Source organism: Bos indicus x Bos taurus, chromosome 5 (genome assembly GCF_003369695.1).
Source record: "Bos indicus x Bos taurus breed Angus x Brahman F1 hybrid chromosome 5, Bos_hybrid_MaternalHap_v2.0, whole genome shotgun sequence".
Classification (NCBI taxonomy): domain Eukaryota; kingdom Metazoa; phylum Chordata; class Mammalia; order Artiodactyla; family Bovidae; genus Bos; species Bos indicus x Bos taurus.
In genome coordinates, this window is record NC_040080.1 from 9,729,328 (window position 1) to 9,871,995 (window position 142,668).

Genomic DNA, 142,668 nt, shown 5'->3' on the forward strand with positions numbered 1-142,668 from the left:
TTTGCCAACAAAGGTCTGTCTAGTCAAGGCTATGGTTTTTCCTGTGGTCATGTATGGATGTGAGAGTTGGACTGTGAAGAAGGCTGAGCGCCAAAGAATTGATGCTTTTGAACTGTGGTGTTGGAGAAGACTCTTGAGAGTCCCTTGGACTGCAAGGAGATCCAACCAGTCCATTCTGAAGGAGATCAGCCCTGGGATTTCTTTGGAGGGAATGATGCTAAAGCTGAAACTCCAGTACTTTGGCCACCTCATGTGAAGAGTTAACTCACTGGAAAAGACTCTGATGCTGGGAGGGATTGGGGTCAGGAGGAGAAGGGGACGACAGAGGATGAAATGGCTGGATGGCATCACTGACTCGATGGACGTGAGTCTGAGTGAACTCCGGGAGTTGGTGATGGACAGGGAGGCCTAGTGTGCTGCAATTCATGGGGTCGCAAAGAGAAAATCACTGCAGAAACTGACTGAACTGAACTGATCCTACATATATCTCCATTAGATAAAAATATTAAAATCCCAGTTTGTCGGAAGAGCCAATTATGGCATTATATTCTAGAATAATATTGATATTTAGACTCTTACCAACTGGCTCTTCCAGAAGGAGTTCAAGTTCAGAATGTGCTTACACCTGATGGTATGCGTTTAAAAAAAAAAAAATGCCCTTCTCACTACAGGGCTTTACCCATAAAAAATATATATTAACAGAGAAGGTACTACTTTTTTTTTTTTTTTAAGAAATGTCGGATCTTTTTTTGTTTGTTGATTTATCTGTGGCTGTGCTGTGTCTTTCTGCCATAAGGGTGGTGTCATCTGCATATCTGAGGTTATTGATATTTCTCCCGGCAATCTTGATTCCAGCTTGTGTTTCTTCCAGCCCAGCATTTCTCATGATATACTCTGCATAGAAGTTGAATAAGCAGGGTGACAATATACAGCCTTGACGTACTCCTTTTCCTATTTGGAACCAGTCTGTTGTTCCATGTCCAGTTCTAACTGTTGCTTCCTGACCTGTATACAGATTTCTCAAGAGGCAGGTCAGGTGGTCTGGTATTCCCATCTCTTTCAGAATTTTCCACAGTTTATTGTGATCCACACAGTCAAAGGCTTTGGCATAGTCAATAAAGCAGAAATAGATGTTTTTCTGGAACTCTCTTGCTTTTTCCATGACCCAGCGGATGTTGGGAATTTGATCTCTGGTTCCTCTGCCTTTTCTAAAATCAGGTTGAACATGGCAGAAAGTGAAGAGGAACTAAGAAGCCTCTTGATGAAAGTGAAAGAGGAGAGTGAAAAAGTTGGCTTAAAGCTCAACATTCAGAAAACGAAGGTCATGGCATCCGGTCCCATCACTTCATGGGAAATAAATGGGGAAACAGTGGAAACAGTATCAGACTTTATTTTTTTGGGCTCCAAAATCACTGCAGATGGTGACTGCAGCCATGAAATTAAAAGACATTTACTCCTTGGAAGGAAAGTTATGACCAACCTAGATAGCATATTGAAAAGCAGAGACATTACTTTGCCAACAAAGGTCCATCTAGTCAAGGCTATGGTTTTTCCTGTGGTCATGTATGGATGTGAGAGTTGGACTGTGAAGAAGGCTGAGGGCCAAAGAATTGATGCTTTTGAACTGTGATGTTGGAGAAGACTCTTGAGAGTCCCTTGGACTGCAAGGAGATCCAACCAGTCCATTCTGAAGATCAGCCCTGGGATTTCTTTGGAGGGAAATGATGCTAAAGCTGAAACTCCAGTACTTTGGCCTCGTGATGTGAAGAGTTGACTCATTGGAAAAGACTCTGATGCTGGGAGGGATTGGGGTCAGGAGGAGAAGGGGACGACAGAGGATGAGATGGCTGGATGGCATCACTGACTCGATGGACTTGAGTCTGAGTGAACTCCGGGAGTTGGTGATGGACAGGGATGTCTGGTGTGCTGCGATTCATGGGGTAGCGAAGAGTCGTACACGACAGAGCGACTGAACTGAACTGAACTGTGCTGTGCTGTATCTCCATTGCTGCTCTCAGGCTTCCTCTGGTTGCAGTGCACAGGCTTCCCGTTGCCGTGGCTTCTCTTGATGTAGAGCACCAGCTGCAGTAGTTGCAGCTCACGGACTTATCTGCCCTGCGGCACGTGGGATCTTCCCAGACCAGGGATCCAACTGGTGTCCCCTGCATTGCAAGCCAAATTCTTAACCACTGGATCACCAGGGAAGTCCAAGAAGGTACTTCTTTAAGAATCTGAAATCACATTTTAGAGAAGGACTTCCTTATCATGTTTACATCCTTTTTCTGAAGACAGGTTAGGACCTAGGTTCAAATCCTAGGTCCACTACTTACTAGCTATGTGACCTCAAACAAATTAATCTGTGCTTCAGTTGTCAGCACAAGGAGAAGTATGAACTTAACAGGATAGTTCACAGTAAATCAGCTAATATAAGTAAAGCACTTAGAACAATGCTTGCAAGCCTCAATAACGAATCTTTTGCAAATATAACTTTAATCCTTAGGTGGGTTACACATTATAAAAAATTCAAAAGTTGTGTCAATCAGGGCAGAGGACTCCCGATCACACAGGCAGGCACATAACCTGCTAAGTGCTAGTCTGTACAGTCACTGGTTGGTGCGTGCTCCATCACGTCTCTTTGCGACCCTGTGAACTGTAGCCCACCAGGCTCCTCTCCACGAAATCTTCCAGGCAAGAATACTGGAGTGGGTTGCCATTTCTTACTCCAGGGAATCTTCCCGGCACAGAGCTCAAAACCCAGACCTCTTTCTTGCCTCTCTTGAACTGGAGTGCAAATTTGGAGTGCCTCCAAAATCTGGAGGCAGATTTTTTACCACCGAACCATCTGGGAAGATATCACTTGTGTTAAGCCCAGCCAAGATTTAACACCTAACTAAATTGCAGTTTCAGCCTCTATCAGGAGTAGCATCTTTAACTAATCACTACTGAACTACTCTGCCTGATAAAACCCTTGCCTTCCTATAAGGGAATGTGCCCTTCCAGCGATACAATCCACTTTCTTCTATTAAAAACCTTCCATTTTGCACAACTTCTAGGAGCACCTTTCTATTTACTAGCTGGGGTGCTGCCAGATACATGAGTTGTTTAATAACTCAATTAGATTTTCAAATTACTCAATTGAACTTTGTGTTTTAACAGTGAGTTCTGTTGGAGCAGAATTAAAGAAATGACCGAATCGTTATTTTTTTTGTTTTTCGAACTTTCTGAACAAAAAATTCAAAAAGAAAAAAAAAAGCGGGCGGCGGAGATTCATGCGAGACTGAATTCATCTTCCTGATACACACACTGCTCTCAAGATAGACCTAGAGAAAATTCAGAGGAAAACTCTATGGCCACCACCATGGACCAGACGGGAACCTGAGGCAAAAGGACGGTGATCTGTGAGTAGCAAGCCAAACTTCGACACCAAGGAACTGAAATAGGGCTGTACACCACTTCAAACTCGGCTCGCAGCTAGGAACTCAGCACGCAGGAGCTCCTGGAAAGTGACGGCGGTCGGGCCCACTAACCAAGAAACTCTGCGCCCGTCCGCGTCAGTAAAGTGCTATGAAATAACCTGGGAAACGGCGTGCTAGACAAACATAAAACGGTCGGCGCAGGTAAGACTAGTCCGGGTTCGCGCAAGCAGTCAGCCCCAAAAGCACGGTCAGAGAGAGCGGACGGGTGGGAAGAGCCGCTAAAGTGCAGCCGCGGGCCGGGTCGCCGCCCTGGAACGGAGCCGACGCCCAGGGGAAGCGAAGGGCGGAATAGGCACCGGGGCGGGACTCGCCGGGCCGCCTGGCCAGCCCAGCCCAGCCCCGGAAGGAACAGAGCCGAGGAACCCGGCACTTAGCTCTTCCTACGGCGAGCTAGCGCCGCCGCCGCGGCTGCCGCGGCCGCCGAACTCCCAACCCCGCACCCCTAGGAAACCCACCGCAGCCCGCACCCTGTTAACGGGACCGCCGCCGCGGCCCAGAAGCCGGCGCCGCTGACGTCACGCTGACGTCAGACGTGACGCCGCGGCTGGGCGGGAGCGGGGAAACGGCGAAGGAGGGCGTTTCCGGAGCACGCGCCGGGCGGGGACCGCTGACGTCGGGCTCAGGTGCGTGCGCTCCCCTGCCCGCCCGCCCGGAGCGCGACCCAGGTGGCGGCCCGCAGCTCCAGGTGGCGGTCGGCAGCGGTGAGAGGGCGAGCGGCGGCGCGGCAGCAGGCTGTCCGGGCGGCGCGGGGACCGGGGTTAGGGGAGCGGCGGGAGGGCGGCTCGGGTTTTGCACTCACGTGACGGGGGGGAGGTTGGGGTGGGGGCTACGAGCTGGGTGGGCCCAGGCCCCCGAGAGCGAGGCGAGCTGTCCGGCCCCACCCCTGACTGGCCTGCGAGTCGCCGCGAAGGACCTTCCCTGGGGCTGGGGCTGGGGCTGGGGCTGGGGCCGGACCCGCCGCGCCGCTTCCCGGGGCAGCCCGGTCCTCCGCGGGGGCCCGCACGACCGCCGGAGCTGACAGGAGTTGTCTTCTCCGTAGGGCCGCGTCGAGAGGGTGAGAGTTCGCGCTTTCCGAAGGAGCTGCGTCCGTCTCGGCCTCTCGAGGTCCCGCCGCACCCAAGAGGATGGAGAGCCTCCCCCGAGGCCGCAGCAGGGCCCGCGAACCCACGCCGGCCAGCCCTCGTTAGCTGCTCGAAATTTGCGTTTTATCCGCCGCTTAGGCCTTGTTTCCCAAGCCAGTGACTTCGTGGTTCCAAAGAAATGGAAGAAAAGGAGCGATGTGACCGATTCCATCCGGTCGTCCTGCCTTGAGGCCTGGTTGGCATTTGCAGAGAGAAAATACAACAAGAAAATCGTTGGGTTTTTTTGGAGGGGGTGGAGGAAGGAAAACAAGGTCTTTGATTTTACATGGTTTTTTAAAACTTCTGCACTTTGACAGTGGCGGTGAAATACACTAATCCAAAAGTTAATTTTTTGTTGAGAAGAGAGGGATTATTTTTCCTTTTGAGTCCAACCTTTTCTTCTCCCCGTGACAAAGCATAAATCATGGACACCAGAAAGTAAGGTGGACCTCAGGAAATCTCAAAAGACTGAGAAGCTTACATTCCTCCTCAGGAGGGAAGGGTGGGGTGTTTTTAGCCCTCTCTGGAACCTAAAAGGAAAAACATGAGTTGCGTGCCATGGAAAGGAGACAAGGTCAAATCTGAATCATTGGAGCTGCCCCAGGCAGCACCCCCACAAATCTACCATGAGAAACAGCGCAGGGAGCTCTGTGCTCTGCACGCCCTCAATAACGTCTTCCAGGACAGCAATGCCTTCACCCGGGAAACGCTGCAAGAGATTTTCCAGAGGTAGGGAACTCCCCTTCTCGTTCGGGTCTTCATACATATAGTTTTTGCTCTTTCTGAATTTCTGTGCATGGGGCAACTTCTCTGCTGCATAAACCTTCAAACTAACAGGTCTTATTAGCTAGATGCTGTTAGCAGGTGTAAGGGACACAGGAATGGGAAAGAGAATAATCAGGACCATTTACTGAGCACCTCCAGTGGGCTAGGGTCAGTGCTAAGAGCCTCAGTGGTGTTATCTCAAGTGATCCCCTCTACAGTCCATTGGAATTGTAATTATTTCCATTTTGTGGATAAAGACAGGACTCAGAGGAGTTCAGTAATTTGTCCAAGGTAACATAACAAGAAATGAAGCCAAGCTTAAATCCAGGTTTGTTGCTGTGCTGTTGACCACGGTGATATTAATGCCGCTCAAGTCCTGCCCTCAAGGAGTTTAAGAGTTTAGAAGGGGAACCAGATAGGTACACACTCAATCACCTGTCATCAGAGTTGAAATGTTGTGGGTTCCGTAAGAAAGTTCTTGCACAATACTCAGCTTCTCTGTGAAGCCATGTGCTGGCCTTGGTGCTTTTTATATGGTGTTTTGTTTAGCTCTCTTAGTTGATTTACTGTCTCTTTTTTACTGATAAAGAAAGAGAAGGAAAGGTCAGGTAATGTCCAAACAGCTTTGAAGTAGCAAAGCTATAATTTGAGGCTGACTCTAGGTCCTCTCCCCTTTCTACTTCATTCCAGATGGCCTTTCTTATCTACTTTGCAAAGTGCTACCAGACAGGTTGATAGAAGTTCAGCTTTTTTCTCTCAGCTTTGATGTTTTAAAACTTTTCTCTCAAAGAGTTTGAGAAATGGTTTGGCAGTGTCTGGATAAGCAGCATGTCTGCAGTCCATAGCAACTTTGGCAGTGAGCCTGTCTCACTACTCTAGCTACTAAAGAGTTATCCTGCTCAGTTCTCAAGTGCGAAGAAAGCTCAGGAATTCTTCAAGCAGTGCATATTGGCAGTTACAGAAGATCCTTCTCTGACTCCATTCAGAGATGAAATTATGGCCCCAGGAGGGCCTGAATTACAGCTGAGAGCAACCTATCTGGGGTGATTTTTGAAGCATAGGTATGGACCATTTACCCTAAAAGAACCATAGGCCCTCTTTTAAAAGAATGTTAATCTTGGTGTGCTGACAAAGTTATAATGAGGGTAATTATTTTCCAAGGTCAATAATAACCATAGTAATGCCTTAGCAGGGCAAATGTGTCCTTTGCATCATAGCCATTACCTGGCAAGTAGAATGAACTCTTCAGGCAACAGGGCCCTGGGAGATGAGATAATTTGTCTCAGATTGCTGGAGGCCAGTCCTTTAGACTGCTCCCATTTGGCCAGCCATTAATACATCTTCTACTCCTGATTGAATATTTGCAAATTATTTCCTAATCGAAGACTAGGGAGAAGGAAAAGACCCCGAGTGCTTGAATGTGCTTAATACTTTGAACTCTGACAAGCTTACAACCTTATTAGGAGTGATCCTAGGAAACCAGAATTCACCTTAAGCAATTTACCCAGTTTCACTCAACTAGCAAAAGTCAAGTACAAGATTCTGTGTGTCCATTTAGAAGTTTTTCACAGATAAATTTGGCCCGGGTCAACATGATGATAACCACTAACACAGATGAGCGCTCACTCTGTATGAGCACTGTTCTGACTGCTTTCCTTGTGTTAACTTGCTCCTGACACCCATTTTACAAGGTAGATCCTGTTACTTCTGATTTTTCCAGATGGGAACATAGACCTATTAATCGCAGGATTTGGACCCAGGCTTTGTGAATGGAGGACCTGCTTTCCTAACTACTCTGCTCCTTCCTGAATATTGGGAAGGGATGTCAGAGCAATTATATCGTCAGTAGCCGCTCACCCTTCTAGGAAGTTGGGCCTGGGTCTGAAGATGTGGACTGTGATTATAAGCTGTTTGTGGATAATAGCAGGACTCTTTCAGCTGTGTTTTCCCCGATTGAAAGAATGCTAAATATTTGCTAAACTCACATAGAACCAAAGTTCTGTTCTGGCTTTTGAAGCTTTAGCAAGTTGTACTGCATTCTCCAGTTACCTGTCAGCATGATGTAAATGTCCATGTAAATACGAGAATATTTGTACCTTACCACTCCAGAGGTGGCATTCTGTACAGAGTATTTAACATGGGAAGATTCTGTGTGGATACACAGAAACAAAGAAGTGTGAAAGGAATCAGAGCGGGGGAAAAAAAGGGAGAAGAGGTGAGGGAGAGAGGATGGAATTTTTTAAGCAAACATTTACTAGCTGCCTGCAGTGTGCCAGGCACCACTCGGCACTGTAAAGAAAGCAAGCTGAACAAAACTTAGCCACAGAGAAGTAATACAGCTCAGAACTGTACATTGACCCAGCTTGAGAATAGATTTAAGTGAATTAGAACTTTGGAATTTAGAGCAGTTTAAAGGGAAAAAGATAATCTGTTTGGATCTTAACAGAAAAGAGTAATGTTGACAGTAATGTTAACTAGATAATTTAAAATTCCCAGATCCAAAGTTCTGTGCTGTTTTGAAGATGTTGATAAATGGTAGCAATGGGGAAAAGTTTTTGATTAATGCCATTTGTTGAGAGGAAGTTCATCCCTGTAGTTGAATTCTAGCCAGGTAGAAGAAATACAAAAGCAGGGTGGAGTTTCAGTGCAGTTGTGGGTATGAGATGACTCATGGTAGAAATGGAAATGAATAGGGATTTGGAAAGGACTAAGCTAATGACAGCAACACAGGAACAGGGAAGAGACAGTCAGGTGTGACAGGCTCAGTCAGGATTTGAAGATAGTGGTCACGATTGTAGTAATAGCAGAGAGGTTGTTGGAAAGGATGAACAACTGAAATTAGAGAAAAGATCAAACTATAAGGGATTATAGATACTGGTGAACATCCTGTACCACAGAGAAGCCCTTCTACCCACCCCCCCCCCATTAAAAAGTCCCTGAGCACACATTTAAAGGAAGGAGCCACATTTAAAGGTATGGTGGTTGTAAACTGAGAAAACGTGTTGTTGAGTGTTAACCTCTAGAGATTTAAATTTTCTTATCCAAGGGCCAGGCAGACTCCTCCTGCTCATCGCCACCACCTACAGAATCCTTTGGTGTGCCTGGCCCTGTAATCTGTGCTTTATGTATTTAAAAATTTTAAAACACGTTAGGAGGTCCCAGGCCATATTTTCTAAGGTCACACCTCTTCAGAACTGATAAAAAGGAAAAAACTGAGAGAAAATGAATCTTGATGAAATGTTTCCACATCTCCTTTTCATTGAAACCTGAAACATCATCTTAGACAAACACAGAACCCATCTTTTCACTTGTGAATGACTTCACATCTCATGGCTCTTACGTCTGCCTTGGTGACAAAAATGAGAGGCTAGTGTATAGTTCAGAATCTCTATGGAAATTATTAAGACAGTCTTTAACAGGAGTTTGCTGCGGAATCTCAAGAAAACATTCCACTGAGACAGAGTAGAATTCCCATGGGATTCAGCGGGAGCAGGTATTGCGGTATCCAGGAGACTGTTGAGTGTAGCTTTAGGTTTAGAGGTGGATTCCTAGCTCTGCTACTTACTAGCTGTACATGACTGTATAAGCCACCCTGACCTCTGTACCTCAGCTTCCTTGTTTACACTGTGGGGCTAATCTCAAGATTGTTGGAAGGATTACGTGATAAATCTCTTAAAAGTAGCTAACACAGTGGGCACCTGATTATTGTTAAAGTAGAAACAGGTACTGGTTTAATGGGCACAATGGATAAATCCCATTTCTTCAAAATATTTTTATCTTTTTTTTTTTTTTGGCTGCACCCAGCCTGCAGCAGCTTAGTTTCCCAACCAGGGATTGAACCCATGCTCCTGAACAGGAAGCACAGAGTCTGAACCACTGGGCCACCAGGGAAGTCTCTGGATTCCACTTACTCAAATGACCTCTCCTCTAGGATTGAGACGGAAACCATTCTTGGCCTTCCCTATATTGATTGGTTTGGCAAACACATGGTTATTCAGTTGCTAGTGCCCAGCTATGAGAGATACAGTCACCCCTTCACTTTGGGCATTTATTTAGCCACTCCTTCATCGGCTATTTCACTGGGCAAGTGTGAAATTACTGAATTCTTCAGTGGTCCTATAAGATAGGAATAGTTCCCATTTTACAGGTAAGCTAACAGGTGTGGAGATTAAATCTCAAAATTGATACTGATGCTGCTTGGATGTGAACTCAAATACGTGTGGTCCTTAGATCGCTCTCTTTTTTCCTACTACGTTGGAGTCAAGAAGGGTTTCATGGAAAAGGTTGGGTATTAGGTGGAACTTGAAAAAGCTTTAGGATTTAGCTCGGAACAAGGACGAGGCTAAAGAAGAGAGGCCACATGGCCATGGTACCTGAAGTACACTAAGCCCCATGAAAGGGAAAAGCACATCAAGTGGGGCTGCGAGGGTTAGAGCTGGCCAACGAGGCAACTGGCTCCATCGGCAGCTCTTACGTAAGTAATTGAAATGACACTTTGGTGAATGTGGCAGGAACATACAGGCTGAGTAGGTGGAAGGAGTGTTTAGAAGCACGGAGGTCAATTTAGGAACCTGTTTCAAAATATCCAGGTGTGAGATGAGGGGCCTCCAGTTAGGGGGAGAGAGTAGGAATAGACAGGCAAGGGTTTGAATCTGAGATAGAAGATGTAGGACAAGGGGAAGACGCCCTTGGAAACTCTAGTCCTCGAAGATGCACTTCAAAAAACTGCAGTCAAGGATGTTTGGGAACTGAAACATTTTACTACCCACCCTCCCCAAACCCCACCCCCAACCCCTGTCTCCTCGAGACTCAAGGTAAATATTAGCATTTTAGGGGCTTCAAGGAATCCTGCAGGAAACCTGTTTCCTTGATTCATTCAGCTACTGTATTGAGCACCTTCTGTGGTCCTTTGGGAACACACTGAGGGGACAGCACAGCACTCAGGTTCAAGCCTGGTTGGGAGTTAGGTGGTAAAAGAGGTGGAAGACTTGGCAGTTTCTCTACTGGGACCTTCATGCATCTACTGGCTGGAGACTTCACTGAAGGTCGAGACACTATTGAAAAGTTGGTGAAGGAAAGCAATTCGATATATCTTGAGATAGGCTTTCTCCCATAGGCTTTCTCATTTGATCTAAGTGCCCAAGAATGCACTGAGAGCCTTTATCCCAGAGCCTTTATCCTATCAAACTACATTTTAGACCCAAGCCAAGGGACTTGGCTGGCCTTTCCTCTTATTAGCCCACAGGCAAATCAGAAAACATGTCCAGTAGTAACCTGGGCTGTAATTAAATTGGAGCAGGTGGATGTAAGAGGAAATGACTGGGAGAAAGTTAAGGTTGGCCAGTCAGAAAAGGTCTCTAGGGCAGTAACACTTGAGACCCACATGATGAGGAGCAGGCCGAGTGGAGATGTAGGGGAAGAGCATTCCAGACATTGGAGACAGTGAGTGCAGAGGCCCGAAAGAGAGAAAGAGCTTGTGTGTCCAGGTAGTAGACAGAAGGTCTTTGTGCTGCGAGGTAGTGATGAGGTCAGCAGAATCCTAAGGGTCTTACAGACCTGCCAATGTCATTTAGATCTATTTAAGTGCTTTGGGAGCCTTGAAGGCTTTAAGCAGTGGCAAGAGTATGTTGGAAAAATACCAGTATGGTTGCTGTGTGTAGAGTCTAAGATCTCTTAAGTTTTTAGAGTTGACTGCAAGATCTGATTCTCTTCTGGAGATGGCAGTTAGCAGCCTCCTAGATAGCCGCTCTCCACCTGTATTCCTGAGGAACTCACGACGCTTCCTTGGGGTGAGAGGTGTGCTGCCCCTGCCTTTCCGCAGGTCCTGGCCTGTGCGGCCTGCGAAAGCAAATTAATAGGATTGGAAATGCCTCCAGAACTGACCTTATCTGAAGATGGAGGAGTGGCTAAAGAGGCCTGACCCAAAGATGGCTTAAAGCCAGCAGGCGAACCAGACTGCAGTTGAGTTTTGCTTGTCTGGTGGCAAAAATATTTTTTCAGTTGGCGTATTTTCTTTCAAATTCCAGTATTTCACACACATGTATATTTGGAATACCTTTAGGTGGTTCATGCATTTCAGGTTAATACTGTTTTTAATTGCTTTCCCTGGGGCCCCAGTTGATACATTGATGTTACCTGTGTGTAGGCCTTTATTTAATAATTAATAATTACCAAGTACGCAGGCCTTAAATAGAAAGCATTTAAATTGTAAAAAATAAAACTAATGACAGATACTACCCATGCAAATCAAAATATCAAATACTATTTTCTAATGTTAAAAAAAAAAAGGCTGTATCAAAGCAGGAAGATCAGCAAAGAAAATTTCAGAAAAGGGAAATCTGGGGATTTCATAAATGAGAGATTTCTTTCTTTATATCCATTGAATTCACTATAGACGCACTTTCTAAATGGCAGGCAGATAGGCGCCACCACTGCTGAATTACCGTTTTGCATCAAAAGATAAATCCCTAGGACAGCAGGAGCTCAGACTACAAAATACTTTAGTAAAAAACTGGTTACGTTAACTTGAGTGGACGGCAACGGGCTTCCAGGGGCAGTGGTGTAAAGTGTCTTCTGTCCCTGCCAGTGTGGGGCCAGGAGGGCTTGGGCTGGCCAGCCAATCTCAGCTTCCCTCCTGTCGCATTTGCAGGTTGTCGCCAAACACCATGGTGACCCCCCACAAGAAGAGCATGCTGGGAAATGGGAACTACGATGTGAACGTCATTATGGCAGCACTTCAGACCAAAGGCTATGAAGCTGTTTGGTGGGACAAGCGCAGGTAATCGAACCAGGCTTGACTTGAAGGGATCTGACGCTCAGCTGGAAAGGAAGCTGGGGTGGGGTTACAGCCGGGGAATCCTGGGGAGTTGGCTGACACTGTGGAGCCTGACTCCGTTTGTGTTCTGCAGGGATGTTGGCGCCATTGCTCTCACAAACGTTATGGGCTTCATCATGAACCTGCCCTCCAGCCTGTGCTGGGGTCCCCTGAAGCTGCCACTCAAAAGGCAGCACTGGATCTGTGTTCGAGAGGTGGGAGGTGCCTACTACAACCTGGACTCCAAACTGAAGATGCCCGAATGGATTGGAGGCAAGAGCGAGCTCAGGTACCTGTGTGGCTGGTGTAGTGGCAGGTTGAACTTACCTTTGGGTATTTGACAAGGCAAGTGAAATTCCTAGCTCTGTGGATCCTCTCCCTGTTGTTACTTAGAATCATAGGGTCTTAGATTTAAAAGACCTGAATCTTCCATGGCCCCAGAGGATGTTAAGTCCCCTGGTGGAGAAGTGCCATTACCTTGGATGCTGGCTTTCTGGTTTGGTGGGACTGCCCTTGTAACATTCTCCAACTTAGACAATTGTGACAGTATAGCTGCCAGTTCGGAGAAGGGAAGACAGACATTTGGGCCACAGAGGGCTAAATTTTCTTAGGACCAAAGAAGAAACCTTTTCTTTCTTTTTTTTTTTTTTTTACAATTAGAAGTTCTTTAGAATACTTGGGGCTCTCTTCCTCACAGAACTGGCTACTGTTGGCAGTAACATATGAGGATGAGCAAAAGTTCAGATTGGAAATTTAACTGGAAAGATTGAGAGGTAACCAAACGTGGAGTGCCCCAAGAACAAGACGACTAGATTGTGTTCAGGACTGCCAAGGGTATAAATAACAAGGTTACTGCCTGGCAGAGAACATGTGGCCCCAAGACTGGCATCTGCAGTTTTGCTAGCATTTCATTTTCTCTCATCTACCCTTTTTTTCCTGTAGGAAGTTTCTAAAACATCATTTGCGAGGAAAGAACTGTGAACTCCTGCTGGTGGTACCAGAAGAGGTGGAGGCCCATCAGAGCTGGAGGGCTGACGTGTGATGCAGTCCTACCCAGCCTCCGGCACCTCAGCCCCCTGGAATCCTCCGTGATGTGCTGCGGCCTCTGCCGTGGGTCCGCCCTTGCCACTTCCCCAAACATCTCATCGGGTTTTTTCCCTCTGATTTGACAGTGCAATAGGACAGACACGTGGACTGTTAGAAGAACCAACCAGCGTTACTCGCTCCTGGAAAAGGAAGGCAGGAGCTCTGTGTGCTTAGGGCGAGCTGTGGAGACCTTGGTTTTATTTTAAAGAGAAGGAAGGTGGGTCTCAGCTGCCTCTCCCGGCTTCTGTGAGGGCTTGGCAGAGGCTCTGCTGGAGTTCACTGCTGCTCTGACCCCCGCGGGACGCTGCCTCCCCATCCCCTTCCCTGGCAGCTGGTGAATCTGAACACAGTCCAGACAAAGCCCATGGGACTGGCTTGAAGGCCTCAGAGCAGGAAGGCCTCTCAGGAAACCATCTCCAGAGCTGCAGCAGCCGCACAGCAGGCTGAGTCCAGCCCTCAATGCCACCCTGACCCCATTTTTAGGAGTGGTTTATGGTCGTCCTTGAAGTTTGATAATGAAAAGTTCTCTAATATTTCATGCCAGGTGGTTGAATCCTGCAATATTCTAACATGACAGGGTGAGCTAGATACCTAAGAGGATGTGGCCAGAGCCAGGCTGGGGACAGGCACGGACAGCCTGTCTGCCTCACTCCAGCTTTGTCCCCGCCACTTCACTGCACTGGTTTAGAAGGTTTGGGGACACAAGACAGGCCAAAGGGCAGTTTTCCCAGCTGACCCACCCCGGCAAAATCAGAAAAAAATAAGACTGCCTTTACCATCAAATTCTACTAGTTTGAGACAGTGTTGGGCAAGGGAAGTATTGTGAAGCTAAGCCCTCAGAGATTTGGAGCAGCTCAAATTAGTAGAAGTCTTAGGCTTGGAGTCACTCTGGTGACCAGAAGCAGGGCCCTCACGTTGGGTAGATATGTGCATTCTGCTTAGGACCTGGGTTTGTCATCTCTCTGGAGTTTCCTTTACAGATCAACTGAGAATTGACCCCCCCTACCTCTTTAAAGAGCTGTAGGCCACTTTTCTCCTGGTAACTTTGGAAAACAGGAGAAGTGTTAGACTACACCGCCTGTCACCAAAGGGGCCGTGGTGGTCTCAAGGCAGGGGGGCAGGCAGGGGTGGCCTGTTCAGCCCTTCACAGATCAGTGGTCTTGGCAGGTCTGAGAGCTGCCCCACTGGCCAGACTCCTCTCCAGCAGCAGAGCCAGCCTGGGGCTTGCATGTCCAGCCTGAGCAAGCTTAACGGGATGAAGCTGAGGCTTTCTCCCCACTGTGACTGGAGTGCATGTTTACACCAGCACCTTTTCTGCACATGTATCTTCAATCCCACAAGGCCATTTTTTTAACGCTGAGTAACAGAGGCCACCAAGCAACTACTGCGTTTCACCCTCTCAGCAAGTGGCCGCAGTCTCTTCTGCACCATTTTCTACACCAGACCTGCTTGGCACCACAGGGAGCTCGTCACCCCTGCACAATGACATTCCAACCACCACCAGCCAGAAGTTACAGCCAACCTTGCTGACTGTCACAAGCAGGACCTTGGGTCCATTGGCACGGTCAGTGATGTAAGCCATCTCCTGGGAGGAGGAGGAAACTCCTCACCACCAGTCTGCTTGGGCCTGTGCAGACAGCACTTCAAAGGAGTCCTCATGCACTTGGGAGTCCATAAGCCAATGGGATATGCAAAGACGCTTAACCATTTCAGGGCTGGTTCCTCTGTTCATATCCAATTCTGGTGCTTAGGAACAGGGACCTATGCTGATGCCCAAGGGCAGAAAGCCCCACTTCCTTTAAGGAAGTGGGCAGGCCTGACCCTGATGTCCAGTAAGGGGCAACCCTAGGCTTTTTGTTTTTTCTTGCTTTTATTCCTTTTTGTTGGCCTTGTGCTGGGTTTGTTTACAAAAGATGTATTTTGTTTAACCAAATATTAAAAATGGAAAACTCCATAAATTTCACGTCTGAATTCTGTAACTATGTACATTTTAAAAAGTGAACTTTAGCTTTAAAAGGCATTCACAACTGCTCTAAGTCCTCTTTTAGAGACATACTTTGCTTTGGTCAAACCTCTCACTTCAAAAATCCAGACAAAAGATTCACCAAGTACGACTTGATTCAAAAGAAGTCTAAGACATTTCTCAATTTAACTTAAAAAACTAGGCTCCACAATATGAAGAACCCTAACCTTCATCTAAGTACAAGTTTTCTTTATTGACAAGTAATATATTTTTCCCTGATTAACAAGTAGCATTTCAAGAGGGCCTGGAGGCCCCAGCATCAAGTACATTGCAGGATTCTAAGTAGGACTGTCTAGATTTGAATTCCGATCAGGCATTTTCTGTTCAGCCCGGAGCAGATCGTTTTAACCTTTCTGGGACGGTTTTCTTCTGTAAAATGAGAATACTACCACCTCCTAAATTGTATAAGAAGGTTCCAGCAACCCACATGAAAGGCTTAGTGTTGTTACTAGCACAATGCCAATAAAAACGTATGTTAAGTGGAAAATACAGAGTGCAAAGAGCTACAGCTGGATTCACTAGTAAGAGCTCATCAGCAATTACGGTTGATCCTCAAACAGCACAGGTTTGAACTATGCGGGTCCACTCTATACATGAAATTTTTTCAGTGAATACTACAGTACCACAATCTGTGGTTGAACTGCAGACCCACACAGGGCCGTTGAAAAAAGAACTGCAGAGACTTGGTTGCATGGAGGGTTAGTCCCCCCAACCCTTTATTTTTCAAGGGTTAATTGTATTTTTTAAAAAAGAACAAACCCAAGATGTACTTGCTACCTTCCTATTCCCAGACTAGAAATCAATACTGTCATTCTTTACAAGTCCTTTATAATTTTTTCTTTTTTTGGATTTGCTGCATGGCCATGTGGAATCTTAGTTTCCTGACCAGGGATCAAACCTGTACCCCCTGCAGTGGAAGTGCAAAGTCCTAACTACTGAACCACTAGAGAATTCTCCAGGTGGCTCAGTGGTAAAGAATCTGCCTGTCAATGCAGTTACAATCTCTGGGTCAAGAAGATCCTGGCAACCCACTCCAGTACCCTTGCCTGGGAAATCCCATGGGTAGAGGAGCCTGGCGGGCTATAGTCCATGGGGTCGCAAAGAGACACGACTTAGTGACTGAAACGTCGTCGTCGTAGACTGCAAGTTCATGAACCCAGTCCTCTGTTGCCAGACCTGAAAGTGACTGCTGCAACTCAGAGAGGGTCTTGGACAAAGAGGAATTTTTTACCTTTTTGGCCTTAAGGGGTCAATCAGTATTAAATGGTGCTGCTGGCTTAGGTGAGAGAAAACATGAGGGGCAGCCTTTGTCCTGCTAAAATGGTCCAAGTAATTTCCGGGTATGTATCACAAGCACTTGGAAGATATTTTTTGGTTGGAATCATTTTTTTTTTAATATTTAAATACAAAATGTGAGCACTGACTTTTTTTTCCTTTTTAGACACATATACACACAAGTCTAACAGCCGAAATATTGGAGGAAATGAGCTCCTGCTCTGTCCTCCAGTCCCCATCTTGTGGCTGAAGCTGCCAGCCCTCCCTCCATCCTTTCCAACATACACAGAAATTCACAGTGGCTGCTTTGCAGCAGAGCTGTAATTAATGCATTTTGTATTTTATCTTGTGTGCACATCCCTCCCCAACATCTCCATTCTATTAACGGTCAGGAGCATATCCTTCTCCACGGCATCAGTTCCCACCCCAGCAAGGGAATAGTGAGATCTTCCACCAGGAGTAATTTAGTGAGGGGGGGTGGGTGGCCAGAGCTGGAGTAACCGTCTGCGTTGCTGCTCTCTGGTATCAGCATTGAGGAGAGAAGAAATAAGTCAGGACAGTGGAGGGCACAGCTGCAAGTGAGGAGTCTCTCCATGAGCCAATGTGGGGAGAATTCCCGCCACCAGGTTTATAGAGCCATGTGCCAAAGTTTAAAAAAAAAAAAAAAAATCCAATAATCAGCAGTTCAAACACTATTGAATTTTCAAACTTCTTCCCACCAAGACAGGTCAAATATAGCAGTAGCAATCTAGATTTTTCCAGGAAGTGAAGGTAGAGCCCCCGGCATTCCTCCTGACAGCCCTGTATTAGGCCCTAGAAGTATCTGGAAAAGAAAAGGAGGGGTGTAAGGCATTGTACAGACCCAAGGGTCTCATTTTCATCATACCTGTCTGGGCAGACAAGGTCTATGAAAACAATGTTGTGAAAATGGTACCCAAAGGGCTTGGGCCAGATCCCAATCCTGCATGGCACATTAGCTGCCCTACCTAGGTGCCGGAGGAATAAACAAACTTGTGTCGCCACTATTGGCAAAAAGCCCAGGGTCTGGGCTCACCTGCCGTTGCTGCAGCTGCTGCTGTTGCTCCATCTGTAACTTCTCAGTTTCAAAGACGACCGGAAGAACCAGGATCATGAAAGAAGTGGTTCCAATCCACAAGGCTGCCCTGGAAAACCTGCACAGGGAGCATGAGCGTGACGGCGAGACAAAAACAGCTTCCCCAAGAACGAACTAGTAACCAAACCTCTCACCCTGCACACACTGATGTTTTTGATAAACGTGTTCTACCCAATCCCTGCACCGTGCTCCTGCCACAAACAGGAGGAGCAGTCTGGGGGCTGTACACTTAATAAGAGTCTGAACTGAGTTCTCACAATGCTGCTTTTATTACACATAATCTGATCCTCACAATGACCCCCCACCCGATAAGAAGCCTCACTTTACAGAAGAGAAAATCAAGACCAAGAAAGGTTAAGGTGGCACCAATCCGAGGTCACTCAGTGATCGAGGTGGCCTCCAACCCAGGTCTGCTGCTTCCAAAGCCCGTGTTCATTCAGGGCACCTCGGTCACGCCAGGCACATCCCAATGTCTTGACCCTTGTCCCTTACCTGTACATTTTTTGAGCCACGAAGAGGGAGAGATCAAAAGTGGCTCCAGCCGCGGACCGGACCCTCTCCGGGAACATCTCCGTCAGACCCCACAGTCTCTCCGAGAGGGTTTCATCTAGCTGTGGTGGAGGAGGCGTGGATATGGGCCGAAGCTGCGGCAACCACCCCGGACGCCGGGACACCCCGGTCCAAGCAGGGCCTCACCCCGCCTCCAGGAGACGCCTCCGCTGGGACCTCTCCAGGCTCCGCGATGCGCCTTAGTCCAGATTCCGCAGCACGCGGATCCCACACCCCCACTCCCTGCCCACACCTCCCAGCCCCTCTCTGCCCTGCGGCGCTCAGTACCTCCTCGTCGTCTTCCTCCTCCAGCTCCTCCTCAGGCTTCTCGGCATCGCCTTTCGGAAGCAATTCGTCCGCGGACAGAGGCGCCCCAGGGCCGGCGGCGGCGGCAGCCATGGCTGTGAGGGGGGACCGGAAGCGAAAAAGAAGAAGCGAGTGCAGCGACGACGGCGGATAGAGCCGCTCTTCCGGGAGCCGGAGCTTGGCGGACTGGGGAAGAGCGCCGCCGTCTGGCGGATTGACTTCAGTTCAGTCAGTTCAGTTCAGTCGCTCAGTCGTGTCCGACTCTGCGACCCCATGAATTGCAGCACGCCAGCCCTTCCCTGTCCATCACCAACTCCTGGAGTTCACTCAGACTCACGTCCATCGAGTCAATGATGCTTCACTGGCCTTCAAAAGGCAGACGGGAACGTGACACAACTGGAAAACTTGTTAAGGCAGAGAGTCGGGTGTGCCCGCGCTAATTCTGTTCAGTGGACTTAGGGTGAGTCTGGAAATCTGCATTTTATTAATAACAAGCCTCCCAGATATCACACTTCAGTTCAGTTCAGTCGCTCAGTCGTGTCCGACTCTTTGCGACCCCATGAATCGCAGCACGCCAGGCCTCCCTGTCCATCACCAACTCTCGGAGTTTACCCAAACTCATGTCCATCAAGTCGGTATATCACACTTAGGCCAACACTAGAAAGCAAAATGGCTGTCTGGGGAGGCCTTACAAATAGCTGTGAAAAGAAGAGAAGCGAAAAGCAAATGAGAAAAGGAAAGATGTAAGTATCTGAATGCAGAATTCCAAACAATAGCAAGGAGAGATAAGAAAGCCTTCCTCAGCAATCAATGCAAAGAAATAGAGGAAAACAACAGAATGGGAAAGACTAGAGATCTCTTTACGGAGAAGGCAATTGCACCCCACTCCAGTACTCTTGCCTGGAAAATCTCATGGACAGAGGAGCCTGGTAGGCTGCAGTCCATGGGGTCTCTAAGAGTCAGCCAGGGCTGAGCAACTTCACTTTCACTTTTCACATTCATGCATTGGAGAAGGAAATGGCAACCCACTCCAGTGTTCTTGCCTGGAGAATCCCAGGGACGGGGGAGCCCAGTGGGCTGCCGTCTATGGGGTCCCACAAAGTCGAACACGACTGAAGTGACTTAGCAGAGATCTCTTCAAGAAAATTAGAGATACCAAGGGAACATTTCATGCAAAGATGGGCTCGATAAAGGACAGAAATGGTATGGACCTGACAGCAGCAGAAGATATTAAGAAGAGGTGGCAAGAATACACAGAAGAACTGTACAAAAAGGATCTTCACGACCCAGATCATCACGATGGTGTGATCACTCACCTAGAGCCAGACATCCTGGAATGTGAAGTCAAGTGGGCCTTAGAAAGCATCACTACAAACAAAGCTAGTGGAGGCGATGGAATTCCAGTTAAGCTATTTCAAATCCTGAAAGATGATGCTGTGAAAGTGCTGCACTCAATATGCCAGCAAATTTGGAAAACTCAGCAGTGGCCACAGTACTGGAAAAGGTCAGTTTTCATTCCCATCCCAAAGAAAGGCAATGCCAAAGAATGCTCAATCTACCACACAATTGCACTCGTCTCACATGCTAGTAAAGTAATGCTCAAAATTCTCCAAGCCAGGCTTCAGCAATACGTGAACCGTGAACTTCCTGATGTTCAAGCTGGTTTTAGAAAAGGCAGAGGAACCAGAGATCAAATTCCCAACATCCGCTGGATGATCGAAAAAGCAAAAGAGTTCCAGAAAAACATCTATTTCTGCTTTATTGACTATGCCAAAGCCTTGACTGTGTGGATCACAATAAACTGGAAAATTCTGAAAGAGATGGGAATACCAGACCACCTGACCTGCCTCTTAGGAAACCTGTATGCAGGTCAGGAAGCAACAGTTAGAACTGGACATGGAACAACAGACTGATTCCAAATAGGAAAAGGAGTACGTCAAAGCTGTATATTGTCACACTGCTTATTTAACTTCTATGCAGAATACATCATGAGAAATGCTGGGCTGGAAGAAGCACAAACTAGAATCAAGATTGCCGGGAGAAATATCAATAACCTCAGATATGCAGATGACACCACCCTTATGGCAGACAGTGAAGAGGAACTCAAAAGCCTCTTGATGAAAGTGAAAGAGGAGAGTGAAAAAGTTGGCTTAAAGCTCAACATTCAGAAAACGAAGATCATGGCATCTGGTCCCATCACTTCATGGGAAATAGATGGGGAAACAGTGGAAACAGTGTCAGACTTTATCTTTCTGGGCTCCAAAATCACTGCAGTTAGTGATTGCAGCCATGAAATTAAAAGACACTTACTCCTTGGAAGGAAAGTTATGACCAACCTAGATGGCGTATTCAAAAGCAGAGACATTACTTTGCCAACAAAGGTCCATCTAGTCAAGGCTTATGGTTTTTCCAGTGGTCATGTATGGATGTGAGAGTTGGACTGTGAAGAAGGCTGAGCACCGAAGAATTGATGCTTTTGAACTGTGGTGCTGGAGAAGACTCTTGAGAGTCCCTTGGACTGCAAGGAGATCTAACCAGTCCATTCTAAAGGAGATCAGCCCTGGGTGTTCTTTGGAAGGAATGATGCTAAAGCTGAAACTCCAGTACTTTGGCCACCTCATGCAAAGAATTGACTCATTGGAAAAGACCCTGATGCTGGGAGGGATTGGGGGCAGGAGGAGAAGGGGACCACAGAGGATGAGATGGCTGGATGGCATCACTGACTCGATGGACGTGAGTCTGAGTGAACTCTGGGAGTTGGTGATGGACAGGGAGGTCTGGCGTGCTGCAATTCATGGGGTTGCAAAGAGTTGGACACAACTGAGCGACTGAACTGAACTGAACTGAATCCAGTTTCATTTCCCTGAGGGCTGTATTTGGTGGGAGTAAATTAGAGAGCTGGAGATTTATTGGTCTTCTGGGAAAATGTGAAGTTAACAATCTCAATGTATTAACATAAAGGTGAGTTAACACTCAAGTATCAGACATCATTTGTGTCCGAAGGTGGGTGTTTGGGGGTGTTCATTTAATCCTCAGATCAACCTACAGGTGCTATTTCCCCCATTTTAGAAATGAGATCGAGGCACAGCACAGGGTTGCTGCAAGTATTCCTGAAGGATGGATTTCTAGAAATGGGTTTCCTGGACAAAAAGTTGTTCACTCAGTCATGTCTAACTCTTTGTGACCCCATGGACTGCAGCACTCCAGGCGTCCCTGTCCATCACCAACTCCTGGAGCTTGCTCAAACTCATGTTCATCCAGTTGGTGATGCTCTCATCTCATCATCTGTCATCCCCTTCTCTCCCTGCCTTGAATCTTTCCCAGCATTAGGGTCTTTTCCAGTGAGTCAGTTCTTCACATCAGGTGGCCAAAGTATTGGAGCTTTAGCTTCATTCCTTCCAATGAATATCCAGGGTTGATTTCTTTTAGGATGGACTGATTGGATCTCCTTGCAGTCCAATGGACTCTCAAAAGTCTTCTCCAGCATCACAGTTCAAAGGCATCAATTCTTAAGCGCTCAGCCTTTTTTTATCATCCAGCTCTCACATCTGTACATGACTACTGGTAAAAACAAAAAATTAAGATCATGGCATCCAGCCAAAAAGTGTGAACATTTAAAATTTTGCTAGGTATCAGGTAACTGCCCTCAGAATTACAGTATCATATACTTTCACATGGAGAAGGCAATGCCAACCCACTCCAGCATCTAGCCTGGAAAATCCCATGGACGGAAGAGCCTGGTAGGCTGCAGTCCACGGGGCCTCGAAGAGTCAGACAGGACTGAGCGACTTCACTTTCACTTTTCACTTTCATGCATTGGAGAAGGAAATGGCAACCCACTCCAGTGTTCTTGCCTGGAGAATCCCAGGGACGGGGGAGCCTGGTGGGCTGCCGTCTATGGGGTCGCACAGAGTCGGACATGACTGAAGCAACTTAGCAGCAGCAGCAGCAGCAGCATACTTTCACAATAATAAATGGAAGTATCCTTTTCTCCAAATTCTCCAAATTTTAATTTTTTGTCTATACAATGGATGAAAATTCTTCTTTTTATAATGTGCCCAAAAAGTTAACATAAGGGAAATTTAATATACCTCTTTAGCCAACTGACTGTGGAACCACAGACTCTCAGGACTGGACAGTCCCAATCCTTCTTTCATATTAGGCCATGGAGGGACGGGGACTCAAGAGATATACCTAGCCTTTGAGTTATGTAGGAATTCAGGTCCCCACGCAGGAGGAGGATTGTAACCTTAGGCTGAACACCAGATTCCTGGAGAACTGCCCTGTTATCTCACCACCAACCAATCAGGAGAAAGTCTGCACAGGATGGAAGATAAGGAAGACTGATCCCCTCCCCAAATGACTGTCCCTTTAAAAACTGTATGGTCAGCAGAATTTCAGAGTTGGCTTTGGACATGAGCCTGCTTCTCCCCAAGTTGTTGGCCTCTTGAATAAAGCCACCTTTCCTTTCCAACCAAGACTTGTCTCTGAGTACTGGCTTTTAAGCAACGTGCAGCTGAACCCGGTGTTTCCCCAGTGGCTCAGTGGTAAAGAATCCACCTGTAATGCAGGAAACTGAGGTTCGATTCCTGGGTCAGGAAGATCCCCTGGAGGAGGGCATAGCAACCCACTCCAGTATTCTTGCCTGGAGAAACCCATGAATGGAGGAGCCTGGCGGTCTACAGTCCACAGAGTCGCAAACAGTCGGACGTGACTGAAGCAACTGAGCATGCACGTGGTTGAACCTGAGTTCAGTAACAGGCTAGCTCTACAGAAATAAAAGATCAGCTTAATAGCCCAATGCCAATGGCATCTGGGGCTTCCCAGGTGGCGCTAATGGTAAAGAACCCATCTGCCAATGCAGGTTAGGCATAAGAGACGCCAGTTTGATCTCTGGCTGGGGAAGATCCCCTAGAGAAGGGAATGGCAATCTACTCCAGTATTCTTGCCTGCAGAATCCCATGGACAGAGGAAACTGGCAGGATACAGTCCATAGGGTTGCACAGAGTTGGACACAACTGAAGCAACTTAGCAATGGCATCTGATTTCTTTTACAGGTTCTTTCAAAAAATGCTAGAAGACCAATATTCTTGAAGGGTTGAGAAGGCCATCTTGTGTGGAATCTACAGATATCATTGACTCTGATGAAATAAAATTCATACTATAGAAAGATAAGAAAAATTTAAACATAAAATCCTCCTTTGCCTTTGGGGCCTCCTCCCTCCCCTTTAGCATGTATTGTGACTGTTTTAACTAGACCTCCTTGTTGCTGTTGCTTAGTTGCTAAGTCCTCTCTGACTCTGCATGTCCAACCCCATGGTCTGCAGCACACTAGGCTTCTCTGTCCTCCACTCTCCTAGAGTTTGCTCAAATTCATGTTGATTGAGTTGGTGATGCCATCCAACCATCTCATCCTCTGTTGTCCCCTTCTTCTCCTGCCCTCAATCTTTCCCAGCATCGGGGTTTTTTCCAAAGAGTTGGCTCTTCAAGTCAGGTGGCCAAATATTGGAGCTTCAGCTTCAGCATCAACCCTTGCAATGAATGTTCAGGGTTGATTTCCTTTAGGACTCACTGGTTTGGAAGACCTCCTTGGGAGATAGATAGACTGCCTGAGGAAGGGTCACAACTCTTTAGGAGGTAGGCTTCCTTTTTTAAAGAAGTTTCTACTGTTTTATTTTTGGCCTTGAGCCACGTGGGATCTTAGTTCCCAGACCAGGGATCGAACCTGTACCCTCTGCAGTGGAAGAGCAAAGACTTAAACCACTGGACCCCCAAGGAAGTCTAGATAATCTTCCTTCTTAATCTCATAAAATGCAATGATGACCCATTGATCTGGATTGTGTCAACTGTCCATAATACGGGCCTTATGGGACTTCCCCAGTGGTCCAGTGGATACAACTCTGTGCTCCCAGTACAGGAAGCCAAGGTTTGATCCCTGGTCAGAGAACTAAGATCTCACATACCGCAACTACTGAGTTGGAGTACCACAATGAAGACCCAATGCAGCCAAAATAAATAAATATATAAAAATAAAATCTAAAAACAAACCCCCACAAAACCCAATAATAGGGGACTTCCCAGGTGGCCCAGTGGTTAAGACTGTGCTTCCACTGCGGGGGTGGGGGTGTGTGTTCGGGGCACAGGTTCAGTCCCTGATGGTGGTGATGGTTGTACAATACAATGAATGTATTAATATGATTTAACTGTATGCTTTAAAATAGTTAAGATGGTAATTTTTATGTTATGTGTTTTGCCACAAAAAAACTTTTTAATTAAAAGCCAAAATATCAGAATAACAAAAAAAATCAGAACTATCCTCCAAAAATCCCCCTAAAAGTGTCAGGGGTAGGGAAGGGCATCTTCTTCCCCCAACCCAACAGTGAATTCAAGGAGGAGTTGCTGGGGAGGAAGGAGGGAAAGCGTCATTGATTATCTTAAGGAGCAATGGTTCCGTGGCAGCAGAGGAGACACACGAGAAGACCGATGGCAGCCCAGAGCCTCTGTGGAGGGACAAGCTGCGGGTGCCATCAACGAGGGGTGATGTCCCACGCTGGGTACAAGGGTGACTCTGCCATCTGGATGGAGCTGAGGTGTTCTAGAACCGTGCCCCCAGCTCCTCTTATCCCCTACCCCTCAACTCTATAGTTTCCACCTTTTCTGTTTCTCTCGTATCAGAATGTGAGACTGGCAATACGGTAGTTCCTAATTTGGTTTGGTTCAGTGTGGGACATAGATCCCTTGGAGAATTTTACAAAAGTTCTAAGTACCCTCTCCCAAAAAACCATACACATCAGCCCATATGTGTACAATTATGCATATGGATCCCCTTATTAGGCCTCAAGATGTAATTTTTTTTTTTAGCATTTCTTTATTTTGGGCTGTGCCGGGTCTTCATTGCTGCTTCGAGGGTTTGTCTAGCAGCAGTGAGTGGGCTACTCTCTGTTGAGGTGTGTGGGCTTCCCGTTGTGCTGGGGAAGCCACCACACATCTCTTGTGTGGACCACAGGCTCTAGAGGGCTGGCTTAGTTGCCATGAGACACGTGGGATCCTCCCAGAGCAGGGATCAAACCTGTGTCCCCTGCATTGGCAGGTGGATTCTTAACCACTGGACCACCAGGGAAACCCCTTCTCTGGTTTTTTGCTCTTCCTCCCTCATACCCACAGAACTTTCTATCTCAGCTCTTCAATAATAGTTCTTCCCTAATGACACTCAGCTCAGAAATTTACAAGACGGTTGCAGTGATTACAAATGATAGCAAACATTAAGTAGACAGCACTACTTACTTGGGTGCCCCCCAAAGTAGTAGATTTGGTCAATAAAGCTTGGAGGAGGAAGCACTTTAGCCAGCATCTGATAGATGTATCTGACAAAAAGGTAAGATCTTGAAGGTATACAGCTTTTTTTTTTTTTTTTTTTGGCCACACTGCATGGCTTGAAGATCTTAGTTCCTTGACCAGGGACTGAACCCAGGCCCTCAGCAGTGAATGCAGAGTCTTAACCATGGAACTACCAGGGAATTCCCAAACCACATAGCATTTCAGTGTGTGTGTGTGTGTGTTTGTGTGGCAGGGGGTGGAGGGGGGAACCAAAAAGCTTTATGGTAGTGAGATACGGCTGATTGTTTTTCCCATTTCTTACAGATTTTCATTATCCTTGACTTATCCTTTGTGCCCAAAGATAATAAACAGTACAGTCCAAATCTCATCTATAACAGTATTAAGGTAGGTATCATGTGAACAATGAATACTGCTTAATCAAAGTGTGACATTACAATACTGGGAAAATGGAAATGGAAAAAGGTAGGGGCTAAGAGCTAAATCCTCATCTTCTTGACTTATCCTTAGACTCAGCTCACACAACACATCAGCAAACACTGGTGGCTCCACCTTCAATTCCAGCCTAGAATCTGACTTCTCCTAAACTGCCACCTCTCTGGTCCCAGCCTTGCCCCCTTTCATCTGTTCTCACACACAGGGAAGCCAGAGGGATTTTTTTTTGTCAAATAAAAGTGAATCGGAAAAAAAAAAAAAAAAGTGAATCGGCTTTCCTCTGGTGAAACTCACCAATGGTTTGCTTCCCTCCTCACCCTAAATACAAGTGCTTCCTCACTGCAGAGCTGTTCCACACGGCTGAATCCCCATCAGGTGCCCGTGGTGGTGCAGAGGGAACCAGGACCCACATCACTGGGACCATGAAACACGCCCCTCCTGATTCCAAAGCTTTCAGTCCTGGATCCTTCCCTTCTATCTGGGTCATCTTGCTGAGCTTGTTTCTTCATCTAAAAGCAGGGGATGATGATAACAAACATGAGAATTTTTCATGAGAATTAGAAACATAGCCCTTCTTTGGTTTATGTCCCAATAAACCTGTCTCAGCCTTCTCATCCTCTGCCACCTCCTTCTTTTGCTTTCAGTCTTTCCCAGCAGCAGGGTCTTTTCCATTCAGTTAGCTCTTCGCATTAGGTAGCCAAAGAATTGGAGCTTCAGCTTCAGTTCTTCCAATGAATATCCATTTTGCTAGCCTGGAAAACTATTGTAAGTCAAAATACAGTTTATACTAAATGTATATCACTTTGGCGCCATTCTAAAAAGAGAGTCCCTTGGACTGCAAGGAGATCCAACCAGTCCATTCTGAAGATCAGTCCTGGGTGTTCTTTGGAGGGAATGATGCTAAAGCTGAAACTCCAGTACTTTGGCCACCTCATGCGAAGAGTTGACTCATTGGAAAAGACTCTGATGCTGGGAGGGATTGGGGGCAGGAGGAGAAGGGGATGACAGAGGATGAGATGGCTGGATGGCATCACCAACTCTATGGATGTGAGTCTGAGTGAACTCCAGGAGTTGGTGATGGACAGGGAGGCCTGGCGTGCTGTGATTCATGGGGTTGCAAAGAGTCGGACACGACTGAGCGACTGAACTGAACTGAACTGAAAGTCAAAACATTTTAAGCTGAACCGTCGTAAGACCATTGAACCACTGTCTACAGATGTCTAGCATCCAGGGTGCACAGTAAATGGTTGCTAAAGACACTGGCTGAGCAATAGGCAAGCTCTCCATTGCTCCTATTATTTGCACATGAAAACTTGCAGTCTCATCCAGTATCCTTTCTCAGTGTCTTCTAAGTTAGTCTCTCCTGCACCAGGAAGGAAGATTATGGGCTGGGGCTTCTCTATCTACCCCACAGGGAGCTGGCCCTGAGGATGGACTACATGAGGCAGCCCCTCACCAGCTCTCCTCTTTCACTGTGGGCTGTGGATCACAGGCTCCCACACTTCCTCTCTGATCCCAGACCAGCTTTTGGAACCTCTGGAGTTTGGTTCCTTATCTGCCAGCAGGCATGCAGACTGATATGCCCTGCTCTGCAGGGCTGAACTGAGGAGCAAAAGAGAGTCTAAGCAAGATCCAAAGCCCTGTCCCAGGTGGGTAACAGGCGTCCAGAAACAGCTGACCTCAGTAGCCATCCCCAGTCTAAAGCCTGGAGCTCCATGTCCTGCCCTCAGGGCCTTCTCCCTGGACTTTGCAAGCTGGACTCCCTCTCGCTGACTTTGGCTGGCTCCCTCCACCAGCCTGAGAAGCCCGGCTCCCTCTAAGGGTACAAACTCCCACTTGGGGAAGCCAGCCCTCTATCCCAACCACTCAGTCTCTGCCAGGTCCAGACGAGTCCCAACACCCGGAAAGAAGGCAGGGGATCTGGGCAGAGTGACCGTTTTTGCTCCAGCTCAGCCTCTGCTGAGGCCCAGGAAGCTGGAATGCTTCTCCTGTGATGGGGACATCCCCCCTACACCTAGCGGATGGCGCATCCCAGGATTAGAACCCAGCCTCCATAAGTCACTTCCTCAGGAACTGAGCCTTCTTTTTTTCAGTCACTTTGGCCACAGAGATTAGATAACATCATTTAATTTTAAAAAGTAGGGTAAAGAGGAAAGTAGAACAAAAATATAGTGTTGCCATGGAAGGCTGGCACTGGCTGCCGAGATGCTGAAGCCAGAGGAGGTTGTGGATCTGGGGGAAATGAGTGTTCTTTAAAGGAGCGAGAGGATGGGCTGGAGGGAAGAGAACCAGGACAGCCTCTCATCTGAGACCCTCCTAACGAGAGGGCACCACACCTCAAACACCGACGTGAGGGGATAATGGGATGACCTCCATCCCAGGATGGTGAGCCTGGGCCATGGGCATCTGGGTGTTAAGTGACTGGAGAAAACCCAAAGGCTTCCATCACCTCCAGGCCTCCCCGGGGAGGTCTCCCCTGCTGTGTAGCACAAGACTGGCCTGGAATCCACTGCGGTCACCTTCCTACCCCCAACCCAAGGGGGCTGGTGCCTTCTGACCCCATTATATGATGCTCTCTCTCGGGACTTGATCCCTCCGTTTGGCTAAAAATACCCTCAACCACATTCCCCTCTTCTGATGAATGGGTTTCCCTCTGTTCTCTGAACAGATGTCTTTGGGGGTCTTCATTTTCTCCGCCTGCTGACGCTCTTCAGTTCATCCAGCTCTTTCTCCATTAAGTGGGATTCAGCAGTGGTCTCTGAGAGCTGGAAGAAGAACAGCAAACCATTAAGCGACAGGGACGTTTCACGGCCATGACTCAGGTTGGCAAGGTCAGCCCTGTGCGCTGGTAGAGGCCCCCTGGCATTTCTCTAACGTTGCCAGCGCCTCCATGATGGGAACCCCTTTGTAACTGGGCAGAGAGTAACCTCCTGATGACCCAGGGCCTCAAGTGCTTGCGGAACATTCACCATCCATTCTGTCATCACTTTTGATCACCTAGGATTGTGTGGCACTCACTGTGTTAAGGACACCAGGTTTCAGGGGATGAAAAGCGCAGATATTGGTGATTTCAAGGCTAAAGGACCAAGCTGCCTCTGAGTCATGGCTCACATAAAAATGGCTGATAAAGAATGCCACTCCCCTCATCAGGATCCCTCAATTGTCTCTGGAGGAGAGGGTGGAAGATGCTGCAGACAGGGATGGAGAGACACAGACTCCAGAGGTCAGCTGACTGTGAAACAGAAGAGCGGTACTTCCCGAGCCAGATGCTATTCCCAGAGCTTTACTTGTATTAACTCAGTAATGAGGTGGATCCTCTCTTCTGGCCCATTTTACTGCTGAAGACACTAAGCTTCTTCACACAGAGTAGTTAAGTAACTTGTCTGAAGTCACAGAGCCAGGGGCGAAGCTGGGTCAGGGACCCAGGCAGTTTAGCTACAGACACATGCTCTTAACCACGACAGGGTGCTCTCCTGCCTCTCGGCAAACCTTCACATACACCTCTATGTTCAACAGGCTATTTTTTAAAATTTTTTTTTAAACAGAAATGGAGTTTTTTTTAATGTTTTTAAGAAACTCACAGGGAGATAGGAAAAAGAACAGAAAAATAAAAACAGAATAACTAGAAAATTAAAAATTAATTGGCAGACTTAAGCCCTAACATATCATAATTACACTAAATTTAAATGGTCTAAAAAACATCAATTAAAAGACTGGAGGATATTTTTTAAAATGAACCAACTACATAAGAAACCCACTTCAAATAACAATAATATAGGCAGGTTAACAAAAAAGGATAGAAAAAGATATATAATACAAACATTAATCAAAAGAAAACAGTGGCTATGTTGATATAAAGTAGACTTCAGACTGAAAGGGTAACGGGCAGGAAAGCTAGGGGTCTCCAAACTGAGGAAACAGGCTGCAAGTGTCAGATTCTCCTCTCCCTTCTCTATACAAAGTTAAAAGGAGGTTTCTCTTAAAATCTTGTGTTGCCATGACGACACCTGTTTCCACCTGAACTTGCTGCTGCTGCTGCTAAGTCGCTTCAGTCGTGTCTGACTCTGTGCGACCCCATAGACGGCAGCCCACCAGGCTCCCCTGTCCCTGGGATTCACCAGGCAAGAACACTGGAGTGGGTTGCCATTTCCTTCTCCAATGCATGAAAGTGAAAAGTGAAAGTGAAGTCGCTCAGTCGTGTTCGACTATTAGCGACCCCATGGGCTGCAGCCTACCAGGCTCCTCTGTCCATGGGATTTTCCAGGCAAGAGTACTGGAGTGGGGTGCCATTGCCTTCTCCCAACAGGCTGTTTTAAAAGCCACAAGAAACCGATGCCAACAGGCAGCGTGGCTCTCTGCAGGTCTTCGCCAGGCTCTGGCTAATGGCTGCTTGGTGTGGGTCCCTGCCTAGCCAGGAGCAGACTGTCCTTCACTCCTGAATGCCTTCTGGCCGCCATGCCTCCCTTTATCTTTCCTTACATATCCCTTCCCCTGATGGGCTCCTGACTGGACAGATGACGCTCTCTCTCCCCTTTGCGGATGCCAGGCCTGGACAAGACTCCAATCTCTGTCCTTACCCTGAGGACTGTCACCGTGTTTACTGTCCTTCTCTCAGTTAGACTGAGCCCTGGAGGGTGGGGACTGTGTCTGCCTTGGTCTTGTATCTTTGGATTCAGAGCACTGTGCCTGGGAAAGCTGGCACTCGAGAGTGTGGGCCGGCTGAAATGACTCGTGGTGAAGCTGCCCAGGGAAAGCCAAGGCATCGCCCCCGGCCGCCCTCCTCACCATGTCCAGCAGGATGTCCACCTTCAGCCGCAAGAGGTTGTTCTCTTCTTCCAGCTGCTGGTTCCGTCTCCGCAGGCGCTGAGCCTCCCTCCGGTCCACACCGCCACTAATCCCCGTCTCTGGCAGAAGGGGCACAACCAGCGGTCACCAAGTGGTGGTTGCTCTCCACCATCTTGCTGGGGCAAAACGGCAGGAAATGCAGCCCACCTGCTATCCACTGGCCATTTTCAAACTTCAGGCTCTGCCCGGCCAGGTTCATGGTGGGGGTTCCGTAGTCAAGGCCCAGTTCCACCTCCCGCGTTGACCGGTCCAACTGTGGGTGAGACATTCATGCTGGCATCAGGCAGCCAGAGTACACGGGCTTGTGGCCCAGCACCTCTTCTGCTAGCTGTGAGACCCCCTGCATGCACTCAGCTGCATCAGACTCTTTGCGACCCCACCAACTGTAGCCTGCCAGGCTCCTCTGTCCATGGATTTTTCTGGCAAATACTGGAGTGGGTTGCCATTTCCTCCTCCAGAGGATCTTCCTGACCCAGGGATAGAACCTGGGTCTCCTGAATTGGCAGGCAGCTTCTTTACCCTTGTGCCACATGGGAACCCCCGACTAAGTGACCCCCAACAACTCATTTCTTTTTCTCTAATCATAACTCGGCACATTTAATAATATTTTTTTCAAATAAAGTCAGAAAATTAAATAAGGTACCAAAAAACTTTTAAACTATAAAAGAAAAGTACTGCTTTATATAACAAGTGTTTTCTAGAAAATCTATATATGATGAAATTTGCAAACTGAATTATTTCATATCTATAGAGCACTTGGCAGTTTAAGAAGTCTCACTGTAAATTTTTTGTCAAGTGAAAAGTCTTTTTAAATGTAAGCCTGAGCCATCACTTGCTTCCTATGGAGCTACATATGTCCTGGAAAAGGCATAAAATGCTAAGTCCCAATTAGTGGTAGCAGCTGTTCTTTAACGTGTTTTTCGATGTTTCTACAGCTCACTGAGCGCCCACCGTGGGCCAGGGCTGGTAATGGATATACAGAAATGAATGCAAACCCTCTATCCTGGAGGAGCTTGGAAACTGCCTTTGGAGCTGCGGCAAATCCTTTTGAACGTTTTTAATGTTGGCAAAACATCATCCTTTGAGAATGAATTTGTTCTCAGACATGACTAAAAACTGATTCCTGGCCAAGTCTTGGGAATCAACTGAAGTCAAACTGGATAAGATCGTTTGGTCCCCAAAATCATAATGAGAACGACTGTCTTTTATGGTTCTTGAACAGCTCTGATAAGAATTTCCAAATAGGAGTTAAAACATGTTTTCAGCAATAGCAATCATATGAATTAAAAGGATACCCTCCCACGAGGATGCCTCTGGAGGACCACACTTCCCAAAAGAGGCCAGGCTCGAGGCTCTGTTCACACTGCACACCACTGCTGATACTCACATTATGCAGGTTGGAGAGAGAGGCCGACTTCCGAGGGGGCGTCTTCTTCGGACTAAACGTACTTCCAAAGAGAGGCATCTTCAGCCTGATGAAGGAAAGGTCAATGCTCCCTTCTCCCAGGGTCAGAAAAAGTCAAGGGGTACAAAGAGTTGGATTGTGCCCTTGTGCCCCTGTCCTGCAATCACATAAAACACACATTCTGTCGTGACCATTAACTATCCTGGGGACAGCTCCCCTGTGCTGAGTGCTCATGATGTGCTAGCCAGCATGCCCAAGCCTTGGCGACATCTCAGTCCTCACAATCGCCCTGGTTCATCTCCTCTGAGTATACACATCTGACAGATGAGCTTTAGAAAGACTAAGGGTCTAAGTGGGAGCTGATATTTGAACACAGGTCTGTGTGACTAGTCTATGTCAACCACAGGCAAGTGCCTAACTGGCTGGTCCTAAGTTTCATTAAAAACTGGCATCACTAGATTTATGGACTAGACCAAGGCACTAGAAGGACTCTCAAGAGAGTCCTTTGGACAGTAAGGATATCAACCCTAAATATTCATTGGGAGGACTGACGATGAAGCTCCAATACTTCAGCCACCTGATGCAAAGAGCTGACTCATTGGAAAAAGACCCTAATGCTGGGAAAGATTGAGGGCAGGAAGAGAAGGGGGTGTCAGAGGATGAGACGGTTGGATGGCATCATCAACTCAATGGACATGAGTTTGAGCAGACTCTGGGAGACAGTGAAGGACAGGGAAGCCTGGTATGCTATATAGTTTGTGGGGCAGCAAAGAGTTTGACACGACTGAGTGACTGAACAACAAAAGGCATGAGATCCTTACTCCTGGACACTGCTAAGACTCATAACTGGGGCAGCAGCTTTTACACATACTCTATTTTAAATAAATAAAAGCCTTTTTCTGGGAACTTGTCTTTTTGCTTTCTTATTGGTTTCTTTTTGATTAAAGAAGTTCTCAATTTTAATGGGATCTGACATTAAATTTTTTTAAGGATTACTGGTTTTTATTTCAGAAATTTTTGCCTACCCTAAGGTCATGATATTTTCCCACACTAACTTTTGGAAGTTTTCTTCTTTCAGCTTTCACATTTAGGACAGCCACTCATCTGCAATTAACTTTTGTATGTGGTGAGACGCAGGGCCATGGTTCATTTCTTTCCCTGTATTGCGTGTGTGTGATTTGCTCAGTGGTGTCTGACTCTTTGCAGCCCCCTAGACTATAGCCCACCAGGCTCCTCTGTCCATGGAATTCTCCAGGCAAGAATACTGGAGTGGGTTGCCAGTCTCTTCTCCAGGGGATCTTCCCAACCCAGGGATCGAACCCTGGTCTCCTGCATTGCAGGCAGACTCTTTACCATATGGGCTACCAGAGAAGCCCAATTTTAATGTATAATACACAGATAGCTTAACAAGATTCCCTCTAAGAAACCGTAGAATGACGAGAACAATAATGAAGGCACAAATGAGCAAAAAGAAAGCAGCAGAGCTCTCACCTTTCCTCCTCCCAGGGATAAACTCTTCCTTCACCACATTATGAGATAAAAATGGTAATGAGTTTATCATATCTAGCAAGAAATTGGCCAAAAAGAGAGGGTACTTCTCCAGACTACTTGAAATAAGGCTTTATGTCAGCTATTATTAAAAAATAACTCATAGTAGGTTTTCATCACAATTAGCAAGACATATATTCAATAAGAACACAAAGGAAAAATTTTGTACTGTTTTCAGTGATGTAGAAATTAATATCAGTAAAATTAATGACAAAAGTTTAGAAGCTTCTTTAGAAGCTTTACAATATAGATATACATATATGTATAGAAGTATATGTACATATGACTTACAAATAAAATACATAAGACATTTAGGGGTGTGTGCTCATGAGTTTTACTGGTGTGTGTTTGTGATTAAAAACACAGAGATAGAAAACAGAGTTGTGGACACAGTGGAGGAAGAGATGAGACAAATTGAGAGAGTGGCATGAAACACATGCATTACCATACATAAAAAAGATAACTAGTGGGAAGCTGCTATATAACACAGCTCAACCCAGCGCTCTGTGACAACCTAGAGGGCTGAGATGGGGTGGGGGGTGGGAGGGAGGCTCCAGAGAGAGGGGAACACATGCATACTTATGGCTGATTCACAGTGTTGTGCAGAAACCAACACAACATTGTAAAGCAACAGTCCTCCAAAAAACGGTGGTGGACCCACAGCCTGAGAGATGGCATTTGGGCTGGGGCATCACACTTTAGGACTTGGACAAACCAGAATGCTTCCATCTTGATGGTGAGTGGGATAGCAGTGGGGACCGAGATGCTGAAGGTCTTTGAAGCTGTGCTACTATGTCATCCAAACACCGTGGAAGGCCCTGGCATTGTTTCTGCAGGAGAAAAGAAAAAGCATGGAAGAGGGAAAACAATTACTCTTATGTCCACAGAGGGCAGAACAGGAATGAAATAGGAATATCCAGGGAGAACAGTTTTAACCCAAAAAAGAAAAGGTCATAACAAAAACTAACTAACTAATATCACTTCTTGAGTATCCATGAGAGGTTGGAGCCAATGCTGGGGACAGTTCATACATTTCTTTTATTCCTTGCAGGAATCCCATAAGGTAATTTCCCTGTCCATATCAGAAATGAGAAAACTAGGGCTCAAAGAAGTTATCCAGTTTTCCCAAGGTTCATAGCCATGGTCAGTTGGCTAAACATGTATACCAAATTATCCTTGTATTAATAACTGGTGGGGTACATCATAAAAAGAAGCATTTTCATCCATCATGTTGGCAACATTTAAGAGATTAATAATAGCATGTTGGTGAAGGTATGGAGACAAAGATACTCTTGGTGGAAACATAAGATGCTATCATTTTTCCCATTAGGCAAAACCTAGTAAAGTTTTTCAGGTGCATAGTTTTTGGCCAGCAAATCTACTTGTAAAAATTTATCCTCCAGAAAGAAATGGACATGTTCACACAAATATTCTCTGTTGTTAACAGGTAGCAGTCAAAAATAAGAAATAATGCAAAAGGTCTACCAATGGTTGGTATAGCCAAATAATACTGGGGAAATCCATAAGGGAACACTAGATAGTAAAAACAAAGAGACAGTCATACGTGTACTTACTTGAAAAGACATCCAACACACTCTATTGTTAAGAAAGCAAGTGACAGGGACTTGCCTGGTGGGCTGGTGGTTAAGACTACACACTTCCAATTCAGAGGGCATGAGTTTGATCTCTGATCGGGGAACAAAGATTCCATATGCCAATGGCATGACCAAAAAAACCCAAGCAAGCAACACAACAATGTATATATTATAATCCCACATGAGAAGACAAAAAGAAAAAAAAAGCAAAATATAGGTCTCTAAATAAAAAAGATTTGGAAGGATAAACACCAAACTGCACACAGCAGTTAAATCTGGGAAAGGAAGCAGGATGGCTGACTTAACTGAATTTACCATTTTTAAACAGATTTTTTTAATTTTAATTTTTTTAGCTGTGTTGGGATCTTACTTTCCCAACCAGGGATGGAACCTGGGCCCCTGGCAGTGAGAGCATGGAATCCTAATCCCTGTTCTGCCATCTTAATCCCTGAATTTGCCATTCTAAAGGTTAAAAAAACACCCCAAATGGCCAAATAGTGGCAATTTTGTGTTACAATATAAAGTTACAGTAAAGAAATATGTTTGTGGATTTAATGAATTATTACAATGATAATATATTCACATGTAACTTATGAAAACAAACCAAACTAATGTACAAAAAAACAGATAAGAAGCAGTCCCTGCCCCTCCAAGCACCTGGAGACGTCTGAAGAAGGAAAAATAAGCCAAGTTGTTCGTGCAAAGCCCACGGTGGTGCTAAGAACACTAAGACTGAGCATAGTACCTGGACACAACAGGCTAAGTTCTAGGCCCAGTTCTACCTCTCAGTTGCCGGCTAAACCTTGGTCAAGCTACTTTAGTCTTCCAGGTTTTAACCTATTGCTGACGGGGTGGACTTTTGCAGAATCTAATGCCTATGGCCGGCGATTTGTTATGTAAGTGAATACATCTCTGGTCAATAACATTCAGGAAACAAAACCTCTCTGGTAAATAATGTGTTCACAAGGACACTTCACCCATGACCTCACTAATTCTTGTAAACCAATGCCCATCATCAATATATTACAGACAAGGAAAAGGAAGGGTCTGGACTAATTTTTAAGTCAGATCCACTCATCCACAAACAACTCCGGCTAAGACCCTGAGATTCTGGAACATGAGTGTGGACCAAGAGGTACCACCTCTACCCCTGGCCCCAGGCAGCCCTCTTTCCAGTGAAATTCCCTGGAGAGAGAGAGGGCTCAGCACAAAGGAAGCAAACGGAGAGCATCTGGGTTCCATCGGTTGCTCTGCTGTTCACCCCCACTGGGCTCCTGCACTTACTTCTCTGGGCCCCAGGCTTTTTTATTTACAATCAGGGCTTCCCTGCTAGCTCAGCTGGTAAAGAATCTGCCTGCAAAGCAAGAGACCCCGGTTGGATTCCTGGGTTGGTAAGATCCACTGGAGAAGGGCTAGGCTACCCACTCCAGTATTCCGGCCTGATGGAAAAAGATCAAGTAGTTTTTTCCCATCTACAGATCAGAAAACTGAGGCTTAGAGAAGTTAAGTAATGTGCCTCCAGTCATGCCGTGGGAAGGCGGTGGAACTGGGCTTCAAATAAGGTCTACGCCTCTGCGCTGATGATCGTAATCACTTCTTCACTATGCAATGCTTTACCGTTTGCAATGGGCCATAAAATACAGTATCTTCTTTTAATCTAACAAGAAAGTGAGAAAGAAGTCTCTAGCTTTCATCAGAATCTCAAAGACTTCAGAGCCAAGCAAGTACGTGCCACGCAGGTACATGGCCACCTCGCAGGGCTGTTAACCGCAGAGAGCGTTCATTCGCGCGCTCTCGTTAATTACCTTCATCGCTGACCTACGAGGGGAATTACCACCACAACTTACAAAGGAGGAAACACACTACGATAGATGCGGTGCACCGCCTGCGGAGAACCCGGCCCCCGCCCCCTGCTCCGCGTCCTCCGGTCGCTCCAGCTGCCGGGAGGCCCTAGGTCCCCCGGGGAACGCCGGTGTCCCACCCTTTCTCGGACCCTAGGGCGATGCCGGGCTCAGACACGTACCTGAAGTGCCCTAAAGTCGGGGGTTCCAAACAAACCCCCGACCTCCCGCCTGGTACCCACCAGAGGCCCAGTCAACCGCGGCTAAAGCGAGCGCGGGTGTCGCCCGGCCGCTACGCGCATGCGCGGGCTCAGCCCCGCCGGATTCTACCACCGAGAGATCTGGGGGTACCCGGCGCCGTGCGGTCCCCATCGCGAGCCTACGCGAAGCGCAAAAAACTCATGAGGACGGTTCTTGACATACTTGATAGACTCCACAGAGGCAGTATCTTCTGGAGTCACTTGAGCTATAGGCAAGGTCGAGAAACCACACTCACTCTCCCCGAAAACCCCTTGGTCTGGTCTTTCCCCCGCCTACGGGGACCGTCGCCATGGTAACGGCGTGTCACGGATGCCGGCAAAGTTCGCGATGCCACCCATTGTTGTGAGAAAGGGTGCAGGTGCCGGCTGTGGCCCGCGTTGCCGGGAGAACGTCAGGACTTATAGCAGCAAAATGGGCCTCTCCCAGACGTCCCTCCTCCTCTTCCTCTTCCCAGATCACAAAACAAAGGGTACCCCTCCCTGGTGGATGTGGGGGCCAACAGGTCTCGGGTGTCCCATCCAGAACTTCACAGGGTCCCCTGAGGGCCCCGTGGCGGAATCGGCACCGCCGAGTTCCGCGGATTCCGTCTGCAGTCTTCAGGTAAGATGAACAAACACAGACCATGACCCTGCCTTCCCATGCTCGTCGGCTTTGACAGGTGGGGGAGACTGAGGCCAGGGGCCGCTTCAAGGTCGCACCTTGAGCGGGGTGCAGAGAACTACTCGAGAAAAGACTCCAGATCTCCTAAAATCCTAACAGTGTGTGTTTGATAAACATTCCATTTGATAAACGAAGAAACTCGGGCTCATTCAAGGGATATTTACTGGGTGCCTAGTGAATGCACCAGGTCATCCAACCAATGAGGGGCAGGACCCATGGGTCTCTGGCTCCAAGTACAATTTTCTTCCAAGACCTAACTCAAATCCTTTATGATTATACAGTGGAAGTGAGAAATAGATTTAAGGGCCTAGATCTGATAGATAGAGTGCCTGATGAACAATGGAATGAGGTTCGTGTCATTGTACAGGAGACAGGGATCAAGACCATTCCCATAGAAAAGAAATGCAAAAAAGCAAAATGGCTGTCTGGGGAGGCCTTACAAATAGCTGTGAAAAGAAGAGAAGCGAAAAGCAAAGGAGAAAAGGAAAGATATAAATATCTGAATGCAGAGTTCTGAAGAATAGCAAGAAGAGATAAGAAAGCCTTCTTCAGCGATCAATGCAAAGAAATAGAGGAAAACAACAGAATGGGAAAGACTAGGGATCTCTTCAAGAAAATCAGAGATACCAAAGGAACATTTCATGCAAAGATGAGCTCGATAAAGGACAGAAATGGTATGGACCTAACAGAAGCAGAAGATATTAAGAAGAGATGGCAAGAATACACAGAAGAACTGTACAAAAAAGAGCTTCACGACCCAGAGAATCACGATGGTGTGATCACTGACCTAGAGCCAGACATCCTGGAATGTGAAGTCAAGTGGGCCTTAGAAAGCATCACTACAAACAAAGCTAGTGGAGGCGATGGAATTCCAGTTGAGCTATTTCAAATCCTGAAAGATGATGCTGTGAAAGTGCTGCACTCAATATGCCAGCAAATTTGGAAAACTCAGCAGTGGCCACAGGACTGGAAAAGGTCAGTTTTCATTCCAATTGCAAAGAAAGGCAATGCCAAAGAATGCTCAAACTACCGCACAATTGCACTCATCTCACATGCTAGTAAAGTAATGCTCAAAATTCTCCAAGCCAGGCTTCAGCAATACGTGAACGGTGAACTTCCTGATGTTCAAGCTGGTTTTAGAAAAGGCAGAGGAACCAGAGATCAAATTGCCAACATCCGCTGGATCATGGAAAAAGCAAGAGAGTTCCAGAAAAACATCTATTTCTGCTTTATTGACTATACCAAAGCCTTTGACTGTGTGGATTACAATAAACTGTGGAAAATTCTGAAAGAGATGGGAATACCAAACCACCTGATCTGCCTCTTGAGAAATTTGTATGCAGGTCAGGAAGCAACGGTTAGAACTGGACATGGAACAACAGACTGGTTCCAAATAGGAAAAGGAGTTCGTCAAGGCTGTATATTGTCACCCTGTTTATTTAACTTCTATGCAGAGTACATCGTGAGAAATGCTGGACTGGAAGAAACACAAGCTGGAATCAAGATTGCCGGGAGAAATATCAATAACCTCAGATATGCAGATGACACCACCCTTATGGCAGAAAGTGAAGAGGAACTCAAAAGCCTCTTGATGAAAGTGAAAGTGAAGAGTGAAAAAGTTGGCTTAAAGCTCAACATTCAGAAAACGAAGGTCATGGCATCTGGTCCCACCACTTCATGGGAAATAGATGGAGAAACAGTGGAAACAGTGTCAGACTTTATTTTTCTGGGCTCCAAAATCACTGCAGATGGTGACTGCAGCCATGAAATTAAAAGATGCTTGCTTACTCCTTGGAAGGAAAGTTATGACCAACCTAGATGGCATATTCAAAAGCAGAGACATTACTTTGCCAACAAAGGTCCGTCTAGTCAAGGCTATGGTTTTTCCTGTGGTCATGTATGGATGTGAGAGTTGGACTGTGAAGAAGGCTGAGCGCCAAAGAATTGATGCTTTTGAAGTGTGGTGTTGGAGAAGACTCTTGAGAGTCCCTTGGACTGCAAGGAGATCCAACCAGTCCATTCTAAAGGAGATCAGCCCTGGGATTTCTTTGGAAGGACTGATGCTAAAGCTGAAACTCCAGTATTTTGGCCACCTCATTTGAAGAGTTGACTCATTGGAAAAGACCCTGATGCTGGGAGGGATTGGGGGCAGGAGGAGAAAGGGACAACAGAGGATGAGATGGCTGGATGGCATCACCAACTCGATGAATGTGAGTCTGAGTGAACTACGGGAGTTGGTGATGGACAGGGAGGCCTGGTGTGCTGGGATTCATGGGGTTGCAAAGAGTCGGACACGACTGAGCGACTGATCTGATCTGATCTGATACCTTACTTCATTGAAAAGGGGAAAGTTCCATGTCCTGGAACCAAACTGCCTGGTCTAACCCAGCACCATCCAATGGAAACATAATGTGGGCCACATACATAATTTAGAATTTTCTCAGAGCCATATTTTTAAAAAATTCTTTTGAAAATCAGGTGCTATTACTATGAATAATGTTTATTTTCACTCATATGTCCCAAATATGATCATTTCAACGTACAATCAATATTTTTTACTTTTTCTGCTTTAGGTTTTAAATTTTAATTAGCTAAAATTAAGATGTTAGGACTTCCCTGGTGGTCTACTGGCTAAGACTCCACACTCCCAATCCAGGGGGCCCAGATTTGATCCCTGTTCAGGGAACTAGATCCCATGTGCCGAAGCAAAGAGTTCTCATGGTGCAGCTAAAAGGTCTCACATGCCACAGGGAAGGTCAAAGATCCTGTGGGCTGCAGCTAAAACCTGGCACAGCCAGATAAATAAAATATTTCTTTTAAAGATTTTAGTAGTTTGGTCACACTAACCAAATTCCAGGGACTCAGGTGTCACATGTGGCTCGTGGCTACTGTGATGCACAGGTCTAGGCTTTTCCTGTCCTTCTACTCTGTGCCCCTCTGCTTGGATGGTGTTTCCCTTCCTCACTTATCTAAGTAACTCCTGCTCTTCCTTCAAGTTGTGACACCTTGACTGGGTCGATCTCCACTATTATGTCGTCTCTCACAGCACTGTGTCCTTCCCTTTGAAACAGCGCATGTGCTCAGTTGCTAAGTCATGCTGACTCCTTTGTGACCCCATGGGCTGTAGCCCACCAGGTTCCTGTGCCCATGGGATTTTCCAGGCAAGAATACTGGAGTGGGAGCAGTGGTCAGTTATAATTCATGCTTCCCAGGTGGCACTAGTGGTAAAGAACCCGCCTGCCAATGCAGGAGACCAAAGAGACGTGGGTTCAAACCCTGGGTCGGGAAGATCCCCTGGAGAAGGAAATGGCAACCCACTCCAGTATTCTTGCCTGGAGAATCCCATGGACAGAGGAGCCTGGTGAGCTACAGTCCATGGGGTCACAAAGAGTCAGACACGACTGAAAGCAGCTTAGCGCTAGCACGTAATTAATTAGCACTTGTCACCTCTAGTTGACATAAGCTCCATTAGGGCAGGGATCAAGTCTGGTTTAGTTCACCATCCTGTCCCCCAGTAAGAATGAATTGTTGGTTCTGTTGGGAAGTCAATAGGTAGTCATTTAATGACTGGAGGTTAAACTGAAGAAAAGTCTTCCTGACTACAACCTCAGCATTGTTTTAACTTAACATGTTTAAGTTAAAACATTTAACTTTAAACAGAGGACTTTCAAATCTCATGTGCAAGAATATGCGCTCCATGAGGGCAGAATGTTTTTTTATTCTTCTACTCATCTGCCCCTAATATACAGCACAGTCCTGGACACAGGGTAGATATTCAATGAAGTTAGTGTTCTCCCCATCCTCTTTTTCTCCCCAAGTAATGACAGTAAAAACTTATCATGCTTCAGAGAATACTTATCCTAAAATAGTACGATGAAAAATTCAGAAAGGAACAGAATTTTAAATGTTTATCTTAAGCATAATATTCAGTTCTCCCATTAGACATGAGTCAGTCAGTTCAGTCGCTCAGTCGTGTCTGACTCTTGGCGATCCCATGAACTGCAGCACACCAGGCCTCCCCGTCCATCACCAACTCCCAGAGACTACCCATACTCATGTGCATTGAGTCAGTGATGCCATGCAACTATCTCATCCTCTGTCGTTCCCTTCTCCTCTTGCCCTCAACCCTTCCCAGCATCAGAGTCTTTTCCAATGAGTCAGCTCTTCGCATGAGGTGGCCAAAGTATTGGAGTTTCAGCTTCAACATCAGTCCTTCCAGTGTAATGTTAAACGAAAGCAAGAGGCTTCTTAACAGAGTCCCCCTAAGCCTGGCTTTTCAGAGAATGTGTTTAATTTTCCAGTTCATGTTGGGGCAGGGGCGTGCAAGAAAACTCAGAAGCGCTGTATGGCTAAAGGCTAGGAGCAGAGTATTGGCCTGGGCCAACCTTTCCTACAATCCAGCTGACTTGGGGCAACCCAAATGGATAACCTCTTTGGCCCAAAAAGAAATGTGATGAGTTAGAAAGGGACTCAGGGAACTTCCCTGGTGGTCCAGTGGCTGAAACTCTGATCTCCCAATGGAGGGAGCCTGGGTTCGATCTCTGGTTGGAGAACTAGATCCCACATGCTGCAGCTAGGAGTTTGCATGTCACGACCAAAACCTCCCGCATGCTCCAACTAAGACCCAGTGCACCTAAGTAAATAAAATGTAAAAAAAAAGGAAGCAAATATCGACTGAACCTACTTCCTAGAGGGTAATTTGCCTAATGAAGAAAGATGTGGAAGCAAATTCTTCTAGTTCAGGATAGTAAGTGCTGTAATAGTTGCAAGCAGAATCCTGGCCTTCACAGAGAAGGTGTGGTACTAATGGCCTGGAGTAATTCAAGAAGGTTTTCTAAAAGATATATCACCTGGGCTGATTGAATGGGGGCAGCAGCATGTACAAAGGCATAGAGCACACAGCACAGCAGGGACCAGGAAGAAGCTGAGTGCAGCAGGCGTATAGGATGGCTGTCTGGGGAGGGTGGGCAGAGAGCAGAGCAGAAGGCAGGAACCAAAGGAGAGGAAAGGAGACTGTGGTGAAAGGGCACCTGGTTAATTTTTTTTTCATCAAACTATACCTTTTCTCTCTCTTTCCATTATGTATGAGCTTCTTGAGGGCAGATCTGAATCTTTTACTTCATCATAACCAGGCCTATACCCCCAGGCTCTAGACAGGGAGGACCCACAGATGGTAGTGATAAATTCCTCCTGGCCAGTAAGCAAGGACCTCGGAGAGCAGTCTGGCCAGCACATTCCAAATCCAGGAGAAGTAGTGACGGGGCCACTGGAGAGGGAGCAGAAAGCCTCAGGTCCATCAGGAGCCTCATGCCGAGGGGATGGACCGCCCACCCCAGCGTCACAGAAACCCAGTATCTGAGAGCTGAAGAGGGTCCTAGCAACCTAATCCACATCTCCGACTATAGGTGAGGCTTAGAGAGGCGCAGTGGTAGAGAATCCAAAGGAAAGCTTTGACCAACCTAGATGGCATATTCAAAAGCAGAGACATTACTTTGCTAACAAAGGTCCATCTAGTCAAGGCTATGGTTTTTCCAGTGGTCATGTATGGATGTGAGAGTTGGACTGTGAAGAAGGCTGAGTGCCGAAGAATTGATGCTTTTGAACTGTGGTGCTGGAGAAGACTCTTGAGAGTCCCTTGGACTGCAAGGAGATCCAACCAATCCATTCTAAAGGAGATCAGTCCTGGGCTTTGGAAGGATTGATGCTAAAGCTGAAACGCCAGTACTTTGGCCACCTCATGTGAAGAGTTGACTCATTGGAAAAGACTCTGATGCTGGATTGGGGGCAGGAGGAGAAGGGGACGACAGAGGATGAGATGGCTGGATGGCATCACTGACTCGATGGACGTGAGTCTGAGTGAACTCCGGGAGTTGGTGATGGACAGGGAGGCCTGGCGTGCTGGGATTCATGGAGTCGCAAAGAGTCGGACACAACTGAGCAACTGAACTGAACTGAACTGAACTGAACTGAAGGCAGGAAATGCAGGAGACTCAGGATCGATCCCTGGGTCAGGAAGATCCCCTGGAGAAGGAAATGGTAACCCACTCCAGTATTCTTGCCTGGAGAATCCCATGGGCAGAGGAGCCTGGCAGGCCTTAGTCCATGCGGTCACAAAGAGTCAAACGTGACTGAAGCGACTTAACATGCACGCTCCAGGCATCTTGTGTTCAGCCTGAGGTTACAATGCTGCACCTGCATGGGGACCTCAGTTCCTGCACAACTCAAAGGTTACGTGTATCTCTTGAGAAGCATGCACACACGCGTATGTAAAATAGAGAACTAATAGGGATCTACTGTGTAGTACAGGGAACTCTACTCAATACTCTGTAATGACCTATATGAGAAAAGAATCTAAAAAAGAACAGATATAAAACTGATTCTCTTTGCTGTACGGCAGAAACTAACACAACATTGTAAATCAAAAGAAGCAATGAAAAAAAAAAAAAAAGAATGGGTTTCTCTAACAAGTCTTTATTCCTCATGTTGTATGCGGCGTGTGCCTCGCCATCAGCCCTGCTTGCGAGATGAACATGGTTGAGCTTTCTAAGTTGGTTCTGTGCTTATTTCTGATTTCCAGGAGGCTGGCTGAACAGAGAACAAGACCGTAGTGGGGGAATGAGAGGCTCTTAAAAGTGGAAACTTAACTGTTGGTCAGTGTACAAGGAAGTGGACAATGGCTCGCTTCAGGAGGTTGGAAGTCGTCAACCTCACTGCTTTGCCCATGGTGCCGCTGGATGAGCCTCTGGGTGTCTCCCTGATGGCGCAGAACGCGATAAAGGATGCCATGAGGAAGAACCTGAAGGACAATGTGCCCTGTATCCTTGTCTGCAACGGAGACAACACACCTGCACAGAGGCGTGACAGGGGCTCTATCATTCACCACTTACTAACTTGTTTCTTATGTGTGTGTTGATTTTCTTCAGTTATTTAAGCCCCACCTATCCTCTAAAAGAATTTGAGGCTGCGAAGGAGTGTTTGACTTGAGTTGGTTTTACTAAGATAGAGCAGAAATAGCACCAAAGGAAGACATACTGGAAATACTTGTTGAAAAGGTGGGGAAAAAGAGGAAAAAAAAATGCTCTTTTTTCCCCATTGTCTCCTTTCCCTTCTACCTTCCAAAGAACTAAACTTAGAACCTAAGTTACAGTCCAAGCCTCTGCCCTCAGACCAGTTAGCTGAGTACTCAACTTTTTTTTTTCTTTTTAAAAAAATTGTGTTTGTTTTTGGCTGTACACAGCATGTGACTTGCAGGATCTTAGTTCCCTGACTAGGGATTGAAACCAGGCACACACGGCAGTGAGAGTGTGCCAAGTCCTAACCGCTGGGCTGCTAGGGAATTCCCTTTCTTTCTTTCTCTCCTTTTTTTCTTTCTTTTTAAAACTCCATCTGGGGGACTTCCCTGGTGGTCTAGTGGTTGGGACTTCACCTTTCAGTGCAGGGGGTGTGGTTCGATCCCTGGTTGAAGAGCTAAAATCCCACGTGCCTCACTGCCAAAAACCAAAACAGAACACAGAAGCAATATTGCAGCATATTCAATAAAGAATTAAAAAAATAACTCCATTTGACCTTTCTAACCTGCCAGCACCTCTACCTGGGCCAGACTTTGCCCTTCTGGCATCATCCAGACACTACCAGAATCTTCCTTCTCTGACTCTGGCCTCATTGATCCAGATCTCACTTCTGACCCTGAACCTTGTGTCTCAGGGACCCACAGAATCCCGTCTCTGGGGGACCATAAAACTCATGCAGCAAATAGAGACCATCTTGGGTTATAAATAAGTCTGTCTTTCCATTTTCTATATAGCTCACTTACCTTCGAGTCATGCTCCTGCCAGCCAAGCTGCGTGTATCTCTCTGCATCACCTCACTTTCCGGGCCTCTCCGAAACCCTTCTCAAGATGAGCACAAATGATCCCATGAGGATCTGCTTCAAGGTCTCACTTTCCTGGGCCTTTTTCTCATGTGCCCTCTCTCTTCTTAATCCCACACTCATCACAACCCAAGCAATCCATTTCACTCCCTATGATTTGTCATGTCTCTCCTTGGCATCTTCATTTGTCAAGTGTCCTCCAATTTGTAAGAACACTTGAGGGTAATGGAAGTAACAGTGAACCTGGCTTTACGTGAAGGCTGTGAGGAGTGATGGATTATGGGGCTTTTACAAAGGATGTATCCTAGACCACTTGAGACCACGACAGAAAGAAATGCAAACGTAGAGAGGGTAATAAGAGGGGCCATCAAACTGAGCAGAGATTTCAACAGTGATAAACAAGATCGAGATGCCCTTGGACCCAGGCATCCTTCACCTGAAAATCTCTCTTAAAGGAATAATCCCAAATAAGGAAACAGCTCTCCGTGTGACTGTGTGCATCACAGCGTGATTTATGGTTGCAAAAAATATAAACAGCTTAAATATTCAATAGCCAAGGGACAGTTAAGTCTATTAGGATGCATTCTCTAAATGAATTTGTATACTGCCATTTAAAATATTACAAAGATTATGGAAAGTGATCGTAATAATGAGTGGGAGAGAATTCAGAGTAGTAACTAACATAGGTATACACTGATATTATAATTATGTGAAAAGGTATGTATGTAATACTGCTAGAAGGAAGTCTCCCCAGAGCCTAGTAAGTTGTCAGGGTGGTAGCATAATGGGTGATTCTTTTTCAAGGTGTCCAGAATATGGTTAATTTTTGTTTACAATTTTTAAAGCAGCTCATTTAAGGCAAGATAAAAGAAGTGTGAATGTTTGCAGAGAAAATAATGGAGTGGGGAAAAAGCACAGGAAAGGAAGTGAGCTGCTGTCCTGGCCGGGCTCCCCCACCCTATTCTGTTTGTGTGTAATCATCACCCAGAAAGTTTCCTTAACAGGCCCACCTCCCAGCGTGCCTGGTTGGCTCCATTCAGCAGGTGAACCAGGTGATTGCTGACGCGGATCTGAGTCCCAACCCGCTGGTGCACAGCCTGGTGAGTTTTGAGTGCTAAGGTAAGGCTTCCAGGAAGAAAGGACTCTAGGGACCCCTTTATTAATTTGAAAGCACGTTTGCACAATAGAAGTCTTAAAGACATGTTTCTTTAAATTCATAAACTTTCATTTTTATCTATATAAAAGTCCTATTTTTTTATATAGGATTTGGCTGTGGCAAAATCAATTTGACTCTTCCCTATTCCTTATTTCAGTGGCATTTTCATCATAGTAAACATGTGAATATTTTTGTACATGTATCTTGGGACTCATTTGCACGTATTTCTGCCAGATAGAGCCCTGGAAGTGAAATTTAAAATGTTGATGGATACAGTCAAGTTGCCTTTCACAGAGGTTAAGCCACTCTTTACCGAAGCTGGAAGGAGACCACGAGCTTTAGTTCCCTTACCCCGCTGTCGAGCAGAGCCTAGAATTGAATTGTGAATAAAAGCAAAATACACACACACACTATTTGGAACAATTTTGTTTAAGTTCGAAAGCACTCTGTCTCTGTACATGTGCTCTGTACGTGTGCTCTGTACATGTACATGAGGGTGTATGTAGCTCCAGAGGCTTAGAATAAGACTGTCAGAGTTTGAATTCCTGCTGCTGTACTGTTCTGTCACATTCTGACATTAGGTAAACTATTGAGCCTCTATGAGTCTCAGTGTCTTGTAAAATGATGATAACATTGATGCTATATCTACTTCATAGGTGTATTATTATATATGCAAGAATTATATGAGTTAAGTAAGTTCAGTTGCTCAGTCGTGTCTGGCTCTTTGCGACCCCATGGACTGCAGCACGCCAGGCTTCCCTGTCCATCACCAATTCCCAGAGTTTACTCAAACTCATGTCCATCATGTTGATGATGCCATCCAACCATCTCATCCTCTGTCATCCCCTTCTCCTGCCTTCAATCTTCCCCAGCATCAGAGTCTTTTCCAATGTATCAGGTGGCCGAAGTATTGGGGTTTCAGCTTCAATATCAGTCCTTCCAGTCAATATTCAGGACTGATCTCCTTTAGGATGGTCTGGCTGGATCTTGCAGTCCAAGGGACTCTCAAGAGTCAGTCTTCTTCAACACCACAGTTCAAAAGCATCAATTCTTGGGCGCTCAACTTTCTCTATGGTCTGACTCATCTTAATAGATGAGTTAAGACTCTCAAAAACCCTTAGATGGCTCTCAGGAAGGACATTATATGTGTGAATGTGTAGGGAAAGAGTCTGGAAGGATACATGCCAAATGGAGTCAGTTCTGGAAAGGGAATGGGATGGAAGATGAGTAAAGTTATTACTCCAAGTATGTCTGTAAATGTTTGGGTATTTTACAACAAGACTATATTTATATGTCAGTTCTGTGGGGTTGTTTTGATAATTTTAGAGCCAGGAACATGAATATTATCCTTCCAGTAGCAGGATCTGGTGACTTTTCAAGGCTGCCCAGCATTGGCACAGCTTCTCAGCGTTCTTCATTGCCAGTCAGAGCCAGGACGGGGCTGGCAGGAGCAACTGTGGGTCCTCACGTGACCTGGAAGGGGGGCTTTGTCCTTTCTGCTCCTCTGTCCAGGCAGCCTATCAGACCTGGAAGGTGCTGACCGCCTGCTGCCACCAGAGCCCTCCCCTGGTGACCCTGCCCAACCTCTGTTGACCTCGGTGTGCCCTGACCTTTATACATCAGCCTTGACCATGGGACTGTTCCTCCCATGTCAGCATCTGAGCCAGACTAGTGTCTCCAGGCTCCACGCTGCCCAACCAGAGGGCATCTGGCACAGTACCAGATGCATAAAAAGTGTTCAGTAGATGTGTAGTAAGTGAGCCATCTCCTTCTGAGATCCAGACCCCCCTGCCTGCTTTAACCCTAGCCATGTCCTGTTTCTATTCCTTCTCCCACACCCTGAGTGTGGGTTTCTCCTCCAGTCTCTGGCCATGAACTTGCCTAGCTCTTCTTTCCAGTCTCCTTCCCTCAGGAGCTTGTACACTCACCATTGCAGCTTCACCATTCACTCTTGCAGTAGGGAGTAGGGCGTACCTTCCTCTGCCTATAGGCCACAGCCTCTGAAAAGGCCTTCCTTGCACCCTCCACCCCGAGACCAGTGTAGGTGCCCCTTCAGGGTGCACTCCTGACACCGTCCCCACCCTCAATAGCACTGATTACCTTGGTCACCTTGCAGTCACTGGCTTCTCCCCGCTAGTCTCTGAGCCCTCGGAGGACAGAGACGGGCTTTGATGCTCATGGCTGCATCTTCAACACTGGCCCAGTGTCTGACTTTTAGTAGATGCTCAGGAAATATTTGTGGAATGAAGGATATGTTTGCAAATTTGAGCTTTTCACCTGTATTTCAGTCTCAGATTCCTAGTTATCTAGAGCAGTGATACCTAAAGCTAACTGATCATCAGACTCCCCTGGGAGCTTTTTGAAAAACTAAAAGTGAAAAGGGCCAGGTGCAGACCTGTGTGCTGTGTATGCTCTCATCTGAATCAATACAGAATACCTCTAGAAAACCTCTAGAAAGCTATGCAAGAAACTAAGAATCTTGAGTGAGCAGTAGGAAGGAGACTTCTTACTGTGTTTGATTTTGTACCATGTAAAATATTTATGGTTTTAAAAATTTAAATAGAGACCAATTCAGAGCCACAATAAATAAACAGTTCAAAACCCAATAAGGAATGATATTTATTCCAATAAGGAATCAGTTCAGTTCGGTCGCTCAGTTGTGTCCAACTCTTTGAGACCCCATGGACTGCAGCATGCCAGGCTTCCCTGTCCATCACCAACTCCTAGAGCCTGCTCAAACTCATGTCCATCAAGTCAGTGATGCCATACAACCATCTCATCTTCTGTCATCTCCTTCTCCTGCCTTCAATCTTTCCCAGCACCAGGGTCTTTCCTTATGAGTCAGTTCTCATCAGGTGGCCAAAGTATTGGAGCTTCATCTTCAGCATCAGTCTTTCCTCTGAATTTTCAGGACTGAATAAACGTCTCTAATAAATCCGTACATCTGAATAATTCCCCAGCGAGGCTGGTCGCCAGCCAGGTTTGGGAGTTGCTTCCTATGAAACAGCCCTACCTGTAGGTCCTTCTGTCATCTCAAATGCAAACTCAGGTCTCATTATTTTTTGCCCTAAAACTTACTTTTCCTCCAGGATTCAAAGTTCCTTTCTGTTCTTTCGCTGTGGAAATCTTGTGCATCCTTCCGGGCCCTGCCAGTGTCAGCTACAGTGACATCCTGGTGGGTGGCAGAGGCATGGCTATATTGCTACGTCGACACTCACCCATCCAATTCATTCATCCATCGTGCCTTCTCTGATGCACGTGATTGGGGCAACAGTGTTGGTGCAAAGACTTATCAGTGTGACTCCTTCCCCGACAGGCCCACACACCTGCACACATTCTAGTACCTTTAGCTCATCTCGCAGGCCAGGGCTGCCAGTTCAGGAGGAAGGTGGCGGGAGGTTGGAGAAGCATCTCACGGTTTATCAAGCTAAGGAGAGCTGCCTCCTCCCTTATCCCCAACACTCGTACCCGACCTTTTCTGGCCAGTCCTCTCTGCTCCAGCCCATACTGATCCCACTCATTTGAATCCTAAACATTTAAGACTTAATTGTCCCATGTATGTTGATTTGGTTCTCTGAATAGACTGGAAATTCCTTGAGGGCAAAGACACAGAATCATACTTGGTTAATTAACTTTATTATCCCAGCTTAGCGCTGGGCTGGTTGACAGTCAATGCAGCTTGTTGGGTCACTGACATTTGTTTTTCTTTCCTCCCTTTTATCAGGGCTGGGGGAGTGGGGAGGAGGAATCAGAGATCAAGAGAAATCTCTTGAGAGGTTGGGGTATGGTGATGATTAATAATAATCATAATAATAGTTACTCTTTATTAAGCAGCTCCTATTTGAAAGCCTGCGGAGTGCTAGTGTTTTAAAACGCATCAGATTCTTTATAGTAGTATCTCAGCCTAATAAGAGCACTGGGAGGTAGGTGTTATTATCCCTCTGTACAGAGGTTAAACAGCAGCTTGTCACCCGTGGAGCCATGATTGGAAGCCTGCTCCAGGCTTCCTTCCTGTGTTCCTCGGGAGTGTGGCCAGGAGGAGGGGCAGCGTGGGAGAAGGTGGGGGTGGGGGACATAGTGGTGGTGACTCTCAGGGGGATGAGGTCAGTGACACACATGGCCACCAAGGCCCTACCACCTAGCGGGGAGACAGCAAGGCCCTGCCACAAACTTTGCTCCAGGCCTTTTGCGCACCGGCAGGAGAAATGGCCTAGTTCCTGACCCCTGCCCTCCCCTCAGATTCGCACTAAAACCCTAAAACCCCTTTTCTTTTTTGGTTTTTGAAGGCAATTGAGAAATATGAGATGGAGAAGAAGGCTTTAAAAAGAGAGCGAAGTCGTGGCGGCTTGGCAGACAGAGGCAAAACTCCTTTTCTGTAGACTTGATGGTGTTTTTGTGGGGTTTGGATTTTTTTTAGTGTCTAAAATGTAATTGAGTAGGAGTCCGGAGTTTCAGGTGAGAGTATCTCTGGCCTCTTCTGAGAGAGCCTTTAATCTCACTTCTTGGCATCAGGCAAGGAAGGAGGGACAATGCCATCTCGAGACAACCTGCTGGGAGACACCTTGCACCAGGTGTTTTCATACGGATCCCCTTGTTAAAGCTTCCTAAGACCCCCTACCTGTGAGGCAGGTGCCTTCTAACATGTTTTATACTTGAGAGAAGGTAAGGGAACCACTTGCCGAGAACCACCAGGCTTGTCCACCGCAGGTCTTAGATTCGCCCCAGACTGACTTCAAAACCCATGTTTTACCTGCGCATCCTGACTGCTTCTCTGAGCTCAAAAGCAGTCTGATCAGATAAGGAGCGGAGTCTTAGCAAGTCAGCAACTCAGGCAAATTAATAGTGCGTTATGCCATCTGGCTGCTCAGGATGAATGAAAAATCACAAGTATGATTACCACACAGCCGTGGGCAGACCCCGTGGTTACTCACATCCTATTTCTCTTCTTTCATTCTCCTGCAGAAAAGAGCGAAGGAAAATCACAGTATATTTGCAAGGGCTCAGAATTCAGGAATGTCAAATCTTTCGTTATCAAAAGGGTAAGGGATCTCTTGCTGGGTCGGTTTCTGCTGGGCCTGAACTATATTTTATTCCCAGGGAAAGGCCCCTTGGCACCTGGATGGTGATTATGTAGGAAAATGGCAGAGTACCTGTTTTAGAAAATCTTAACCTATCTTAACGTCCAATTCAATGGACATGAACTTGGGCAAACTCCAGGAGATGGTGAGGAACAGGGAGGCCTGGCATGCTGCAGTCCATGGGATCACAGAGAGTCAGACACAACTTGGTGACTGAACACCACCAATGTATTTTAATAACTTTAGAATTTCTCATAACACCTCAAAAAGGTAGAATCAAGAGGATTCCAGAGGTCAGTTGTTCATTTATTTTTAGAACTTAGAAGCTGTTTATCCTTAGAAACAATGAGTTCAGCTTCAGTTCACACAGAGCCACCATGCCACAGAGCTCCCAGGGGTGCATTCCCACAGCAGTGGGGGTTTTTTGTGGGTCCCTGCAGACACCCCAGGGAGCTGACAGGAGCAGTCAGAGGATCCGTCCAGCGTCATGCAGTTTGCTGGTGACAGAGCCCCCTGCCTCTGGCTCAGATACCCACGCCTGGGGTCTTGCTCTCTCAGCGGCCTCTCTAGTAGCACTCTGGCCCCATCTCATAGCCGCCCCAGATAAGATCCTCCTAAGTGCTGTCGCTTCAGTTGTGTTCGACTCTCTGCGACCCCATTGAGCCTGTAGCCTGCCAGGCTCCTCTGTCCTTGGGATTTCCCTGGCAAGAAATCAGTTGTCTTTTCCTCCTCCAGGAGATCTTCCAGACCCAAGGATCAAACCTGTCTCTTGACTCCTGCATTGGCAGGCCGGTTCTTTACCACTAGCACTCTCTGGGAGGCAAGATCCTCCTAAGCTCCCTCTAAACTACCCAGCTCATGTGTATTCAAGCCTTTAAATGCTAGAGGATATGTTACCCTTTTTTCACCTCATAGCCTGGAAAATTCCCACACAGCATAGAGCCCGATGGTTGTGGGTCCACATCAAAACTGTCATACAACCCATGATGGTGGCCGAGCAGGTCTAAATGTCCTGTCCAGAGCGGCACAGCAGTACACGGGGGAGCTGACACCTGACTCAGAGTCAATGCAGTTAGTCACTTGGTTCTCCATTGCCAAGGCCATCACCCAGTTACAGAGGAGCTCAGTCCCTCAGAACGTTTCCAGGAGGTGCCTTTGGGTCATGGTTATTGATCTCTCTTCCTACTTTTCTGTATTTTTACATTTTTATAATCATATTTTTATCCTAAAATCCATTTAATGATATATGTTAAGAACCATAAAGGTGGGGTGGTCATATCCTTTGATCCTAATAGTGCCATTTTGAGAAATTCATGCCAAGTAAATAACATCAAAGAGGTGAACCATATGGTCCCAGTTAGTAATAATACTAATTTGAACTCATCTGTGAGTAGTTAATTAAATTATAGCACATCTTAACAAGATACACTACTTTATATGATGAATTTGAAGACAATGTGAAACATCTAGGGATAAAGCAAGACATAAAAGCGTGTATGCATATATGTATCGTAAAATGAAGTAACACATACATATTTGTATACATGTGCTCAAAGCCTGAAAGGAAAATAGAAATAATGTAAATATCTTTTGGATAAGAACTACTTGAATCACGCATGCACTCTCATTTTCTTCAACATTCTCTAAGATTGTTAATATTATCTCCATGATAAAAAGGAGAAGATATTGTGTTGTTTTAAACTGTCAAAATGAGGGACCCCATTTTCATATTCTGTTTTTGTCTTTAGAAAACAGCAGATAAAAATCTCCTGGCAGAGCTGTACCAGTACCCATCCTTTGACGACTCTAGGCCAAACAATCTTCCAAATGGGGTGGACTTCTGTGACTTGGTGGGCAACGTGATCCTGGCTGAGAAAAACCCCCTTAGCGGCAAGGTAAGAAGAGAGAGCCCTCTGGGCCGCCCGCCTGCGCGGGACACAGCGCTGTCCCAGTCTCACACCCCAGGGAATTGAGTCTGGCAGGTAAGTTGCTGAGGGCCACACAGTTTGCAAGCAACTGAGCTGAGATTAGACCGACGACGAAACCGACATCCTTTCCCCCAGTGCTCTGGGCTCCTAACCGTGCTGATCGCATGACCTGTTAGTGTAGCATTTTGAGGTCACACCCTTGTGATACATGTTAATTAGTGATGCATGTGTTCCCTTGTCAGTCACTAAGTTGTATATGGGTAACCTTAATTTTTTTCTTAATTAGACAGTAGTTAGAATATGTATTTGCCCCACAGTTACCCCTTGGGGTGAGTCACCAGCTTGGAGAGCCGGGTTCCTTAGAAAGGAGAAAAGTAAAAGTGAAAGTCAGTCAGTCATGTCCGACTCTTTGCAACCCCATGGACTCTAAAGTCCATGGAATTCTCCAGGCCGAAATACTGGAGTGGGTAGCCATTCCCTTCTCCAGGGGATCTTCCCAACCCAGGGATCGAACCCAGGTGTCCTGCATTGCAGGCAGATTCTTTCCCAGCTGAGCCACAGGGAAGGAAGAAAGGGAGTATTCTAAGGCCCAGAAGAACTTGTGTGTGTGTTAGACAATGCTGGCCCCTCAGAAGCTGGGGGAGAGTTGTGAGCAGGGGTTGAGAGGGGAGGAGGCCCAGAAAATTGTCTCAGCCATCTTCCAGCTGTGCCTCAATGCCTCTCACAGCTGCACAGCCCCAGAGTCCCCAAAACAGCTATGGCCATTGACCCCTCAGCTCCTAACTACCCCCCCATTCCTGGCACCCAGCTTTTCAGTCTCTTCTGTCTGTACGTCTCACTGCTTCAAAACATACCCGCATCTCGCTCTGTCCCTCCTCCCTCTCTCCCTAGCCTTTCTCTGCCTTCTCCTCCTCTTCATGATTTTTTCCCTGCTGCCCTCGGCTGTGTCTCTACCTCTGTTCCCTCTTGCAAGCTGACTTCCTAAGAGCAATGATCTGTTTACGCCAGTCACTGCCCAGTATGACAGTGGTGTTTTCTGGCTCTCCAGTGCCAGGCTCCAGCATGGACTGTGGTCACTAAGCGGATGGCTGCCTTTCACCAGGTGCTGGTGCCCAGGGCAGGCAGTGGTCACCCTGGGACCAGGTCCTGGATCCCCTGCCTTCTTTAGCAGAGAGGTGTAGGAGCAGCAGGCACTCAAAGCATCACATTCTCTCCAGGGCAGCATAAAAAGGATGTTCACTACGTGATTTTTGTAATAACAAGGACCTGGAAGGCAGTACATCTTGGAGATTAAGTAGCTCTCTGCACTCCCATTTATTCTTCGGTAAATAGCAATAACAATAGCCTCTACCTTGAAGTATTATTGTAAAATTAAATAATGTACATAAGCACACAACACAGCACTTAGGCATAACGTCTCAAAAAATGATCATTTTTATTTATCAATGTTATTAGAAAAGTTTAATGACAGAACATCAGTACGTCATTTTTGGTTTATATATCATGGACTACTTTGCCACTCTAATGAGTATTTATAAAGAGTGTATTTTAACATACTGTGCTATGACATTAAATGACATTAAATGAAAAGCATCAGTATGTAAAACTCTGCAGTACAATGTTATTATGTCAGCACACAGGAATATCTGGGGTGAAACCATTAAGAGATAGCACCAGCATTCTCTGGGTGATAAGATGGTAGTTTTTTTCTTTCTTTATTGCAATATAGTTGATTTACAATGTTGTGTTAGTTTCAGGTATACAAGATTGTAGTTTTTTCTTCTTCCTTTTTCTAAAATTTAAAAGAGGAAGAATGACATGAAAAATGGATGGTGTGTTTCCTGGATCCACTGTTCCTGTGCCACCTTCTCCCCATCCTTGTACCCTTGACAGGCCCACTGACCCTCTCTGGAACCTGAGCTCTCGTTCCACGTGCTGTGTGGGTGCCCCCAGGATGGCGACTGCTGTGCTAACTAATGTCCCATTTCTCAGGTCCCCTGGGAAATGTTTTCCTTAGACCTTAATCCCAAGAAAAACTGCATTTCATGGAATGCTTTTAGTCTTATATCTGATGCTGGCTCCTGCTTTTCTTTGGCTCCCAGGAAACCCAAGAAAGATTTGTGCCCTGCCTTTAAAAGGACTCTCTTTCATCCTGCTTTGGGGCCATGCCAAATTTATTTGCCTCCTCAAATCTTTTCCTCCATCCCTCCCTATGCCCTCAGCAGCCAGCTTTGCCTCTGGGTCAGAGAACCTGGTGGCCACCCCTAGACCATGAGTTCACTCGTTGAACCCTCACAGCCGTTCTGGAGGTCAGGACTGTCATCACCATCTCCATTTCCCATATGAGCACAGACAGATTCAGTACCATTGGTCAGGGCCCTGCAGCTAATTAGTGTAAGAGCTGGACGAGAATCCAGGCAGTGGGGTGTCAGTCTGCTCTCTCCACCCCTCTGACTGTCCCACCTCTCCAAGGAGACATGAGGAATGGCAGACAGGACTGAACCGAGAGCAGGGCTCAGAGCACTCTTTGCTACCAAGGGCGGCTTGCTTATGCACTCTGCCCGCAGCTTCTGGAGGCCTGAAGGGACTGCCAAGAAGTCTTTCCTTTTGCATCCGGGACACACTCTGTTCCTCCAAATGGTAAGAGGAGAGGCAGCCCGTGCAGTATCTCTGGGGCCAGGCTGCCTGCTTTTTGCCCTTTTTTTGACCGCTATATGTGGCTTGTGGGATTCTTAGTTCCCCAACCAGGGATTGAACCCGCGCCCCCTGTATTGGAAGCACCAGGGAAGTCCTAGGCTGCCTGCTTTTGAGCTTCCCCGTTTGTATAAGCTTAGGCAAGAATTCTAACCTTTCAATCCTCACTTCCCTCTTCTATACATTGGGGATAACAGTTTCATCATTCAGCAGCAACCACAGAGACAGATGGTGAAAAAGTGAGATAAGGAATGAATGGCATGGGCCAGCGCGAGATACATGGCAACTGTTCCCCTCCTTCCTCAGCCTCCCTCCCACTCCCCACATCCCACCCCTCCAGGTAGTCACAGAGCACCCAGCTGAGCTCCCTGTGTTATCTGGCAGCTCCCCACTGCCTGTTTTGCACGTGGGAGTGTATATATGTCAGTGCTGCTCTCTCAGTGCGTACCCTCTTCTCCCTGCCCCTCTGTGTCACAAGTCTGTGCTCTACCTCTGTGTCTCTGTTCCCGCCCTGCAAATAGGTTCATCAAGATAATTTTTCTAGATTCCATATATATATGGAATCCACATATATATATGATATTTGTTTTTCTCTTTCTGACTTACTTGACTCTGTATAACAGGCTCTAAGTTTTTTTTCTTTTTCTAAGTTGACCCCAAAGTATTTTGACTCCAAAGCTGATTGGTGGGAAGGTGGTGTGATTAATAACAATAACAAGCCATAGAATGTGGGCGGAAAGGAAGGGTTTGAGTGGAGATGATTATGAATCTGGCTGTAGCTCCAGGTAAATTTCAAAGAATAAATAAATAAATAAGCAATAATAACATGGATTGTGTTTCTTTTCCAGTCTTTCTGTTCAGGTAGAGAATTAGAGAAGTTTCTCTCTTCCCCTTCTGTAAGAGCTATATGGCTGGATAGCTTCTGGTGGATCTTTCATGAAAGGTACCAGGTAAATGCAAACCTGGTTGCTTCTCTTTCCTTGCTTATTTTTCTGTGGGACAAACCCCAGCCTCTTTTTTTTTATTTTAAATCCTGGCCTCTTTAACATGGGTTATCAGCCCCTCTGATTCCACAGACCACCCATGGATCACGCCTCACCTGTCACCCTCATCCTTCCCCACCCATGCCTTCTCCAGACACCTTGGGCTGGAAACATTGCACCATGCCTGCAGCAACCCTGAGCTTTAGGAACTGGCCCGTCATGTGGCTGATCAAGGGCAGGGCAGAGAGCAAAGTCAGGACCTCCTGGCTCAGAGTTTCGGGTGCTTTTCTCAACACCCTACCTCTCTGTACATGTTCTATAGATCCTAAAGCAAATTATTATAGCATTTCATAAATAAAATGAAATTAAATACCTTGCAAATAAGATTCCTAAAAATGAAACACTTAGTTAAGGTTCTCAGCCCTTGACTGTTTCAACAAGTAATTCTTGTAATTCCTTCTCTATTTGTATTCCTGGTAGCCAAAGAAGGAGGTCCAGAGCAAGCTGTTCGACCGGATAGCCCAGAACTATGCTTTTCTTTTGTTTTGTGAATCCAGGACCCATTACGAAGAGGCTCTCTTAAAAGTGAGCATCAACCACTATTTAGGAAAAACAAATCATCTTAGATAGCTATTCACTGCTCGTTCCAGGTTAATGCCCTTAACATTCTTGCCATAAGAAAGTAATTAGTAGTAAGTTGTGGTATCTTCCTTCATATGCATGCTTGCTAAGTTGCTTCAATCGAGTCTGGCTCTTTGCAACTCAATGGACACCAGGCTCCTCTGTCCTTGGGATTCTCCAGGCAAGAATACTGGACTGGATTGACATGCCCTCCTCTAGGGGAATCTTCCCATCCCAGGGAATAAACCCACGTCTCCTGCGTCTCCTGCATTGCAGGCAGATTCTTTACTCACTGAGCCACCTGGGAAGCTGATAGTTTCATATACTGACTTGTAATGCTGCAGTGAGAGACTTTATTTTCTTGGGCTCCAAAATCACTGCAGATGGTGACTGCAGCCATGAAATTAAAAGACACTTACTCCTTGGAAGGAAAGCTATGACCAACCTAGACAGCATATTAAAAAGCAGACACATTACTTTGCCAACAAAGGTCCATCTAGTCAAGGCTATGGTTTTTCCAGTAGTCATGTATGGACATGAGAGTTGGACTATAAAGAAAGCTGAGTGCTGAAGAATTGATGCTTTTGAACTGTGGTGTTGAGAAGACTCTTGAGAGTCCCTTGGACTGCAAGGAGATCCAACTAGTCCATTCTAAAGGAGATCAGTCCTGGGTGTTCATTGGAAGGGCTGATGTTGAAGCTGAAACTCCAGTGCTTTGGCCACCTGATGGGAACAGCTGACTCATTGGAAAAGACCCTGATGTTGGGAAAGATCGAGGGCAAGAGGAGAAGGGGACGACAGAGGGTGAGATGGCTGGATGGCATCACCAATGGACATGAGTTTGGGTTGGCTCTGGGAGTTGGTGATGGACAGGGAGGCCTGGCATGCTGCAGCTTATGGGGTCACAAAGAGTCGGACACAACTGAGTGACTGAACTGAGCTGAATGCAGCAGTTACAAAAAATAAGGTAGCTCTATAGCTCTATATAATGATATATTTTAAGTGAAAAACAAAGGAACTTATACAACTCCATACTATAAAAAGTATATGTATATGTATGTGTGCCTATGAGTGGGAAAAAAAGTCTGGAAAAATATTTGCCAAACTCATAGCAATGCTCATCTCTAGGGAATGAAATTGAAAGAGTTAGTTCCTCAGTCGTATCTGACTGTTTTTGACCCCATGGACTGTCGCCCACCAGACTCCTCAGTCCATGGGATTCTCTAGCCAAGAAAACTGGAATGGGTTGCCATTCCCTTCTCCAGGGGATCTTCCTGATCCAGGGAAACTCAGGGAATGAGGTTATAAGAAACTTCCTTCTCTATTTATTTCTATAGCATTTAAATATGTGATTTCAAAATTGTGAATATACATATATACTTTTTATATGTGTGTGTGTATGTATGTGGGCTTCCCAGGTGGCTCAGTGTTAAAGAATCCACCTGCCAAGCAGAAGACATGGGTTCAGTTCCTGGGTCGGGAAGATCCCCTGCAGAAGGAAATGGCAAGTCACTCCAGTATTCTTGCCTGGGTAATCCCATGGACCGAGGAGACTGGTAGACTACAGTCCATGGGGCCACAAAGAGTTGAACACAACTTAGTGACTGAACAACAGCATGTATGTATATGTGTGTGTGTATATTTATATACACTAAAAGGGCTGCTAGAAGAAAATATAAGTGAACATTTATATGATTTGAGGATGGGGAAGGACTTTCTAAATATGACCCCAAGGGACTAACCATAAAAGACTGATTTAACTATTAATATATAAATTGTTTAAATTACTGCAAAGAGGCAAATGAGAACTTATGCAAAAATACTGTTAGCATATATGCAACACAACATAAAGAAGTCTTACAAATGGGTAGGAAAAATGGCCCAATGGACAAAGGACATAAGCCAGAAATTCCCTAGGGAAGAAATACAAATGGGGGAAAAGTTCATCTTTGACAACAACCAAAAATATAAATTAAAACAATAATCATTCAATTCTCCTTTTTACCTGCTAGATTGCATAGATTAAAAGGTGTCAGTCCCAGGATTATGAAGGATATAAGGATTTCCCCTGGACAGTCTGAGTGGAAACTGAATTGATGCAGATGTGCTAAAAGGCACTTATACTGATAAAGTGTCTGCTTAACAAGTCACTTAGGCTGTCTGTGTCTCAGTTTCATCATCCATAAAATGGGGATAATATTAATAATGCCTCTCTCACCAAGTTGTCCTAAGGATTAAATGAGATTGTAAGACATCTGACATATCACCCAGCACTTGATGGGCCCCCAGTATATAATAGCTGCCATGATTACTATTATTATACCATCTAATGCAAGTCATAACCTAATAAATAGTAAAAGCTGCTTTCATTCATACATTCAACAAATTTTTAACTGCCTAATATGTGCCAGATACTGAGCTAACTTCATAAATAAATATAATTACTCTGCATAATTTGTAATGCAAAGTCTAAGAAACATGACAATATCTTGTCATGTTTAAGTAAATTTTGAAATGGCCACTCACACAATATTATGAAGGTCACTTTTGGAAAAAAAATTCCAAAGAGTTTATAATAACCTGGGGAAGTATTTATGTTACGATGTTAAATGAATAAAGCCAGATATAAATGTATAATTTGAGCCTAAGCATAGCTGAAAAGATAGAACAGTACCACTTGTTCACGTTAAAAAAACTCAGTAAGTAAGACTAAATATTATCTCTGGGATGGAGCAAGATGTGGGTATGCCAAATGTACTTGTCATCTTTGAGCTACTCTTTGACCAGGTGGTAGAAAGGGCTGAGCCACAGACCACATGCAGAGGAACTGGAGGAGGGGAAGGTTGCTGGCCAACACAGCATGATGTTTGAGGTGTGGTCTCCACGTAGGATAAGGGGTGCACCTGGATATGTGGCAGCTGCAGATGGAAATTGCTCCCCTCATGGGACTTCCCAGGTGGCACTAGTGGTAAAGAACCCACTTTCCAATGCAGAAGACGTAAGACATGTGGATTCGATCCCTGGGGCAGGAAGATCCCCTGGAAGGAGAAGGCAACCCACTCCAGTATTCTTGCCTGGAGAATCCCATGGACAGAGGAGCCGGGCAGGCTACAGTCCGTGGGGTCGCAGAGAGTCAGACACAAGTGAAGCAACTGAGCACGAACGCTAAGCATGTGATCAGGAAGGTAGCACAGTGTCAGGTAGAGCATTTTATCACAGGTCCTTTCTGAAGTCAGGGGCTCTTTTCTGGGTGTGGAAATGTCCAGAACATTGCCCGGGCTCCTTTTGCTCCCAGAGGTTGCCATCGCTTCTGAGTAAAGCCCTGTACACCAGCTTCTGCTGCTGCTTCCCTCAGTCCTGGTTCAACACGCACGAGTTCAAGTCTGACATCTGTAACACAATGAGCCTGTGGATTTCAGGTGAGAGGGGGCTGCTTTCTCCTGGGAAAGCCATTCCAGATACATGTCTTCCACCAGAGCCCAGGTGGGTTCCTGTTTGCCATCACACCTCCTCACTGAGACAGTTGTCCTTTTCTCTCCTTGACAATCAGGAAAGTAAAGTGTGCGGGTAGATCCCAAGGAATACCCATGAGCCTGCTTCCTCAAGCAGTCTGACACAGTCCTCGTCCCCCTTTGCCCCTGGCTGCATCTGCAGGGAGCAGGTTTCAGCAGTCCTGCCCATTAACCATGTGCTGTAGGTGGGTGGACCCAGGAACCCCCTGCCGTGTGCTGACCAGATAGCCCTACCTTCCACCCCTGGTGTGACCCCACATGACCAAGGGTTGTCTCTCTGTCCCTGCAGCACACACAGTGCCAGTTTGACGTTTGCTTTTCAACTATTTTTCAGTCTCCTTCCTCACTCGCCCTCTCTCAACCCAAGTATCTTCTAAAGTCAATAAAAGCTGAGAAATTCCCTGTGGACTGAGTGCTGTGCTAAGTAAGCACTTTTCACATTTCTTCCTATGTTGAGGATCACTTCCACATCAGGAGATGTGGTCGAACTCACAGATCTCAGCATACAGTTGTATTTATAGCTAAGATTTATTATTGCAATGGAGTGAGGATACATAACCAGATCCTAAGGGGACAGACAGGCAGAGTTTGAAGGAATTCACGTGCAGGCTTCCTCCTCCCATTGATGCAGAGCCCCTCATCCCGATGCAATGAACATGTAGCCACACATGTGTGATGGTTCTGCCCAGACGCCCGTTGGAGAAACAGTGCCCAAGGTTTTTACTGGGGACTGCTCATGTAGGCACCTCTGTCTATCATGTACCAAAATTCCAGGGAAGCAGATGGTTAGCATCAGCTACATTGTTTTATAAGCAGTCTAGGCCCCCTGAGTCATTTGTGTCAGGGAAGAAATTTCCCCCAGCTTTATTGAGATGTAATTGACATATGACATTGCGGAAGTCTCAGGCGTACAGTGTGAAGATTTGATGCACGTATATGTCGTGAAGTTTTTACCACAAGCAGATTAGTTAACACATCCTTCACCTCACATAATTCCCGGTCCTTTTAACATGCAGCACTGAGATCTGACCCTCACACTGTCGGGAGGGCAGGGTTGGCCTCACATCTCCATTCTCCAAATGAAGAAACCAGTCTCACAGAGAGGAAGTGGCTCATGCCAGGCTACAAGGCCAGCATGGCGGGGGGCGGGGGGGGGCGGCTCATGCTGGAAGCCCAGTCCCCCCAGGACCAGCAGGGGTATCTCAGGGGCCTCACTCTTCTGTTCCCTGCCTCCCTTCCTCTTCTGCAGCAGTTTTCATGATCACTCTTAACTCCTTCTCAGGTATATATCCTTGCCCACACAGCTATAACAGCTGGGACTACTCAAAACTGGACCCAGAGAGGTTCCGGAGAGAAGAATTAATGTTTCAGAGAAGAAGACTGCTGAAGGGTAAGGTGCCAGCTAGGGACTACCATGCCCAGTGCCTGATGCCACATCCAGCTACCACCTAGTCCAGGCAGTTGCTATGCTGTGCTAAGTCGCTCCAGTCGGGTCCAGCTCTGTGCGACCCTATGACTGTAGCCCTCCAGGCTCCTCTGTCCATGGGATTCTCCAGGCAAGACTACTGGAGTGGATTGCCATTCCCTTCTCCAAGGGATCTTCCTGACCCAGGGATGGAACCGTTGTCTCTTACGTCTAACCTGCATTGGCAGGCAGGTTTCTTTACCACTAGTGCCACCTGGGAAGCCCCTAGTTTGGGCAGGGAGGGACCTTAATACTGAAATCCTCGGACATGGTTCTCTCTCAAGGCTTGCTCTCACGAACCTTAAACTAGCCTCCAGCAGACATCGTGGACACCCAGGAATTTCAAAGTAAAAAGAAAAAAAATCTCACCTGGAAATTGTCTTCACATTTAATGACATTTCAGTGAATATTAAATTTAACATCTTAAGAATTTGATAGGTTGTTACTCTTTTAAGTGTTTAGTTCAAGATTTTATTCATTTCAATTCATTTATTCAATTCATTGCAAGGTTCTGAGTTTTTGTTTGTCTTTTAAAGCCAGTGCCTTTTGTTTTCTTCTTGTGAGTTGAGTGCTTGCCCTGTTTACCCTTTGCAGACATTATTTCCTTTAATTGGCTCATCAGCCCTTTGGAGTAGTTAGTATTTGCACCTTTTCATAGGATCAAACATGTTAGGTAATTTGCCCGAGGTCACTCAGCAGGTGGGATGACAGAGAGGCTCTGGGTTGCCTGATGCCAGTCCTCTTGCTGCTGTTGTAGCCTCCAGGGCTTCCCTGATGGCTCAGAAAGACTCTTCCTGCAATGAGGGAGACCAGGATTCCATCCCTGGGTTAGGGAGATCCCTGGAGAAGGGAATGACTACCCACTCCAGTATTCTTGCCTGGAGAATCCCATGGACAGAGGAGCCTGGCGGGCTACAGTCCATGAAGTCAGAGGAGTCGGACCTGACTGAGTGACTCTCACTTTCGTAGCCTCCAGGGAGGAGCTGTCTCAGAGCTCCTGCTCTGGTGTCACCCTCAAGACAAGAAGGAACTGATGAACTACTTTCTTTCCTCTTCCCTAGGAAGAGACATGTCTTTCCTCACTGCGAGGAGGCACTCTGTCTGGAAAGCCACTCAGAACAGGAGGACCTGCTGCCATCACGTAAGTGTGAGGTCCACACCCAGACCTTTGGAGCCCCCTAAGCTTCAGTGACTTCTGGTTGGTTGCACATCTCTGCACTCCTTGCCCCGTCATCTCAGGGAGCAGCCCTGGATCTGGGTCCTCAGGTCTGCAGGGATGAGTGGGGGCGCTAAGGGCAGCTGGAAGTGCCGGGATTGGGAGGAGAGAGGAAAGGAAGCCGTCTTTCAGTGTAGGCTGCAGCACACATATCTCTGTATCTTCTCCTCCTTGGTGACCCTCATCTCATCCTATAGCCTGGACATCCTCCCGACACCTCCTTGCTCCTCTCCTCCTGGTTCTTCTTCCCTCCTGTGTAGCGCCGGGCACCACCCCCCCTCTGCCTTCCACTTCCAACACCCCAGTTTGAGCTCCCTTCGCTACTGCAGGAGGCTCCCGTCTGCCTAGGCTCTCGTACCCCTTCAAGTTTTTCAAAACACAAATCTAATTACATTATCCTGTCCCCATCGACCCTAAACACTGTCCTGTCTCTCAGCCTTCCAGGCCTCAGAAGGGGGAGGGGTTTGATCCCTGGTCAGGGAACTAAGATCCTGCATGCCTGCCACAGGGCCTAACCAGAAAAATAGAAAAAAAAAAAGCAGCAGCAGCAGTCAGTAGGAAGGCCCTCGCCTGCCTGCCCCGAGACCACCTGCCCCGATGTGTACCCTCGCAGTCTGCTGTCTAGGAGGAAGGGCCCTCGCCCTTGGACTTGGACCTCACCACTCAGCTTCCACTCCTGCACTTGGCACGGTCTTTTTTGCAGCATCGTTCCCCCCCAACCCCCCCACCCCCTCGCCTCAGTCTGTTGGTTCACTCCCATCGTTGAACAGTCCTCTAGCATCTGTTGCCTTTACAGAGAAAACCCACTTTGTCTCTGCACCCCCGTTTCTTGCTGCCTGTCCCACAGAATTTCCTGAAAGACTCGTTTGCCCCCGCATCTCTTCCTCAGCCACCCCATGGTTCCTGCCCGCTGTGCTCCTCTGCACCTGCTCTGGCCAACTTGGCCTGGCCCCCAGTCTGTTCCCTCTTCTGGTCTGTTTCATATGGCTGGTTGCTCTCATCTCCTTGAAATCCTTTTTTCTCTTAGCTTCTTTGTTATCAGACTTTTCGAGTGTCTTCCTCTCTGGCTGGCTCCCCCTCCTCTTGTCTTTCTTGCTAGCTCCCCATCTCATCAGTCAGCTCTGTCCTGGCCCCTTCCCTCTCTATCTAGCTATCCTTTCCAGGTGATTTCGTCTGGTCTGGTGGCTTTCTTTTCTTTTTTAAAATGTATTTATTTATTTTAATTGGATGATAATTACAGTATTGTGATGGTTTTTGCCATACATCAATATGAAGTGGCCATAGGCATTCATGTGTCCCCTCCATCCTGAACACCCTCCTCCCACCTCCCTCCCCACCTCATCCCTTCAGGCTGTCACAGAGCACCAGCTTTGGGTGCCCTGCGTCATACATCAAACTCCCACTGGCAGTCTATTTTACATATGGTGATGTATATGTTTCAATGCTATCTATTCTCTCAAATCATCCCACCCACCCTCTTCTTCTCCCACTGAGTCCAAAAGTCTGTTCTTTATGTCTGAAAAATATGGAATGCTTCATGAATTTGCATGTCATCCTTGCGCAGGGCCCATGCTAAGCTTCTCTGTATTGTTCCAACTTTAGTGTATATGCTGCCAAAGCGAGCACGGTCTGCTGGCTTCCTGCATGCCAGTAATGCCCAAATCTCCCTCCATACCCTGGCCACGCTTGAGACTCATCTGGTCTGTCCAACTGCCCTGTTGGCTTTCCCAGGAGGCCCTCAACTTAGCAAAGCAGGGGCCTGGGGAGACGAGCCCTGAATCCCAACCTGCGTGACCCTCCTCTCCTGGCCCATGGCCGTGACCTCTTCTTGAGCTCTGTTCTTTCACTCTTAGCCCCAGCTGCTCTCCACACAACGACCAGAGTGACCTTTTTCAGACACACACTGGCTGAGGTTCCTGGCTTAAACCTCACCAGCTTCTCCAGAGCCCCCAGTCCCCTGAACCCAGCCTGAATTGCTCTGCAGAATCCAGCCACCTCCACCTCTCTCTCCTGCGTCCTCACTTCCATTCCCTCGCTGCACTTCCTTCTGCCTCTGGGACACTCCAGGCCTGTGTCCAGTTGGGTCACCAGCTGTCGCCTTTACCTGGAACGTGCTTCCCTCAGGGTTCCTGAAGGAAAGGGCTGGCTCCTTCTTGCCTTTCAGATTCCAACTTGCTGTCATTACCTTAGCAGTGTCCCTGGCTCCCTAGTCACTGTTATCATATCGCCTGTGATTCCCCACACAGTACATATCATGCTCCCTGCTAGTCTTTTTTTTTTTTTCTTGTCTGCATGACATGTGTGATTCCTAGTTCCCCAGTAGGGAACTCGAACCTCCTGCATTGGAAATGCAGAGTCTTAACCACTGGACTGCCAGGGAAGCCCCCTGCTATTCTTACTGCAGGATTTATATGTTGTTCAGTATCTGTCTCCCCCTATTAGAATATAAACTGTATGAGAACAGGACCTCTTTTCCTTTATCCCTCTTCTATCTCAAGCTCCTGGAATAGACTGAGCACATAGAAGATCCTCAACAATCATCTCTTGACTTCACAGAGGAGGTCATCTATGTCAACTCTTCAGCCTCTGCTTAGCATATAATGTGCTTAGTCACTCAGTTGTGTCTGACTCTTTGCAACCCCATGGACTATAGCCCGCTAGACTCTTCTGTTCATGGGGATTCTCCAGGCAAGAATACTGGAGTGGATTGCCATGCCCTCCTCCAGGGAATCTTCCCAACCCAGGGATCAAACCCAGGTCTCCCACTGCTCTATAAATGTCAGGAGGCTTCCCAGGTGGCTCAGTGGTAAAGAATCTGCCTGCCAATGTGGGAGACACAGGAGACTGAGGTTCAATCCCTGAGTTGGGAAGATCCCCTGGAGTAGGAAATGACAACGAACTCCAGTAATCTAGCCTGGGAAAGTCCATGGACAGAGGAGCCTGGCAGGCTACAGTCCATGGGATCGCAAAGAGTCAAAAAGAGTACAACTGAGCATGCACACACGATATAAATGTCAGCCTCCAGAAGTACAGACAGAACAGGCACTGTGGAGAGGCAGCTGTCACTCCCAGACCGAGAAGAAAATATTATTCAGTGTTTTTGCACTGCCTGTCACAACTGTGTCAAGCAAATGTATTTTCTTTGTACTGGAATACATAAAATCTTCCGACAGTTATTTCAGAAACCCAGCTAAGAGAGTCCATTTTCTGCCCCAGAAATAGAAATAATCAAAAGCTTTCCAACCTTAAAAGCAGCTGAAGTTTTACTGGGAAAACCAGAATGGAGGGAGTCATCAAATTCCACGGTGGGGACAGAGCTTCTCTCTTGTTTTTAGCAGACACGCTTTCCCATCTGCTCGGGGAGATAGTTGGCTGTGTTCAAAATGTGCTTTTCAGTGGCAGCAATCTATCTGGGAGTCCACAGTTGAACGGACGAGCGGCTGGTTTTAAGTCTTACCCTGTGGCGTGCCCTATTCCAGCTTCATGTTGTGAATTTGCAGAGTGGGAATAAAAAAGGTTCTAACTATGTATCTGGCTTCCCCTGTGAGGCTCAGCTATAAATAAGGGCTCCTACCTGTTAGAGACTGAGTCACTTGTTCACTTAATAAATATGGGAGAATAGTCAAATAAGACCTTTATAAGGAGGAGTCATCATCGTAGTTCTTATTTGCAAACAACGGAAGCTAATCCAGCTGCTTTAAACGGGAAGAATATAATGAAGAGTATTAGTGGTACTAGTATTAGTGGAATAATAGTAATATAATTAGTATTCAGTTCAGTTCAGTTCAGTTCAGTCGCTCAGTCCTGTCTGACTCTTTGCGACCCCATGAATCGCAGCACACCAGGCCTCCCTGTCAATCACCAGCTCCCAGAGTTTACCCAAACTCATGTCCGTCGAGTCGGTGATGCCATCCAGCCATCTCATCCTCTGTTGTCCCCTTCTCCTCCTGCCCCCAATCCCATAATTAGTATTAGTGCTATAATAAAGAGTATTAGGGGCCCAGGATGGCCCAGCATGGGCCAGGGCATTAGTTTCAGAGGCAGTGCCACCAAGAATGATGTGCACTGACCGATAGTGGGAACTAGTGGTCGGAACTCCACTCTTCTTTCCTTGAAAAGCCAGTTGCTCCTGTTAGAGTCTTTCCAGAAGCTAAAGTCTGCTTGGTTCCTCACTTCCTCACGTTGCCCATTTCCAGCTTAAAGTCTCAGGCAGGTGCATTGCATCTGAGGGCGAGAGCCTAGGTAAAATGTCTGCGCTCAGCCACAGAAGAAGCTGGGAGAGTAGCTCAAGTCTTTCACTCACTTTGGGGCCTGGGTCTTATGTACATGGAGAAAAAAACATGAAAGTGTTAGTGACTCAGTTCTGTCCAGTTAACTCTTTGTGACCCCATGGACAGTAGCCCGCCAGGCTCCTCTGTCCATGGAATTCTCAGGCAAGAATACTGGAGTGGGTTGCATTCCCTTCTCCAGGAGATCATCCCAACCTAGGGATCAAACCCAGGTCTCCCTCATTGAGGCAGATTCTTTACAGTCTGAGCCACCAGGGAAGCTCATGGAGTACATCAAGAACGTGTGACAAATGACTCGTCCAGGATGTGCCATTTGAGTTGAGAAACAAAGGACGAGAAGGAGCTAGCCGTTAGAAAAGTGAATGAAATAACCTTCCAGGAAATGAGAACAGCATGTGCAAAGGCCCTGAAGCAAAAGTGGGGAGTTGATATATTCAGGGAACAGGGAGAAGGCCAGTGATCCTGTAGCCCAGTGTGAATGTGGAAGAGGGGCAGAAATTGATCCAGGAAAAGTGGCAGGGGCTATATCCTGCAGTGTTGGCTCAGCCACAGTACGGTGTATGGATATGGTTTCAGTGCTACAGGAATGCGCTGAAATAGGGGAGTGACATCTGATTTCTACTTTTAAAAGATTATACTGTCTTCTGAAGATGGAGAATATAGTGAAGGGAGGAGACAGGACACCAGTTAGGAGGCTTTTGTAGTTGTCTAAGGGCTTCCCTTGTGGCTCTGCTGGTAAAGAATCTGCCTGCAATGCGGGAGACCTGGGTTCGATCCCTGGGTTGGGAAGATCCCCTGGAGACGGGAAAGGCTACCCACTCCAGTATTCTGGCCTGGAGAAGTCCATGGACTAGTCCACGGGGTCGCAAAGAGTTGGACACAACTGAGCGACTTTCACTTTCAAGGAAGAGGCAGTGACAGCAGGAGGCAAGAAGCAGAGGCCTAGAGTGTGTTTTGGGGATTTTGATCTTTCAGGACGTGCTAATGGACGGCTTTGGGAGTGGGGTGGATAAGAAGGAAAGGGAGGAGTCAAGGATGTGTCCCAGTGTGTGGCTTAAGCAGCTGAACGGTGTGTGGGGTTTGTGAGATGCAAAGTGTAGGGTCTGGGGTAGGAGAGTATCAAGAGTTCAGTTTTGAAGTTGTTAATAAGATGCCTGTGAGAGGTTCAAGTGGAGATGTCACATAGGTAGTGAAACATACTAGGCTAGACTGAAGGAGAGGCCAGGGTTACAGAAAAAAACAATTTCTACCCTGTGACAAAATATGGAAACTACAAGTGAGTGACCACCGTGGAGCCATAGGCCAAGGCGGGAAGACATACTAGGCTTGGTTCAGAAGAGCTAAATTTTCGTCTAGGTGAGGCCACCTATCAGGTAGATAGCTTTATCAGTTCTAGAGCAAATCTGAGCCTTTGTGTTCTTGTTTGTGAAATGGGCATCATGGCTGGTATTTTTTAAGTTAATTAATTTTATTTTTGGCTGCATTGGATTTTTGTTGCTCACAGGCTTTCTCTAATTGCTGCGAACTGGGACTCCTCTTGTTGCGGAGCCCAGGCTCCGGGCTCAAGGGCTTCAGTAGCTGTGGCTCCCAGGCTCTAGAGCACAGGTTTAATAGTTGTGGCGCATGGGTGTAGTTGCTCTGCAGCATGTGGGTTCTTCCTGGACCAGGGATAGAACCCATGTCCCTTGCATTGGCAGGCAGATTCCTAACCGCTGAACCACCAGGGAAGCCCATGATTCGTACTAATTCTTAAAGATTCAATCCATGGAGAGGTGCAGTCCCATAAATTGTTGTCTAGCCATGTCCTGTCAGAATGTTTTCTCATTTTAACCAGAATTTCCTCAAGTTCCAGAGCAGAGGTACATAAGGGTCATTTAACAATAATGACCCAAATTCCTGACACTCATTCCTGTACCTGCTGATTCCAGATCGGCCAAGCCCACGTCCCTCACAGACATTTCTGGGCATCCCCAGATTGAGTGTCAACAGTGGCTCAAAAGCTGGTCTCCCTGCTGCTCTGTTCCATCACAGCTAAGCCTTCAGTGTACAGAATCTGAGTGTCAGGGTGACAGGGCGGAACAGTCCCATCTCCACTGTGCTGCAGTGGGAAGGGGGTCCCAGAAGAGTCTTAATTTACTCCCCCATCCCAACAACATGCCTCACATGCTCAGAGAGGGGGTTGCTGATCAGAACACATGAGACTGGGTGGGAAAATAATTTGGAGAGTCCCCCACGTGCAAATTTTCTTTGTGTGTATTCTATCCTAGCATTTACAGCATCCCTGCATGATAGGTCACTATTATCTTTATCTAACAAAAGGAGAAATAGACTCAAACTGGTGAAAACTTGCCCCAGGCCACATAACTAACTTCAGCTGACGTAGAAAGCTGTTAATCTGAGCTCTTTCTGCATCATCCTACTGCCTCTCCAACAATTGTGAAGGTCTAATGACTTCGTGGCAACCCACTGCAGTGTTCTTGCCTGGAGAATCCCAGGGACGGGGGAGCCTGGTGGGCTGCCGTCTATGGGGTTGCACAGAGTCAGACACGACTGAAGTGACTTAGCAGCAGCAATGACTTCAACCAAGTCCATCTCGTTGTGAATATTCTCCGCTCCATGACAGAGCTCTCTGAAGCCTGAAATCAATGAGTGTGATGCTTCGCTGAGCTCTGGGAGTGTCTTTTCTCTGACAAATCTGAGTAACCACTTAGACACTGCAAAACGCAGCTGCTGTTGGACAACCAGCTGCATAGTGGATGGGAAGTCCTTTCAGCTTTCTTCTTCCCATTCAAATATCATATTTATGTAAAAGCAAAGTGATGATTGTTGAGGCTGGAGGGCTGTTTGTCTGCCACTTGGTGGGCCATCTGTTTAAGACTCCAAACTCCTACTCATCTTTAAAGACAGAACGAAAATGTCTTCTCTCCTTGGAAGCCCTCCAGCTCTGCCCCAAACAGAATCAAGCATTCCCACTGGGGCTTCCTAGAATACTCTGCTGGTACTGCTTGTGACAGATTATCAGCTGTTTCCCAATATTTGTTGTTTCTTCCCCCTGTAGAAAAGAGAGAGACTTCCCGGGTGGTCCAGTGGCTAAAACTCTGCATTCCTAATGCAGGGGAGCCGGGTTTCGATCCCTGATCAGGAAACTAGATCCCACATGCAGGAACTAAAGATCCCGCATGCTGCAACTAAGAACAGGTGCAGTCAAATACATAACACACATAACATAATTTTTTTTAAAAAGAGAGAACCTGTAAAGAAAAGGTTACATTTCCTTCCCTTCCTTCCATCCATGTGTAACCATGTGACTAAGATCCAGTTAATGAGATATAAACAGATGTGCCATGTGGCAGTTTCTGGGAGTCTTCCTAGAAAAAAAGGAAGATTCCTTCATCTCTTTGTCCTTTTCTCTATTCTGCTTGGAATGTGAATGTGATGACTGGAGCTCTAGTTGCCATCTTGGACCCTAAGAATGAAGGTCGTATCTTAGGAAAAGTGGAACAGAGCTGGAAGAAGTCAGAGTCCCTAAGATTTGTCACAGGAGAAATAATGTATAAACCCTGAATTGCCTACCTTCAGACTGTTATATGGGAGAGACATTGCCACCTAGTTTGAATCACTATTCATTTCAAGTCTCTGTCACTCATGTGCAAACCTAATGCTGAGTTATATCACCTCTGTAACAAATAAGTGGTATTTTCCAATTACCTTAGCATAATTGTGGTTTCCTATTATCGTCCCTGCTAGACTTGTAGCTCCTCTCAGCAGGGACTAGGTTTCAGGTTTGGCTCAGTGCCAGACACATTAGTAGTTGCTCAATGAAATATCTTCTGAAGGAGGTGTGGTGAGTGATTGCATGAACAACCATGCAATGTCTGCAGAGCACTTCAACCATGAGCAACAACTGCACTTTGCATTCGTTAGCTGACTTAATCCCCTTAAGAACCCCGTGAGGAAACCGAGGCAATCAAGACGTTCATTGACTTGCCCAAGATCACAGGCCATTGTGACAGGGCAGAGACTAGAACCCCAGTCTGCCTCAGGCCCCAGCTCACGTGTTTTTCTACATCTCTTTTCCCCATGCTCCCAGGATGGAGGGCTGAGTTGTTGAGCTGTGCCTGAAAGGTCTCCCTTACGTGCCTTTGCTGAGAACAAGGAAAGATACCTAAGAAATTGCATGTATACTTTTTGTATTCCTTTCACTACCAGCTTTACTAAATTTGTTCTTCTGTGATTTTTGTGTGTATTTTCTCTCTCCTGGAGTCTGCTGATATGAATTCAAGCAATGAGAGAGCCAGTTCTGCCCAGAAAAATTCAGCGGATGGCCCAAAAGGTACATTAACCGCCCGAAGGGTTAATGATTTAGTTATTATCTTCAAAACCCTACTTCCTTGTTGTTTTTTTAAAACCTAATCTGCTGTCCTCATTTACACTAATGGTTCTAGCCTTGGGTCTTGGAAGTAGGTAACATCTTAAGAGAAGACATAATTGTCTTTTCAGTTCGGTTATCACTAATTAAGTTCCACTTTTGTGATAATGAGTTCAGCACAGTGTTGATATCTGTGGGGAAGAGAGATTGACGGCACTGGAAAAAGAAACCTAAGAGGTGATTACTGCTCCTCTCCCCCATCAGAAAACAGAATTTATTGAGTTAGAAACCTATTTGTGCCTGGGTGTTAATTTATTGGGTGGGCCAAAAAGTTCATTTAGGTTTTTCTGTAAGATAGTGTAGAAAAACCTAAATGAACCTTTTGGCCAACCCAACACAAAGGTGACTAAGTGACTACATACGTCAGTGCCATTAAAAAAAACTTCATATTCTCAGTTCTAGAAATGGGAGGCATAGCTTGCCATGCAGGGCTATAGGAGGAAGCTCCAGTGTTGTCAGGAGGCAGAAGGGAGTAAGGGGAAGGCATAGGCCACAGCCACTGGAATTTCCTTAGGAAAGGCCAGATATGACAGTGTAAACAGCATAGGATTGGCTATATTGAATAATTCTGGTGGGCTTTAGGGCATAAAGGCTGTCCCTAGTTGTCTGACACCTGGACCAGGATGATTTAAGTCAGGAGAAATATTGGCTTGGTATGAGAGTTAGATGCTTGCTCCTTGGAAGAAAAGCTATGACCAACCTAAACAACATATTAAAAAGCAGAGACATTACTTTGCCAACAAAGGTCCATCTAGTCAAAGCTATGGTTTTCCAGTAGTCATGTATGGATGTGAGAGTTGGACTATAAAGAAAGCTGAGCATCAAAGAATTGACACTTTTGAACTGTGGTGTTGGAGAAGACTCTTGAGAGTCCCTTGGACTGAAAGGAGATCCAACCAGTCCATCCTAAAGGAAATCAGTCTTGAATATTCATTGAAAGGATTGATGCTGAAGCTGAAACTCCAATACTTTGGCCATCTGATGTGAAGAACTGACTCATTGGAAAAGACACTGATGCTGGGAAAGATTGAAAGCACGAAGAGAAGGGGATGACAGAGGATGAGATGGCTGGATGGCATCACTGACTCGATAGACATGAATTTGAGTAAGCTCTGGGAGTTGGTGATGGACAGGGAAGCCTGGCATGCTGCAGTCCATGGGATCACAAAGAGTCGGACACGACTGAGCAACTGAACTGAACTGAACTGAACTGTGAGAGTTAGATAAAGAAGGTGATTCAGATATGGCCTCTGGTTCATGCGGGAGATGTAAACAACTTTGGTCATTAGTTTGGCCCTGTAATTAATGGATCCCAAATAGACAAATACAGAACCTAAGAAAACTGTTAGAATATAAACTCTTAAGTATCCTTCTAGTTTATTTCACGCGTCATCAGTATTTGAAAAGTTAAGCAATCTTTTTTCTTGATGGAGAAAGGGAGGTACAAAGAGGTATGTAAATTATATCTCAGTAAAACCATTAAAAATACCCTCAAACTTGAGGACCACTCATTGAGAGGTATAGAGGGGGTTCCAAATAGAGGTAAATATTTGTGGGAGACTTTGCAAGTCCCCCAAATCTACATATATATTTAATTCATGTAGAGCTATGAGTCAAAGAGGAAGAATTAAAGGAAATTAGAAAATATTTTGAACTGAGTAGAAATGAAACCCTTTTTTCTAATATGAAAAATGCTACAGAGTTTCTTCTGAACACTAAGCATTCCACAACTGTTTTAGATATAGTGATTTTATTTTTTTCTGTTTGAGTTATTTGTACTTTGTAACTATTATAAATAATGCTGCTGTGAACGTTCATATGCAAGTTTTTCGTGTAGATATATGTTTTCATTTCTCTTGGATATATGTATACCAAGGGTGGAATTGCTGGGTCGTATGTTTAGCATTTTGAGAAACTGCCATACAACATTCCAAAGTGATCATCGTACACATTTTAAAGAATGTAAGAGGAGAAAAATACAGTATTATATTTACTATATACAACCAGATAGGTTCACAATATATATCATATATTTATTATTTATATTCAAATTTACTGTATGTATTGTACTTATGATAGATGACCAGGTATTTACAGTTTCTGTTGCTTTTCCTTCATTTCTGAAGTTCCAGGTTTCCCTCTGGAATCATTTTCCTTCTTACAGCCCCTCCCCCCACCAAAAAAAATCCTCCGTTTAAAATAGGCCTGCTGGCAATTCGTTTTCTTGGTTGTCTTTCTTCTGATAATGTCTTTATTTCACCTTCATTTTTGAAGGATATTTTTTCTGGATATAGAATTCTGGGTTGACAGTTCTTTTCTTTCTATACTTTTCAATGTTGTTCCACAGCCTCTGGTCTCAATGGTCTGATAAGAAATCCACAGTTATTTAAATTCTTGTTTCCTTTTCTCATCATAGCTGACAATTTTATTGATTATTTTTTGTTAATATTGTACTGACAGAGCATACCTATCAGACTCTGGTTTTGAGGAGACCCACAAAACAAGTCAAGAGGATATCAGCAGCAAGAGAACTTGAGAGTATGGTTCCTAAGCAGGTGAGCACGTGATTGCAAGTTTCATAGTAGAGATGGCTTAAAAGGTGCCAGGAGTTCTGGCTAGAAAATTTAGGTCTGTGAAAATGTCAGAGTAAAAACTGGGGTGTTTCTGATTGTAGACTCGGTTAATACAGTAAGGAAATCTCCTGCAGATAATTATTGACTGAAGTGGGCACAAGTTTGAGTGAGCATTTGGCCTGGATTTCTCCAGATTTAAATTATTTGCTTGAAACTCAGGAGCCTGGGTGTAATGGAAAGAGAACCCTGAGCCTCCGTTTCCTACTCTATAAAACGTGGACAATAATTCCTAGGTCCTGGTGGTCTTATGAGGTTTATCTGAGGTAGTGATGATAATTAACACGTAATAAATACTTACTGTACGTCAGGCATTATACCAAACCTATGGAGAAGGAAATGGCAACCCATTCCAGTATTCTTGCTTAGACAATCTCATGGACAGAGGTGCCTGGCAGGCTACCGTCCATGGGGTCGCAGGAGTCAGACACGACTTAGCAACTAAACCACCACCACCACCATACTAAACCTGTGCATACAACATATTTTATTTTACTGTCACAATCCTTTGAAACAATTACTCCTGCTATTCTTTAGTTTATTAGTGAGGAAATTGATGCTCAGAGCATGCTGAAACTAAGACCCAGCATAGCCAAACAAGTGTGCATGTGTGTGAAGTTGCTTGTGACCCTATGGACTGTGGCCCACCAGGCTCCTCTGTCCATGGAATTCTCCAGGCAAGATTACTGGAATACTGGGTTGCTATTTCATAATGGCACAGACTGGCCCTCACTGGGAGATGGGGCTTTAGGAATTATAGGACTAAATGATCTATGAGTTCCCTTCTGACTCCAAGTTTCTGTGATCCCAGTGGAATCTTGCTAAAGAGTAGTGATTCCCAACTGGGGGCAGTTTTGCCCCCCAGGAGACATTTGGCCATGTCTGGAGGCATTTCTGGTTGTCACACCTGGGGGTGGTGGGGGCAGAGTACTACTAGTATCTGTTACATGGAGACCAAGGATGCCGCTCAGCATTCTACAGTGCCCAGGACAGTCTCCCACAGCAAAGAATTATCTGGCCCCAAATGGCTAAGTGCCAAGGTGGAGACAGCCTGCTATAGATAAAGGAAATCTCATTAAGCAATTAAAATGAATAGGATTAGGGACTTCCCTGGTGGTCCAGGGGCTAAGTCTCCACCCGCCAAATGCAGGGGGCCCAGGTCTGGTCCCTGGTTGGGGAACTAGATTCCACGTGCTGCAACTGAAGATCCCACATGCGACAGCTAAAAAAGATCCCGTATGCTGCAACTAAACTAAAAGAACACGCCGCAACTGAGACCTGGTGCAGCCAAATATTTAGTAAATAAATACATATGTTTTTAATTAAAAAATAAAGTAAAATAAAACAAAGTAAATAGGATTAGAGAATAATGTGGTTAGGTGCTGCTACAGTGTTTATTCACGACAGAATTTTTGTCTGGTTAAATTATAACCACTTCTTCAAAATAAAATGTATTTAAACAAATAACAAAAGTAGTACACAATCACTACAGACATTTTGGAGAAAAGGCAGAGGAATATAAGGAAAGAAAACAAATCACTGTCAGTCCCTGCCTGTTCTCTTTCCTGATCTCTATTCAGCATCTCAAACACAGAACATCCCAAACAGGCCTCTTGATTGTTCTACTCTGTCAGCCTTTTCTTTCCTAGACTTTCCCAGCTGGGCAACTGGTACCTAACCCTTTAGAGTCATCCTTGACTCCCCTCTTTCTCACACCTACTTTGACTCCATTAATAAATCCTGCCAATTCTGCTTTTACGGTATAATCACAAATTACATGATACAGTATAATCACTTCTCACCTCTCTCCCAACTACCCAGCCCCGGCCCCAGCACTAACCGAACCACTGTCGAGGCCTCCTAAGTGCTCTTCTTGCCTCCATGCTCACCCACTGCAGTCATTTCTCCACACATCAGTTAAAGAGATCTTTAGAAAAAAATTCATCAGATCATGTTGTAACCCAGCTCAAAACCTTCCCAGTGGCTTCAGTCACACTTGGAAAATCCTAACTTCTTTCAGTGGCCTGGAGACCCCACTGCTTCTTCAGCTTCATCATTTGTTCTCTTTTGAGCCACGTGGGCCTGTTTTCCATCCCTCAGCCACACTGAGCTCCTGTCTGTCTTGGGGTTCTCTTGCATTTGATGTCCCCTTTGCCTGGAACACTGCGCAGATCTTCCTTCCATTGTTCAGAGTCTGCCAGGATCGCTCCTCCTTGAGGCAGTCCTTCCTGACCACCCCATGGAAAAGATTTCTCTCCTCCCCAGGCTCCCATACCACCACCCACACGCCTTGCTCTGCTTGACTCTTACCTGAAGCCCTTATTATGCCATAGTATCATGTACTCTCTTACTTATTGATTAGTTTATTGTTTTCCTCTCAACTATAATACAAGCCCTTTAGGGCTGGAATGTGTCGTCTTATTGGCTGATATGCCAGTGTCTAGATCAGTATACATAGTAGTCACCCAGTATATATTTGCTGAGTGAGTTGCTAACATTTTAGGAACTAGGCTTCTAGTCTCTCATCTATCTTTTTTTGTTTGATTTATTTCATATAATTATATTCATTTCATACAATATACATAATATTATCTACCTAATTTTGTATCTTGATTTTTAAAATTACTATTGCATCTGAAACAATATTTTAGTACCAACTCTTAGTAAACATTTTAATAGTGGCATACTATGCCTTTGGGTAGAGATATCAACATCTCCTTGAACATTTAGATTATTCCAGTCTTCTGCTGTAGTAATTATCACTGCAGTAAACATCGTAGTGCGTAAGTCTTTTTTGCTTGTGGGTAATTTTCCTTAGGATAGCATCCTAAAATGAGTTCCTAGATAAAAGATGTGAGTCCTTTTACATTTCTTAATATATACTGTAAAAATGGCAGTTTCCTTTATTGTACTCCTCTCTCTTTCCTACTCAGTCTTACCCTGCCTGCAAAAGCCCTCCGCTGACTCCAAACCTCTTCAACATTTATGGGAAGAGCCCTCTGATTGTGTACTTCCTCCTGAACTACTCCACCCTGCAGCAGCATGGCCAAGATGTGTTGATGGTCCGGAGAGAAAGAACCAAGACCATCTCATATCCTTTCCACTGTGGGTTAGACACACATCACTCCAGATCCCTGCTTCCCCTTCCCAGAAGCAAGGGTGAAGAGAGACACATCCAACCCTTAGCACAGCACCTGACACACAGTAGGGACCTATCAAGGGTGACCATTGATACATGCCTATGGGTCAGAATCTAGCTCATTTTAATTCAAAACCTGCCTCATGCTGTGTGGGACCCTGGGCAAGTCAGATTTCCCTGTGTGCAAAATCTTTTCCTATCTACCATAAAGAATGGGCTACTTAGCAACTCTAACATACTTTGCAATTTACTAATGCCTCCCAGATGCTCACTGACCCCACAGTATATATTGATCAGGAATTTTGGTGTGTAAGTGTGTGTTTCTTCTAGCATCCTCCTCACACACACACCTCCCTCCTCAAGACCCATTAGCAAATTCCTGGCCCCATTGACATTTATCCTAAAGATATGGTCAAAACCCAGATCTTAAGAAAACGGGTGTGATATGTGTTGGCGTCTGAGTCTTAGCAGTTTCCATAGAGGGTCAGAACATAGGATCAAATAGACCCGGATTCAGGAACCAACTCAACTGCTTACCAGCTGAGTGATCTTAGACAAGTTCCAGCTTCTCTCTGAGCCTCATTTTTTCACCTATAAAATGGGGATAACAGTACCTGCCTCATAGGGTTGTAATGTAGAGAACAGGTACAGCGCCTGGCAGGTAACAAGCAATTGAACGAATGTTACCTGTCAGCATAGTACTTTGTTATTTATAAAATGCTTTCCCTTATATCACCTCATTGCGCTGTAAGGACAGTGTAGTGTAGTAGAAGGAGCCTGCGTTGGGGATACCCAGCCCTGGATTTGAGTCCCAGTTCAGTAGCCCACTGGCTTCAAGATCTCATGTGCACACCTTCAACTCTAAGCTCAGTATCTTTATCAACTCATTCCTAAAATGAGGATAGTCACACCAAATCAATAGTGTTGTGACCAGGATTAAATGGCATAGAGCTGGTACTAAAAAAAGTAGTAACCATCATTATTATCATTAACAGTACCTGCTACTGCTGCTGCTAAGTCGCTTCAGTCGTGTCCGACTCTGTGTGACCCCATAGATGGCAGCCCACCAGGCTCCACCATCCCTGGGATTCACCAGGCAAGAACACTGGAGTGGGTTGCCATTTCCTTCTCCAATGCATGAAAGTGAAAAGTGAAAGTGAAGTCGCTCAGTCGTGTCCGACTCTTAGCGACCCCATGGACTGCAGCCCACCAGGCTCCTCCATTCATGGGGTTTTCCAGGCAGGAGTACTGGAGTGGGGTGCCATTGCCTTCTCTGAGGTAGGTATTATTATCCCTATTTTATAGATATGGCAATGGAGGCACAGAGGGTGACATACATTGTCTGATGTCCCACAGCTCATGATGAGTGAAACTGAGATTCTGACCAGTTCAGAAAGGGTGGAAGGGAGGGGAAGGTAGAGAGAAATTTTCAACATATTAATACAAACATGAGATAGGGAATCAGAATTGACCCTGAAAGGAAAGGAAAGTTGGAATCCCTTTCTATTCACCACTTTGATAATAGAGTAAGAATTTTAGATGATAGTCTAAAATAAGCACTTCTAGGCCTTCCAGGAGCTTCCTACGTGATGCAGTGGTAAAAAATAAATCTGCCTGCTTATGCATGAGATGCAAGAGATGTGGGTTCAATCCCTGGATCAGGAAGATCCCCTGGAGAAGGAAATGGCAACCTGCTCCAGTATTCTTGCCTGGGAAATCCCATGGACAGAGGAGCCTGGTGGGCTACAGTCCATGGGGTTGCAAAGGATCAGACACAGCTTACCGACTGAGCATAGCACACAGCCCCTCCATCAGCAGGAGGGGAGAAGGACTTTATTAAAGATGGGAGAGTGGCCGAGCCATGGAGAGGTTAGGCTTTTTCTTTCCCAAGCAGGCCACGATCAAGGCCATGGAGGGTTTCCTGCTCAGGTTTCTAGAAGCAGGTCAGTTTTCCCACTTGGGCATCTCCCCTCCCTGCTCCCCATGCCCTGGACATATCCCACCAACAAAGCTGAGTCAATACCAACTGATGGTGTGGGGTTTTCCTTGACATGAAAGCCACTGAGTCCACCCTGACCTATGCTGAGGTCATCAACCTGACACTGAGCAACATGAAGAAGCGGAGGGAAAACTTCCACCAGCTGAACTGGCTACACTGGAGTGAGTGGAATTATTTTGACGAGTACCTGAAGGAGCTGCAGGACAACTTCCTCAGGTATTTAAGGGGCCTTCAAGGGAAAGCGGCGTGGTTTCAGCATTTGTCTATTGCAGCATGTCACACTAATTTGTAACTGGGGTCCAGCCCTGTAACCCGTGCGTTCAGAATGTAAATTCCACAGTAACAGAGACCAGGTCTTTTTTTTTTACAAGTTATTTTTTTTCTGACTACAAAAACATTTGTGCACATTGAAAACAAAGAACCTGGAAAAACACCTATAGGTACACACTCACATTGCCAGTATTTTCCTATAAATCCATCCAGTCTTTTTTCCTGGGCACATATGTCGGTATCTCCAGGGGTGCAATTGGTGAATCTGGAATAGGAAATTCTATAGCACAAATAAACTGGTTTCTTCAGCACATAAAAAGCAAGGAAAATAGAAGAGGAGGGAGGAGGAGCTGTTGTTGTTTAGAAGACACTGGAGAGATATATTAATCAAAACATTGTTTGGATCCTGACTTAAATCAACCAGTTGAGATCATTATCTCAATTATGAGATAACTGGGGAAATTTGAACATTGACCTGGTTTTAAGTGATATTAAGAAATTTGTTTTATTAGAGTGTTCTTTCTTAAAGATATTATAATAATTTTGTAGTTATTTTTTAAAGAGTTGTGTCCTAAAGAGATATATCATGAAGTATTTATGGCTGAAATGACACAGTGTCTAGGATTTGCCTTAAATTAAACCATTTGGCATGGGGACAGGGAAGCAAAGGAGATAATAGATGAATCAAGACTGACTTCATATTGATAACTTTTGAACCAAGATAATGGGTAAATGATGTTAATTATACAACTTTCTTTATATATGTTTAAATTTTTGAACAGTCTTTTTTTTTTTTTTTTACAAAACACAAATTGCAATGTTTATTAGATTCAACAGATAAAAATTACATTTCCATTAATATAGTAAAACAAATAACAAAGGTTAAAAAAAGTACTATAAAACTATATATAGTTCATTGAAAGTGTGCCTATAGGCAATCAATATATAGAATCACTATCACACTCATAATTTTTCTCCTTGTGAATTATAACAAAATTTAAAATTATGAGTGAAATAGCAATTCCCCACATTTAATACATAAATGGACACTTTAAGTGAACATTATATATATCAATGTTATTTGTGTGTTGTCGTTGTTCAGTCACCCAATCATGTCTGACTCTTTGTGACCCCATGGAACATGCCAGGCGAAGTTTGCCCAAGTTCATGTACATTGCATCAGTGATTCCATCCAGCCATCTCATCCTCTGATGCCTTTTTCTCCTTCTGTATAAGTATTTGTATACTTTTATATATATATATATATATATATGCTGCTGCTGCTAAGTCGCTTCAATCGTGTCCAACTCTGTGTGACCCCATAGACAGCAGCCCACCAGGCTCCGCTGTTCCTGGGATTCTCCAGGCAAGAATACTGGAGTGGGTTGCCATTTCCTTCTCCATGAACAGTCTTTATTGTTATTCCATAACAGTAATGGAAGATGACAAATGCCCACGTGGAATATTAGTTGTAGGTGGGTTAGGACTCTTCAGGGATGTCAGTTACCACTTGTTCCCCTAATGTGCCTCCCTTGTGGCTCAGTCAGTAAAGAATCTGCCTGCAATGTGGGAGACCTGGGTTTGATCCCTGGGTTGGGAAGATCCCCTGGAGGGAGGGCATGGCAACCCACTCTAGTATTCTCGCCTGGAGAATTCCCAAGGACAGAGGAGCCTGGCGGGCTGCAGTCCACGGGGTTGCAGAGTTGTACATGACGGAGTGACTAAGCACAGCATCTGTAATGTAGCATATCCGTTTGGAGCACTGGCATTGAAGGTGGACAGAAGCTGCAGGTACAGCTCTGTCTCACCCTTTCTATGAATTAGGTCCATCATTTAGCCCATGTGAGTCTTGGATATCCCATCTGTAAAACAAGGACACTACTAACAGAGTAGTTGTGTGGGTTAAAGGAAGTGTCTAGGTTGGTACCTGGCTCACAGGAAGTGCTCAGCAAATGACGGCTCTTAGAGGTAATACATGTGACCTCATTCCCTGAAAACTGCAGGATCCAAAGCAGCACCAGGTCTTGGAGAGTTTGCTACTGGGGAGGCCTAGAGCAGTGTTCCTTAGAAAAGGCAATCCAGGAGCTATCTTGCAGGGATCTCTGCTCTAGGTGGAGGAAGAACCTAGTTAGCACATGCAGTTGGAGCTGCAATGAAAGAGCAGGATCAATTGCTGCTGCAGAACTTAGTTTCCTTGTGAGTCAGAGCCATGATCCTTAAACTTGTATGGGGGCCAAGCACCTGCAATTCAAAACACCCTTTGCAGAATTTTATGAAATGTTTCGACATATGACCCTGTCATACAAACTAAAGATGCTCTTACTAGTGGAAAATAGGCACCTAAGACAGGTATTGGAGAAGAAAATGGCAACCCACTCCAGTATTCTTGCGTGGGAAGTCCCATGGACAAAGGAGTCTGACACACTACAGTCTGTGGGATCGAAAAATTGTTGGACATGACTTAGCAACTCAACAACAAGACATGTATAGGCTTCAAAATCCCAAGAAATGACAATATAGGAAATACTGCTCAGTTGTTCAGTCATGTCTGACTCTGTGACCCCATGGACTGTAGCTCACCAGGCTTCTCTGTCCATGGACTCTTCCAGGCAAGAATAGTGGAGTGGGTTGCCATTTCCTTTCTCTGGTAGAAAATACTATCAAGGATTTATGTCCAAGTTTTCCTGTTAGAAAATGTCATCACAACAAAGACAAGAGCAGTTTGCTGCTTCTTTGTCTCTCCACTGCAAGCAGAAGCTGGCTTCAGAAGGTTAGGAAAAGAGGATGCCAAAAGTGAGAATGTTGTGTCAACATGATTTTTTTATCTTGACTTGGGGAAAGACGTTGGAATAATCACCGGTTCAGGCCAAGGTCAACAGTTGTTTCTTACTACCAGTCTTTTTACATCTATTCCATAGCAGCAGAGAAGTATATGATACATCTTAATTCATTTGAATATATTTTTATTGCTATTTTGACTACCTTGAATGTCCTTAACTTGTTTCTTCATTGAACAGAGGTCTATTCACCTTTCAAAGGTCAGCTGGTGTACTTCCCAATTCCACTGAGAACCTTCTCCTATCATAACAGCAGCAGCAGAAACTGACATTTACTGAGCACTTCCTGTATATTACTACCAGGCCCTGTGCTAATCGCTGGACCTATGGTAACTCAATTTATCCTCAACATTATACTCGGTTCTATTATTACCATGTTGAGATGAGTACACTAGCGAGGAGAGGTTAAGTAACTTGCTCAAGGACACACAGCAAACGGCAGAACCCCAAACTGAATTCCGCTTGCCTAAAGTTCATGCTTCAGCTTTCTCTCAGATGGTTGGTTTTCCTCACCTGTCTTCCTAATTTGAGTACATTCCGCTGAGTAAGGGACAATGTCTTATTTCTCTGTACCCCACAGGGCTGTATGACTCCCAGCACAGAGCAGGAGCTTGGTGACTGAGTTGCTGTTGTGTGGCCAACATTCTGCTTCAGTCAGTTGCTCTTGACAGATGTAATGAATGAATTTGTAAATATCTGACACTTTTTCATGTGAAGATAGAGTAAAGAGTAAAAAGATAATGCTGACTCTTTAGTCTTTTTCCATGTGTCTTTGTGATTTCCCCACAGGGAGGTGAAGAATATTGATCAAAGAGCGAAAGACAAAAAAAAGGCAAACCACATGTTCATCCAGGCTTCAACCTTCCTTGAGGACACTCCTGAAAAGAAATCTAGAAGAAGATATCAGAGGGAGACTGAGTTTATTTTGAGGTTTGTTTGAACAAAGACCATAGGCAAAGTAGAAATGTGAACATTGTAGGAATTCTTAATACATGGAAAGAAAAAAAAATATATATAATATTTTTATATTATAAAAGTCCACTCACTTTTATATGTTAATCACTCAATTCTCACTTTATTTTTATTATTATTAGGGGTAACTGTAAGGGCTACCAATGACCTTGTACTTCCTCTATGCCAAATACTTGTACTTTATGAACTGTTTGAGTCAGAGCTCTTAGGTTGCAAGTGCCACAAAACCAACTCAAACCCGCTTGAGTGGAAGGAAAATCTCATGGTTTTTGTAACTGGAAAGGCCACAGACAGACTGGCTGTAGGTACGATAGACCTGAGGGCTCAAAGATTTTTTCAGATTCTTTCCTTTTCTTTGTTTCTTAAAAAAATTTTTTTAATTTATTTACGTAGGCTTTACTGGGTCTTTGTTGCTGCACGTGGGCTTTCTCTAGCTGCAGTGAGCAGGGGCTACTCTTCATTGCAGTGCAAGGGCTTCTCACTGTGGTGGCTTCTTTTGTTGCACAGCGTGGGCTCTAGGGCACATGGGATTCATTAGTTGCGGTGCTTGCAGGCTCTAGAGAGCAGGAGTTGGGCGGCTCAGTACTTGTGATAGTCGTGGCTCTTGGCTCTTGGGCTTAGTTGCCCTGAGGCATGTGAGATCTTCCTGGACCAGAGATCCAACAGGTGTCACGTATATTGGCAGGCAGATTCTTGTCCACTGGATCACCAGGGGAGTCGTCTCCCTTTCTTTTATGACCCTCTGTTCCTGTGTGCTGGCTTGCTTTTCAAGCTACCTCTGCCCTTGAAACAAAAGACCCTGATGCTGGGAAAGATTGAGGGCAGGAGGAGAAGGGGACGACAGAGGATGAGATGGTTGGATGGCATCACCGACTCAATGGACATGGGTTTGGGTAAATACCAGGAGTTGGTGATGGACAGGGAGGCCTGGCGTGCTGCGGTTCATCGGGTCACAAAGAGTGAGACACAACTGAGTGACTGAACTGAGCTGCCCTTGAAAGAAAGAGCGCCAAGAACAGCCCCAAGCCTATGTCTTTATAGTGTACGACCTGAAAGAAAGAGAGACACCCTCTCCCAGCCTCCATAAACTAAGTAAGCCTCATAAAAGTTTCTGATGGTGATGCCAAAAGCTCAGTCTCTGAACACCAGTGCCGAATCGAACCTCAGAGACAGAGTTTTGGATGAAGTAGAAAAGAAGAGACTTATTGTTTTGCCAGGTGAGGTGGGGACACAGTAGGCTCCTGCCCTCGAAACTGTGTGTCCTAACCCGGGAGGATTTGATGAGTTATGTAGCAATTTCTCTTGAGTTTTCTTTGACCTATGTGTTGTTTAGAAGCATGTTGTTTAATCTCCAACTATTTGGGGATTTTCCAGCTCTCTCTCTCTGCTATTGATTTCCAGTTTGATTCCATCTTGATCTGAGAGCAGGCATAATGTGATTTATCTTTTTTTCAGATTTGTTTAGGTATATTTTTTGGGCCCAGAATTTGGTCTGTCTTGGTGAATGTTACATGTGAGCTTTCAGAGACTGTATAATCTGCTGTTTGGGGGTGATGTAGCCTACAGATGTCAGTTACATCCAGTTGATTATTGGTATTGTTGAGCTCAAGTATGTCCTTACCGATTATCTGCCTGCTGGATCTGTCCATTTCCGATTAGAGGAGTGTTGAAGTCTCTGACTATGATAGTGGAGTCACCTATTTGTCCTTGTTTTCAAGCAGTTTTTCCCTTGTGTAGCTCGATGCTGCTTTGTTAGGAGCATACACATTAAGAATTGTTATGTCTTCTTGGAGAATTGACTGCTTTATCATTATATAATGTCCTTCTTTATCCCTGATAACTTTTTTTGCCTTTGAATCTGCTCTGTCTGAAATTAGTATAGTTACCCTTGCTCTCTTCTGATCAGTATTAGCATGGTGTATTTTTCTCCATTCATTTACTTTTAATCTATAGCCACATTCTCTTTTAAGGAGCATTTCCAGAAGTCCCAAACAACATTTCCACTTTCATCTCATTTTTGCTAGAATGTGAATGTATGGCTACAGCAATTTCTTTATTTTTAATAAATATTGTTTAAAAATATTTAGCATGTTCTTTTATTAAAATAAAAATGATTATGATTTTATAATATTAATGAGGTACAACTTAGCATAACATTTGCCTACTTTGCCAGTGCAATTCAGTGATTTTAGTAAATTCACAGAGATTTGCAACAATTACTGCAATTTAGCTTTAGAACTTTTTCATCACCCTAGAAAGATCCCTCATGCCCATGTGTAGTCAATTTCTTTTAACTTCTCCCTTTTTAATAACCTCCTTGGAAATATCATATAACATTACCGATTTATTTCAAGGGCCAGATATTAGTCACATGGTGATGTTGGCTTCAAAGGAGACTGGGAAATGGGTTGTTTGTTTGTTTTTTAAATCTGGGTACATTACCATCTTAAACAAAAACTGGCTCCATTGCTCAAGTGAAAAGGGAGAGTGGATGATGAGTTGTTAAATAACCATCTCTACCACAGATAGATGTGTTATACTCTCCATTTCAGAGATAAAGAAACCAAAGCATAATGATTTGAGAAATTTAATGAAGGAAAACTTTCAACCTTCTAGTTGAAATTTTCCTTCAAACCGGGAAGGAAATTTTCCTTCCTTCCTTCACATTTTAAAAATAATAGTTTAGCTTGAGGCCCACCTGTTTGAGCCACGGAATCCTGTAAATTCAATGATGACTCATTAGCATTCTTTCTGATATCCAGATTAGATTCTCCAAAATACAAAAAGCCAACTAATCTAATTCACCAATGTTATTGTTATTCCCTCAGACAAGACTATCTTTCAATAACTTCTTTTTTAAAATTGAAGTATAGTTGATTTACAATGTTGTGTTAATTTCTACTGTACAGAAAAGTGATTCAGTTATACATCAAAATAAATTCTTTCTATATTCTTTCCACTACAGTTTATCTCAGGATATTGAATATAGTCCCCTGTGCTATACAGTAGGACTTTGTCATTTATTCATTTTATGTGTAATAGTTTATATCTGCTAATCCCAAACTCCCATTCTATCCCTCCCCCACCCTTTCAGTTTACAGCTTTTCACCCTTACTTCTTAATCTAGCTAACCCCTCAGTAACCCTTAAAACTCAGCTCAGACATCACCTCCAGGAAGTCTTCCCTGATTTACCCACTCAGGGTATTGTCCTGTGCTTTCCTGATCACATACCACAGAACATAGTATATTCTAGTCACAGATTTGCTTGTACACAGATTGAGATTTGTCCTTGAGGTCCGGAATACTACCCTAGATGACCTTTTTTTTCCCTCCAGGGCCTAGCATCCAACAGATCCTCAGTCAATACTTAGAAGATGAATGAGGGAGTCATTGCCATGTGTTCAGCACTCTGCTTCAGTTATTTGCTATTGCCAGTGTTTTGGCTGATTTGTAAACTTTTTCTGTCAATACTTATCAAGATTCTAGTGAAACCTTTGAAGAGATCACACTGAAGTTTTGAGCCAATTTTTGTTAATGTCTTTTTTGTTTCCCCCACAGGAAGGAAAAGGAAGAGAGGGATGGAGAATGGAAACAGAATTTGACTGACTCTTCCTTCTCACCATCAAGCACGGATGAGGTCTCGTCCCTGTAGGAACTTGGAAGCTCCTACAAAATTTCTGACATTCCTGCTAGTAGGAGAACAAAAACAGGAGAAAAAGAAACTTGTGGCCAAAGACTGAGAAATAGAAATAAATATTCCCAGGATCGGGGAAAGATTCCACTACAGTTTTTCCTACGTTGAGTGAATAGCAGGAGTGGGGAGATTTTTCCTTAGGTCACTACATTTACTCATGCATTTACTCTTTTACCCATTATTTTACTTATATAGCTAACAATATTAAGTGGTGGCTCAGACGGTAAAGAATCCACCTGCAATGAGGGAGACCTGGGTTCTATCCCTGGGTCAGGAAGATCCCTTGGAGAAAGGAATGGCAAAGCACTCCAGTATTCTTGCCCAGAGAATTCCATGGACAGAGGAGCCTGGAGGGCTACAGTTCATGGGGTCGCAAAGAGACAGCTGAGCAACTAACACTTCCACTTTCTTTACCAGCTTACTGTTTACTCTGTGCCAAGCATAGAGCTAAACACAAGACAAACATGTACGTGCGTGTTCAGTTGCTAAGTCATGTCTTAATTCTTTGTGACCCCGTGAACTGCAGCCCTCCAGGCTCCACTGTCCATAGGATTTTCCAGGCAAGATACTGGAGTAGGTTGCCATTCCCTTCTCCAGGGGATCTTCCCGACCCACTCGGGAGCAGCAGAGGCAAAGACTCAGACGCAGCAAGTAACATGGAAGGAGGTCAAGGAAGTATGTGAGGGGCTCTAGGAGAGATGAGTCTGGAGAAGATTCCTGGACAAACCATGAAGGAATTTTCTAAGCAAAACCACTTTAGTATCTAAGTGGTGGGAATCCATGAACCATATTAAACAGGGAACCACATGGCCATATTTGGACTTTTCAAGTCCTGGTGGCAGATGGTGGGCTACATGATGGAATTATGTATGTACTTCAGGGGATTTGCAAAGTCTTCCACAAACATCTACCTCTACGTGAAACCCTGGCTATCTTTTTGATCAGTATTCTCCGAGCTTTTGGAGAAGGCAATGGCACCCTACTCCAGTACTCTTGTCTGGAAAGTCCCATGGACGGAGGAGCCTGGTAGGCTGTGGTCCATGGGGTCGCTAGGAGTCGGATATGACTGAGCGACTTCACTTTCACTTTTCACTTTCATGCATTGGAGAAGGAAATGGCAATCCATTCCAGTGTTCTTGCCTGGAGAATCCCAGGGACGGGGGAGCCTGGTGGGCTGCTGTCTATGGGGTCTCACAGAGTCGGACACAACTGAAGCAACTTAGCAGCAGCAGCAGCTCCAAGCTTTCTTGATCTTATATCTCTCTTAATAAAACATTTATGAGAACTCAGCTAACAGCTTGTTACAAAAATTGCACTCTTCCAGACCCCCTTGCCTATTCCACAGCAACACTTTCCACTTTCTTAACGGATTGTTTTGTTTTTTGTTTTCCTCCATATGTTTAAATACCCTGGTGCTCTTGATTTTCCAGTGTTAGGCATTATCTATTGAATTCTCACAATGAAAGGTGAGGACTAGACTCACACATGGACACACTTTCCCTCTCCCATCCTGCCAATGTGTTTCTGTTGTGATTTTTGGCTGGTTCCTTAATCAGTATTATTATACCATCAACACCATTACCATGAGCTACAGAATATACTTTGATTGTTTTTATTTCTTGCCAAACTCTTTGCTGTCACTGGAACTAAGTCTCTTTTTCAATCTACTTGTTTTCTTTTTTTCCTTTTTTAGTATACTTATCACAGTCTATCTCCAAATTCTCCCAGTACATTCAGACACTTTACATAATCTATCAGTTTCACCTCCATTTCCCAGCCTTCTGATCTACTTCACTCTAGGTGGTTCATTTCCAGGCTGTTTATATAGTGATGGGAATTCCTTTCTTCATTCTCTTGATCACATTGGTTTTTTAACCTACTTCTCTTTGTGTCTTTATGGTTCACCCACAGAAAGGTGATCAAGAAGTCAAATCCAATGCAGAAAAATGAAATAGTCTTTATCCTCTCACTTTCCATCTCACCTGCATGAATCCTTGTCTCAGAATCAAAAGAACTTTTTGGATGAAGTCTTCACATGCTGTTGGATTTACTCTAAAATAGAAACAAGAAAACAAAAAATAATAAAATAATACATTTAGTCATTCCCCTCCATAGGACAAAGAATGTTAAAGTCCATTCCTACCTGAGCCAAAGTCAGAATTTAAATTGGCATAAAGTGACCTCATTCATTCATGTATTTGCTTACTAATTCTTTCATTCACTTGTTTATTAATAATAACACTATGGAGTATATATAGGTATGTATTATATGTATCATATAATAGTAATCAGGCTGCTGCTACTGCTGCTAAGTTGCTTCAGTTGTATCCGACTCTGTGCGACCCCATAGACAGCAGCCCACCAGGCTCTCCCGTCCCTCAGATTCTCCAGGCAAGAACACTGGAGTGGGTTGCCATTTCCTTCTCCAGTGCATGAAAGTGAAAAGTGAAAGTGAAGTCGCTCAGTCGTATCTGACTCTTAGCGACTCCATGGACTTCAGCCTACCAGGCTCCTCCGTCCATGGGACTTTCCAGGCAAAAGTACTGGAGTGGAGTGCCATTGCCTTCTCCAAATAGTAATCATAGGAGACATCATTTCTTAAGTACTTACTAAGTGCTGAGTACTCTAAGTCCTTTTCAGACATTATCTCAGATTTAACCCCTTTCCCCTCTTCGCCCCTAGGTGGGTGTTGGTACCTCCATTTCTCTTAGGAGGACACTGGGGCTTGAAAAGAGGTTTAGGGAGCGTTCACTAGGTATCTATCTTACGCCATGTTTGCACACACTGGGTCCTGTTGATACAGAGATGAGTAAAGACATCGTGCCTGACCTGCAAGAGAGGGAAGATGTGTAAACCAATACATGCATTAAAGTTGTGCCAGAGATCTGTGTGGAATCCAAGAAAAACCAAGCCCAGAGAGACTTCACCGAGGCCCTGAAGTACAGGGGCCAATGTGTAGAAGGACCTGCAGTTGGCTTGAGGGGCTCGGCCTTTATCATATGGGTCTCAGGGCACAAGGGAGTAACCTGGTCTGTGTTAGAACAGTCTGCCCAACCCAGCCAAGAGGGGAAAAAAAACAAGCAAATGACTGCCTGAACCAAGAAGCAATTAAGTACATTCTTGGAACAGATGGTGTCTCCCTTAGATAACATCTTCACTTGAACTTGAGTGTGATTCTAGGGGACCCCCTTGGAAAGTAGTACCCAGGTAAAGGAATGGAAGAAGGGTAAAAGGGAAGAGCTCAAGGTTTGGACCCAGAAAATTCAGAACTTTGTATCCTTGTTTTGCGTCATGGTAGATTTATGACCTTAGGCCTAGTAGCTTTTGTGACTTGACTTTTCTGAACATGTTTTCTTGAATGCAGAAAGGGAATGTCTGCCTAGGAAGGTAGTGTTGTGTTGGTTAAATGAGATAATTTATGCAAAGTTCCTGGCTTAGCATGTTTCACTTGATAATTGCTACCAGCTATTGTTGTTTGTTATTATCATTACTGTTAAAAGGTATACTCTTCTGAAACAGGACATGTTGAGCATGGAAGCCAGGACATGTCTTTCAGGATAATCCTTTGCACAGCGTGGGTCCCAGATCATGCCTGCTCGGACCCCTTCCAGAAGTTACTGAGGACTCATAACCATAGGCCTCTTGGCAGTTCAAGATGAAAAGATCTGTCTGTACTCTTTGTAAATATTAGAAGGGAAAATTGTGGTGAAGAATTCTTCACACCCTTTATAAAGGGGGGGGGGGCGGGGATAAGCGCCAAAGGGAACATTCAAGAAGCACTAGCTATAATATGGAATAAAGCAAATGAGTAATTGTGTAATACCCCCATTCTGTCCTTCCTACAGCATGGAAGTAAGGAAAATCAGATGTTAAGCTAGAAGAAGTTAAAATCCTATGGTCCTGAGTTTGAATTGATTATGAATTGAGGATATATTTTATATTTAGTTACTGTTAGTTGCTCAGACCAACTGTAACCCACCAAATCCCTCTGTCCATGGAATTCTCCAGGCAAGAATATTGGAGTGGGTAGCCATTCCCTTCTCCAGGGAATCTTCCTGATCCAGGGATGGAACCTGGGTATCCTGCACTGTAGGCAAATTCTTTACCACCTGAATCATCAGGGAAGCCCTGTCTTTAAAAACAAATAGTTGCCTAAGGAATGAGTGTAGAAGTGGCTAAAGAGGGTAGAGGAGGAGAGGAGGAAGAAATTACAAAGGGGCCCAAGAAAACTTTGGGGGATGGTGGTTATGTTCACTGTCTTCATTGTGCTGAGGGATTCACAGAGTTTAAATATGTTCAGTTTCTTGTATATCATTTATATCTCCTTAAAGTGTAAGAAAAAAAAAACAACCAACTAACTCTGTCCATTGAAATGACTTGGAAATGAAGACTAACCCAGTAGTAATGAACTAGACTGTGGTTTTGAAATACTATTTGCACTAAAAGGATAGAGGGATCCTTGAAGAATTGTCTGGTTCCAGGTCTACGGCAGGAAAATCATGAAATGAACTTGGAACATCGCCATACTAGATAGCAAGGAAGCTACCAAAGATGAGAGTCCTGTTAGAAAGCCTCCATAGCCAACTTAGAATCCCATTGGCTAAAGATGGGACCATCTAAGTTTAATAATAATAGTCATGGACTGAAGCATGTCAAACATGTTTTCACCCACATATTCATATCTTACTTAAAAAAAAATAATTGGTCACCGTTGAAAGATGCTAGGGGACCAATTTGTTATTTTGAAAACTAGCAAATAAAGGAAATAAATCAGTATTTATCATGCCATTTCCATATGAACTGTCAGTTTCGGTTTCAGTTCAGTTGCTCAGTGCTGTCGGACTCTGCGACCCCATGGACTGCAGCACGCCAAGGCTCCCTGTCCATCACCAACTCCCAGAGCTTGCTCAAACTCATGTCCATCGAGTCAGTGATGCCATCCAACCATCTCATTCTCTGTCGTCCCCTTCTCCTCCTGCCTTCAATCTTTTCCAGCATCAGGGGCTTTTCCAGTGAGTCAGTTCACGTCAGGTGGCCAAAGTATTGGAATTTCAGCTTCAGCATCAGTTCTTCCAATGAATTTCAGGGTTAATTTCCTTTAGGATTGACTGGTTTGATCTTGCTGTCCAAGGAACTCTCAAGAGTCTTTTCAAGCACCACAGTTTGAAAGCATCAATTCTTTGGCACTCTGCCTTCATTGCAGTCCAACTCTCACATTGATGCATGACTACTGGAAAAACCATAGCTTTGACTATACCGATCTTTGTCAGCAAAGTGATGTCTCTGCTTTTAATATGCTGTCTAGGTTTGTTAGGGATTTCCAGGTGAGGTGGTGCTAGTGGTAAAGAATCCACTTGCCAATGCAGGAAACATAAGAGACATAGGTTCAATTCCTGGGTCAAGAAGATCCCCTGGAGAAGGGCATGAAAACCCACTCCTGTATTCTTGCCTGGAGAATCCCATGGACAGAGGAGCCTGGCGGGCTACAGTCCATGGGATTGCAAAGAGTCAGACACGACTGAAGTGACCTCGATGCACGCACGCTAGGTTTGTCATACCTTTTCTTCCAAGGAGCAAGCATCTTTTTAATTTCAAGGTTGTAGTCACTGTCCATAGTGATTTTGGAGTCCAAGAAAATAAAATCTGCCAGTGTTTCCATTTTTCCCCATTAGTTAAGTTCTCATTAGTTATCTCTTTTATACATAGTAGTGTATATATGCCAATCCCAATCTCCCAGTTCATCCCACCCATCCCCTTCCGCTTCTGGTATCCATACGTCCATTCTCTACATCTGTGTCTCTGTTTTGACAATTGGTTATTTGAATGCTGTCTGGATATTTGATATTAAAAATTATTATTTTGGTGGTATGATAATGGTGTTATGGATATGCATTTAATTTACAGATGAAATAATATGACATATAGAATTTCCTTAAAAAAACCATATGAAAGGGAGGACGTGGATGGAAGTATAAGTGAAACAAGGCTGGTCGTGTGTTGAAAATGTTGAAGCTGAGTGATGGGGATGTAACATTTTACTTAAAAACAGTAAAGGCATTGCTGGGGACTTGTACTTTTAAATGTATTTTTACAGGTTATTTTGTCTTCTCTCATGAAGTAAATGTGAATGAAGTAAAATTTTTCCCATTTTCAAACTGAGGACTTTCTTGGTTGAAACCACCATTACCCCTGGCTTGGACTTTTACAGTGTTCTCTGAAGTATTCTCTTTGCCCTCTCTCCTAACTCCATTTTCCACATAGCAGCCCAAGTACTTCAAGTATATTAACCCACTAATTCTCATACCAACTCAAGACTAATACTATTCTTGGTTTTCAGATGAGGAAAATAAAGCACAAAGATGTTTAAATAAATTTTCCCCAAGACCAGATATCTTGTAGATGACTGGACTGGACTGTAATTTGGGCTTAGTTGCCATGCCTGTGTGTGCTTATATCATACTTCTGTAAATGGAAAATAGAATCACATATATCAATATACAAGTCGGCCATATACTCATTTAGCATATTGGCTGAGAGCCTGAACACAGGAGCCAGACGGTAAGCCTTGGGCAAGTTACTTAACCTTGTGATACCTCAGTTCCATCATCTGTAAATAGAGATAACAATAGTTCCTACCTCATGCTATCTCTGCATGATGTGGATATGTTCATCTGTGGAAAGCAGTTAAGTGATATGTTAGCTATCAACAAATGCTACCTTTGGTTTCGGAGAGTTCCTTTTTTCCTAGTATCTTTCACTCCAGCAGAACAATTTGCAGCTCCCTAAATAAGCCTCTGTGTTCCCTGTGCCCTTACCCTGCCCAGCTGGAAAATCCCTTATTATTTCAGTCCCAAATAAACGGTCACCACTTCTATGAGGATCTTCCACAGAGATGTCTACATGGCTCCCATCTGTATCTAAAATCCCTCTTACCTCACCCTGTTTGTCATTATCTCTTTCTATATCTATCTTCCCTACTAGACTCATTTCTCCTTGAGAGCAAAGACCTGTCTTTATCTTCATATCCAGCAGAGAGATGGGTCCAAGCTGTGTTTAATAAATATTAGTTAAATAAATGGTCACAAGCATGCCTCTCTGGGCAGCTGTGCGCCAAAGTTGGAAGCTTTTCAAATTTGGAGAGAAATCTAAATAAATGAGAAAGCCTCAAATGACTGATATGTATGTATGTGTATATATGCTACTGTAATTGCCTATAAACTTATCTATAATCCACACTAGAGTTTTTATTTTGTTTGTTATTGAATTTCTGGCACCCAGCACCTAGCACAGTGTCTGACAAATAGTGTGTGTGTGTGTGTGTGTGCACGCGTGCATGCGCTTAGTTACTCAGTAGTGTCCAACTCTTTGCGACCCCATGAACTGTAGCCCACCAGGCTCCTCTGTCCATGGGATTTCCCAGGCAAGAATACTCCAGTGGGTTGCATTTCCTTCTCCAGGGGATCTTCCCAATCCAGGGATCGAATCCACATCTCCTGCGTTGGCAGGCGGATTCTCTACTGCTGAGCCACCTGCGAAGCCCTTGTCAAATAGTAGGGATTCAATAAACATTTTTTAAAATAAATGCTAATTTAAAAGGAGATATACCCAATGACATTCTCTTTTTGTAATGACCCTTCATTCTTTAGTTCTTTACTGAAACATTTTTCAAATTTGAGCTCTTGAAACCAAGAATACACACATCTAGAGGCACCAGTTTGGAGAAACTTAACCGTACATGGTGGAATTATATAACTTTATTTGATTATAAGGTGGTTGTCCACAGAGGGGCAGTACAGTGTAATGGTTTAAAATTCAGGTTGCCCTGTAATTCCACTCTCTGTTCTATTTCTTAGAGTATCATAAAATGACACAAATTTTTAAAATTTTATGGAGAGCTCCCAGACTTGCTAAACTTATTTGAGAAACTGGAAAAGCTAATTGACACAATTACTGTTTGGTTACTAATTGACACAAAGCCTTGGTTTGCCATGCTTTGTATCTAGGATAGGAAAGTAGCATTCTGCCATGAAGGATTTAGTAATTCTTATAAGTTTTTTATGGCTTCTAAGTTTTATGTCAGACTTAAAAAGACTTTTCTTACTCTGAGATAGTAACATTTTTTCTCATGCTTTCTTCTAGCACTTTTATTTTTCAGACTTAATTTCTTGATCCATTTGGAATTTATTTTAGTATAAGGTGTGAAATATGGTTCCAATTTTATTTTTCTTCCAGATGACTACCTAGTTTGTTCCAACACCATTCACTGAATTCATTTCCTCACAAATTTGAAATACCACCTTCATTATATTCAGAATTTTTGTAAGATATTAAAGACTAGTCTTTTTTTGTTTGTTTGTTTTTTGTCCTGATTTGAGTGAAAAGATTTTCAAGTGTACTTTTTAACCACCCCAGGGTTTTGGATTTTTTAAAAATAATTTTTTAGTTGTAAAAAGCCATCAATATCCTATTCAAACAAGATTTTTATACTCACTTCACCAATTTGTCATTACCAAGTTCATTTTAGTTTAAGTGTACTGCACACAACCTTCAAATATTATGAACATTTCTCTCTCCCAGCTGTCACTACACCAAACTACATATGTTATATTTCCCTAAACGATCTTGCTGTGCTCTTTGCAGCTCTTCTGTACAGTTGATGTCTCCATCTAACAAGCTGCTCAAAAGTTACTATAATTATTTTAGGTGAGGCCCAAGGTGAAAGCCCATTATGACCATCCAGTTCATCTAAAAAATGGGCATTAGTTTCCATTTAACCTGAACAGGTTGTTTCTGGAAAATAACAGATTTTGAAGAAATATGGCAGTCATTTGTTGGCACTTTAAACAGACCACCTGGGTCGGGGCAGGGGTGCGGGGGGGTAGTCCTACAAAATGCCAACTGCTATTGTGGAATTTTTTTGCTATTTATTCCAGCAAAGAATGATTCAGACACTGAAGAAAAAGGGTCACCCTGTACTAGGTCTTGAACCCAAAGAACTATTTGTACAGATACTCATCCAAGACACACCACAGCCTCTACCTCAACAGATGCTCTTTGAAATGTTTCATGACTCCTCAACAGTCAGTCTCCATTTAAGGGGAGGAGTATGATGCTGCCAGAGACAGCTCTGCTGGCATGAAGGCTGGCCTAAAATTTCTATTTAAAAGCTGGACCAAAATATGTTTGGCTTCTGTTGGCTACTTAAAATTTCAAGTTAAGAGGAAGAAATATTACTCTCCATCCTGAATGGGCCTTGGGTGTCTCACTCACAGACTAGAGTGGTAAATAGTAAGAGAGTCACAGAGAAAGAGAAATTAGGAACACTGACTGAGGTATTAGGTACAGATTATGAAGCCAGATATGAAAAACTTGGAGTGAAAAGAAAAGCCTTGAGTAGGGAGAACCACACACCCCTGCCCCCGCCATATTCGACCTCCTAACCCGAGTATCCTGATTAAGATAAGTATTCTGCACGTCACCTGTCACCACGTCAGTCACCTCTGCTTAGCACCCTTCCCCTGCCTCATGGTCTTCCACCTCCTGACCCCTTTCCAGTGGCCTCTCTTCATCTCAGAACACGGCCACACCTAAGGGCCTTCTCTCTCACTGCAGCTTGTTTTCACCTCAGCGCCCACCTCAGTTCAGTTCAGTTCAGTTAAGTCGCTCAGTCGTGTCCGACTCTTTGCCACCCCATGAATCGCAGCACGCCAGGCCTCCCTGTCCATCACCAACTCCCGGAGTTCACCCAAACCCATGTCCATTGAGTTGGTGATGCCATCCAGCCATCTCATCCTCTGTCGTCCCCTTCTCCTCCTGCCCCTAATTCCTCCCAGCATCAGAGTCTTTTCCAGTGAGTCAACTCTTCGCATGAGGTGGCCAAAGTATTGGAGTTTAAGCTTTAGCATCAGTTCTTCCAATGAACACCCAGGACTGATCTCCTTTAGAATGGACTGGTTGGATCTCCTTGCAGTCCAAGGGACTCTCAACACCACAGTTCAAAAGCATCAATTCTTCGGCACTCAGCTTTCTTCACAGTCTCTCACATCCATACATGACCACCGGAAAAACCATAGCCTCGACTAGACGGACCTTTGTTGGCAAAGTAATGTCTCTGCTTTTGAATATGCTATCTAGATTGGTCATAACTTTCCTTCCAAGGAGTAAGCGTCTTTTAATTTCATGGCTGCAATCACCATCTGCAGTGACTCTGGAGCCCCCCAAAATAAAGTCTGACACTGTTTTCTCATCTATTTCCCATGAATACCCCCTAATTTCGATGCATCGCCTCAGCGCCAACTTTCAGAGTTCGTTCCTGACCTCAACATCTCCCTCCGCTCTAGAGACGCCCCAGCCTCCGCTCCACCAAAGCGCCTCTCCTCTGCGCACTCTCTGCACCTCAGTGTCGCTCCCTCACCGCAGCGAGACACCCACACAGGTTCTTTCGCGGCTCCTGGAGGATTTCCCGCAAGACCCTCCCACGGCCCCGCCCCTCCGTTCTTCTCCAAGTCTAGGGCCCCGCCTCTCAATCTTCGCCCCGCCCTTGGTGGGGCCGCCCCACACCGTCCTGGCCCCGCCCACTCCAGGCGCGAGCCCAGACTAGCAGTTTGGCGCCAAACCTATTGGTCTGCGACGTGTTGGACGCGTGTCTCAGCGTTCTGGTTCCGAATCAGAATCCCTGAGGACTAGAAAGCCCCGGCCGGGGGCGGGATTCGAATACCTTGAGAACCCGAGGGAGACTGTGGGTACGAGTGGTGTTTATGGCAACAGGGGAAGGCGGGTGAAGAATGTGAGGGGAAGTGGGGGCTTCCTTTCTGAGGCCTTGCTCGACGGTCGTTGCTGGGCCCTAGGCTGGTGGCTTTGTGCTTTTCGACTCCCATCCCAACCCTGTCGAGTGCTCTTGAGGGATTTCCAGAATCCTTATTTTAAACCAAGTCGGACCTAAGTCTTGAAGAGGCCTCCTCGGGCCCCTTACGAGGGAGTCCGGTGTCAGGAAAATGGCCGGTGGGCGGGGAGGCGGGGAGGGTGACCTGGACCGCGCTCGCCACGGTAAGGGACCGCTTCTGGCGCCTTAAACCAAGGTGTTTGGGAGCCCTACTTTAGATCCAACTGTTCATTCCATCAACTGCTATTTGAGAAAGATGGAGAACAATCATTAAGAAAGAAAGAACAGTCACTTAGAGATTTTGGGGTTATCATGTATATGATTAGCTATCTTGAGTGAGGGACCGCATTCCAGAAGATTCTGTTTACATTGTCTCCTCGTTTGCCTCGAATACTTTCTTGTACTAGGTGATAACGACCCTACTTCTGCCTCCGAAGTTTGTTCCCCACTGAGCTGGGCCCCAACTTAGTTTGGTGTTCAATGAGGAGATGAAATAGAGCAAAACTGATTATTTGGACCACATTTTCTAACGAACACATTCATGCTTTGTAGATTCCTGACTTAGAACAAAGGCTTTATCTGCTTATTGGCCCTAATATTTTATCATTAAAAGATTATTGTTGTTTAGTTGCTAAGTCATGTCGGACTCTTTTGTGTCCCTATGGACTATCCACCATAATTTTAAACCTTAAAATCATGAAGCTAGTTAATATTATAAAATGAAATACATCTAATGTTTTATGAAACAAAAAAAAATATGTTACAAGAGAGCTCCTCGTCATTCCAAAGCAGAAGGGAGTCCTTGTACATGAGAAAAATAATATCTTTTTATTGAGAATAGATTTAAGTTCTAGGTGCCAGGGAGGATGCAAGGAAGACTTAAGGTCGAAGTTCTTAAGACTGTTAACAAATATGAAAGTTTAATATCAACATTTAATTCTAAGATTCTTCTTAAATAACCTTCCAAGACAACAAAAAAGATATTGTTAGTCATGATTAACTGTGCTATAGGAAATCAAAAGATGATACTGTATCAAAAGATACAGTGTGGCCATTTTTGAGGAAATAAATGAAACTAGTCCCTTCACCCACTGGAGAATGAAATGGCAACCCACTCCAGTCTTCTTGCCTGGAGAATCCCAGGGACGGGGAAGCCTGGTGGGCTGCCGTCTATGGGGTCGCACAGAGTCGGACACGACTGAAGCGACTTAGCAGTAGCAGCAGCAGCAGTCCCCTCACCCACACATACCACACCAGAAAAAAGAAATAATGCCACAGGCTTAGGAGAAATAAGATAGGCCAGCCTAGTTATGGAGAAGGCAGTGGCACCCCACTCTGGTACTCTTGCCTGGAAAATCCCATGGACGGAAGAGCCTGGTAGGCTGCAGTCCATGGGGTCCCTATGAGTTGGACACGACTGAGCAACTTCACTTTCCCTTTTCAGTTTCATGCATTGGAGAAGGAAATGGCAACCCACTCCAGTGTTCTTGCCTGGAGAATCCCAGGGATGGGGAGCCTGGCGGGCTGCCGTCTATGCGGTTGCACAGAGTCGGACACGACTGAAGCGACTTAGCAGCAGCAGCAGCAGCCTAGTTATTCCAAACTATTTTTTCTTGAAAAAAAAAAGGACTTTTTAAATTTAATTTTATTTATGTATGGCTGCTCTGGGTCTTCCTATTTGCTGTTCTTCTCCAGTTGTGGCCAGCAGGGGCTTTTCTAGTTGCTGTGGGCAAGCTTCTTATTTCAGTGGTTTCTTTTGTGTGAAGCCGGGCCCTGGGCGCACGGGCTTCAGTATTGTGGTGCTTGGGCTCAGTAGTTGTGGCTCATGGGGCTCTAATATTTGTCTAATTATCTTTCTGGTCCTTGATGACTGAAATGAAATAAAAAATTCCTCGGGTAAAGGATTTTGTACTATATGATCTGTGACAACTTACTAATATTTCTTGTTTTTCCAGAATTGATTATTTTTCTGCTGTTCACCCTTCAATATGAAGGAGGATCAAGTTGTGCTGGAAGAACCGGGATTCCAAGATGAAGATGTATGCCTAGAATGTTGAAAGATACATAGATATTCATTCATTCTACAAAAATGGAGTTCCTTCTCTGTTAACTACTTTTAGAAACTTAACTACTATTTTTATTTATTAGAAATAAAACAGTTCTGGAGAGAGGCACTATTACAAATATGTAACAACTTGTTTGGCAAGGGGAGCTAAGATTAGCTACTTAGCAGCTGGCATGAAAGTATTTTAATAATTTAACAATTGGTATGGCCATATTGGTACCAAATAGCAGAGGAAGGAGTTCAAGGTCTGGTGGAGAAGACTGAGAAAACATATTTAAAAATAGCTTGTGTTGTTCCACTCTTTTGGATTAAGGTCTTAAAGAGTTTGGAGAGACTGTTGGAACTCCCCGGGGGGTCAGTGGTTGGGACCTGTGCTTCCACTGCAGGGGGCTGAGTGCCATATTGGGCTTCCTAGTGCTTTCAGTGTTGGCGCTGCTTTTAAGTGTGCATCAATACATTTGAAAAAGTATTATTGATCCTACCTCAATTTGTCTAGAGAAGCGGAATTTGAGGCGTTTTGAAGTGACTCATAATGCTGAATTAAGTCTTTAAAATATGTGAAACAGTTGGATATGAAGAATTAACACTTTTTTTTCTGTTCCATCTCCTTTAGGAATCTTTGTTTCAAGACATTGACCTGTTACAAAAACATGGAATTGTAAGTATTTTTTCAATACTCTGTGAAATTGTCCCTTTGAGAGTTTCTCAGCCTTGACTGTATTGGCATTTGGGACCAGGCAATTCTTTCTTGTTGAGGTGGCTGTCCTGTGCATTGTAGGGTGTTTAGTAGCATCCCTGATTCCTAACCACTTACTCTATGCCAGCAGCAACCCTCTGGTTGTGACAACCAAAAATTTATCCAGACATTTTTAGGTGTCCCCAGGGGGCAAAATTGCCCACAGTTGAGAACCACTGGTCCAACGGGAGGCATTCAGAGCTATCTACTGAAAATTTACTTTCTGTGTCATGTGATTAGAGTAAATACAGTTCAGTTCAGTCGCTCAGTCATGTCTGACTCTTTGCGACCCCATGAACCGCAGCATGTCAGGCCTCCCTGTCCATCACCAACTCCCAGGGTTCACTCAAACTCACGTCCATCGAGTCGGTGATGACAGAAATCCAGACTTTAAGTAACAAGCTAGATGAATTTCAGTAGCAATCAGTTGACAGTAAAACTTCTCTGACACTACCCTTTGAAGCCCTCACATTTACTCTTTTTCAGTTGAATTTAGAAAGTTGGAGCAAGAGAAAATGCTGGTTTTTTGGTTATGTAGTTATTTGCATTCTCCAAGGGTAAAGAAAAAAATCTTAAAAGATTTTTAAAGAACATACTGGTAATGAAGTTCTGTAGAAAGAAGGAGCTGAACTGAGGGGGTGAATGTGTGATAAATTTGTTAGCTTTTCTACCAACAGACTCTTCTTTTGAATTCCTTGTTACATTGCCATGGTCTCACTAACATTCTTGGGAAATCAGGGCACAGCCAGAACATTTGGCAGCATGCTGGGTATGTTCTACTCAGATATTTCCAGAACATTTGGCTACATGGTGGGTGGGTTCCACCTGGCTGCTTGTGTAAAATTGGCATCATAATGGAAGTAGATGGACATGAAAGCACATGACATAGTAGGGGAGCCTTTCAGGCTGGCATTTTCTCAGTCTGCTGCACCCATTCTTTTACTTACAGAATGTGGCTGACATTAAGAAACTGAAGTCAGTAGGCATCTGTACCATCAAAGGGATACAGATGACAACAAGAAGAGCCCTGTGCAATGTCAAAGGACTCTCAGAAGCGAAAGTGGACAAGATTAAAGAGGCAGCCAACAAGCTTATTGTAAGCAAAATCCATTCTTTGTTATTTTAGCTTAAATGGGCCCTGGGAATCTCTGTAGCCTTTTTCATTATGTACACTAGAAACTATTGTGATAACTGTGAGTTCCTGTGCATCACCACTATACATTATATGCCCCATGTTAACTTTTCATCATGTAAGTTTCAAAGCAATAATTTCTGAAAAAAAATGAGACAGAGGTTAAGAGACCAGGAAAACTATGAAGGCAATCATTTTTTACAAAACCTTTTATTTTTGTCTCCTTTTCTATCACTTTTCCCTTTTCTGTGCCTCTGCCTTTCCTTCTTTTCTTCTTTTTTTGTCCAGGATGTGCTGCTTGCAAGATCTTAGTTCCATGACCTGGGATCAAATCCAGGCTCCCAGCAGTGAGAGTACCAAATCCCAACCACTGGACTACCAGGGGCTCCCTCCTTTTCATATTTTTTTTACCTTCCTCCTCCTTATTTTTTTGCATTATCTCCTCAAACATTGTATATATGGCTGTTGTGAAGCACTCAGCACCAAAGAAATTGCTCTCTCCTGGTATAGGCATTTGATAAGAGAACATTGCATTTGAAAAAGACCAACAGTGGCTGGGTCTCCATTTGTGCAGTTAAGATAGATATGACCAAGAATGTGCTCATTGAGGCACCTGAGCATAAAGCTAAGTGAAACCTGTACTTTGTACCTGGGCCCATAGACCATAAGAGACCTATGCCGCTGATGGCTCCAAGCAGAAGCACATGCCTTTGACCCAAGTTTTTGTGTAGCACTTTTGGGGGCCGCTGGAGGCAGCACCTCTGGGAATAAGAATGTGCAGAAAGGCCAAAGCCTCTCTTTGCAGAAGAGCAGGCTTCTCCTTTTCTACATGTGTATAAGAGAGTCTCATTCTCACCAAGTCCTAGAAATTCTCTTCACCAACAGTTACCTCTTTCCTTCCAGTTGCAAGTGTCAGTGTGGTCCTGAACTTGGAGAGGACACAACTGAACTGGTCTGAACACAACTCAGTTGCTGTATGTTCTGAGTACTCTTGGGCTGTATACCCACAAGGCAGTTCCGTAACTGCCAGGGTATCTAAGGAAGCCCTAGTGCAGTACCCAGGGTTTGGGATTTAAACTGCTCCTTTATAGCTCAAGGCATTAGTCTTCTTTCCTTTGGAAAGTAATTCTATTACCAAAGAGAAGAATCTTTCTCCTTCTCGTGTACCCACTAATGCACCAACAGTCTAATCCTCTCTTAACTGAAACTGTTTTTCCTTAGAGAAAGAGATTGAGATATAGAGGGAGAGACAGAGACAGAGAAAGTTAATTTCATAGTACAGTGGTATGTATCAGAACTATCTGGAGTGGCTAATAAAGAACACAGAGGGCCAGCATCATTGAATGAAATCAACTGAATCACTTAGTAAAGTACGAGTCTGCTTTATGCCATAAATGTATCTCATTTAACTTTTACAGCTTCCCTATGAAAGAGACGCTATTATTATCCCATTTGACCCAAAAGAGGAAGCCTAAGTACAGCATGATTAAGTAGTTTACCACACATTGCACAACTAATAAGTGTTAGAGATGTAGTTTGAACCTTGGTAAGGTGACTCTAGAGCCTGTGTTCTTAACCATGATCTTGTGCTGCCTTCAAAGACAAATGAACTGTAGCTTATAGCAAATGATGACCGAGAATCAAGTATATAGTTGTTGGCAGCATTTGAAATTAAGATATTCATCTAATATCTTTTTTGAACCTTTCCTTTTGTCTTTCTGTAGGAACCAGGATTCTTGACTGCATTTGAGTATAGTGAGAAGAGGAAGATGGTTTTCCATATCACCACTGGGAGCCAGGAATTTGAGTATGTATTTATATTTTTTATAACCACTAAGCACAGTCTTTGGAATACTACATTTCTTTTCCTCTGTCCGAGTTGTTATTTTGACTATAAACAATAGAAATAGCTTCTTACTTTGCAGAATTTTTTTTTCCCCTCAAATGGCAACTGAAGCAAGTAAATTTTAGACTGCTTGTAAAAATGGGATTACCTTTTTTACAAGAAATTCAGACCCAAAGTATAAGTAGTTTCTGAATCAGTCTGTATTAATAAGCCATTAAAGAAATCAGTTTAACTTTTCATTTCCTTTTTATTCTCCATTGATCAAGGAAATTCCATTTCACTTTTGGTTTTCCTTAAAGATCAGTTGTTAGGGACTCCTCTGGTGGTCCAGTGGCTAAGACTGCGAACTCCCAATGCAGGGGAGCCAGGGGCTCAGGTTCCACCCCTCCTCAGGGAATTAGATCCCATATACCGCAACCAATTAAAAGAACCTGCACGCTGCATTGAGGGTCAGTTGAGACCCGACACAACCAAAGAAATATTTTTTAAAATTCAGTTGTTAGAGTGAATATTTTAGAGGAAATAATCCAATGTTGTTTTTGCTTTTCAGCATCAGCAGTTTTAACTCCTCCCCACCTTTTTTTTTTTACCATCTTATGATTCCTAAGACATAGTCACCATCTTCGCAATGCAAGTTGACTACGGTGTGTGTGTGTTTTTTTTCCCTGCCTTAGTAGGCAGAATTACTATTTCATAAGTTAGAGAAGTTTCCAAGAGCAATTTGAACAAAGCAGTATTTCCTCAAAGTATTCCTCAAAACCTTGACCTCACAAAAACTCCAAGAAAAAAAAAGAGTTTCATAGTCAAATATGCCTCCCCATTTGAATGTCTGCTAGGCAACTCAGACGTCACAGGTCCCAAATCAGATTTCTAGTATTTGCCCCAGATTTGCTCCTCCTAAAATCTCCCTCAGCTCAGATCTCTTTCCTAATCGTCAGGTCTGGAACCTTAGTGTCATCCTTGGTGCCTTTTTTACCCCCTCACGTGCTAACTCTAATCTATTAACAAATCCTGTCTGCTCTGTCTTCAAATATATTTAGAATAAACCAACCAGTTTCTTCAACAAATAAATTATAAAGAATAGAAAAGAGGTGGACTCAGGGAGAAGACCTAGAGAGTAAAAGGCATTTAAAAGACATGTCACTTAATCTCAATACGTAGATCTTATTTTGGAGCCTAATGCAAACACACTACAGGAAGTAAGACATATGAGGCTGAAAACTGAACACTTACTAGATGTTGATATTAAGGAATTACTAATTTTTTAGATGTGATATGGTAATGCAGTTATATTAAAAATAAGAGTCTTCATCTTGTAGAGATACCTACTGAAATATTTAGGATGAATTGATATGTTGCCTAATATCTGCTTAAAGTAATATGAAAAGGGAGGTAAGTGGTTGGCAGTTTATATGGAAAAAATTTTGGCCATGAGTTCATGGTTGATAACTGTTGAGGCTGAGGGATAGGTACATGATAGTTCATTATTATAATGTTTTTTGTCTACTTTTGTTTATGTTTGAAATTTTTCATAATACAAAGTTTATATGTATATTTTTCCTATTTGTATCTATATGTGTACAGAGAGGGAGAAAAAAATGTAAATTTAATTACTTCTCACAACCTTCTCCTTTGTTACCTCACTGGCCTAAACCATCTATTAATATCTGTTCTGGATTATTGATAATAATTTCTAACTAGCTTCCTTCCTTTAGACCTTGCCCCTACCATTTATTCTTCACATAGAAGGCAGGATAAATTTTTTTATATAATTTTATTTATTTATTTTTGGCTGTGCTGGGTCTTCATTGCTAGGCGGACTTTTCTCTAGTTGCTGGGAGCAGGGGCTACTCTTCATTGCAGTGCACAGGCTTCTCATTATGGTGGTCTTTCTTGTTGCAGAGCACAGGCTCTAGGGCTCATGGGCCTCAGAAGTGGTGGCACGTGGGCTCAGTAGTTGCGCTTCCAGGGATCTAGAGCGTAGGCTCAACAGTGGTGGCACCAGGGCTTAGTTGCTCTGCGGTATGTGGGATCTTCCTGGACCACAGATTGAACTCGTCCATGTCTCCTGCATTGGCAGGAGGATTCTTTACCACTGAGCCATCAGGGAAGCCCCTGAATAATGTTTTTAAAACATAGATCAGATCATAATACTCTTCTGTCCAAAACACCCTCATGACTCCCCAGGCTCACTCAGAGCAAAAGCCAAAAATCCTCCCTAATCTCAAATCTAAGCTCTTATTTGTCTTCTGGTTTACTGTGTACCAACTGGGCTAATTTTTTTGCTATTCCTAGAAAATAGCAGACACACTCCAACCTCAGGGCATTTGCACTTTGCATTCCCTCTGCCTGGAACTCTCTTTCCTCATTATGTACCTGGCTTGCTGTCAGATTTTTCAGGTCTTTGCTAACTCACATGGGCCTTCTGTGATCATTTTCTTTGAAAATTTATTTGAAAACTTCCTACCTTCATCCTCTGCATCTTTTATCCCCTTTCCAGATCTAATTTTTATTCATACCATTTAATAACATCTGACATACCACATATTTTACTTACTTATGTTTATTGTCTGTTTTCTCATTAGAATTTAAGCTCCACAAAGTGATGGATCTGTCTCTTTCGTTCACTGCTTTACTCCAGTTAGACCCAGCTGAGCACTGAGCACATACACACATCACTCCAAGTGCATAAAGCACTCTCTGGCACAAACTAGATGTTCAGTAAATATTTGTGGAATAACTAATTGACTGAATAAGCAAATAGTAAAATATGTTGGGGAAGTGCAATAAACTGTATTTCTCGGAGATTTATACATTTTATTAAAGGGTCTGAATTCCTACAGTGAAGTAAAACACCTGTTTAACCTAGCATTGCCTCAAATTTTTAAAATCACAGAACCTTTTGTTCAAATAACAGCTAAGGAAGAGTCTTTGGGAAATCTTGCTCCAAGACTAATTGGTCAGGTACCTTCCTGGTGGTCCAGGGTTAAGAATACAACTTCCAAAGCAGGGGACATGGGTTTGATCCCTGATTGGGGAACCAAGATCCCACATGCGGCCTGCACACTGTGAGAAGAGCCCACGTGCCACAGCTAAGACCCAACACAACCAAAATGAATAAATATTTTTTTAAAAAGACAAATTGGTCCAAGTCAGGTTGATCAAAATAATTTGATTCAAATGATGACTTGATATTCTCCAGTTGTTCTACCACATCATGGTTTAAGAATCATCTGGCTGGACTTCCTTGGTGGCCCAGTGGTTAAGAAACCTGCCTACCAGTGCAGGGGACATATGTTTGATCCCTGGACCAGGAAGATCCTGTATGACACGGGTCAGCTAAGTCCATGCACCACAACTGCTGAGTCTGCATGCTCTAGAGCCAAAGCTTTGCAACAAGAAAGCCACTGCAATGAGAAGCCGGAGCACCAAAAGTACTAGAGAGTAGCCCCACTCACTGCAACTAGAGAAAGCCCACGTGCAGCAACAAAGACCCAGCGCAGCCAGAACAAACAAATAAATAAATACAAATTTTAAAATTTGGCTTAGAGAAATTATTACTCTATATATTACTTATATATTATTAAGTAATATACATTATTATTTATGTATTATCAGGGCTTCCTTTGTGGCTCAGTGGTAAAGACTGCCTGCTGCAATGCAGGAGACCTGGATTCGATCCCTGGGTCAGGAAGATCCCCTGGAGGAGGGCATTCTCTAGTACTCTTGCCTAGGGAATCCCATGGACAGAGGAGCCTGGCACGCTGCAGTCCATAGGGTCGCACAAAGTCAGACACAGCTAAAGCGACTAAGCAGCGGCAGCAGTATATATTATTACTTAATATATTTTTTCTTAAGCTGCAAGCCCATTTATAAATTTGACAAATTTTAAGGAACTTTTCTAATATGGTTAACCAAATTTCCTTGAATATTTTAACTTATATTTATAAATTTATTGTATTTCTCCTCAGAACTTTGCTTGTATAATTACTAAAATCTTTTCAATTACTTGAATGTCTTATAAATTTAATGTATTGCAGGCAGATTCTTTATGATCTGAGCCACCAAGGAAGCCCCTATAAATTTAATAAATTAAACATAAGTATAGTGAGTCTTAGACACTCTTAAATGTTCAAATACTGTGTATAAAGTTAGCTATCAACTTAGAAGCTGCAGCTTTATATCATTTAATCAATTACAGGCTAATGTGTTATGTTATAAAAATGTCAAATTCTCAAACTATGAGAGTTTTCAAGTACCAAATATGCACAGTTTATTCCCAAATTTAATATGAAAATAGTAATCTATGAGCTTGATTTTTGTCTCTATTTTAAAATCTTTCAAGATTTAAAAGCACCATTTCTATTCCTAATACTAAATTTTCCTCAGTTTCCCAAGGGAACAGTTAGTTATGCTATCCCAAGCAATTTTGGGTACACTTTCAGTTGAATTGGGGGTTCATTTTTTCAGAATATCCACCAGAAATTTTGTCTTAGATTTTCCAGGGCTATAGCCATTTCTCTAAAATTTCTCTAAGCCAAAGTTTTAGGGTGGTTTTTCTCAAGATGAAGAAGGACAAGTAAAACCTCCTTTAATAATTGGTAGACTTATAGAATCTCTAAATAAAAATCTAAATAAATTCTAAATATAGAATCTCTAAATATGCCTTTCAAATGGAGTGGTCTCTCCAGCATGTCCTTTAGATTCAGTTTATGCGGGTCAGTATCTAGATTTTTTTCTTTTTCTCATTGAAGTCCACAGCTCTCAATTTGTGGCCAACTTCCAACACTGCTTCAAGTTACATTTAAGTTACTCTCAAACTATGTAAATGTACATCTGTTAAATTATCCATATCTCTTAGAGCTCTGTCTGGTTTGTGACCATGTCCCAAAAGCCATGCTAATATAAACTACAAAGATGTTTAAAGTGCTCCTACCAGATCTTAGGGCAATTACTATAGTTAATATTTGTTGCATTAAATGAATGAATGAGATTATTTAACTTTAGGTCTTTTCATATCAGGAATATATATCAAATGCACTAAATCACTGAGTTACCAATTAAGTACATGCTGTCAAAATCTGACAGTTATTTTTCTAACTGCTAGCAGTACCTATCACATCTTTGAATATTTTCTATTCTGACATGTTCTTCATAGAATTTGGCTTGTGTGAGATACGTCAATCATGGTGACAATCACTGGATTCTCCTAATATCTATTTTTCATGTTTCTCAGTACTTTAAAAAATTTGGATATTTGGTTGACTTTTAGAAACATAGTCCCAGCACAGTATGAAGAACCCAATTAATAACTAAAACCATTTATTCAAACCTCAGTTCAATTCTAAAGAATAATGAAATATAAGGCCTGCATAGCTCATTTCCTGTTGGTAGACAGGAGTGGGAACAGCAGGACTTATAGATTGTTTTGTCGATCCTCCTACCCATACACAGTATAACCGGTGATCTAAGCAGGTGGGAAGCCATTTGTTCAGCCAAGAGTGTGTGTTTATCTTGGATGGATAGAAAGACACATAGATCAGTTCAGTTCAGTTCAGTCTCTCAGTCGTGTCCGACTCTTTGGGATCCCATGGACTGCAGCACGTCAGGCTTCCCTGTTCATCACCAACTCCCAGAGCATGCTCAAACTCATGTCCATTGTGTCAGTGATGCCATCCAACCATCTCATCCTCTGTCATCCCCTTCTCCTCCCACCTTTAATCTTTCCCAGCATCAGGGTCTTTTCTAATGAGTTGGTTCTTCGCATCAGGTACATAGATAGAAATAATACCAATGACATTAGCACTTTCTCCTTTCTTGATATTTCTATTTCTGTTCCTGTTACTGAAGCTTACTTTCTATTTCTAGTAAGTTGCTAGGAGGTGGAATTGAAAGCATGGCAATCACAGAAGCTTTTGGAGGTAGGTAAAAGCTTAATATTTTGTTAAATGAAAAATATATGTATGTATACACACCCATATCAATGATAAATTGTATCTGTTTTGGAACTTATGATGAAATATCAGTTGTCATAATGCAAGATCTTTCTGGGCTACAATTAAAATATTTTACAACATTAACAGATGAGTTTTATTGACATTTTTCATCTTTTTATCTCTGATTCCTATAGAAGAAAATTTTTTCCTCTCATACCTTCAGAAAGTAGTTGTATAATGAGACTGATCTTATTAATATTTTTAAGAAATGCATATATCAGGAACATAGAGAATAGATTTTTCTCTTTGTTGTATCCTCTATTAAAAAAAAAAGTTGGAAATTCCCTGGCAGTCCAGGGGTCAGGACTGCATTCTCACTGCTAGGGCCTGAGTTTGATCCCTGCTTGGGGAATTATAATCCCACAAGCCTCGTGGTGCAGCCAAAAAGAAAAAAGAAATCCATGCATAGCTATTTTATGTACTGCTCCTGACAGTTCCATTATTTTCAGTCCTCAGAGAACCAAATCTGGTTTTTTGTTTGTTTGTTCAGTGTTGATGTTTCTGCTGATTTGGAGAAATAAATTTTTGTTTATTTCTGTTGACTCCCAGTCTTAATGGCTTGTTGTTTGGTTGCTAAATCATGTCCGACTCTTTGCGACCCCAAGGACTATAACTCACCAGGCTCCTGTGTCCGTGGGAGTTCGCAGGCAAGAATACTGGAATGATTACCATTTCCTTCTCCAAGGGATTTTCCCCACCCAGGGATTGAACTGCATTTCCTGCATTGCAGGCAGATTCTTTAGCACTGAGCCACCTGGGAAACCCACTTGAATGACTTACCTTCTTGTGTGTTTATTGATATTTGTGAACATATTTCTTAATTATAATCTGTTGAAGTTCAGTGGGCCTAAATTGGTATAGTGGGGATGTTTTTCTCTAGAGAGTATTTGCTTTTGTTGATAGCTAGGAGATACCACCAATTTGAGGATCACCCTGGTATTCCCCTTGAGGATCTCAGATCAGTGCGAAAACTCCAGGCTCTCTTTCCTTTGGTGGAGCCTTACACTTTCATTTATATGATTATTCCTAAGAAAAATTTGGGTTTTATGGCAGAAAATGAAGAGGAACTAAAAAGCCTCTTGATGAAAGTGAAAGAGGAGAGTGAAAAAGATGGCTTAAAGCTCAACATTCAGAAAACGAAGATTATGGCATCTGGTTCCATCACTTCATGGGAAATAGATGGGGAAACAGTGGAAACAGTGTCAGACTTTATATTTTGGGGCTCTAAAATCACTGCAGATGGTGACTGCAGCCATGAAATTAAAAGACGCTTACTCCTTGGAAGGAAAGTTATGACCAACCTAGATAGCATATTGAAAAGCAGAGATATTACATTGCCTACAAAGGTCTGTCTAGTCAAGGCTATGGTTTTTCCAGTGGTCATGTATGGATGTGAGAGTTGGACTGTGAAGAAAGCTGAACGCCGAAGAATTGATGCTTTTGAACTGTGGTGCTGGAGAAGACTCTTGAGAGTCCCCTGGACCAGTCCATTCTAAAGGAGATCAGTCCTGGGTGTTCTTTGGAAGGAATGATGCTAAAGCTGAAACTCCAGTACTTTGGCCACCTCATGTGAAGAGTTGACTCATTGGAAAAGACTCTGATGCTGGGGGGGGACTGGGGGCAGGAGAAGAAGGGGACAACAGAGGATGAGATGGCTGGATGGCATCACTGATTCGATGGACGTGAGTTTGGGTGAACTCCAGGAGATGGTGATGGACAGGGAGGCCTGGCGTGCTGAGATTCATGGGGTGGCAAAGAGTTGGACATGACTGAGCGACTGAACTGAACTGAACTGATCATCTAAAGGACAGTTCTGAAAAAGAAAACCTTTAAAAAGTTATTTTTATTACTAGTATTCATATATATAGAATCCATTCATGACATAGAGGCACTTCGTGTATGAGATTTGACAGTTGGAAAAGGAAACCATACTCTAAGACCATATCTAGTCTTTATGAAAATAATCTAACTCTTAACTATTTTTTTCCCTGTGTTTCACAGAATTTCGAACTGGAAAAACCCAACTCTCTCATACCCTCTGTGGTAAGGATATATAACAATGATAGCAATACCAATAATAATCATAGCCATTACTTACTAATCTACTTTGTGCCTGGTACTTTATATAATCTCATGTAATCTGAACAAACTTGCAAGGAAACTAAAACTCAGAGAGATTACTTAACTCCCCACGGTTACACAAATACCAGAGCTGGTCTGTGAATGTGTGATACGTGAGGCCATGTTGTGTGTACTGCACCCTGAACACCTGAATGGAAATAGGGAGGAGGTGAATGGATATATGAATGTATTGGTGGAGAGAGGTATTTGTTCATGGCCTCAATTTTTCCTATTCTGTCTTTTGTATGTCATGTTTATAAGAATATCACAGAATCTATCAAGGCTTTAGAATTCCTTACTTTCCATAGAGTAAGGGTGGAACTAAAAAAGACTTAAAATAAGGAAAACTATCTCCTTTTACATAAAGTCATTGTACTGTATTTCTTAGACCCAAGTAGAAGGAAAATGGGTGTTTAGTAAGGGGATTCTGGAATCCAAATAGCTCTACCCTTAATAGCTGCATGACCTTGGTTAAGTTGCTTCACCTTTCAGATTTTCCCCATCAGTAAAATAGGAATAATGCTAGGGCCATTTTAGGATTGTTTTGAAAAATAAATGAAATAATGTGTGTGCTTAATGTAAAATAATTCCTTAGTGTTAATACTACATATAAAGAAAATACATTTAAAATTAATGCATCCATTAATTGAAAAGTTACTTAAATGAGTTACATAGCATAAATTATATTTGTGATTATTTCTTATAGGAAGAAAGTAATATTTAAATTCTACCTCTGTTCTTTTAAAAAATTTTTTTATTACAATATGGTTGATTTACTATGTTGTGCCAATCTCTGCTGTACAGCAAAGTGACTCATTTATGCACATATATACCTGCTTTTCTATTATGGTTTATTGTAGGATATTAAATATAGTCCCTTGTCCTATATATTTGGACCTTGTTATTCTACTTCTGTTCTTTAGGAGAGCTAAATTTCATGAATATCTCCCATTGTGAAAGATACAGACATTCTTTGCTGAATTACTGTTATGCTGGAAGAATACTTATAATTTTACCACTGGTTAGTAATATAAAAATATAGCATGCTATTTAGAAACTATTATTTGCTAGATGGCTAGAGAGTTGCAACCAGAATAAATCCCATGTTAATTTGTATATCCATTTGTACAGAGTTTATTCACTCTTGTTAATATTAATTAATTTTTAATTGCTTCCTAGTGACAGCTCAACTTCCAGGAGCCGGCGGCTACTCAGGAGGAAAGATTATTTTCATCGATACAGAAAATACTTTGTAACCCTTTTATTTATGCAAATTGCAAACAATAGTGTGATATAGTACTATTACTATAAAAGAGAATTTGAAATATGTCATTTTTATAACTATCCTGTAAACCAATAATAATGAAAAAAAAACAAGGGGAAACATTTGCTAGTTGAGTTCTCAAATCACTTTTTTCCTCTTAAATCTTTTTAAGAATTGTGTATTTTTTTTTTATTGACATAGAGTTGATTTACAATGTCATGTTAGTTTCAGGTATACAGGAAAGTGACCCAGTTTTATATATATATATGTGTACACATACACACACATATGTATATATCAATCAGATCAGTCTCTCAGTCGTGTCTGACTCTTTGCGACCCCATGAATCGCAGCATGCCAGGCCTCCCTGTCCATCACCAACTCCCGGAGTTCACTGAGACTCACGTCCATCGAGTCAGTGATGTCATCCAGCCATCTCATCCTCTGTCGTCCCCTTCTCCTCCTGCCCCCAATCCCTCCCAGCATCAGAGTCTTTTCCAATGAGTCACACGTATATTGTTGTGATTGTTTAGTCACTAAGTTGTGTCCAACTCTTGTGACCCCATGGTTTATAGCCCACCAGGTTCCTCTGCCCATGGGATTTCTCAGGTAAGAATCCTGGAGTGGCTTGCCATTTTCTTCTCCAGGGGATCTTTCCAGCCCAGGGATTGAACTTGCATCTCCCGCATTAGGAGGTAGATTCTTGACCACTGAGCCACCACGGAAGCCCATATACATACATATGTATACATGTGTATGTGTTAATCACTTAGTTGTATCCGATTCTTCGTGATTCCATGGACTGTGGTTAAGAATCTGCCTTTCAAGGCAGAGGATGTAGGTTCCATCCCTGGTCAGAGAACTAAGATCCCAATGTCCTGGGCAACTAAGCCCTTGCCACAGAAAAAAAAAAAAATTTTTTTTAAGAAGAAAAGGGGTTCCACACAGAGAGAGGGTGTAAACTGAGAAGGATCACTGAGATTTGCAATTAGGAGTCCAAGAGACCATTTGCGGTAAAGAAAGATGATGGAAGCTTGTTGCAAATAAACAGTAAGGAATTGAGTAGTGTGTAATTAACCAATAAATAGAAGAAATAACAATAGTTTGAGGAGCTATCAGGTTCAGAAGACATTCCTTTTAACAATAGGACTGAAGCAAGAGTTGCTCAGCTGGAGTTCATCTAGTTTCAGAAATAGTTGATTAAATATGGTTCTTTGAGAGGGAGGAATTGTTCTTGAAGAATATCTGCCACTTGTTTGGCAATTTGGATTTTATCCAGAATGGTAGAAACAGCTAAGAGCCAGGTCATGTAAGAGGGAATGCAGGGGAACAAGGATATGCAAGGGCCCAAGTGAAATGTCATTCTTTCAGTGTCTCTTACATGTATACTGCTCTATCTTGATATTTTTCTTTTTGTGTGCTTATATTTTGCCTACATAATTATATTTTACACTTACTTATGGCATAAATTATCTTATGACTCCTTAAATCCTCCGTAGTGCCTTGCACTGGTAATTGGTTAATATGCTGATAATTCCATATGCTGATCTGCTAAAAAACATTTGTAAATTGGTTTGAACTTCCCTTTAGCGTAAGCCCAACTTTACATTCCTGGTTATATAGTCACCTGGTTTTATAAAAACTGACATAGTGAAAAAAAACTTTTTTATCTCTTCCAATTCCTTGTCTTCTTTGACTTGTCTACCAATAACATCTGAGTATACTCAGCAGCAGTAGAAGATTTTAGTGGCTGTCATTGTAGCTCTGAAGAAAACATATATAGTGCTGTAGGATGACTGGGACTGAGAAGGCAATGGCACCCCACTCCAGTACTCTTGCCTGGAAAATCCCATGAACGGAGGAGCCTGGAAGGCTGCAGTCCATGGAGTCGCTGAGGGTCGGACACGACTGAGCGACTTCACTTTCACTTTTCATGCATTGGAGAAGGAAATGGCAACCCACTCCAGTGTTCTTGCCTCAAGAATCCCAGGGATGGGGGAGCCTGGTGGGCTGCTGTCTATGGGGTCACACAGAGTCGGACATGACTGAAGCAACTTAGCAGCAGCAGCAGCAGCATAACTGGGAAATCCTAAAGACAGTTCAGCATTTACTGAACTAGTTCCAAGTGTCAACAAATAAGGTTATAAATGGTCCTTGCTTTATAGTTACTTACAAGCTTCCCTGGTAGCTCAGCTGGTAAAGAATCCACCTACAATGCAGGAGACCACAGTTCGGTCCCTGGGTAGGGAAGCTCCCCCGGAGAAGGGATAAGCGGCCCACTCCAGTATTTTTGGGCTTCCCTGGTGGCTCAGATGGTAAAGAAACTGCGTGTAATGCGGGAGACCTGGGTTTGATCCTTGAGTTGGGAAGATCCCCTGGAGGAGGGCATGGCAACCCACTCCAGTATTCTTGAGTGGAGAATCCCCATGAACAGAGGAGCCTGGCAGGCTGCAGTCCATGGAATCACAGAGAGTCAGACATGACTGAGCAACCAAGCACAGCACAGCATAGTATGATCAGTATTAACACAAATACTGTAAGTGAAATGAGTCCATGGACATGCATTTTATCTTATGTCATTCTGGAAAATATTGGGATCACCAAAGACCTAAAAAGATGTTTATTAATACTCTTTATAGTCTAGATAGATATGTGATTATTAGCATCTTCCAGAATACCTTTCCAGGTACACCAAATTTGTCCCCTCTATGAATTTACTAATTTCAGAATGTTATTAAAACTCCTTTAGAAGAAAGTGGATTTTAAACCTGAAATAAATGAAAAACTATATGGTGATAATTCCTTTCTGTACCCTTAAAGTGACTTTTTTGAACCTTTGGTTCATGTAGTCAAATTTATCTTTATTGGCAACACGTGATTAGTGGTCTATTAAACTGTTGTGTGTTGAACAAGTGAGGAACGTGAGTGAATTAATTCACTTTGAAGTGACTTGAATTATAATTCAGTGATATTATCTTCATAGAAGAGATCTATTTTTATAGAACTGAGAACAAAAGAGGTTCACAAATCTTAATTTCTAGTTTTTCTCCTATAACTGATTTGCTGCCTACCTCTAAGTCATTTGCCTAATCTCTGTCAGTGTCCTCATTTGTAAAATGTAGTACAGGCCATAACAACTCACTTCCAAGGTTGTTGTTTAGATTAGATAATTTAATACTTAAATTCATTACTGTCTCATTATTTCTATCACTGTTATTACTACCTAATTAAGGCACTTAGGAAAAATAAAGTCTGATATAGATTTTAGGTGATTATTAGCATCCTCAGAATACCTATGCAGGTAGAGTGTTTTGCCTCTCACTCACTTAGAGCATTATTGTTTGTAGTTGTTGTCTAAACTTTTTGGAATTGATTTATTGGATCCTTAATCTGGCATACTCCAGCCGTCCAGATCGCCTTCGGGACATTGCTGATCGCTTCAATGTAGACCATAATGCAGTCCTGGACAATGTACTTTATGCACGTGCATATACTAGTAAGAACCCCATGCAATTGGATGCTTAGGCTGTTTTAAGGTTGGCAGCATTGATGTATTATTTGAGCGATGCTTTATTTTGACATTATTCTTTTCTCCTTCTGTTTTACTTTTCTCCAGATTTATTTAGTCAATCCACAGATTTTATCTAAGTCTTTAGACATTGAAATGTTCTCAAATTATTTCTTATTCTATGTCTTTGAAATGGAGAGTAACATTCTTTTGGATAAGGTATCATTTGGTATGTATGCTACCATATTTAATAAAGTCATAATTAAGAAATCCTTCAGGGGCTCTCTTTTGCCGAGTTCCAAGGACATACATAATCTTAGTCTCTGCTTCTTCTAGCTTTTATAACATTTTGCCACTGCATTTCGCATCAGGTGAACATCAGATGGAGCTACTTGATTATGTAGCAGCAAAGTTCCATGAAGAAGCTGGCATCTTTAAGCTACTGGTACAAGCTTTTAAATACTGTTCAATCTGCAGCTATTTAGCATATTATCTTTCTTCTGTTGACTCCAGTTCAAATTAACTTCCATTTCCAAATGCATTATTTATTTTTACATTAATTTTGCACAGATCATTGATTCAATAATGGCACTTTTCCGAGTGGATTTCAGTGGTCGTGGGGAATTGGCTGAACGGCAGCAAAAACTGGCCCAGATGTTGTCACGACTCCAAAAAATCTCAGAAGGTAGATGTTTAAAATAAACGGTGATATCAGAATAGCATCTGTGACTGTTCGCTGGATAAGCTTTGCAGAGAAGCTCAGAATAATGTCAGGAGACAATCTGTTTTTTAAAAGATAAAATTTCCTTCATGGGGATACAACACTTTTTTAAAACCAGAAATACTGATTCTAAAACAATAAGGTACCTAAATAATATAACAATAACTTTATGTTAACAGTGAAAAAACAGAAATGTAATCTTATCAAAGAAATTCATGGCACAGTGTTTCTAAACTCTGAAATCTAAGCAATGAACTTTTAATTTATATTGCCATTCTCTTAGTTTCTTAATTTTATTTCTTGATGCAGAATATAATGTAGCTGTGTTTGTGACCAATCAAATGACTGCTGACCCAGGAGCAACTATGACGTAAGCCCCAATATTCTGCTTTTGTATTTCGCAAAAGTTAATATCAAAAGGGTTTGGTTCAGTTCAGTTGCTCAGTCGTGTCCGACTCTGCGACCCCATGAATCGCAGCATGCCAGGCCTCCCTGTCCATCACCGTCTCCTGGAGTTCACTCAAACTCATGTCCATCGAGTTGGTGATGCCATCCAGCCATCTCATCCTCTGTCGTCCCCTTTTCCTCCTGCCACCAATCCCTCCCAGCACCAGAGTCTTTTCCAATGAGTCAACTCTTCACATGAGGTGGCCAAAATACTGGAGTTTCAGCTTTAGCATCATTCCTTCCAAAGAACACCCAGGGCTGATCTCCTTTAGAATAGACTGGTTGGACCTCCTTGCAGTCCAAGGGACTCTCAAGAGTCTTCTCCAACACCACAGTTCAAAAGCATCAATTCTTCGGCATTCAGCTTTCTTCACAGTCCAACTCTTGCATCCATACATGACCACTGGAAAAACCATAGCCTTGACTAGACGGACCTTTGTTGGTAAAGTAATGTCTCTGCTTTTCAATATGCTATCTAGGTTGGTCATAACTTTTCTTCCAAGTAAGCGTCTTTTAATTTCATGGCTGCAGTCACCATCTGGAGTGATTTTGGAGCCCCCAAAAATAAAATCTGATACTGTTTCCACTGTTTGCCCATCTATTTCCCATCAAGTGATGGGACCAGATGCCATAATCTTCATTTTCTGAATGTTGAGCTTTAAGCCAACTTTTTCACTCTCCTCTTTCACTCTCATCAAGAGGCTTTTTAGTTCCTCTTCACTTTCTGCATAAGGGTGGTGTCATCTGCATATCTGAGGTTATTGAGTGGGAAAAAAAGGGTTTAGAGTGTAGAATAGGAAATAATTCCAAAATGATCAGTCTTGATATGGGCACAAATCTGTCTCAAATCATATTTTTCACAGTGCATATTATTTCATAATTGCAAATATCACTTATTTGTTATCCAGATCTATTTGTCTCTAGTTCTTTATAAAACAAAGCAATATTTTAACTATTTTCAGAGATAGTTGGGGTTCTTTTTTGTCTAAGATTAAAAGGATATTGGAGAACAATAAAAAATCTTGGAAATAAAAACTTATATACAAGATACATGAATGGTTTCTTACGGGGCAGGGGGTGACATTTATTATGTGCAGGAAGTGATGTGGAGACTTCACTCACCAAAAATACATGAATGGTTTTTGTTGCACCAATAAGCTGTTAACCTGAAAACAAAAAAGCAGGCTCTCTACAGGATATACCCCATATATATACATATATATGGGGTATATTTGTAAGAGGTCCTATGAGAGAAGTCTCCTATTTGAAGAAACAGAATTTCAGTCCATGCCAGTCCATGCTGGAAATATTCATTTTTTGTTGACGTATTGTGCACATAACATACATATTGATGCCTCTTCTTGAAAGATGGCAGTGAATAGACAAGGAGAGTGAAAGTAGTCTAGTGAAACAGAGAATTCTAAGAAAGGTTAGTTGCCACCATCACAAATTTTGAGCAGTATGTATCTGGATAAGCAATCAAAATAACCCTGAATCTATGTATTGCTTTTTTAAAGATCTTTTCAATGACTTTTTATTTATAATAATTTTTAGCCAGAGAAAAGTGCAAGACTAGCACAATAAATACACAAATATCATCATTTGCCTAGGTTCATCAGTTGTTAACATTTTGTCACAGTTTTTCTATGTGTTTGTGTGTATGCATGTGTATGTAAAATCTCTCTATATACTACATATGTACACAGGCTTATATATGTATGTATATGTTTTGTGAACCCTTTGAGAGTTTTTTCCCCTGAATTATTGAGAATTATTTGCAGACATCACGACATCTCACTTTTTAAACTTCAGCATATCTCTTCTAAGAAGAAGAACATTCCTGTACGTAACTACAACATAATTAGCACAGTTAGGGTGCTAATTAATACTGGCGTACTAGTTGTCTAATATGCAGTTATATTCAAGTGTCTCCACTTGTTCCAATAATAGCCTTTGTAGTTTGAAGGAACATGCATTCCATGTACTTGTCATGTCTCTTTAGTTTCCATTAATCAGAACAGCTCCTCAACCTTTGTTTGTTTTTCGTGACGTTGATGTTTTTGTCGCACCATGTGCCACACAGGGTCATCAAGCCCATGCTGCCTGCATTGGGACCATGTAACATTTTTGAAGAGCACAGGCCAATTGTTTTTCGAATGTGGAGTTTATTTTTTTCTCATTATTTAAAACGTTAAACACATTTGGCAGGAAAACTATATAAGTGATGTTATGACCTTTTCCATATATCATATCAAGAGGCACACTCTTTCAGTTTGTCCCATTACTACTGATGTTAGGTTTGATCATGTGATTAAGATGGTGTTCACAAGATTTCTCCATTGTAAAAAACCTTTTCCCCTTGGTAATTAATAAGTAATTTCTGGGGTGATACTTTGAGACTTATGTAAGTATCATGTTCTGCACCCTTTGATTTTAGCATCTATTGGAGATTCTTTTGTTTTTTAATTATTTATTGATTTATTGGCTGCACTGGGTTCTTAGTTGAAACTTCCCTGGGTCTTAGTTGAGGCACACAGGATCTTCCATCTTCACTGGGTGTGTGAGCTCTTAGTTGCAACATATAGGATCTAGTTCCCTAATGAGAGATCAAACCCAGGCTCCCTGAGTTAAGAGCACAGAGTCCTAGTCACTGGACCACCAGAGAAGTCCCTATTGGAGATTCTTGTTTAAATCAATTATTACTGTGATGGGTGCAATACAAAGTTCTGTTACTTTAAAACTGAGTCAGTATGTCATTTGTTAGCAGATAAATCAATCATTGATATATATAAGAAGATATTTGATATAATATTGTAAATTCTGAAAATTGTTCTGAAATGAATGTATCTCTCTTTAGGCATTTTCTGAACTCATCCTAAGAATATTGCTGCATCTTCTGCAGTTTGATATAACTCTCACTTTTCAGTACCATTTTATTTTCTACTTAATCACAAGAGATTCCAATGTGAAAAGTTTTAACTACACGAAAGGTTTTAAGCACATTTTTTTTGGTTTGGTCTTTTTTTTGGCCTCACCTTGAGGCATGCGGGGTCTTGGCTCCCTAACAAGGGACTGAACCTGAGCCCCCTGCAGTGGATGTGTGGAGTCCTAACCACTGGACCACCAGGAAAGTCCAAGCATGTTAAAATGACTGGGGAGAGAGAAATTATTTATTCATTCAATATATATATTTATTGAAAATATACTATGTAACAAGATTCTGGGAATTCACTAGTGAACAAACAAGACTGTGTGCCTTGCCTCCATTAGGGAAAAACAAAATACATAATGTCTTAATTTAAATTTTAAAGCTTTGAAATGTCATGCAAAGTCTGTAGTCCTTGAGTGGTTAGGGCAATCTCTGTTTTATGTGGTGTCTTTCATACACAGGACATGAAGTACTTCACAAAAAGAATAATTTTAAGCTGAAGAGAAATGGAAGATTTTTAAGGCTCACTTTAAAAAGAGAAAATGACTCATTGGCTCAGAGGGAGGAAGTGGGTTGCATTCAAATAAAACAGTACAAGTTAAAGAGCAATGTTCTTTCTTCAGGTGTTGGGAGGGAACATTGAAGAGGCCAAAACTGTCGATCTAGAGTTAGAAGGCAAAAGAAGTCTGTGGAAATTAGGTCAGATAGGATTCTTTTTCTTATATTTGTAAAAAGTTTCAAAGAGAATCAAATCATTTTGAATTGACTCCAGTAAGAGAAAAATAGAGAGGTGACAGAAAGGAAATAATTGAAGAGTCAGAGAGCAGAGGAGATTTGTAATGAAGGAAGCTAGGTAAAGAGCCAAAGAAAGTAACAAAGGCTAGTATTTTTGCTTGGTGAATCTGCTTTGAAATAGCATCCCCTCTACCTAGCCAGGTTATACAGAAACAAGTTTCACTATAATTAGTATATTCTAAAGTGTATTAATATTATGGCAATATAAATTAAATGGATGTGCTGTGAAGCACATAAATTGCCACAACTAAATTAAAAAATTTTAAACTAAAGAATTCCAAATGCTATTAGAATACTTTCCATAAAGAAAATATCTTTGTTTCTCAGTGTTAAGGAACTCCAAGCTGCAGCTCTCCTGGAGCCTGTCAGAGAACTATCACTATAATTGGTATGAGTCCCCAAGTACACTGACAATAATTGAGGCTTATATCCCATGCATTATACTCGATGGCACATTTTATTAAAAAGGAACAAAATTATAGAGGCGAGGAGCTGCCATATGATACAGCAGAGCAGTAATTCCTAGATAAGGCTCACAGATACAGATTTTAGGACTAGAATGATCCAGTTGGTAAAGGCCTGGAAATAGTCAAAGTATCAGCCTGTGAAGCTCCATACCACAGCAAATAATCAGATAAGCAACAAATAAGACCTTGATGTCCCCCTACTTCATTTGTGTATCTGTTTCCCTAAAACAAAAAGTCATCTTAGAATGTTTGCAGTCCTGTAAATGTGCAGTTTATTCTTTAAGGATGTCACTTACTGATTCTACATCATTAGTATAAATGATTGAGGACAGGAGGAGAAGGGGATGACAGAGGATGAGATGGTTGGATGGCATCACCGACTCGATGGACATGGGTTTGGGTGGACTCCGGGAGTTGGTGATGGACAGGGAGGCCTGGTGTGCTGCGGTTCATGGGGTCACAAGGAGTCAGACACGACTGAGGGACTGAACTGAACTGAAGAGACAATATGGTAGAGAAAAAACATTAAGCCAAGATCACTAGCATGCTGACCTTGTGAAACATTTAAATTATTTGAATTTCACTTTCCTCTCCCTCAAAATTAAGAGCGCTTATATTCATTGGTTGCTCACCATGTGCCAAGTGCTTTCACTTATCATCTTATATAATTCTCATATCACCCCTTCAAAGCTCGCCTACTGTGCTGTACTTAGTCCCTCAGTCATGTCCAACTTTTGCGACCCCGTGGACTATGGCCCACCAGGCTCCTCTGTCCATGGGGGTTCTCCAGGCAAGATTACTGGAGCGGGTTGCCATGCCCTCCCCCAGGGGATCTTCCCAACCCAGGGATCAAACCCAGGTCTTCCGCACTGCAGATGGATTCTTTACTGTCTGAGCCACCAGGGAAGCCCAAGAATACTGGAGTGGGTAGCCTATCCCTTCTCCAGGGGATCTTCCCAACCCAGGAATTGAATCGGGGTCTCCTGCATTATAGGTAGATTCTTTACCAGCTGAGCTACCAAAGAAGCCCTGGCTTGCCTCCTAGACTTCCCTATTCTATGAAGCCAGTCTCAGAATATTGCCACATTTCTCCCCATCTCACCATCCAAAACCCAGAATTCTGTCTTCAAAAATTTTTTAAATGTGTAGATTTTTCTGCATAGTTTGAGAGGAAATAGTGGTGGGGTTATTTAACAAAACTTTTTACACATACTGTATCTTTTAAAGCCATTCCTTTTTTTTTTTTTTTTTTTTTTGCCAAAATTCCTCTCTGGCAGTACACTTCTCTCTTTATCTTCCTATAATCTCAAAACATCCTGCTCACTTTTGGACATGTTCACTCAGTCTCTTAAAGGACTCCTTCTAAAAAATTCCATCTTTAAGCTTGCCCCTTAGCAAGTCAAAAGTACCAGGAGTGCCAGTTTTCTCTCACGTTTGCCCTTGCCTGGACCGCTCAAGGTCTCCACTCCAGCCAGTGTTTGAGGTTGACACTGTTGTTATTCCTAATTTATAAAGGAGGAAACCGAGGCTTAGAGTGCCTACTTGGTCAATCACACAGTTAAAAAACAGGAGCCAGAATTTAAACCTAGGGATCTAACTGCAACACTGACGTTCTTTTAGCCTCACTGTGCTGTTTTTCCTGTTTCATCCCAGAAAAATACCACCTGCCCTACCATCACCATAATCCTATGCTCCCTGCACCGTGATTTGAAGTTGAAAGATCAGGAGATTCTTTGTCTTGCCGTTAACTATATAACATGCTGTATCCTGTTCAACCAGAGCAGGATAAATGAAACAATTTTTCTTGGCCTCTCTATTCCAAATATCTACCCCTGTCTCTTCCTCCTCATCATACTCCCCCATCCCCTGAGAAAGGGAGAAAAGAAGAAAAGATAATATAGAAGACGGGGAAATAAGAGAATAGGCTAAAGGAAGGATGTGGGTGGCTTTCTGAAGCTGTTTTCACTTGGTCAGAAATAGAACTAAATTAAAGCCCTCTAAATGAATGTGGAATGGTATTATACCTTCTTGCACTTTACCTCAAGACATGTTTATAATTGCTAGAACACTCAAGAAGTTCAAAGAAACTTGAAGAAAAATTACTTGATTTACATGTTACTGAAAGAGTGACTCTTTTAACGAAATCATAGTTAAATAATAATAGTCTCCATTTATTGAGTGTCTTTTGTGTGCTGAGATTACTGGAAGGGTAAAGCTAATGCTTTATAAATGATCTGGCACTGTTCCTGGCATGTAGTAGGCTCCTCATGAGTTGTATTAAATACGCCTTGAATCTTCACAACCGCCCTAAAAAGTAAGAGGCTTTTTTGGTTCCCATTTTACAGTTAAAGAAACAGATTCATAAAGGTAAATAATTAGCCCAAGGTAACGTAGATAGTGAGTCAGGATTAGGAAGGCAGATAATAATTTCAGTTACTGGGTTACTGCCTTATCTAAATTATTTCATTTTATTCTTACAACTATTGTACCAGTTACATACAGTTATTATTCTCCATTTAAAATCAAGAAACAGACATTGAGAATGAATAACAAGTTTCCTGAGGTCATATGGCTGGCTGGTAAGCCAAAATTTGAACTCAGGTCTAACTCTAAATCTCTTATGCCACATAGAACATTAAAGCTGTATATGCCAGGGGAAAGGTTAGCATGCTGTCATTGGATAGGCTTTGGAAGGATGTGTCCATCACCCTGTTGAGTTGACCAGAGTTCAGGGCCCTTACCCTTACGGAGGATTGATTTGGTCATTCACTGAGAACAAATCCATTTCTTAGGGGCAGACTCACATTAATCAAATTTATGAGACTCAGTGAAAGATCAGAGGGCCAGTTTACTGATAAAGAAAAATGTAATTTCATTTGAGGTTCTTATGACCAAGGTATTCTCTCTTTGTGGGCAGACCTACAGACCTTGGATTCTGTAGGCAGAATCCAAATTTTAATCAAAAATTATTTACTACATATGGAATCCCAGCAAAGGAAAATAATTAGATGAGCTAGAAGAGTGTCTGCCACAGAGTAAGGACTCAATAAATCTTGGTTGTTACTATTATTGTTAATACCTGTCCACACCAGAGCAGGAAGGAACTATGAATCTCCTAAACTTATGTGAAAATTTTTATATGTGTACATTTGTGCATTTTTCTGGGAAAGAGTTTATATCTTTTATTAAGTTATTAAAGTGTTGGTAACTTACAAGAAAAGTCAAGAGCCATAAATTCTCCATGAAATTCTACACAGAATCCTGAACACTTTGATGGAACAAGTAAAATTTGAATTCGTTTGATATTCTCTAGAGCTAAGGCTATTTATTGTGCTGTGTTGTACTTTGTTTTAAATAAGTATAACCTCTTACATTATGAGTTATTTTTAGGACATTTTCTCCCCATGTTATCTTCCCTATTTTGATTTCTTAGCACTTTTGCAGATCGTATCATTTATTTCCCATTTTGTTCATTCAAAATCATCTCTCTTTGGAAATGAGTGTTCATCCTCTAGTAAGTATATCTGTCTCTCAAGAGTGTCAGTATTTGTAATGACCTTGTAATCATAATTTATTTTGGAATCCATATGATCATAGTAAGAGCTTATCTTTCCTGTATCCTATTTTAGAATAAACATTAGACATCAGCAATAAATATATTTCTGAAACTCTTCTCAAATTCAGAACCATATAACATTGAAGGCTTCCAATAGTTAATGAGCAAGAAAGAGGTTCTCAATATGCTCTCATTTACATCAGAGCATCATGCAGAAGGGTTGGGTATTTCTTATTTCTTATTTATCCCTTGCCATTCTCCATAGAGAATGCCTTGTAATAGCAGGTATTTTTGTATATAGTTCATATGATGAAACCTGAAAAGTGTTCTGTTAATTCAGTTTTCAAGCAGACCCCAAAAAACCCATTGGGGGACACATTCTGGCTCATGCTTCAACAACAAGAATAAGCTTGAGAAAAGGAAGAGGAGAGCTGAGAATTGCCAAGATTTACGACAGGTAAATATTTTTTTACTCTTAATTAGATTCTTGTGCATATGATGTTATATAGAATTACTTCTCCAGAGAGGCTATAATTATTCCAAGGGCAGACCCTACATGCTTGGATTTCCTTCTCAAAAAGTATTAAATTCATTGGGAAGTTCCTAATATGTACTAGGTTCTAGGGATTCGAGGATTTTGTTGACAAATAGACTTGGTCCCTGACCTTCCAAATCTTACAGTAAAGCTAGGTAATGAAATAATTGATTTCCACTTTAAGTGAGGTTAATGCAGGAAAAGTGCAGCATGTTATAGGGATGTTCTTCTTTCTGCTAGTTTTCTTTTCAGGTTTCAGTTTAAACAGCACTTTCTCAAGGAACATTTCCCTGACCCTTACAGTCTAGGCTAATACTCTGTATTACACCTTATATTCTTTCACAGTACTTACTTATTTAATTAATAGTTATAAGCTTAGATTTTACCAATAGTAAACCTAAAGCGATTTGAATTGAGGAGGCTTTGCTCACCCCTTCCTGAGCATTGCTGCTGACCCTTCTCTGTGGACCTCCCCCATTTTTGCCTGTTTTGTTAACTCTGAAGGGTTGGCAGGGGAGGGGACCTTTACCCTTCCTGCAACTGTTCCTCAGTAGACATACCTTTGACTGCGTCTGGAAAGGCTGAGCTGGAAGGAGCAGCCCTTGGTTCTGAGCACTTGTTTCAGCCCTGAGGCTGGTGGGCATGGGGGTGCTATTGGAGCTGGACTTCAACACCTAGGATGCTGTTGCCCAGCTGATAGGGTTGCTGGGCTTCAGACTCCAGCTCCAGCTCTTGCCCCTCTCTGACCTGAGAGAGCTCCTTGAGCCCCTGAAGCCAATAAATGGAGAGAATAAGAAAACAATCTTTAGAGTGAGAAAGCTAATATTTTGGCCACTTAGAGATGAACTGCAAAACAAGAGCCTGGCATAGGGCTGGGACTAAAGATTTGTATGGAATTTTTCAAGATTTGCAAGTATGTAGCTTGGAAGGAGACTGGTGCTTTTGTTGTTAAAAAAAGCAATAACCTGTCATTTCCTGTAATGTTTGCATAGTACATCTTACCCCTCTCCTGTCTCTCGCTGCAAAGATGGTGCTGGAACGTTCTGGAGGGTCATGTCACCTTCAGCTTCTCCTATGGAGACTGAAGCCTTTGGGGTTTTCTGTCCAAATTCAAAAGGAGTCATACATGAGTATGTATGTATATGCATATGGGTTGATGTACATACATTTTTGTTGTTGTTCATTTGCTAAGTCACTTACCAGTCTTTGTGACGACATGGACTGTAGCACCCCAGGCTTCTCTGTCTTCCACTGTCTCCTGGAGTTTGCTCAAATTCATGTCCATTGAGTCATATTCATGTCCATTGCTATCTAACCATCTCATCCTCTGCTGCTGCCTTGTCCTTTTGTCTTCAATCTTTCCCAGTATCAGGATCTTTTCCAATGAGTCAGTTCTTCACATGTATGTACATATGTACATGCATGTATTTTATATAAATATCTATCTATCTATATATATATATATCATGGGCTTCCCTGATAACTCAATTGGAAAAGAATCCGCCTGTAATGCAGGAGACCCTGGTTCGATTCCTGAGTCGGGAAGATCCCCTGGAGAAGGGAAAGGCTACCTACTCCAGTATTCTTGGGCTTCCCTGGTGGCTCAGCTGGTAAAGAATCTGCCTGCAATGTGGGAGACCTGGGTTCTATCCCTGGGTTGGGAAGATCCCCTGGAGAAGGGAAAGGCTACCCACTCCAGTATTCTGGCCTGGAGAATTCCATGGACTGTATAGTCCATGGGGTTGCAAAGAGTTGGACACGACTGAGTGACTTTTACTTTCACGTAAGATCATGGCATCTGGTCCCATCACTTCATGGGAAATAGATGGGGAAACAGTGGAAACAGTGTTAGACTTTATTTTTTGGGGCTTCAAAATCACTGCAGATGGTAATTGCAACCATGAAATTAAAAGACGCTTACTCCTTGGAAGGAAAGTTATGACCAACCTAGATAGCATATTCAAAAGCAGAGACATTACTCTGCCAACAAAGGTCTGTCTAGTCAAGGCTATGGTTTTTCCAGTGGTCGTGTATGGATGTGAGAGTTGGAATGTGAAGAAAGCTGAACCCTGAAGAATTGATGCTTTTGAACTGTGGTGTTGGAGAAGACTCTTGAGAGTCCCTTGGACTGCAAGGAGATCCAACTAGTCCATTCTAAAGGAGATCAGTCCTGGGTGTTCTTTGGAAGGAGTGATGCTAAAGCTGAAACTCCAGTACTTTGGCCACCTCATGTGAAGAGTTGACTCATTGGAAAAGACTCTGATGCTGGGAGGGATTGGGGGCATCGAGTCCACCGACTTGATGGGTGTGGGTTTGGGTGAACTCCGGGAGTTGGTGATGGACAGGGAGGCCTGGCGTGCTGCGATTCATGGGGTCGCAAAGAGTCGGACACGACTGAGCGACTGAACTGAACTGAACTGATACAATATATAAACACATGCAAATATATGAACAAACTTTGACAAGGTAATTGATGTACATGGTAAAAAAAATCAATAAAATCAAACAGTACAAGAAAACAGTTACAAGCTTAGTGGGTTTTTACAGAGAAACGTATTACACTTCAGCTGTTCTCCATTCTGGGGACAGAGCAGTGAACCAAACAAAAAGACAAGACTCTGCCTTCATGAAGCTTACATTCCGTTGGTAATGATTTATGTGTATCATCCCCACTAGACAGTAAATACCCTGAGGACAAGGACACTATTCTCTTGCTTACCACTGTATTCTTAGTGCCTCAGACATAACAGAGGCACAATATTTGTGAGTGACTGATTAGCCAGTCTTGGGCAACAAGGTAAAGATTTGTAATAACTCTTAACCCTAGGGAGGTTAAGAAAAAATCAGCCGAAAGAAATCACATGAGCTCTTAATCTGGTTTTAGCTATGAATCATAGTACTTATTTTGTATTGTAATTTAAAATATTAAACGTTAAATAATCAGTTCCCGTATCTATCTGGGTGTTGTTTTTTTTTTGGCTGCACTGTGTCTTCATGGCTGCACACGGGCTTTCTCTGTTGCAGCAAGCAGGGGCTACTCTTCGTTATGGTGCTCTGGCTTCTCATTATGGTGGCTTCTCTTGTAGTGGAGCACAGCCTATAGGGCGCTCGGGCTTCAGGAGCTGCGGGTCATAGGCCCTAGAGCATGGGCTCAGAAGTTGTGCACAGGCTTAGTTGCTCTGTGGCATAAATATTCCCAGACCAGGGTTGAACTCTTGTCCCCTGTATTGGCAGGTGGATTTTTATCCACTGCACCACCAGAGAAATCCCTTTATGTGGTTTTTATTCAGACCATTTCACTTTTCATCACTGGTCCTCATAGAGTATGATACATATGCAAGTGCTATGTTTTGTGGAGCTTCAGCAATCTCTAGAAATTTGTTACAAATGAACTTTGTTGAATTAAGTAGATAGTAGGATTGTTTCATCTTTTTACTAAAATTTCTAGGTTTATATCTTGGACAGATTGCTGTGCTTAAAACTTTCCCAACTATTTTTTCATTCTCAATTGTAATCAGCCAATTACATATACATCTCCCTCACTACAATGATTGAGTCTGGTTTACTAATATCCCAAGCAGTTAGCATGGTACTTGGCATCTAGTAAGAGCTCAATAACTATTTGTTGAATTAACGAATGAACTCCATCTACATGTTCAATCATTTGTATATTTAATCAAGTCTTCTAAACTTTTAGGAACAAATAACCCCTGCCGTTTTTACAGTCCTAAGAGAACACTAGGGTTCTGCAGACTCAACAAAGGATAATTAAAATTATCATAGAAGTTAATTATGTCAAATATCCATAAATTTGAATAAAAATAGCAAAACCAGATCAGAACTTAAAATGTCAAAATAGTTATCTGTGCAGCTTGTACTTCCTTCTTTATGATTCCTAAAGATTTCTCACAAAGAATTCTCCTTGACTTTAGAAAAAACATTTTGATAGAGAAGATCATGAAGCTAAAAACAATAACAATGCTAGCTAACACTTAACTGAGTGGGTTCTATGTGCTAGGCCTTGTGCCAAATGGAGATTATTATCTCCATTTACACATGAGGAAGGGCTTCCCTGGTAGCTCAGTGGTAAAGAACCCACCTGCCAATGCAGGAGACACAGGTTTGATCCCTGGATTGGGAAGGTCCCCTGAAGAAGGAAATGGCAACCCACTCCCAATATTCTTGTCTGTGAAATCCCATGGACAGAGAAGCCTGGCTAGCTACAGTCCATAGGTTTCCAAAAGAGTTGGACACAGCGACTAAACAACAATAACAACACATGAGAAAACCAAGGTCCCAGGTAGTTAGGTTACCATTGCCCCTCTAGAGTCTATTTTAAACATAGACGCCAGAATGATCCTTTATAACACCAAGTCACGTCATATCTATCCTCTGTTTAAAACCCTCCAATAGCTCCCCATCTTGAGTCAGAATAAAAACCCATCTCTACACTGCTTTACATAGCACTACATGAATGGCCCTATTCTTAATTCATGCTAGAAATGGAATACCCCCATTTCTGCCTCACAGGCCTCTATGAAGTCCTTTATAATCTATGAAACCTTTCCTGAGTAACCTAGCCTGCATAACTTCTTCTTTCCTTAGAGTTCTATAACATATACTGACTTTAAGGAACTTAGCTTACTTTGCATATTTGTTATATCATAGTTCACCTTTTAGGCTTCTTCAGAGTAATGCACACATCCGTTCTAAGTCACTTCAGTCATGTCCAACTCTTTGCAACCCCATGGACTGTAGCCTGCCAGGCTCCTCTGTGCTTGGGATTCTCCAGGCAGGAATACTAGAGTGGATTACCATTTCCTTCTTCATCTTGAGAGTAAAGGCTGTCTCAATTTTATAAATTCTGTGGGATCTAGTACTTGCTAAAGTCTGATTTTCAGAGTTAAAAAAATTAAAAACATCACTTTCTGTAAATCAACATAAGATGGACATGTGTTAGAGATTTTCTTCATCTCAATTAATGAAGAAACCACTGATTTAAAGGATAATTTGAGGAACAGAGATTTATGTAGTTGGTCAATTCAATGAAGAAATAAATTTGCTAATAGATGCAAAACTGGTTAATATCCTGCCAGGCAATAAGTTATAACATTTGAAGTTGTCGTTTCTACTGGAGAGAAACCTATTGTTTCTCTACACAGTGAAATTCATTTCCATTGTTATAGACTGGCATTATAAGAATAATTTGCACTGCTATCGGTTTTCTACAAATAAATCTCTACTCCTATAGAGTTGTAAAATAAAATGTAAAATTTAAAAGAGCATGTAATGGGGGGTGAAAAAATAAAGAGCTTGTAATCATGACTCGTACAAATATAAAATGTCAAAGATCATATTTAATTCAGTAAGTCATGCAGGAACCAGTAAGATTTTATAACCAGATCAAATGAAAAATCAAATTAACACACAGATGCAGTCATATAAGTAATGCTGAAATGAATTCTAAATTGATAAAAATGGGTTAGTATCCATAGGACAATAATCAATTGCATTCCTCTTCACATAATTTACGTTTCTATGGACAAGAATAATTTGTGTTACTCATAGTTTTCTGCAGCTCATGGAGTTGTAAAATAGCTCAAAGACAACGAAAACCATGGAATCCTCATAGATTTGTATAACCTGGAAGGATGTGTTAGGCAACCTCTTTTTCCACTGAAGGTACTCAGTAATCTTTTAGTTCATTTCAAAGTCTTTCACGGTTTTTCCCTACATTAGTCATGGAAAGATGCACACCCATTTATTTTAGTATTTTTTAAAAATGTTATTGAAGTATAGGTGATTTACAGTGTTACATTAATTTTTGCTGTAGAAGTGATTCTGGTATACATATATATGTATTCTTTTTCATATTCATTTCCATCTTAGTTCATCACAGGATATTGAATATAGTTCCCTGTGCTATGAGGAAGAACTTTGTTGTTTATTCATTTTAGATATAATAGTTTGCGTCTGTTAATCCCAAACTCTCAATCCTTCCCTTCCCCACCCTGCCTTGGCAGCCACAAGTCTGTTCTATCTGTGGGTCTGTTTTGTTTCATATGTTATGTTCATTTGTGTCTTATTTTAGTTTCCACGTATAAGTGATATCATGGTATTTGTCTTTCTCTTTTTGATTTACTTTGCTTAGTATGATAATCTCTAAATCCACCCATGTTGCTGCATATGGATTATTTTATTTTTTTATGTGAGTAATATTCCATTGTGTATATGTATATGACATAAACATATATACACACACACATATATACATTCATTTGTCAATAGACATTGGGTTGTTTCCATGTCTAGACTATCATAAATAATGCTGCTATGAACATAGAGGTGCATGTCTCTTTTTGAATTATGGTATTGTCTGGATATATGCCTGGGATTGGGATTACAGGATCATATGGCAACTCTGTTTTTAGTTTTTCAAGGAACCTCCAAAAAACAAAGGAACCTCCATACTGTTTTCCATAATGGCTGTACCAATTTACATTCCCACTAACAATGTAGGTGGGTACCCTTTTCTCCAAATCCCCTCCAGCATTTGTTATTTGTAGACTTTTTAATGATGGACATTTCGACCACTGTGAGGTGGTACCTCAATGTAGTTTTGATTTGCATTTCTTTGATAATTAGTGATGATGAGCATCTTTTCATGTGCCTATTGGCCATCTATATGTCTTCTTTGGAGAAATGTCTATTTAGGTCTCCTGCCCATTTTTCAGTTGGGTTGTTTTTTTGTTATTGAGCTGTATGAGGTACATACCATTTAGAATCAGTAAACCCCTAAAGGTCTTCTGCACAATGCCTGATAGTGCACTGTAAGAACACCCAGTTATCCCTGTTGCCTATTTCCAAGTTTAGGATAATTTTTCTTGACATCCAGAACCTTAGAAGTTATTATATAGAAGTTATTCTATAAATGTTTGTGACAGTTGATAATACTTGTAGATAAATTCTGCAATCCACATTTAGCTGTACCAACTCACATGTCTCAGGAGACTCAGACTAATAGGAATATGATGCCTGTGACATGAATACAGTATTTATAGCAATAGAGCTTTTTATAAACTTCTGTTCCCTTGTATTCTGTTAGCCCTGAGATGCCTGAAAATGAAGCCACCTTCGCAATAACTGCTGGAGGAATTGGGGATGCCAAGGAGTAGGTGGCGAATTGATGCAGATTGCTTCTTAGTGCTTATTAGGAGCTGAAGAAATGGAAAAGCAGTCTTAAATTTCAGATCTTGAAGTAAGAGTTTGGTTTTTTTTCATATGTTACTAATGGAAAGTCAGCAGAAGAGATTTAACTCATTTATTTTAAAAGTCTCTGATTTATAATAACTATACATTATATGTCAGTTCAGGAATATAAATATGTATATGAATGAACAAATGTTTTGAGAATTAGGGAGGGATTACCTCACTTTAGCTTTTCAAAGTGAGCCACTAAGCAGATGGAAAGTCTAAGAGCTCAGAAATGTCCCCTTCTGCAACTTCCCCATGAACACAGAAGTGAATAAACTTACAAAGGAGGGAGGAATGTTTGCAGGACACACACAAAAAAGCTTTTTTATTTATGATATCAAACTGTACATTCACAATTTCAGCAAGAGAAATGAAACATTAAATTAAGCTAAATTTTTAAATCATTTGACTTTTAGACAAATTGAAATTATTTTTTAAAAATGTACTTCTGATTGGGAAGATAAAAGCAAAGGTAATTAGGATCTTTTCAGTTTTAGGTGGTCAATATAGTGTGACTTATATTTTAAGTTTTGGGTAGAGAATTCAAAATCTTTTTTAAAATACTAAGGTTAATTAAAATGTAAAATTTTGTATACTAATTTTATAAATGTGTAAAAATATTGTTTTTTCTAAGTGTTAAAAATAAAATCTGGTTTTCAAAATGTATGTATAATAAAAATATTTATAAAGTAAAACAGTAATAGTATTTATACTGACAATCTTTATAGGTCTCAAAAAGGTTTAATTTCTTACGTTGCATCCACTTGTATGAGAATCTTCAAGTGCTAAAAGTACCATTTGTTGAGGAGGGAGGAGGGTTCAGGATGGGGAACACAGGTATACCTGTGGCGGATTCATTTCGATATTTGGCAAAACTAATACAATATTATAAAGTTTAAAAATAAAATAAAATTAAAAAATAAAATAAAAATAAAAGTACCATTTGTTACAAAAGGTATTTGATTATCCATTAAATCATTCACTCACCAAGTGAATGTTAAGTCTAAACAATCTACAAAAGAAGTAGGTTCCTGCCCTCAAAAGAATGTATATACTAGTTAAAAGAAACTCCTAATGTTTATGAAAGAATGAGAGAGCAAATGATTAAAAAATACTTTGGATTCTGTGATTCCAGAAGTGGGGGAAGAACAGTTAAGCTGTGGGATAGCATATGCAGAGGTATAAAAGCTAGGATTTAGGAACAGAGACCAACTTGGCAAGCAGAAATTGTTTATAGTGTGAAGTACTGGGAAATAAGAACTTTTAAATTTTACTATTATTTTTAAATCTCAGAAGCTGCTCCTCTGAGTAAGCAGAAGTTAAAGTCATTTTATATTTTTGCAAAGTCACTTTTTGGCCTTTTTTTAGTGTGCAAATATAAATGCACACTTTTCCTGAGCGGGGGAAGGTTTTACTACTTGATAAAAACTGAGCATTTCCAAGAGATTCCTTGGTATGCCAATCCTTGGAGAGGAAATGGACTAATCTGTTTAGGAGCCCAGAGCTTTCTTAGTAGGACAGGAAATAAATCGCTTAAGATTTGAAATTCAGGAAAATTTTCTAGGTTAAGCTGAGTACCCCCAGAAAAGAAGACTTTACCCATTGGTATAGAGGTGGAAACCTATGGTTCTGTGGGAAAAGCTGGTTTCAGTGTGGCACATGGCTAAGGCTGGAAACCTCTCTGGATCCAGCCACTCTTATATGTCCTGGTTTAGAGAACAGTAGCTAAGCATGTGAATGCGCACTAAAAAGAAAAAGCCTATAACCTTGGGGCCCAACTTTGGGAAGGCATAGCAGATTGTGCAGTGCCCACTGAACTTTTCTAGGCCAGGTTCTATTTGTCACCAGTGACCAAAGTATTAAGTCTTTCCAGTCTTCCTCCTCCATCTGACTATAGAAATAACTTTGGCTTCTTATTCCAAGGGGCAAAAAAGAGATGCTGTTGGTCAGGACTATTTTAATTGCAAGCCACAGAAACTCCAACTAGCAAATGCAAGACATGAATTCATTGGCTCAAGAGACTGAAAGGTCCAGAAGTAGAGGTGATGACCTTAGCCATCCATGGCTGGAGCCAAGATTTCTAACAGAATCCTCAGGACATTTCTCTCTGCCTCTGCTCATTTTCATGCTGCTATTGTTCTTTCTCAGGCTCTCCCCACATAGTAAGTAGCCAAAATGCTGCTTGTAGCTCTAGACTTACATCCCACTAGAAAAGGCATGCCTTTTTCCTCCATAGATTATTCATTCTGTGGAAACAAGCAAAAACCACCAAATGAGAACAGAGGCTATTTATTCAGAGTTGCTACAGCCAGAGTCCGTGACCTTAATTTGCTTTTGGTAGAGATTCAAAGGCAGGCAGAGGAATGGGAAGGCTTTATAGAGGAAAGAAGGAAAGGCTTCAGGTATGCTCTGATTGGAGGCTGTTGGCATGGAGAGTTGGAAGAGTAATTTGATAGAGATGTGGAAAACAGATAAGGGAAATAATACTGGCATCAGGGAGCTAATTTAGGAAACACTTATGATAAATTAATTGTTAGGTGATAAAGAATGGGCCTGAGGTCGTAGCAATGAAATGGATAGACAGTTCAAAAAAGGTAGTTAAGATTTAGTGTGAGACTGAATATAAAGAGAGGAAGAGAAGGCAGAGTCACAGGTGACTTGACAAATTTCTTTAACCTATGAGAGGAGATTATGTTTGTATCATGAATACAAATGCAGAAGTGTCAAATAAAGACTAGGGACTTTACCTGGGAGGGTAGGTTTCTATTAGTTTGCTAAGGCTGCCATAATAAAGCACCACAAACTTAGATGGCTTAACAGAAATTACTGTTTTTGAACTTTTTATTTTGTATTGCAGTATAGCTGATTAACAATGCTGTGACAGTTTCAAGTGAACAGCAAAAGGACTCAGCCATACATATACATGTATCCATTCTCCCCCAAACCTCTCTGCCATCCAGGCTGCCACATAACACTGAGCACAGTTCCATGCGCTATACAATAGGGCCTTGTAAGTTATCTGTTTGAAATACAGCAATGTGTGCATGACCATCCTAAACTCCCTAACTGTCCCTTCCCCCCAGCAACCATAAGTCTAAACAACAGAAATTATTGTCTCCCAGTTCTAGAGGCCAGAAGGCCAAGGTCAAGATTGGTTCCTTCTCAGGGCTGTGAGGAGAATCTGTTCCATGCCTCTCCCCTAGCTTCTGGTAATTTTCAGTATTCTTTGGCTTGTAGAAGAATCACACTGATTTCTGCCTTCATCGTCACATGGTTTTTTCCCCTGTGTGCCTGTCTTTTTGTCCAGATTTCCTCTTTTTATAAGTATACCAGTCATAATGGATTAGAGGCCCACCCTACTCCAGTAAGACCTCAGCTTAACTAATTACATCTACAATGACCCTATTTCTAAATAAGGTCGCACACTGATGAATTGGGGTTAGGACTTCAACATATAAATTCTAAGGTGGACACAATGAAGTAATGGTAAGAATCAGACACAGTTAATGGTCAAACAGGATGCACTAGATACAACCTGAACTCAATACCTGCTGGTCAGAAACATGGAAGGCAAGATCTGGGGAAACCTAGTATTATATTTAGAAGATGAAGAGTTTGAAATAAAGAACAAAGGAAAACAAGGACAGAAAGCTAGGAGATCAGAATAGGGTGGTCAAGCCAAAAATAGGGAATACAATACACCAGACTCAGAAAAGGGATATCTTTCATGGAGAGGAGAGAGATCAGAACCTTAGACACCAAGTTTCAGCCAGCTGTCTCCTTCACCTGACTCAGGCTTGTTGGATATGGTGAATGTTTATCACTGTTTGGTTGCACAATTTTCATTTATCCATCATAATAACACTCTGCTTTTCTTTTAGTCACCTCTTCCCAATTCATGTAGTCTATCCTGAGACACTGGATACTGAGCAACAGTCACAAGGATGAGAGCATGGATTAGAGGTCACAAATACATGCAGTGACAGAAAGGGCAGGAAGGCTGGCAGCAGTGGCACTGACCTGAACAAGCTGTTCCTGCTACTAGACTGCAGGCTTCTGACTCCTAAACTGCACAGTTAGACTCCTGTCCTTTCCTGTGGTAGTTCTCCAGCCTCCTGACAATTCAATGACTCCTAATGTCCTTCTGATAAATTTATCTTTGCTTCACTAGTCAGAATTGGATTCTATCATTTGCAATCTAGAACTCCAACCACGGTGACACCCAAATACTGCTTCATGGGACTGGAAAAAAAGAAAGCCAGGAAGGGCTTACTTAACACTCAGGTGGATGATTCCTCATTATTCATATACTCTTCTATACCAGTCTTCAATATTTTAAAAGGAAAATTGTTGAAAAGACTATTAGTCAGAATTTTACTTGACTGAACCCAAAATAATTGTATCTTAAACAAAATCAAGGTTTATTTTTCTCTCGTAGACAGAAATCTGAAGCCAGGCAAGTCCAGAACTATTACAGTGGCTCTACTTTGTAATCAGGACTCCAGGCTTTCTGCTTCCATCCTGCTCTTGGCTTCCATTTTCAGCGTCAGCTCACAGCTTAAGATAATACTGGAACTAGGGTCAGAGAAATCAAGTTGGGGAAATAAAAATGCAAGATAAAAAGGCCAAAAAGGGTCCTTTCCAGCTGAGTCAGCTCCTATGAAGCCCTCTCCCAACACAACACTTTTACTTACATCTCATTGGCCTGAACTCAGTCATATGGCTCTATCAATACACAAAGACGTGGGAAATACTGTCTTTTGTTGTAAGCAGCAGTATCCCCAGCTGAAAATCATAGTTCTGTAATTAAGGAGGAAAGAATGGCTACTGGTAAGCAACTACCAGTTTCTACCACAAAATCTTCTTTTACTTTCTCAACAATGACAAATTTCTCAAATGTCTATTACTATATACAAGGCAGAGCACTTCAGGAGTTTTATACTTGTGCCAGTAAAGCTGGTTGAGGAGTATATCCGTTAGAATGCCCTCAGCTGCAAGTAACAGAAAACCCAACTGAAAGTAGCCTAAACAATGAGGAGATATGCCATCTCTTATAATAAGAAGTGCAGAAGTCAACCAACTGCTATGTTAATTCAGCAACTCTATAATATCATCAAGGGTTCATGTTCTTTCTTTTCACTTCCCCTCATATGGTTATAGGTCTCTAAAAGCCCCACTTTGGTCAGAATATGACTATGGAAGTTCTGCCTTCACATCCTAACTTGAAAACACCTAGAAAAAAACAAGGTATTCTTTCAGGAGCAAGGAAATAGCTCAGCCATACAGTTGCATTCAGCTTGTGGTTTGGCTAGAGGGTCTAAGATGGCTTTGCCTGTATACCTGGTATCTTTGTGGGGGTGGCTGAAAAAGTGAGACTTCTGTCATTCAGTAGTCTAGCCTGAGCTGCTTTACATGGCAACTGGGTTCCAAAAGGGCAAATGCTTAGCAAGCCTCTACTTGCCTTATGCTTGTTACTATCTCATTGGCCAAAGCAAATCACACAAGAGGTCCAGAGTCATTGTGGGAGGGGATTACACCAGGGCTTGAATACCAGGAAATGTGCTTTCTTGGAGGTCATCAGTACAATAGTCTTCTACAGGGTACTGTTTTGAGCCCTTTGGGATGGGGCATTTGTCTTCAAGAACTTACAATATGGTCAGGGATGTGAGACAAACTCTTGGAAAGTTAAATAGAAACTCATGACTTCAATATCTAAATAACATTTTAAAGACTATGGAAGTCTGAAGGCAGGCCCAGAGAGAGGGATTTTAACTTGGAAAAGCTAGTTGGATTTTTTTCCCAGGAGATTTCATGTGGTGGTGAATGTTCCATGCCCTCAGGGTCAGGCCTTCAGTGTTCATCTTCAGTATGTTTAGTGCCCTGGGTGCATGCATGCTGAGTCGCTTCAGTTGTGTCCAACTCTTTGCAGCCCCATGGACTGCAGCCTGCCAGGCTCCTCTGTTCATGGGGATTCTCCAGGCAAGAATACTGGAGTGGGTTGCCATGACCTCCCCCAGGGGATCTTCCTAACCCAGGGATCAAACCAAGGTCTCCAGCATTGCAGGCAGTTTCTTTACCGTCTGAGCCACCAGGGAAGTCCAAGAATACTGGAGTGGGTAGCCTATCCCTTCTCCAGGGAATCTTCCCGACCCAGGAATTGAACTGGGGTCTCCTGCACTGCAGGCAGATTCTTTACCAGCTGAGCTACCAGGGAAGCCCATTTAGTGCCCTGCTGCTGCTGCTGCTGCTAAGTCGTGTCAGTTGTGTCCGACTCTGTACGACCCCATAGACGGCAGCCCACCAGGCTCCCTCGTCCCTGGGATTCTCCAGGCAAGAACACTGGAGTGGGTTGCCATTTCCTTCTCCAATGCATGAAACTGAAAAGTGAAAGTGAAGTTGCTCAGTTGTGTCTGACTCTTAGCGACCCCATGGACTGCAGCCTACCAGGCTCCTCTGTCCATGGGATATTCCAGGCAAGAGTACTGGAGTGGGTCGCCAGTGCCTTCTCCGATTTAGTGCCCTGGTACTGGTTAATTTCTAGAGAAATTAACTTCAACCTGACTAAACACACAAGCTGCCAGGGAGAGTATACCAGGATGCCAGTGACACTGAAGAGTAGAATATAATGTCAAGCAGACCAGATGTGAAGATTGACCTGAACAGCCAGCCCATTGCCTCAATGAGCAAGTTCATTTGAAGCTAAATATGCTTGATGGACACAGATTCAGAATAAGGCTGCTTGGACATAAAATTTGAATTATTAATGGGTTCTGGTAGCCCATTACATTGATCTTCATTCATTCATATGTATATTTTCTGGAGAAGGCAATGACACCTCACTCCAGTACTCTAGCCTGGAAAATCCCATGGATGGAGGAGCCTGGTGGGCTGCAGTCCATGGGGTTGCTATGCGTCGGACACAACTGAGCAACTTCACTTTAACTTTTCACTTTCATGCATCGGAGAAGGAAATGGCAACCCACTCCAGTGTTCTTGCCTGGAGAATCCCAGGGATGGGGGAGCCTGGTGGGCTGCATTCTCTGGGGTCACACAGAGTCAGACATGACTGAAGCGACTTAGCAGGGGCATGAAGTGCATGTGTGCTCACTCGGTGATGTCTGACTCTTTGTGACCCCATGGACTGTAGCCCACCAGGCTCCTCTCTGTTCATGGGATT

At 43.3% G+C, this 142,668-nt stretch overlaps 5 protein-coding genes and 1 non-coding gene across 20 annotated transcripts; 3 read left to right on the forward strand and 3 right to left on the reverse strand.

Annotated features, from left to right (window-relative positions):
- Positions 1-3,870: 3,870 nt before the first annotated feature.
- JOSD1 (Josephin domain containing 1) lies at positions 3,871-16,708 on the forward strand. Of its 2 annotated transcripts, none has more exons than XM_027540768.1 (5): positions 3,871-4,099; positions 4,516-5,326; positions 12,012-12,140; positions 12,271-12,465; positions 13,119-16,708. In XM_027540768.1, the coding sequence occupies exons 2-5, from the start codon at positions 5,142-5,144 to the stop codon at positions 13,216-13,218; spliced, it is 609 nt and encodes a 202-aa protein (XP_027396569.1). In that variant the 5' UTR covers positions 3,871-4,099; positions 4,516-5,141; the 3' UTR covers positions 13,219-16,708. The 2 variants fall into 2 exon arrangements, with proteins under 2 accessions (XP_027396569.1, XP_027396568.1); XM_027540767.1 differs by having other exon boundaries at positions 4,044-4,177.
- Positions 15,973-18,679, reverse strand: TOMM22 (translocase of outer mitochondrial membrane 22). Its single transcript, XM_027540769.1, has 4 exons — positions 18,512-18,679; positions 18,167-18,285; positions 17,615-17,732; positions 15,973-17,383 (listed from the first exon to the last, which is right to left on the reverse strand). The coding sequence occupies exons 1-4, from the start codon at positions 18,620-18,622 to the stop codon at positions 17,309-17,311; spliced, it is 423 nt and encodes a 140-aa protein (XP_027396570.1). The 5' UTR covers positions 18,623-18,679; the 3' UTR covers positions 15,973-17,308.
- A 9,731-nt stretch (positions 18,680-28,410) lies between these two features.
- On the reverse strand, positions 28,411-37,845 carry CBY1 (chibby family member 1, beta catenin antagonist). Of its 12 annotated transcripts, XM_027540779.1 has the most exons (7): positions 37,716-37,828; positions 34,813-34,927; positions 34,041-34,068; positions 32,532-32,616; positions 31,292-31,397; positions 31,085-31,203; positions 28,411-29,064 (listed from the first exon to the last, which is right to left on the reverse strand). In XM_027540779.1, the coding sequence occupies exons 4-7, from the start codon at positions 32,607-32,609 to the stop codon at positions 28,984-28,986; spliced, it is 384 nt and encodes a 127-aa protein (XP_027396580.1). In that variant the 5' UTR covers positions 32,610-32,616; positions 34,041-34,068; positions 34,813-34,927; positions 37,716-37,828; the 3' UTR covers positions 28,411-28,983. The 12 variants fall into 12 exon arrangements, with proteins under 12 accessions (XP_027396580.1, XP_027396572.1, XP_027396576.1 ...); XM_027540771.1 differs by lacking the exon at positions 34,041-34,068 and having other exon boundaries at positions 37,716-37,830; XM_027540775.1 differs by lacking the exon at positions 34,041-34,068 and having other exon boundaries at positions 32,532-32,706.
- A 136-nt stretch (positions 37,846-37,981) lies between these two features.
- On the forward strand, positions 37,982-89,313 carry FAM227A (family with sequence similarity 227 member A). Of its 3 annotated transcripts, XM_027540786.1 has the most exons (17): positions 37,982-38,394; positions 45,032-45,269; positions 47,342-47,424; positions 51,767-51,839; positions 52,443-52,519; positions 54,307-54,453; positions 58,029-58,130; positions 58,644-58,748; positions 62,080-62,203; positions 63,579-63,686; positions 64,823-64,902; positions 73,530-73,599; positions 76,156-76,250; positions 79,259-79,416; positions 81,527-81,679; positions 85,360-85,500; positions 89,102-89,313. In XM_027540786.1, the coding sequence occupies exons 2-17, from the start codon at positions 45,128-45,130 to the stop codon at positions 89,193-89,195; spliced, it is 1,752 nt and encodes a 583-aa protein (XP_027396587.1). In that variant the 5' UTR covers positions 37,982-38,394; positions 45,032-45,127; the 3' UTR covers positions 89,196-89,313. The 3 variants fall into 3 exon arrangements, with proteins under 3 accessions (XP_027396587.1, XP_027396585.1, XP_027396586.1); XM_027540784.1 differs by lacking the exons at positions 51,767-51,839; positions 52,443-52,519; positions 58,644-58,748 and having other exon boundaries at positions 37,987-38,394; XM_027540785.1 differs by lacking the exons at positions 51,767-51,839; positions 52,443-52,519; positions 58,029-58,130; positions 58,644-58,748 and having other exon boundaries at positions 37,994-38,394.
- On the reverse strand, positions 66,497-66,603 carry LOC113893898. Its single transcript, XR_003511410.1, has one exon. It is a non-coding gene; the product is annotated as a U6 spliceosomal RNA (small nuclear RNA).
- A 10,519-nt stretch (positions 89,314-99,832) lies between the features above and the next one.
- On the forward strand, positions 99,833-136,047 carry DMC1 (DNA meiotic recombinase 1). The gene is made up of 14 exons (XM_027540787.1): positions 99,833-99,979; positions 102,075-102,158; positions 102,798-102,842; positions 103,870-104,016; positions 105,777-105,859; positions 111,767-111,819; positions 113,896-113,937; positions 115,195-115,267; positions 118,684-118,775; positions 119,159-119,232; positions 119,358-119,472; positions 119,818-119,878; positions 128,043-128,159; positions 135,343-136,047. The coding sequence occupies exons 2-14, from the start codon at positions 102,108-102,110 to the stop codon at positions 135,410-135,412; spliced, it is 1,023 nt and encodes a 340-aa protein (XP_027396588.1). The 5' UTR covers positions 99,833-99,979; positions 102,075-102,107; the 3' UTR covers positions 135,413-136,047.
- The last annotated feature ends 6,621 nt before the right edge of the window (positions 136,048-142,668 follow it).

Bases quoted from the DNA above. Each gene is read 5' to 3' on its own strand.
- CBY1 (XM_027540770.1), bottom strand. From the start codon at position 34,826: ATGGAAGCATTCTGGTTTGTCCAAGTCCTAAAGTGTGATGCCCCAGCC. The intron at 32,617-34,758 runs GTGGGTCCACCA...TTCCTTCATCAG, and splicing joins CAAATGCCATCTCTCAGGCT to GCTGAAGATGCCTCTCTTTG. The intron at 31,204-31,291 runs GTGGGCTGCATT...CCCTTCTGCCAG, and splicing joins AAATGGCCAGTGGATAGCAG to AGACGGGGATTAGTGGCGGT.
- FAM227A (XM_027540786.1), top strand. From the start codon at position 45,128: ATGGCTCGCTTCAGGAGGTTGGAAGTCGTCAACCTCACTGCTTTGCCC. The intron at 47,425-51,766 runs GTGAGTTTTGAG...TGGTTTTTGAAG, and splicing joins ACCCGCTGGTGCACAGCCTG to GCAATTGAGAAATATGAGAT. The intron at 73,600-76,155 runs GTACATTAACCG...TTGTACTGACAG, and splicing joins TTCAGCGGATGGCCCAAAAG to AGCATACCTATCAGACTCTG.
- TOMM22 (XM_027540769.1), bottom strand. From the start codon at position 18,622: ATGGCTGCCGCCGCCGCCGGCCCTGGGGCGCCTCTGTCCGCGGACGAA. The intron at 17,733-18,166 runs GTAAGGGACAAG...CTCCCTGTGCAG, and splicing joins GTGGCTCAAAAAATGTACAG to GTTTTCCAGGGCAGCCTTGT. The intron at 17,384-17,614 runs GTGAGCCCAGAC...TTTCTTTTCCAG, and splicing joins AGCAGCTGCAGCAACGGCAG to ATACTTCTAGGGCCTAATAC.
- JOSD1 (XM_027540768.1), top strand. From the start codon at position 5,142: ATGAGTTGCGTGCCATGGAAAGGAGACAAGGTCAAATCTGAATCATTG. The intron at 5,327-12,011 runs GTAGGGAACTCC...TCGCATTTGCAG, and splicing joins CTGCAAGAGATTTTCCAGAG to GTTGTCGCCAAACACCATGG. The intron at 12,466-13,118 runs GTACCTGTGTGG...TTTTTCCTGTAG, and splicing joins GGAGGCAAGAGCGAGCTCAG to GAAGTTTCTAAAACATCATT.
- DMC1 (XM_027540787.1), top strand. From the start codon at position 102,108: ATGAAGGAGGATCAAGTTGTGCTGGAAGAACCGGGATTCCAAGATGAA. The intron at 102,843-103,869 runs GTAAGTATTTTT...TTTTACTTACAG, and splicing joins TGTTACAAAAACATGGAATT to AATGTGGCTGACATTAAGAA. The intron at 119,879-128,042 runs GTAAGCCCCAAT...CTGTTAATTCAG, and splicing joins GACCCAGGAGCAACTATGAC to TTTTCAAGCAGACCCCAAAA.